We start from the raw sequence: 106,528 nt of genomic DNA on the forward strand, positions 1-106,528 counted from the left end.
CCTGTGAATATATTACCCATGGCAAAAGGGACTTCAGAGATGAGATTAAGGATACAAACTTTGAGGTGGAGAGATGATTCTGGATTATCTGGCCAGACCCAATCGAATTCCATGAGTCCTTAAAAGTGGAGACCTTTTACTGCTCTGTGGTCAGTAAGGGAGAGAGAGAGAAAGACGTGACAGTGGAAAAGGGTCAGAGAGATGGAAGGGTCAGAGAGAGCTCCTAGGTTTGTAGAAGGAGGATGAAACTACCAGCCAAGAAATTGTAGATGGCCTTTAGCTGCTAAAGACAAGGACACAGAGTCTCCCCAGAGCTGCCAGAAAGGGTCACAGCCATGCTGACACCCTGGTTTTGGCCCAGTGAGACTCATGTCCGACTTCTGACATACAGAATCATAAGGAATAAATTTGTGCTATTTAAGCCACTAGGTTTGGAGTAATTTGTTACCACAGCAATAAAAAACACATACGTTAAGTCTAACCATGAGAAAAACATCAGACAAACCCAAAATGAAAGACATCCCACAAGATACCTCCTCAAAACTGTCAAGATCATCAAAAACAGGGGCGCCTGGGTGCCTCAGTCATTAAGCATCTGCCTTCGGCTCAGGGCGTGATCCTGGCATTCTGGGATCTAGCCCCACATCAGGCTCCTCCGCTGGGAGCCTGCTTCTTCCTCTCCCACTTCCCCTGCTTGCATTCCCTCTCTCGTTGGCTGTCTCTCTCTCTCTGTCAAATAAATAAATAAAATAAAAAATCTTAAAAAAAAAAAAAGATCATCAAAAACAAAGAAAGTCTGAAAAACTCACAACCTAGAGGAACCTAGGGAGACATAATAACTACATGTAATGTCATATCCTAGATGGGGAAAATGCCCTTGGAGAAAAACAAAGGAAATGTGAATAAAGCATGGGCTTTAGTTAATAGTAATGCATCAATATTGAGTCATTATATTTGTAACAAATGTACTACAGTAATGTAAAAAGTTAACAAAAAGGGAAACTGGGTGAGAAATATACAGGAACGCTCTGCACTGTCTTTGCAATTTTTATATAAATCAAAAAAATGTACTAAAATAAGCTTTAAAAAATACACTGGATAGGATTAACAGCAGTTTAAAAACAGAAGACAAGGCAATATGAAGTCGTAGCAATACCACCTATCCAAAATAAAGCACTGAAATTAAGGGGAAAAAAAAGACCAAAAAGGGTGCCTGGGTGGCTCATTCGGTTGAGCATCCAACTCTTGATTTCACCTTAGGTCATGATCACAGGGTCGTGACATCGAGCCCTGTATCGGGCTCCACGCTCAGCACTGATTCTGCTTGAGATTCTCTCTCCCTCTCCCTGTGCCCCCCCCCCCCATTGCTCACATGGGCTCTCTCTCTTTCTTTCCCTCTCTTAAAAAAAAACAAAAAAAAAAACTGAAAGAAGAAATAAACAGAGACTGAGTGATCTTTGGGAAAATGCAAAGCAACCTGACACATGCGTAAGGGAAGCCCCAGAAGGTGAGGAGAAAGAAGGCCAGAAAAAAAAATCTTTAAAGAATAATGACCAAAAGTTTTCAAAGTTTGATGAAACCCTCAAATGCAAGAAGCTCAGCAAACGCTAAGGAAAATAACCAACCAAACAAGCAAGAAACATGTAAGGCATATTATAATCACATTTTGAAAACACATGATAAAGAGAAAAATCTTAAAAGCAGCAAGAGAAGAAAAAATATTATACAGAGAAGAACAGAAATAAAGAAGACCGCAGATTTCTCATGAGAACTTTGCAAGCCCAGAAGACAATGGAATGGTACTAGGTAATAATCAGATTGATGAATTCAATTTATAAGGCAGCACAAAGCAAAAAGCATAATTAAACGAGTGGAACTACAACTAAAAATCCTCTGCACAGCAAAGGAAACCATCAACCTATTGAAATGGGAGAAAATAATTGCAAATCTTGTATCATGTAAGGGGCTAATATCCAATATATAAAGAACTCCCATAACTCAAAAGGAAAAAAAAATCAAACAATCCAATTAAATGGGCAGAAGATTTAAATAGATATTTATCCAAAGAAAATACAGATGGCCAACAGACACATGAAAAGATCCTCTACATCATTAATCATCAAGGGAATGCAAATCAAAACCACAATGAGATATCATCTCACCCCCGTGAGGATGCCTAGTATCGAAAAGACAAGGATAACAAGTGTTGGCGAGGATGTGGAGAAAAGGGAGCCCTGTGCTGGGAATGGAAAATGGTATAGAGGTTCCTCAAAAAATTAAAAATAGAACTATTATATGATGCAGGAATTCCACTTCTGGGAATTTATCTGAAAAAAATTAAAACACTAACTCAAAAATATGTGTGCATCCTCATGCTCATTGCAGCATTATTTATGATAGCCAAGATACGGAAACAGTCTAAGTGTCTATCAATGGATGGATGAGAAAATTATGATATATATACAATGGAATGCTGTTTATCCATGAAAGAGAGTGAAATCCTGCCATTTGCAAATATATGGATGGACCTCAAGGGCATTATCCCAAGTGAGGTAAGTCAGAGAAGAAGAAATACTGCATGATCTCTCTTACAGGTGGAGTCTAAAACAAAACAAAAGAAAACAAAACAAGCTCATAGATCACAGAGAACAAATTGGTGATTGCCAGAGGCAAGGCATAGGGGTGGAAGACATAGGGAACTGTTCTTTGTTTTTTTGTTTAAATAAATGGACATTTTAAAAACCAGAAAGTGGAAATTAAAGTTTTTAAAAAATGATATTATAAAACAATAAGAAGAAAATATCTTGGAGTGGATAAAATAAAAATCTTGGAAATCACTGAATAAAAAAAAGGAATAAATTTAACTACATATAAATATTTTTAAATTCAACATGAAAAAAAAAACAAAATAATAAGACAAATGGCAAACTGAAAACAAATATTTGCAACATATATAACAAGGTCCTAATTTCTGTGAAATAAAAAATAATGAGATTTCTTCCAAAGTCTACTTATAAAAAGACCAAAACTCCAAAAGGAAAATGGGCACGTACATAAACAAAGGGAGAGATTTCGTAGATAAAAAATGGGTAACAGACACTTTATAAAGATATTTACTGCAGCTATAATTAAATAACTGACCCTTGAAATAAGAATTTTTAATAAATGATTTTGGCAAAGATCAAAGGGCCTGCTAGGAAATAATTTTCTGCAAGTTCAAGGGAAAAAGATGCTCTCACACAGCTGTCGTAGGACAGAAATTGGTGCCACCCCTTTGGAGGGCAACTTGACAATACGTACCTTAGTGTAAATTCCCATAACCTCGAACGCAGCATTTCTGGATATTCATTGTATTGCTATCTTTGTAGATATAAGCTAAGGCATGTGGTGGTATTCATGGCAGCAGTGTTGTTCATCTAAAAATGTGTAAATAATCCAAAACTTAAAAAAATAAAAAACCCTGTAGTGGACATAAAACTTCGAATTTAGTTGAAAAGACAAGATTTACATACTGGAATCAATTAGGAAATAATCCTAGGGCACTGTATCAACTTGCGCATTATATGTAGGCAAGGTATGCTATTGACCCCCGAACGTAACTTTTTAAAAAAGACGGAGTCCACCGTTGATGGGTTAAATTGTGGCTCCCCAAAAGACATGTTCATGTCCTGACACCCAGAACCTGTGAATATGATCTTATTGGAGACTGGGCCTTTGCGGACATGGTTAAGGTCAGTAAATTGAAATAAGATCATTCGAGATTATTCTAGTGGGCCTAAATCCAAAGACAAGTGTCCTGGTGAGAGACAGAAGAGGAGAAGACATGCTCACGGAACAAAAAGTGTCAGGAAGACAAAGACAGAGAGAGATTGCACAGGGGATGCTTGGAGCACCAGAAAAAAAAAGAGGCAGAGAAGGCTTCTCCTCCAGAACTTTGGAGGCGAAGAACTATGGTCGTTTTGATGCTTTTGCTATATATATAATGTTACTAACTACTGATTAAGCACCCCTACCTTTCAAAGTACACGAAATCAAATAGATGTAAGATCTTTAACCCTACAGCGTCTACATTATGTCATTTGACACCCAGATTCTGGGTTGGTTAGAATTTCATCAAACCTCATCTCAACTTCATGGGCCCATGTGGTCCCATATGGGGTTCTGGGTGATTTATCCCCTTTCCAAGTTGATCAGTTGTCACTATGGGACAAATTTCTGACCTTGGTGTTTTTTACATCTTTATGCCTATTCAATGCCAGGAAAGATCAAGAGATTGGGAGAAAATGGAATGGCACATATATGGAACGACACATAGTTTTTGCTCTGATTTTTTTTCTCTCTATACCTAAGAATAATTTTCTAAAATCTTTTTGATATATTAATACTTTCAATGAGGACAACTAAATAGATTAAATGTGTTTTCAGAGCCACAGCAAGGCCAGGGATCTTGATAAAACCTCATCAGTAGACACATTTTAGCTATTCCCTGTGTCTCAATAAAAATATGAATGCACCTCGAGCACCCCCACACGTATCCCATCACGGACTCATTAACAAAACTCAAACACTCGCTTTAATGAGATTATCTGACCGGTTTTTCCTAGAATGACCCATTTTTCTGAGAGACTTAGACCAAACCAGTATTCCCGGGTTTTGGACCACCAAAGAAGGAAGGAAGTGCACAGAACTAACCTTTACTGAGGCTACTCGGAGCCAGGCACTCTGCTGGATGCTTAACCGCCCTGTCACCCTGATAGGCCATTGCCCTTGAGGTTGAGGCCCTAATTCCGTGTCAGGATTCTATCATCTCTGCCTGGTCTGCTGGAGCAGGCTCCTTACTGCCTCGGCTTCGGTTTCCAGACAGCCCATTCTGGACTCAGAGGCACCCGGGTGTGATTAAAATAGATCGCCTCGCTTTCCTGCCTCAGCCCCTTTGGGCATTTCCCACAGCAATTAGAATGAAACCCACACTCCCTTCAATGCCTACAAAACCTTGGCATGGGGTCGGCCCGCACCTACTTAGCTCTGTCTGGCTTCATCCAGGACGACCCTCCTTCCCCCTCCCTCCCGGCGCCTCAGCTCAGCGGGCCGCCCACAGCAGCCCACTGGCAAACAGCTGACCACCAGTTTCGGAGCAGCCCCTGGGCTAAGAATGGATTTTACATTTGTAAAAGGTTGGAAAGAACCAGAAGAACAAGATTTGGTGACACGTGGAAATGATGGGCGATTCAAATCGCAGGGTCCATAAATAAAGTTTTATTGGAACCCAGCCATGCTCATTCGTGTAGGCATTATCGGGGCGGCTTTTGTGCAACAAAGAGCTGAGTAGCTGCCACTCACAAAGGCTTAAAATCTCTACTAGGTGGTCCTTGGCAAGAAAAGTTTGCTGGACCCTGTGTTAGTCACACTGGTCTCCTTTCTGTTCCTGAAACTTGCCCTGTGCGTTCTTTCCTCGGGGCTTTCTATTTCCTGTTCCCTCCTCCTGGAATGTTCTCCAGCTTTCCGCATGGTTGGTGTGTTCTCACAGGGTCTCATTATCATGGACAAAACCAGCAGAAAGTCATGTACTGTTCGATTGTATCTCTCACCTATGAAAGGGTCAGTCTCCGATCCCTGGATAAAGAGATCGGATTTCAGACTTGTCCCTTCCTGTCTGGCATCGAAAAGGAAACAAACTTTTTGGAGGCCAGGGTCGGCTCTGGACTCCACTGACCTGATGGTTCTCTCCGCAGCCAGTGCGAATGGCTGTGCCTCGCCTGTCGCACTCAAGATTCTAAGACGCTGGAGGAGAGACTGTGTGTCCCATCTTCCGGACTCAAGGGAACAAAGGCGGCTTCAGAGACTCTTCTCATGCTGTTTCAGCCACACTTCCGTCCCATTATAGCCAGCAAAGCAGGTCCAGAATTCTTGGTGTAATCTGTGGACGCAGGAATGCAAAGGAGGATGAGGTTTCTGTCCTTACAGCACACTGGTGCGCGGAAGACCGTCGCCCTCGGGATTAAAGGTAAAGACATTGAGTTTGCGGTGTCGTCAAAGTGCACAGATCTTGGATCAAGAGACCTCCCCTCTCCAGATCAGCTGCAGGACCATACCTGTCATTGGCCCACTCGGAGCCAGCTTCCTCTTCTGCAAAATACCAACTTGCCTAATCCTCTTTCAGAGTCCTAAGGATCAAATGAGAAAACATTTGTAAAACTGCTTTGCAAACTAAGTCTTAAAGAATAGAAAGAATTTCATGAGCCCTCTCTTAATACCATAGAACAAGAACACCTTATTCTGCTTAATAAATCCCACGGTGACAACTCCCACAATTTTGTGCGTATTTTAAGACTTTTTAATTAAATTGGTATGTCCTTAAATGTATTATTTTGTTCTCAAAATAGATAAAGAAGGGGCACCTGGGTGGTACAATCAGCTGAGTGTCTGACTCTTGATTTCGGCTCAGGTCATGATCTCAGGGTCGTGAGATCGGGCCCGACTCGGGCTCCGTGCTCAGCTCGGAGTCTGCTTGAGATTCTCTCTCTCCCTCTACCTCTGCCCTCACCCCACGGCTTATGCTCTTTCTCTCTCTAAAATAAATAAATAAATCTTTTGAAAAACAGATAAAGAAAAGATACATGTAAGATTTTAGGGGTTGTCAGCTTAAAATGCAAGTACATTCAGTGAGATGCAGGGGGCAGCCTGCCTGAGGTGAGATGAGGACAGGAGATTCTGAAAAAGAAAGCCACAGAGATAACAGATCAAGGTCAAGTGGGAGGGAGAAATGCATGGTACCTCCTCTCACATTTATGTGGCAGTTTTAATTTAAAAACAATATATTTCTCAAAGCAAGTCAGCGAATGGGGTGTGCCTTGGGAAGCGCTGCCGTGCAACTGAGTGTACCCACCGCCCCGGGGAGCATCTGACAGAGGCTACCAAGGGAAAGTGTGAATTGGAAAATAAAGAAACACGCAATAAATCCATAGTCAGTGGGGACAGTGCTGGGCCAAGAGCGGGTTTTAACATCAACACCGTATGTCTGTTACAGCCTGCGTGAGGGCCCCGTCCCTGGGGTCAGGAGATGCAGGTCCCAGTGAACGCTCTGGCGCCTTCTAGCCGTATGAAGTTGCTCCCTGGGAGCCAGCTTTCTCATCTGTGAAATTGGGACAATATGCTCTATCTTTCAGGGTGGTTGTGAGTAGAGATAAGCACTCTGCGCGCTGCTCAAAGGGAAGCTATTGCTGCTGTTCGAATGGGCCGGGTCACTAACCACAGAGATGTACACTTGTTAAAACAGTCCCGTCTTCAGGGGCACCTGGGTGGCTCAGTTGGTTAAGCATTTGCCTTCCGCTCAGGTCATGATCCTTGGATCCTGGGATCAAGCCCCGCATCGGGCTCCCTGCTCAGTGGGGAGTCTGCTTCTCCCTCTCCCCCTGCTTGTGCTGTCTCTCTCAAATAAATAAAATCTAAAAAAAAAAAAAAAGTCCTGTCCTCACTAGGTTGCAAAGCTACTAGTGTTAAAGCATAGCCAACGTTAGAAGCTGACAAGTCTTATCTGGGGCCCTGGAGATGATTCGCGGTAAGAGTACTGCAAGAATAGACGGAACCCTCAGCTTCTTCCTGGGCCAGCCTCACGGTGAGGATCTTCACGTGACTGAAGAGTGAAGTGTCCAGGGTCTGACTTAGATAATTCGTGCAAGACTGATGCCGCAGGGATTGTACAGCATGGGGCCACAGGCCTAGAGAAGCAACCCTCACTGTAGTTAAGAAGGAAAACCAAAGCCTGAGCCAGAAAAGCTGAACTGAGCTCCAGGTGGTTGGAAAGGTAGGAGTAGGAAGCAGAAAGTAGGCCACGACCCAGGAGAGGCCTAAGCAGGTGGTACCTGTAGATGGTTGACATGGGGTGTCCACGCTAGGGTGTGGTGGGGCTCTTTCTTCCATGCCACTGCAGAGCTAGCCAACCTGCCCACACCTTCCTGGATGGACCCTTGCCCCACTGTCTGTCACACCCCAACGACATCCACAGCTCTGCTCTTGTTCTCACCTGTAAAGAACAAAAGAAGAGAGTAGGGAGCAGAGGTTGGGCCAGGTGAGAGGTTGCTCACACTGGCCAGCAACTGTAGGTGAGCAAGGAAGGTCCAGGCCCCTAGCAATCTGGAAGGTCTCCTTGGTACGATGGAGGGGGCAGGTCTACGTATCAAAGGCCAATTCCCTTGTCCACCTACAAACCCAATTCCCTCCGCACAGATCTCTGTAGAATCTCACCAAGCATCTCTAAAGACTTGGAGGTGGTGACAGACCAACTTCACAGACCTGGGGTCCAGTGTGTGAGGCCTTTCCTCCACCTCATGTCCAGCTTCCCTTCCTGACCACTGGCACCAGCCGGCAGAGAAGGTCACCACGCAGTAGTTCAATATTCCCAATGTATAGAAGATGAAAGACAATTTAGGATTACCAATAATGTATAAAACAATGGGGTGTGTAAAAGACAAATACTGGAATTTGTGTAATCTTTCATTACAAATGTACTTTGTGAATTTCCGAGAAAAGATATCATGTAGCATTTATAAAACTTTATTATACTAATAGAAAATATTATGGGCTTCCTAATTCATATGTTGAAGCCTGAGTCGCCAGTACCTCAGAATGTAACTGTATTTGGAGATAGGGCCTGTAAAGAGGAAATTAAGTTCAAGTGGAGGCATCAGAGTGGGCCCTACTACAATGACTGGTGTCTTTATAAAAAGAGGACATTAGGACGCAGACAGAGAGAGATACCAAACAGGTCCAGGCACAGAGAGACAACCATTTGGACACACAGCGAGAAGGTAGTTACAAGCCAAGGAGAGAGGCCTCAGAAGAGACCAACCTTGCCAACACCTTGGTCTCAGACTTCTAGCCTCCAGAGCTATGAGAAAATACGCTCTGTTGTTGAAGCCACCCGGTCTGTGGCCCTTGGTTGTGGTAGGCCTAGCAAACTAATATCTTAATGATCAGTTTGGGATATGCTGAAATAGCATGAATAATCATTGCAATACTATTATATTAAAATTTATTGTGGACATTTATTCATTTTTATGCATTGGTTACCTAGTAGCCCTGGTTTATAAGCACTAACTTTCCCTAGCTTTGTGTGAGTTCTTTTCCCTGGATTCACGCAAATGCTCAAAGGGGTAGGCTTTGCCATTAGAGACAAACGGCGCATTCTCGGGCTGTACTCCTAATTCCTAGCCGGGGCCCTTGGGACTGTGGTGGCTTTGTACCACACGGATAGAGCTAAGCCAGAACCATGTTTCCCAGAAAATAGGAGCAACCTTTGGAAGGCGGAAGTGACGCGGCAGCCATGATTGTAGCAGAAGATCGGCGTAAGTGGCAGCTCGCACACAATGCCGTGTGTCTGCTGGCTCGCTGCTTCTCCACCTTCTCTGAATCCTGGCTAGGTCTGTGAATAACTCCATGACGAGGTGCACCAGCTTTTCTGCAAGTGTGCTTTATCGTCGAAGTCAGGACGGGAGGCGTAAAAGCGCAGTGTGGGACCTACAGGTCCCACCTCCTCGACGCAGGTTCCAGTCCGTGCCTGCGCTCCTCACAGCTCCACTCTGCGTCCGTGTTCCCCTCCTGAAGCTAGCCCAGCCCACTGACTTCAGACCCACGTCTTGTCGGAGGGACAACAGATTGCACAGACTGCTTAACCAGCTCCCATAATCATGTACATTCTAATCCCTACAATAAACTCCTTGTTTCACTCAAAGTGCTTTTGCTTCTCCAATCTAACTTTAATTGATACAGATTTTGGAACCAGAGTGGGGCTGCTGTAATAAAAACCTAAAACACGTGCACTGGCTTTGGGGCTGGCCTTGAAAAGTCTGTCAGCAAAGACTTAAATAAACATGAGGAAAATATTATTGGAACCTGAAAGAAAGGAGACATTTTTATGGAGTGGCTTAGGGAAGTTTAGCAACATTGACACCCACGGTAACTTGGAAAATAGAAAACGTACCAATGAACGTGTGAGCTGGCCCGGGAAATTTCCAGGCACTGTGTTGAAAGTGCCACCTGGCCTCTTCCAGCTGCCTACAATAAAATGAGAGCGTTATAAAGATAAGCTAAAGAACAAACAATTAATTATAAAGGTGACAGGACTTCTTGAGTTTGAAAACAAAATGGCTTCTCGTTCCCAGATGGCAAACAAATCTAAAATTAAGAAATGGCTTCTGGATCTGGTTCCAGTAAAGACGGAGTGAGCAGATTCCATAGTCTCTCTCCCACTGGTTACATCTAAAAACACTAGACGGAACACATAAAACAACTAAGGAGAACTCTGAAAGGTAATAATAGCAGGAGAATTGGGGAGGGAAATCAAAACTCCAAGAAAGGCCAATAAAGTGCTGAGAAGTCTGGGGTGTTTTTCCTTCTCCATCTCTTGGCATAAACTCACGCCAATTTGAAACTCAGAACAGCTTAAGTTGCACAGGCAGAAAAGATCCAAGAGAAACCCTTTCTTTCTGATCAAAAGAATAGGGAGGGTGGAGCACCTGGGAGGCTCAGTCCATTGAGGGTCTGACTCTTGATTTTGGCTCAGGTCATGATCTCAGGGTTTTGATATTGATCCCCATGTAGGGCTCCATGCGCAGCAGGGAGTCTGCTTAGAGATCTCTCCCTCTCCCTTGGCTCCTTACCCCAGCTCGGGTGGGCTCTCTTTCTCGCTCTCAAAAAAAAAAAAAAAAAAAAAAAAAAAGAATAGAAAGGGTAGTCCCTGCATAAAAGAGAGAGTCATTAGGGATCTGTTTTTGTTTCCTTCTGACCTGTCCTGATTCCATAAAGCATTGAGACTTAGGGGTCTTGGGGAGGGGATGGGTATATTTTGCTTGTGGGAGGGGTGTGAGTCATTGAGGCCAGAGGGCAGACTATAGCTGACTGTATCACCCAAAGACGACCATAACAGTATCCCCCATCCCACGTACTCTTTTGACAATGTGATCTTATCATCTCCATTAAGAGGTGAAGTCTGTATCTCTTCCCCTTGAATCTGAGTGGACCTTTGTGACTACCTCAGCCAATACAGTATGACAGAAGTGATACTGTGGAACTTCCAAGGCTCCATCATAAAAGGCAATGCAGTTTGCTCCTGGCTTTTTCTTTGGACACGTGCTTTTGGAGGCCAGCTGCCATGCTGTGTGGAAGCCCACAGCACATGGAGAAGCCATGCGTGAGTGTTTCACGGCAGCGCCAGCTGAAATCCCTGCTGATAGGAAGTGTTAACCTCAAATTCCAGGCCCAGCCACCACCAGACTTCAACCACATGGAGGACCCCAAGCAAGAACCGCCTACCAAAGCCAGATCAACCCCTACAATTGTAAGAGCTAATAATAGAAAGTATTTTTTTGTTGTTTTATGCCACTGAATTTGGGGTGGTTTGTTATATGGCAATAGGTAACTAGAACAGGAACCATGAAAATAGCTGTTCCAGTTTCTTGCTCAACAGCTCTTTGGACTTTCTCCAAGTCTATTCTCCTACCTCCCACTTGGAACACCCAGCCCTGCATATTGATTGCCAAAGCTTCCCACCCTGTCGTTCTCACACTGTGGTTCACACTTCTCATCTTGATCCTCAATGACTGGGAAACCCCGTAGCCCAGACACCGACACTAGGCATTGCCTCTAAGATCCACCCTCAAGCCTCACCCTTCAGATGTGGGACCAGCAGAGCAGGAAGGAGGACCTGTCATGACTTGGGGATAATAAGCCTAGAGAGGTCAGAAGCTTAGTAGCCCCTTGCGAAAGTGAGAGAGAGTAATGAGTATAATTACCGTAATTATCATACTACAGAAATCTAAAGAAATGTCAAAAATACAGAATAAATCCTAAAGAGAAGAAAGAAAAATCAGAAGAAGAGAAAAGAGGAAATAAAAGGGACATGGCAAGAGCATGGGAAAAATAGACACAGGGTTCTGAGAAATGGGGGGAAGAGATAAGATCAGGAGGTGAGAAATGGAAAATGAGGGCAGAGACCCAGGACAGTGCCTAATGCTTGAGAGATAGCTGAAAAGATGTGCTGAGGCATACAGACATGTGTGGAGCTCCGAGACAGCCAAGGTGTTGTGCAAAAAATGTGCTAGCACTTTACTGTATGTCATGAAGAAAAAAACAGCCCTAACTGGACTAATGTACACTGATCTTGACATTCAAGTCAGTTATATATCTAATAATAATGCAAAACTATGAGATTTGGAGATGAGACCTAAAATTTTGAGTGTATTAGAGGAAGAGATCTGATAAGGACGACTCTGCTTTCAACGGTATGTACAACACTGATGTGGAATACTGCAGGATGGAAGTTGGCTTCCCGACCTATGTTAGGGTGATAATCATTAAGGAACAAAGCATGCTCGACCATTAAATAAATCATGCTGCAAGAAAATGCGAGCCATGACAGAGGTCAAGAAAAGCAATAACAAACTAAGCAGTACGATAGAAAGCAACGGTCTCTAGAATGTGGCCCCACTTTACAGCAAGACACCCAACCAAAGAAGCATGTTCTTTCCTACCTATAGCCCTTGAGCGAGAAAAAAAAATCATCCTACTAATCTGAGACAGATCCCAAGAGAAGATATAACATAATCTGGCTTTACTTCTCATAGCACCCTGGTTTGAGAGGATATTTGATGGAACATTCCAGCCAGTGTGCTTGAGCAAATGGGGTACGAGTGGGCCAAAATATTGAGTCCCTTATCCCTGGGAGTGGCCACGTGCAACCCCGTGCATTTACCCCAACATGCAATATACAAACATTTTGTATCACTGTGATTTTCTATATGTGTCCAGTGAGGTGGAGAAAGTTGGGAGTTGTAGTTGAGTTGATCATTTATTGGCAAGGCCTTCTTGTAGGTAACAAGTCTATGCATAATCTACCCTGATTCCATGCTAGGTAAGGAGAAGGGAAATCCACTTCAAACTACTTTACTATCCACGTGGAATCCTCCCTCAATCTAGGCTTTACTCCCAAATTTATGTGGGGAGAAGTAGACTAAGGTAGGGGAAGGGTAATGGAGTAAAGGCCTGTTTGTCACTCATCGGCTAAGTGACCTTGAGCAAATTACAAATATCATCTAATGAAGTCCCTTCACTGTATCCATGAGGAGCCTAGACTGGGGTTAAGCAGTTTGAAATATCGAAGCCATGGCTAGTGGTAACACCAAGACTACAGCCCCTGTTCTCTCCATTGTCAGTATGAGGCTGCCACTGCCCTGGAACCAGACTACTGCCCTGCCTGCCATGAGTAAATTACTCATTTAAACAACAAAAGAAAAAAAAGCACCATGTCCACTGTCACAAAGGGAAATCAGCAGGGCTGTAGTCCAAGAAGTCTGGCTGGCCACCAGGCAGGAAGCTCAAAATGGGCAAAGGGCCTTGGCATACACATCACATTTAAAGATCAGGGTTCTGCTTTGCTGATCCAGAAACCCCAGAATTGGTTGCATCATGGGAGGACAAACTCACACCAGCTGTCGCCAAAGACCTGAAATATAAACCAGAACACCAATTTATTCCTTTATAAGCGGGTAGGACTTCCCCAGGACTATTTCCTCCATCTTCAGCAGCCCCTTCCAGTCATCCAGGTCCCTTAGGGGCTAACCTGAGGAGCGTGAAATCAGAGCACCCCAGGCTCTGTGAGACCTGACAAAAATCCTGCTCACAAAAGGGGATCTGTGACTACCACTTACTTCTCACCCCCCATCCCCGCCCGCTGCTGAATTCAGCTGTCCAGCTCCTCACTTGAAAGCGCTGTCTTTCAGCCATCCCTCTCCTATTAACACTCGTCCTTCCCTACATAGAGCAAACACAAGTGATTCCTATTCCTCCATGGTAATAACACTTAGGATGTCCCATCTCAGATAGGCTTATATAGATGTCCTGCTATAACACATTGATTAGTATGGGGCATCTCTATTTCCTTAGTCAATAATTTACCGACTATCCTTAGCCTGACTTCACTCGCTATCTTTTGATACTTCCTGGCTTAGCCCCAGAGATGAACTTTATCTCAAAGCTGTGTCATGCACTGACTACAGAATCTTCTAGAAGCAATGCCTAGTGACTCGCTTGGGTGCCACCCAGAGAATTCTCACTGACCTGATTTGGGGAAATCATGAAGGTTAACACACATTACAGTTGCTCGCTTGGGACTTTTTCCACCCTGTGGCACATGGGGCTGATTTTGCTGCACTGAAACACCCTTTAGCATAATCTCTCCACTTATTCCCACCTCCCCTCCCTTAGTCCACTTTCCATTTGTTTCCTTCTTTTTGAATCTCTTGGCTACTTTGCTCCCACATATTTGTACCACGGCGCTTACACACAGCTATTAGCTGCCCTGACAAACTGCCTCACTTCCTTCTGGAGAGCAGCAAAGATGAAATCCTTGCTTCCGGTGCACAGCTCCACTGCCAATTCTCAGCCGGGAGACTTCTTGGGGCCTCAATTTCCTCACCTGCAAAATGGTGACAGTCCCTTTTGTCACCTGTCTTCTTCACAAGATTGCTGTGAAATTCAAATAAGAGCATATAGCTAAAAATACTGCGAAAGGCTTGGCAAGCCACACAAATGTAAGGAAAACATGCAGTCATTTGCAACACAAATAATTAGGCATTCATGTTCATTCATTTAAATGTGGCTTTGTTCCTTTCTTGTATCTAATTAAATCAAGAGAAATGTCAGGTGTAAGATTCTTAGGGACCAGGATTATATTTTTGCAAGGCAGGAGAAATATGCCCTCGAGTGCCTTGGAAATACAATTCACTTGGTTTTCTGTGCTTTAGGATTAAAGCCCTCTCTGGAATTCTTACGGCTTTTTCTCTTTTCCAACCATTTTGATGCTAATGGAGGAAAGTTCAGCAGGGATGAATATTCTAAATATATATTACTTTGTTTCGTGAGTATCTTCATTAATAGTTATGGTTCTTCGCGTGACAGGCTTTTGCAAAAGCAAGAGTAGGCGGATGGCAAGCAAACCCTTGTGCTTGCTTGGAGAAGAAAATTGGGAGACCCAAATAAGTAAATTTAATTAGAGATTTCACATGGAACGATTGCGGGATGCAGGCAGATTTCACCCTGCCTTACAGTAGGAGGGCTTGGTCCCGGTGCCTAGCGTTTCCCAGGCCCTCACTCGTGGGAGCCCCTTTCCCCTGATGCATAGTGGCTTCCGCAGCTGCTGTCATGTGCACAGATTTCAGCTGAAACACAGAATATTCTCCGGCTCCTGTAATAACCTCCAGCTGTTTGACAACTCTCTGCAAGAGGCTGAATGTCCTGCATTGTCCCTGGAGCTACTTCAAAACCAAAGCAAAGCATTTTCCACTTCTAAGAACCAGTGAAGGGCCACCTATCAGTGGAATTTAAAATATTTCTCCAATTAAGCCCCAGACCTAGAGAGTCAGTTTTGAATGTGAGAAGAAAGAGACAAGGAGTTAGTAGAGTTGCTCTAAAAAAAAAAAAAAAAAAAAAAAAAGGCTGTTCTTGAGATGACAAAGCTCGATGATGTTCGGAGCAGCCCTCAGCCCTCTTTCTGAATAAGGAAACACCTGCATGCAGGGGGAGTACAAAGCCCTCATTCCCTCCAGGCAAAACGAGAGGGAAAAGTTTGTGGATTTTTCTGTGCTGTTATCGAATGGTCAACATCTGGAAGTGAATGCCTGACAAACAAGCGGTATGCATCGCGGATGGACGATAACTTGTTCGTTGAATGAAGTAATTAGTGAACACCATAACTTTAGGGAGGATTTCCTTTATAAAATTTCTTCTGTCCAAGTCCAAGTCTTTCCTTCAAATTCTAAAAATACATGGCTGCAAGGTTGTAACACCGCTCTGGGAGGGGCACCCACAGAGCGGGGAAGGGTGTATGCTCCTGGCATGCCAGATTAGTTGAACCAAACCTGACTTGGCAAGCTAGATTAGTGAAACCAATGGGGTGAGAGAGGTCCCAGCAGATATCCTTTATACCCTGTGTCCTTTTCTATCCATGCATTTCCATTCTGGTGGCCATTAGACCCTGGATCATTGCTAGGCTAACATTTGTTTTTCTTTTCAAATTGTTTAGGATTTGACCACACTAGAGTTGGTTACATTCCAAATACTTGCACCAAATATTTTTAACACTAAGTGTAAAACAATGGTATTTAGTTGTGTTCTGGAGGAATATTTGAGTAATGGTTATAGGTTCTAGAATTAGAAAACAGACATAATGGGTATGATTGCCATGATCTTCTATTATCTATTCAAACCCGCTGTCTTGCTTTTGTTTCTGTCATAAAGATAGAATAGAAACAAAATGTCAAGGTCTTGTTTTTGCCACTGGGTTGTCATATGTATCAATTTAATTTTTCTCCTCCCAGATGAGACCCAGGTGGCAAGTGGCAACTTTTCAGAAAAATATTTACTTTCCCCCAAACCATGATGTCCTTGACGGAGGTGACCTTTGGGGCCTGGGATGCAAGGTTACACAGAGGATTTGGTGCACGGAGATGCTACTGCTGACTCCTTCTCTCTCCTTGTCCCAACCCTGAGGCTCTTATTCAGAAGAAGAGACCCTGGGACTTGTCATACTGTAATGTTCACAGGAAACTAGATATGGGCCTGATAAAGCCAACCTTGCTGGGTTTTCTCATGTGAGGGCTAGCTAGTATCTATCTATGTACCTTTAGTGCCAAGCAGCTTAGACACAGGGGTATGAGAGCCCGCACAGTTCCCAGAGTTCGACACTGGGATCCCAAGGGCAAATATCTTAACACAGAGCTGTGACTCAGAGGCATGTGTACTTACTGCATTTGCCCAAGAGCTGAAGGGCCTTTTATAGTAGAGTCAGTGCTTCAACCATAAAGGGAGTGACGATTTGGGATCCTTGTAAGGTATGCTAAAAGGACACAGAAAAGAAGGAGGGCAATGAAGCAGAAAAAAAGGAACGTTCCTCCATCTACTCCCCTGCTCTATACCTAGCCTCCAAGCCTCACCAAGATCACCGGTCACAGCATTCTTCAGGGAGCTACGAAATCCAGGAGTCTCTTGCGACAACTCCTGTTTGAAGATGCCCTTGTTGTGCCGAATGGTGGATCCAACCTGGAACTGCTTGCCTTTTCTTCTCTCTGCATCTCTGACATGTCTGAACTTCTTTCTGGTGCGATCATTATGGTACAAATGGAACCTCACCCCGTGGCTATGCCTCTTTTTTCAGCTTCTTTCTATTACAAACTTTTTCCTCCTAAGACATTTGAGGGCATGGTGTGTAAACGTAACATGTGAATTTTCTGATGTCGGAATTAAGAAAAAGGATGAAGCATGAAGGATGTCCCAGTTTTTAATATGCGCTACCAGCAGACCCTTCAGGGCACCTCTACCAGAAAAAGTGAGACTCTGTATTCCAGCCTCCATGACCTGTAGTTCCTGCTTCCGGTCACTCCTGCGAGCTCAGACGGTTGACCAGCCCTCAAAGACTGTCCTTGAGTGAAACTGAGATACTAAGGTACAGTTTTTAAACGTGGACTTTCCTATTCAGGACTTCCCAACTCACTCCTGTCCCACCCCTTTTGGGGGAGTACGGATAGATTCACTTGCTAAAACGGTGAGGCAAGTGCCCACAGCTGGCCATGCTGAGCTGTTTCTGAAGCTCAGAGCAGCTATGACTCATGCCTCCTACAGTCCGTTAACTTCTCACTCTGACTCCTACAAACCCACTTATTTTCAAATTTGCTCAATAACTATGACATTCAAAGGCAACCCGCTCCATGCACAAGATACTGAGAAAACACACAGTGAGAGCTGAAGGTCCACAGAAGAAATGATGACCACAGAGCAAGGACTTTTTCCTTGGACCGTGGGGAGTAAGAAATAACTACTAATAAGATACAGCAGCAAGTTTTAGGACATGAGCCATCCTGCTCAATTAAGGGAATGCAGTCATCCTAACTGGTGATTTTCAGGAAGTCACACCAGATTTTAATTGAATTTGCAGGCTCCTGCAGGATTGGGAACAAGATACTTTGGTGCCCAAGGCGGACTGAGCTGGTAACAATGAGCTGAAATGGTTTTCAGCCATAAAGTCATGATGCTCAAACTTCTTCTCCCTGTGACACTTCCAGGACCTGTGGCCAAAGTCACAAAAGGAACGTTAAAAAAAAAATCAGAGAAGGTTCCAGTCTTTTCCTGCATAGTTCCAACTGCCAGTGCAATAAAAAATGCAATGAATGCATAAAGCAGAATTGCAGCTGCATTTAAGAGACAATTGGGGGAAGACATGACAAAAAGAAACCATCAATTTGGTGCAAAGTCTCCAAGTAGCAAGTAGCACCAGCTCCTCCCATCCTTCCACGCGACTCCGTGAATTTAAAGGGGTCTTAGCTGCCTCTGTGCAGTCCGAGTCCAGGGACTCCAGAAGCCTCCAATACTTTGCAACTGGAAATGTTCAACAGATGCATTCAACAAATATTTGTTGAGTGCCTACCATGTTTCAGCACAGAGACACAAGGGATTATGATCGCAAAAGTTGGTGTATCAGCCTAATAAAATTAACCCCTGGACTATTAGTGGGAACCCCAAAGACGCATATGAGCCCAAATTAAAAATGTAACTCGTTTTCTACTTCGTGAATTTTTTCTTTTAATCTCTTTGCTCTGAAAGTGAGATCCACACGGACTACATACAGCCTTTCACTTTCACTGAGGTCTGGGTGCCTATATGCAACTCTCAGCAGAATGCTCACCGAGATGTCTGTCAGAGAGGCTCTTTAAACCTGAACTCATTGTCTGCCCTCCCCATCTGTAGGTCAGCTGGCGGCCGTCAATCGCCCCCGAATCCAAACCTGTGCACCCGCCTTACCTCCCTCTACTCCCTCACTTCCAAAATCACTTCAGTTGTCAACATCAGATCACTTTAACGTTTTAAGCACTACTCAAAAAATATGTGATCTCTTCTGTAGACATCACACTAGGCATTCATAGATGGGTACTATTATCACCCCATTTTACAGATGAATGAATAGGGCTACAGAGGATAAACAACTTGTCCAAGTTCACACACTATTAAATGGCAAAGCCAATATTCAAGCTCGGGTTTCTCCAATTACAAAGACCAGGGGTTACAAACCTTATGCCTCTAGCTTAACAATGACTGTCCTGGTTTAAGTTCTGTATCTCCCTCTGTCCTCTTATTGTCTCTCTGCCTTCACTCTTTTCTTTCCCCTGTTCGTTTTTTTACCTTTATTTTATTTTTTAAAGTCACGTATATAAAGGTATAATATATAAAAATAAAATTCACCCCTTTTCAGTACAGTTTGATGAGTTTTGACAAATTATACAGTAGTTTCCAGCACCCCAAAAAGCTCTTCTTGACCTTTTATGAGTCAAGCCCTTTCCTGGTTCTGGACTTTGACAATTATTAGTCTGATTTTTCCCTCTATCGTTTTGCCTTTTAAAGAATGTAACGTAAATGATGGTGACTAACATAATAAAAAAAATTATAAAAAAATAATAAAATGTAAATAGATAAAAAAATATGAAAATAAAAATACAGAATTAGCAATATAAAAAAATAAATAATGTAACGTAAATGGAATGACATGGTGTATAACCTTTGGCATCTGGCTACCTTCACTTACATAAAGCTTTTGACTTCATCCATGTTGCTGTGGGTATGAATAGCTTGGTCCCTTTTATGGTTGAGTATATTCCTTTGCATGGACGCACCGCTGCTGGCTTATCCGTTTCCCAGATAAAGGACATTTGAATTGTTTCTAGTTTGGGGCTACTGTGAATAAAGCTTCTAGAAATAGTCACATGTAGGTCTTTGTATGAATACATGTTTTCCTTTCTCTTGGTTAAATAAATATATAGGAATGGGGTTATGGGTCATATAGAAAATGTATGTGTGTGTTTGACTTTTTAAGAATCTCTCAAACTGGTTTTCCAAAGAGGCTATATAACCTTGCATACCAACCAGCAATGAATGAGAGTTCTAGGTACCCTAAATCTTTCTCAGCACTTAGTATTGCCAGGCTTCTAAATTTTAGCCATGTTAATATGTATATAGTGGTATCTCATTACGGTTTCTATTTGCATTTCCCTAATGACTAGTGATGTTGAGAATCTATTTAATGTACTTATATGTTATCCCTTTGTCTTCTTTAGTGAAGTATCTACCGTTAACTCATTTCTTTAAATTGGTCTTTTGATTATTGAGTTTTGAGAGTTTTATATTTCACATACAAGGTCTTTATTAGATACATGTTTGCAAATACTCTTTCCAAATCTATGGCTTGACTTTTCATTTTCTTCACAGGGTCTTTCAAAGACACTTAATTCTGATTAGTTCTCAATTCTGATTAGTACAATTTCTGGATTTATTTTCTTTTATGATTCTTGCTTTTTCTTTCTTACTAGGAAATCTTTGCCAAAGCCAGGGTCACAAAAATTTTCTCCTATGTTTTCTTCTGGATGTTTTATAGTTTTAGCTCTTATATTTAGGCCTCTCATCTATTTTGAGTTAACTTCCATATGATTCAAGGTAAGGGCCAAGGTTTATTTCTTTGCCTATGGATGTCCAATAGTTTGAACACCATTTTTGAGAAGGCCACCTTTTCCCCATTAAATTATGTTAGTACCCTTATCAATCAATCAACCATATATGTATAACCTATTTCAGGTCTCTTCGCTCTGTTCCATTGATCTATATCTTACCTTTATGCCAGTACCACATTGTCTTATGTACTCTAACTTATAATAAGTCTCAGTCAGGTAGTCTAACTTCTCTATCCCTCCTTTTCTAAATCATTGTGGCTATTCTAGGTATTTTGCATCTGATATAAAATCGGCCTGTTGATTTTGACAAAAAGCCTGCTGGACTTTTTATTGGGATTGTATTGTATCTATTGATCAATTTGGTCAGAATTTGTATCTTAATAATATTGAGTTTTCTAACCCATGAACATTATTTAAGCCTTCTCTAATCTGAGCAATATTTTGTAATTTTCTGTGTATGTCTTACTTTTTTCTTAAATTTACTCCCAAGTATTTCCTTTTTAAAAGGTATGGGAAATGATTTCTCTATTTAAATATCCAATTGTTTATAACCTTGCCATCTGTGACCATGATAAACTCACTTATTTATTCTAGAAGGTTTTGTAGATTATTTGGGATTTTCTATGCAAGTGATCCTATAACCTGTGAACAAAGACATTATTTCTTCTCCCTTTCAAACTGATATGCACTTACTATCATTTTCTTTCCTTAGCGTACTGGGCAGGACCTATAATAATATTGAGCAGAAGTGGTGAGAACTGACATCCTTGCTTTGTCCTCATTTTGGAGAGTAAAGCACTGAGACTTTGACCCTTAAGTATAATGTTAAATTTAGTGTCCCTTATCAGATGAAGGAGGTTATAATCTATTCCTTGTTTCCTGAGAATTTTTTTTTATTATAAATTGATGCTAAATGTTGTAAACCATCTTCTCTGCTTCTATTCATATTATCATATGGCTTATCTTTTACCATCTGTTGGTAAATGAATTACATGGATTGATTTTCAACCATTTAAATAAAGAACCTTGCAGAGGTGCCTGGAAGAGCACAACTCTCGATCTCAGGAGTCATGGGTTCAAGCCCTATGTTGGGTGTATGGATTACTTAAAAATAAATAAATAAACTTAAAAAAAAGAGCCTTGCATTCCTCAGGTAAACCCTCTTTAGTCATGATATATTATTCCTTTTACATATTGCTGGATTCTATTTCCTAATATTTTGTTAAGGATGTTTGCATCTGTGTTGACGAAAAATATTAATCTCTAGGGTTTTTTTACATCTTTTTCCTATTTTGGTATGAGTGCAATGTTGTCCCATTTTCTGGAAGAATTTATGTAGAATTGATACTATTCCTTTTTTAAACATTTGGTAAAATTCATCACTGAAGTCATCTGGTCTGGAATTTTACTGTGAAAAAGTTTTAACTATAAGTCCAAGTCCTTAAAAGAAGGCTGTTCAGGTTGTTTTTTTCTTGAGTGAACTTTAATAGTTTGTGGAGTTTTTTTCTTTTTTTCAATAAATTGGTCCATTATATCTTACTATCAAAGTTATTGGCATAAAGTTGACCACATTACTTCTTTTTTTAAAAATCTTTTTCATATCTGTAGGACTTGTAGTGATGCCCCTCTTTCATTCCTAATATTGCTCATTTGTATGTTTGTTGTTGTTCTTCTTTATCAGTTTGGCTAGAGGTTATCAATTTTATTGATCTTTTCAAAGAAACAGTTTTTTTGTCTTATTTATTTTCTCTATTTGCCACCCTGTTTTCCAGTACATTGATTTCTGCTCTTATTTTTATTATTTCTTTTCTTCTGCTTGGTTTGGATTTGACTTGTTCTTGCTTTATAGGCTTTATCTTAAGGTGCAAGCTTAGGTTAATAATTCGAGAACTTTCTTTCCAATATAAGCTTTTAATGCCATAAGTTTCCCTGTAAGCTCTGCTTTAATTGTATCATAGAAATTTTATATATATATAGCATATCAATCATTCATATTATAATTATGTTATAATTTTAATTGATTGATTAAATTATAATATTTCCTCATCTTTGTGATTTCTTCTTTAACATAAATGATTTAGACAGGGTTGATTAATATTCAAATATTTAAAGTTTTTCCAGATATCTGTTATTGATTTATACTTTAATTGTATGTGATAAGAAAGCTTACCATGTATGGATTTCTGCATTGCATACTTTTCTCCTCAAAACTACACTGTAAATGAAGACTATCTCTCTACATTGTCATGGAGTGATTCCCAGAAAACAATGTGAAAAAAGCAAGGTAGAAATGCAATTTATATATGCTTTTAAATGGAAGGGTAAACCACAAAACTAATAAACAAAATGACTCCCTATAGAGTGAATTGAAGGAACCGCTTAGAAGTGAAAGGTAGAAATTAGATTCTTCAAATATACTTTGTTTTGTAGATTTTACTTTAGAAGCATGATTATAAAACAAGATTGAATTGGAGTAAGAGGGAAAAAAGAAAACTCTTAAAATAAAAAACAATATGTTCACAAAATCATACAAATAAAATGGTTTTTCCACAATGCTTGTATTTGCTTATAAAAATAAACAAATGCTCCATTTAAACCTTCTTAAAAGAAGTACTGTGGCTTAACTTGACCAACTAGTTTTTGTCTGGGAGCCAGAGTAGAAAGAGGGAAGTATAAACCCTAAGTCTTAAAGAAGACATTTTGTAATGAGAAATAACAATGTGCTCATCCGTCTCCTGAAAAAACATTTTAAATTTGTTTTTTATAAAGAAAGTAAATCTAACTATGATACACATACCCTGGGTAGTATCTGAGATGATTTTAAGTCATCCATGGATAAATATTTTCTAAATTTTTAACTGCAAAGTAAACTGTATCAGAAAAATAAAACTATCATAACGAAACTGTGATTTCAGGGACATTACACTAAGCAAGATCAAGTAAAAAGTGAGCTGATGTTAATATCAAACAAATAATATTACAGTGACAACACGGATATGGCAAAACGTTTGAAAAGCCTGGGGAAAAAGAGATGTTTTGGAAAGAGGGGCCAACAAGATGAAGTTCAGGTTTTTCCACGTGGCACACAAGGTGCTTATCTCTCCAACTTCATTTCTGGCCATTTCTTGCCCAGCACTTTATGCCTCAGTAACAAACACCGAGTACCAGTGGTTTTCCACTCGCCAAACTGTGTCTTGCCTTCCTATACCTATCCTTTTCTTCTCACCTGCCCTCTCAACTCCAAATGATCCCTTCAAACAACTTTCAGGCAGACGGTACATCTGTACTGCTTCTGTAACTGCACCTACCCCCCGTCTATGGGAATGATGTCTTTGTATGTTTTTAACCCACAGGATTATGAGCTCCTGAGGGCAAGGATTGTTTTATTCATCCTTGTATCTCCAGTGCTAGCACAGTGATTATTAACTCCAAATTGTCCTGCATAAAACCTAGCGTCAGCATGGAATATGCTTAGTCATAAAATGGTAGAGCTTTTATTGAATCTCTCCTATGTGCGAGGCAGGGTAGCAGACAATTGGGATCAAAGAAGAATAAAAATAAATCCCTTCAGGTAGCTTATAATGATCTCATTTAATCCTCAGAATGCTTTTATGAGTTAGGAATTATTCTCTATCTTACAGATGAGAAATTTGAGGCTCAGAGTAGTAGCAGATTAGCATAATGCTTAGAAGAAAAGATTCTGCCTTTAAAAAGCCTGTATTCCAGGGGCACCTGGGTGGCTCAGTCTGTTAAGTGTCCCGACTCTTGGTTTCGGCTCAGGTCATGATCTCAGGGTTCTGATATCAAGCCCTGTGTAGTCGTAGTCGGGCTCCCTGTTCAGCAGGGAGTCTGCTTGTCCCCTTCTCTCTCTGCCCCTCCCACCACCCACACGCTCTGTCTCTCTAAAATAAATAAATAAATCTTTAAAAAAATAAGCCTATATTCAAATCGACTTAACAGCTCTGAGTGGTTACTCTACCTCTCTAAATCTGGGTTTCCTGTTCTGAAAAATGGAATGATAATAACAATACCTACCTCTACAGGTTGTTGTGAGGGTTAAGTAAGATAGTGTTGATAAGGCAACTTGAACAGTGCATGTATACATATATTAAGCTATGTCTATATATCACATTTAAAAATGTATATATATGTATATATCACATTAATTAAACATAATAATATAGAAAAGACTGCTGTGTTGCTTCATGGTCTGCACAACAATAGAAGATGTCAATAAATTATACCCACAAATAATTTAAAAGCAACTCAAATCTTTATATCATCCCTTGAAAATGCGAAGGAGGATTTCATCCAGAACACACAATGAAATGTCTGTAATATTCTTCTCATCTAGCATGAATCTGCCTAAAGCCCTACAGATCAAAGCCCGCAACTACCTCCCATCTTTGTCTGCCTATGTCTCAACCTCTCCCCACCCCAAAAGAAAACCAAACAAAACTCTCCCTTCAAACACAGCCTGTGCTGACTTTTTTTTTCTTTTTTCTTTTTGCCTCTCCCATTTCCCCTGCCAAATCCATTCTTTCCCCAAGTAACTTTCTGCCCTTTCCACTGTAAATCAACTTGGCTGTGAACCTACAACCACTCTAAAAAATAAAGTCTCTATTTTTACAAGTCTTCAGAGCTTTCTTGGTTTATATGCTGCGTCACAGTTTTTTGGTGTCGTCTGCACAACACTGACTGAGTTATTCAGTAGAGGAATAAAATAACAGCTAGCATTTTCTGGACATTTCTCATATGACAAGCACTGTTCTGAGTATTTTATATATATTATCTCATTTAGTCTGGACCCTCCCCGCCCCTTACTCTTACCCTGATCTATCAGGTGGGGCCCAATTACCAAGATGGCAAAGATGGGCTTATCCTCATTGGGTGGGAGAGGAGACCCTATAGATACATTACCTTTCTTTCCATGTCTCATGAAGTTCACCTCCCCAAACTGCATGCTTAGTAATGGAGGAGGCAGCATTTCTCTCCCACTCCAAAGCCCACGATCTTTGCAAACTCCGTGAGGATAAGACATTAGATTATTAAAAGCAGCGCTGTCTCAAACAATAGTAATGGAGTACAGACCAGTGGCTGCCAGAGATTAGTGTGATTACAAAGACATAGCACAGGAAATTTCGTGTGGTAGTACAATCATTCAGTATCCTGATTGTGATGGTGGCTACCTAAATTTATACATGTTAAAGTTCACAGAATGTATTCCCCCAAAAAGTCCATTTTACTCTGATGATTTAGAAAAAGAGGAAGAAGAAGAAAAAGGAGGAGGAGGAGGAGGAGGAGAAGGGGAGGAGGAGGAAGAGGAGGAGGAGGAGGAAGAGGAGGAGGAGGAGGAAGTTGAGGAGGAATAGTGGGGGATGCTGTCGGGAGGGGGAGGGGCAGAAGTATATGGGAACTCTGCACCTTCTGCTCAATGTTGCTATGAACATGAAAATGCTCTAAAAACTGGAGTCGATAAAAAAGAAGTCTTCAGAACCTTCTCAGTATACATGCTGCATCGAAATTCTTCAGCTAGCCTGGGCAAAACAGACTTTATTATTCAGTAGGATAATAATAAAATAACAACAGCTAGAATTTTCTGAACAGTTATCATATGAACAGATATCATATCATATATCTTCTAAGTGTTTCCCATATATTTTCTCATTTAATTCCCTAACAATCCTAAGAGGTAGGTACTATTACTGTCCCAATTTTACAGGTGAGGGAATTGAGGCAAGAGGTTAGGGCCCCGTGTTGTGACAGACATGGAGATATGCCACCCAGAGGCCTGGTCCTGTGGTTCACCTGTGGTGGGGCTGGAGCAGAGCAGTCAGCCTCCTGCCGGGTGCTCCCCCCAGGGCTGGTCACAGATGCAGAGCACGCCTGGCCTGCAGTCCTGCCCTTCCTGGTGACACACATCAAGTTCCATACAAGGTCGGTGTATAAAGGTCAGGCCATTGCAGCTCAGTGAAGGACACTGACCGCCTGGAGCTCCCCGCAGGGTTGACTGAAGCTGTCTCAGACCTGCATGTCATTCCTACCCCTTCTGCCCAGCCCTGCTTCTGCCCTGCTTTCGTAAGTGCTGAGCCTCAATACATATCCTGTACCCCAAACTCTGTCTCAGCGTGGGCTTCTGCAGGACCCAACTTCTATAGCGCTGGCCGGGGGGTCACACGGCAGCTGAGTGGTGACGCCATGAGTCAAACCCGGGCAGTCTGACACTCAAGCACTGTGATGTGCTGCTTCCAAATATAAAAACGAACATAGCACATTTGAGAGCAATGGTTGAAACTGTTACTTGGAATATTGGAAATATTCTTTTTAATTCTTTATAGCAGCTTTATTGAGATATAATTCACACAACGTACAATTCACCTTTTTCAAGTGTACATACTATTCCGTGTTTTTAGTATAGTCACAAACCCGTGCAACCATCACCACCATGTAATTCCAGAACATTTCATCACCCCGAGAAGAAACCCTGTATGCATGAGCAATCACTCCCTATCTGTCTTTAATTTGGTCCCCCTAAACCATGATTCATGTAGTTCATCTGTTCTTGTGGGGCAGGATATCTATTTACTATCACCGAAGGTACAAACTTTCTTAATCTGACTCTCTTTTAAAGTGTCAAAGCCATAAACGCGTTCCAATTCTTGTTTCATAATCTCACTCCTGGGAATTTGTTCCTTAAAACAATTAAGAAAGATGGAGGGCGGAGATCAAATTGTTTGCTGCAGTGTAGTTTATACAACCTAAAAAAATGGAAACAACTTTGTCCGTTGTGGGGATTGGTTAATGAAATCATGGTACTTTAACAAAATGGAGTATTATGCGTCCATTGAAGACCAAAGAGCAGCAAGGAGGATGCCTGGTATCATATTAACCGTAGCAGCAGAATACAGCTATGTAAAACATGTACATATGGGTAAAGATCAAAAGGAAATGGAGAAAAATGAACAGTTGCTACAACAGGATGTTGGAACCGTGAATTATTTTTACCCTCTATTATGTCAAAATGTGGTCCTTACAATAAATTAGAATTGGAGGGAAACATGCATATATCTACACGAGTGAAACTTTTCATTCAGAAGGGCAGGTGGCATAACAAACAATCCTTGTCAAGAGCAAAGACTTTGGAGTCACGCGGGCTTGGATTTTAATTCTGGCTCTGGTACTACTGAGATGTGACTTGAGACCCTGACCTAAGCTCTGTAAGCCTCATTTTCCTTGAGTAATACTGTCTACTGCACAGGGCTACTGTGAAGAGGGGGGTGAGGTAGCGGCCCCTACTACCACTTAATAAACGGAAGCTACTGCTATTTTTTCCTGCATGAGTAACAGTGATGGGACTCATGGCAGTGGGACTGACAAGGGAACAGGGAAAGGGACAGAGGTTTTTGTTCATGAAAATACTTCAAGTACTGCAAACTTTGAATGGCAATATAACTCTACACTGAATACACAGGCAGAGGATTTTCCATCCTCCCTATCAATGGATTCCTCCAATTTAGACCAAGTGAGCATTGCTTCAAGGGAGAGTTGGGGTTGCGGGCATTGTTCTTTCTTAGCTGGAGACCTCTAGAAATCTGTACCGGTAAGGTACTCTTCAGCATGCTGGTTGAAAACTTCATCAAAGAAAATCAAGGATTGCTGAATTTGTGTGACTCATTTTATTAATGAATACAAAGGCCTCCCAATGACTCGCAATCCTGTAATTGTTGGTATTATCATCATGACTAACAAAGAGCCGCTGTGGCATATTAAGCAAGTCCTATCCGTCTTTGTGTGTTACAGAGGAGCTATGCTCTTCTCAGAGGCCCGTGCCTTCCTTGAGCACAGGACACACGCCCACTCGAGGACTCAGGTCCACTTCCCTATGCCTCCATTTGTCCTCTCTTCTCATCCGCTTATAGACAGGCTGTAGCGCTTCCCAACTTAATAAAAAGCAAAAATCCTCGCTTTATCCCATAATCCCTTCTAGATACGGCCCATTTCTCTGCTCCCCTTTACGACAAAAGTCTTTGAAAGAGAACAGAAGAATGCTGAAAATTACTGAAGTGGACTAATGGGAGTATGTATGTTACATTATTCTTGCTACATTTTTTAACAAGAAAAGTTTATTAAGCTATAATTGAAACACAGTAAATCGTATGTCTGTCATATGTACAGTTTAATAATGTACAATTTTTAGTAGTGTATAATAATGAATAATTACATATTTCATATGTATAATTAATAATAATATATGTAATTACCCTGATTGTTCTTTGTCATTAAATAAAAACAAATTTTTTTATATTGGTCTTGTGTCCTGTAACCTTTTTAACCTCATCAGTTTTAGAAATTTTTTGTAGGTTCTACGGGATTTTCTACATAGACCAAGGGTTAGGAAACAGTGGCCCATGGGCCAAATGGGATCTGATGCTTGATTTTTAGGTAAAGTTTTTCTGAAATGCATGCATACTCATTGGTGATATATTGTCTATGGCTGCTTTTGCACTACAGTGGTAAGGTTGAGTAGTTACAATAAAGACCAGATAGATAAGCATATTATCTGCAAATAAAGAGGTTTTTTTCTATAACAGTCAGCACAAGGATAAAGAACCTAAAAATAACATACCTCCATTTCTCCCCTCCCAACCTTTTTGTTATTATTATCACATGGTTTAGTTTTACATATGTTGTACATAGTTATTATCTTTGTTTAAACAGCCAATTATCTTTTAACGATATTTAAATACTTTTAAAAATCTTATATTTTTACCTATGCAGTTTCCATCTCTGGTGCTCTTTCTTTCTTTGCTTAGATCCACGTTTCCATCTATTATCATTTTCCTCCTCTTTGAAGGACTACCATTATTATTTCTTGTAGTGTGAGTCTGCTTGTGCTGAATTCCTTCAGCTTTTGTATATCTGAAAAAAATCTTTGTCACAATTTCATCTTCCAAAGATAGTTTTGCCAGGTACAGAATTCTAGGCAGTCTTTTAAATTCTTTAAAATACTTTAAAGATATTGCTCCACTGTCTTATCACCTGCATTATTTCTGGCAAGAAATTTACTGTCATCCTTATCTTTGTTCTACTGTACGTAATATGCCTCTTTTTTACTCTGTTTTTAAGATTACCTCTTTATCAGTAGTTTTGAGCTGTCTGGTCATGATGTGCTTTGGTGTGATTTTCATCATATTTCTTGAACTTGGGCTTGTTGAGAGTGCCTTGAAACTGTGAGTTTATAGTTTTCATTAAACTTGAAAAAAATTGCTTATTATTACTTCTTCAAAATTTTTTTCTGTCCAGCCTTCTCTCCCAATTAGATATTTATTAGGCCATTCAAAAATCTTCCACAGCTCACTGATACACTGTTTATTATTTTTTATAATTATTTCCTTTCATTAGTGTGTTTCATTATTGTTATGTCTTCAGGTTCACTAATCTTTTCTTTTACAGTGTCTAATCTGCTATTTATCCTCATCCTGTATGTTTTTAATCTATGATATTGTAGTTTTCATCTTTATAAGTATTTGGGTATATTTTTATCTTCCATATTTCTATTTAAATTTTTGAACATATACAATAGAGACATAACAATCATGTTTAAGTCTTTGTCTGCTAATTCTAACATCTGTGTCAGTTCTGAGCTGATTTTGGACCAATTGACTTATCTCCTTATTATGAGGAGTATTTTCTTGCCTGGTGATCTTTTATTGGATACCAGACATTACATATTTTTCCTTGAAGGATGCTGGGTATTTTTATATTCCTATAATGATTCTTGAGCTTTATCCTAGGATATTAAGTTACAATGACTTGACCTTTTTGGATCTTGCTTTTAATATATGTTAGGCAAAAATGCAGAGTCTATGGCTAATTAATCTCACTACTGAGGCAAAATCTTCTAAGTACCATAACAAATGCCATGTGAATCTTGCATTCCACTCTGGCTAGAGGAAAAAGACACCATTCCCAGCACTGTATGAGCACCAGACACTATTTTTGCTAATCCTTTTAAAGGGACCATGTGCTGGTGTGTATTCAGCTAACAATAAAGAGACTTTCTGCAGATCTTTGAAATTCTCTCTCTGTGGCTCTCTCCTCTACAGTATTTTGTCCAGTGATGTCTAGTCACCTTAGTCTCCCTAGACTCTCAGCTCCACATCCTCAATTCAAGGGCCCCACCAGGCTCTGTCCCCCTTCTTGTGCTGAGGCCCCAAAACTCTCTCATGGCAGTAAGCTGCAGCAGTCACGTGGCTCACACGATTTGTTTCTTACCTCTCAAGGATAACTGTCTTTTGTCACTCACAGTCTTTCAAACCACTATTTCATGTATTTTGCCCATTTTTAAATTGTTTCATGTGGGAAAGTAAATACAGTCCCTGTTACTCAATCTTGGCTGAAAGCCTCTATTCTTGCTATTTTTGTTCATGAAAATGTCCATAAATAAAACAAATTAAGAGAAAAAATTTTTAAAAAGGAAAGAAAACTCAAGAGTTTTCTCTGTTTCCACTTCACTCCTTCCTATGCTTTCTCAAATCCACTTCAATCTCTTGTCCCCAACATTGTGGAAACCATGCTCTTCAATGACCTCCACAGCATGATTCTCAGGCTTCCTTTCACTGACCTGCAAATTGTAACCAGTTAATTACTCCCTCCATCTTGAAACACTTTTTCCTCCTTTTTACCCAAGATATCACCCATGCGCTCTTGGTTTTGCTGCTATCAGCCTCTCTTTTGTTGCCTCCTCTTCCATTTTCCACCTTTAAAGGTTGGAGCACCCCACAATCAGTCTTTAGGACTTACCCTTTGTTTATGCATACTCCTTCCTTCTTTCATTTCATTCAGTCCCAAGATGTTGAATATCATCTGTACATTCACATTTATTTCAACTCTGATCTCTTTCAGACTTATATATAGTTTTTTTTACTTGACATTTTCATAAGGATTTTTAATAGATATCTAAAATTAAGCACATCCAAAACCAAATTCTTGATTTTTGTCCCCTAACCCACTCTTCCTCAGGGGTCTCATCTCAATAAATGGCAACAGTGATCACTTAGTTACCTCAGTCAAAATCTTTAATTAACCTTAGTTTTTCTCTTTTGTTCACACCCTATATCCAATTCATCTGCAAACCTAGGGAATCATATATTCAAAATTCAACCACTTCTTACCAATTCTATGACTAATACTTAGTTTCGAGCCAATATTATCCTTCACCTAGACTACTAAAATAACCTCTTAACTGATTTCTCTACAATATGTTCTCTACAGTACAGCCATTGCGTTACTTTTAAAACATAAGTCATCCTACTTAGTTTTTTTTTTCAGAACTTGATGAGGTGATTCTAAAATTCATATGGAATTTCAAAAAACTTCAAATAGCCAAAAAAATCTTGAAAGAGAAGAATGAAGTTGGAAGACTCACATTTCCCAATTTCAGAACCTACTACAATGCTACAGTTTTCAAGATTGTAGTACTGGCCTAGGGATAAGCATATACTCAGTGGAATAGAATAAGAATCCAGAAATAAACCCATACATCCATGGACAACTGATTTTCAACAACAGAAGAGAGATCATTCAATGGGAGAAACAGCCTTTTAAACAAATTATTCTGGGACAACTGGATATCTACATACATAAGACTGCATTTGGACCCTACCTCACAACATTTACAAAACTAACTCTAAATGGTCAAAGACCTAAATAAAGAGCTAAAAGTATACAAGTTTTATTAGAAGGAAACATAATAATAAATGTAAATCTTCATGTCCTTGGGTTAGGCAATGTCTTCTTAGGATACCTAAAGCACAAACAAAAAATAAACTGGACTTAATCACAATAAAAAATTCTTGTGCTTCAGTAGATATTATCAAGACAGTGAAAAGACAATCTTGATAGTATAAATGGGGGAAAAATCTGCAGATCACATATCTGATAAGATCCTAGTACTGAGAAAATATAAAGAGCTCTTATAACTGAACAGTGAAAATACACAATCCAATTTAAAAATGGGGAAAGCATTTGAGTAGACATTTCTCAAAAGAAGATATCTGAATGACCAATAAGCACATTAAAAGATGCTCAACTTCATTGGTTATTAGGGAAATGCAAATCAAAACCACAATGGGATACCCTTAAAACTACTAGATGGCTATAATCAAAAGACAGAAATTAGAACCCTCATATACTGCTGGTACAACTGCTAGGGAAACGGTCTGGCAGTTCCTCAGAAGGTGAAGTGTGGAGTTACCACACATCCAGCAATTTCACTCCTGGCTACATATTCAGGAGAAACGAAAACACACATACACACAAAAATTTATACACAAGTGCTCATAGCAGCTTTATTCATAATAGTCAAAAACTGGAAATAACCCAGATATCCATCAACAGATAAATGAACAAACAAAATGTGGTATGTCCATATAATAGAACATTATTCAGCTAGAAAAAGGAATGAAGAATTGACACATGCTATAACATGAACGAAGCCAGAGAATATGCTAACTGAGAAAGATACAAAAGACCACATGTTGTAAAACACCATTTAGTTGAAATGCTCAAAATCAGTAAATCCGTAAAGACAGAAAGTATGTTAGGCATTTCAAGGATCTGGGGAAGGGAACGATTGCTAATGGTACTGCAAAAAGGTTTCTTTTGGGGTCACAAAATGTTCTGGAATTACAGTGGTGAAGGCTGCACAATCCTGTGAATATATGAAAACCACTGAGTTGTATACTTTAAAAGGGTAAATTTTACAGTATATGAAATATGTCTCAACAATAAAAAAATAAAATATAAACCAGATCTTGTTACTCTTCTACACGAAACCCTCCAATGACTTCCATCACATTTAAAATAAAGTCCAAGTCCTTAGCCAGCAAGACCCTATGTGCTCTGGGCTTTGGTTTCCTCTGCAGTGTCTTTATACATACTCTTGCTATCTCTCACGTGTGCCAACCTCTGCCCAACCTGCTGTTCCTTGGTCTTCTCCAGCTCAGGGCCTTTGGACTTACTATGTCCTTACTTGAAATGTTCTTTTGCTCACTGAAAGAAGTGAGCATGGCTCCCTTCCTCACTTTATTCTGGAATCTATTCATTTTCTCTAAAAGACCTTTCCTGGCCATCCTATCTAAACTAATGGTACCATCCTTTCTTAGCTCTTTACCTGAGATCATTTGCCTTCCCAGCATTTACCATTGACTGTAATTATATAATTTGTCCATCTGTTTACTGTCTGTCTCTCACTAGAATGTAAACTTTATGAGGGAAGGGACTTTCTCATGTTTTGTTGTTCTTTGTTGTATTCTCATACCTATTTTCTGTGCCTGGGAACTGATAGGTGCACATTATTTATTTAGTTAATTAAATAATGAAGAGAATAATGTGCATAGTGGGGTGAAAAATATTTTAAATAAAAATGACTTAAACCGCTTCTTCTTTCTATGGGAGCATGGCATAATTCATATTAGTTAGAATATAAAGCTCACCTTCACTTAAAATAGAAAAGGAAGAAAGACTCAAAATTTCAAAACCTTTGTCAGTAGGGAGGAGGGCAGGCAAGACAGTGGAAGAGTAGGGGACCTCATTTCATCTGGTCCCTTGAATATAGCTAGATAGCTATCAAATCATTCTGAACACTTATGAATTCAACCTGAGATGTAAAAGAATTGTGGGAATTCTACAAATAGAAAAGCGACCACTTTTTGCAAGGTAGGAGGTGTGGAGAAGTGAATCAGAAGGGATATATCAGAAGATAAACAGTGGGGGGAGGGAGCCTCCATAAGCCAGCTACCAGAAAGTGATAAAGCCCCGGAGTGCAAAATCGGAACTTTTAGAAGTCTGCTCCAGTGAGAGACATCCCTGCCTGAAAGGTGCTGAGGTGATGAAGTGGGATAGAATCCTAGGGGACAGGATCTCCAGGGTCACGGAAAGAACAGGGGTGCCTGAGCCAGCAGAGCTCCCAAGCATTGGAGCAGGAAACCAGCTACAGTCAGCGAGCCCAGGAGGGGGGTCTTAGCTCTGTTTGCCATAAACCATGAACCATGGCACAATCGGATGACTGCTCTCCATGAAGGGGCCCTGCAAGCAGCAGGCCAGGGGCAACCCTCCTCCCTCCCCTGGGAGGATCAGCACAGGAGTGCACCACAGGAGTCTGCAGAATTTGGTTCACACAAAAGTGAAGACTGCTTTTCCCTGAGGGTTTACTGAAGAGAGGGGGGCCATGATCTTTTAGCTCTGGGACTGGGAGGTCGGGGCACAGCCATTTTTTTTTCATCCTTTAAAGTGGAATGGAAAGCCTTCAGGGAACAAAAGCCATGTAGAGCAACCCCAAGCAGCTTACCCTGAGCCTGGCCCCCTGGCAAAGGGTGGTGCAACTCCGCCCAGGCAAAGGCACCTCAGAATCAGTGCAGCAGGCCCCTCCCTGGGAAGATCAGCTAGAACATCAGGCGATACCAAGTTAACAGAGGACACAGAACTGCAAAACTCCAGTGCTGAGGGAAAACAGTATATAGAATTCGAGGCTTTTTCTCATGATTCTTTTATCTTTCAGTTTAAATTTTCCCTTTTCTTTTTTTCTTTATTCCCTTATTAACTAGTTTTTTATTTTATCAATTCTTTGTTTTTAAGTCTTTTTTTAACTTTCATTCTTACATTTACATTTCATAGATCTATTCTTCATTTTTGGCTTCTTTTCACTGTATTGAATTTTATTTTTGTATATGTATGTTTTGCTTTATTTACAATTTTGGGATTCAGTGTCTGCTAACAAAGACCAAAATACACACAGAGCAACTGGATCATCCTATTTTGTCCACATGGGATATTACATTCTGTCTTTTCCCCCCTTTTTTTCCTTTTCTTTTTGGTTTCTGACTTGGATTCATCTAGGGTGTATTTCACTTGGGTCGTGGTTGGTACTTTTGATTTTGTTCTCTCGTTCATCCATTCTTCTCTGAGCAAAATGACTAGAAGGGGGAATTCACATCAAAGAAAGAACCAGAGGTAATACTCTCTGTCATGGATCTAATCTATATGGTTATAAGTAAAATGTCAGAGCTGAAATTCAGGATAATGATTATAAAGTTACTAGCTGGGCTTGCAAAAAGAATAAAAGATTAGAGAATCATTTAGTACAGAAATAAAATATAATGAGGCCAAAATTAAAAATGTTTTAACTGAGATGCAGTCTAAATTGGATGCTCTAACAGCTGGGGTAAATGAGGCAAAAAAGAGAGTCAGTGACATAGAAGACAAGATGATGGAAAGGAAAGAAGCTGAGGAAAAGAGAGAAAAACAACTCTTGAACCATGAGGGGAGGCTCTGAGAAATCAGCGATACCATAAAGTAAAACAATATCAGAATTATCGGGGTCCCAGAGGAAGAAGAGAGAGGGACAGAAGGTATATTTGAGCAAATCATAGCTGAGAACTTCCCTAATCTGGGAAAGGAAACAGGAGATCAAGTCCAGGAGGTAGAGAGAAACCCCCTCAAAATCAATAAAAAATAGATGAATACACTGACATATAATACTGAAGCTTGCAAATTTCAGAGATAAAGAGAAAATCCTGAATGCAGCTTGAGACAAGAACTCCTTAACCTATAAGGGTAGGAACATTAGACTGGCAGCAGACCAATCCACAGAGACCTGGCAGGACAGCAAGGGCTGGCATGATATATTCAGGGTACTTAATCAGAAAAACATACAGCCAAGAATAATTTATCTAGTAAAGCCTGTCATTCAGAACGGAAAGAGAGATAAGGAGCTTCCAGGACAAATAGAAACTAAAAGAATTTGTGATCACTAAACCAGCCCTGCAAGAAATATTAAAGGGGATCCTATAAGGAAAGAGAGAGCCCAATAGTAACATAGACAAGAAAGAAACAGACAATCTACAGAAACAGGGACCTTACAGATAATACAATGGCACTAAATTGATGTCTTTCAATAGGTACTCTGAATGTAAAGGGGCTAAATGCCCCAATCAAAAGACACAGGGTATCGGACTGGATAAAAATGCAAGACCCATCCACATGTAGTCTATAAGAGACTCATTTTAGACCTAAAGACACCTTCAGATTGAAAGTGAGGGGGTGAAAAACCATTTATCATGTCAATGGCTATCAAAAGAAAGCTGGGGTAGCAACCCTCATATCAGACAAATTATATTTTAAACCAAAGACTGTAGTAAGGGATGAAGAAGGACACCATATCATACTTAAAGGGTCTATCTAATAAGACCTAACAATTATAAATACTTATGCTCCTAACTTGAGAGCAGCCATATATAAACCAATTGATAACAAAAGTAAAGAAACACATTGATAACAATACAATAGTAGTAGGGGACTTCAACACCCCACTTACAGCAATGGACAGATCAGCTCAGCAGAAGATCAATAAGGAAACAAGGGTGTTGAATGACACACTGGACCAGATGGACTTCACAGATATATACAGAGCATTCCATCCTAAAGCAACAGAATACACATTCTTCTTGAGTACACATGGAACATTCTTCAGAATAGATCACATACTGGGTCACAAATCAGGTCTCAACTGGTACCAAAAGACTGGGATTATTCCCTGCATATCTTCATACCACAAAGCTTTGAAACTTGAACTCAATCGTAAGAGGAAATTTGGAAGGAACTCAAACACTTGGAGGTTGAAGAGCATCCTACTAAAGAATGAATGGGTCAACCAGGAAATTAAAGAATTTAAAAAAATTCATGGGCACAAATGAAAATGAAAACACAACTGTTCAAAACCTTTGGGATACAGCAGAGGCAGTCCTAGGAGGGAAGGACATAACAATACAAACCTTTCTCAAAAAATTAGAAAAGTCTCAAATACACAAGCTAACCTTACACCTAAAGTAACTGGAGGAAGAACCGCAAATAAAGCCTAAACCAAGCAGGAGAAGAGAAAAAATAAAGATTAGAGCAGAAATTAATGAAATAGAAACCAAAAGTACAGTAGAACAGAACAATGAAATTAGAAGCTGGTCCTTTGAAAGAATTAATAAGATCTGATAAACCCCTAGCCAGACTTATTAAAAGAAAAGAGAAAGAACACCAAATTAATAAAATCATGAATGAAAGAGGAGAGATCATGACCAACACCAAGGAAATAGAATTTTAAGAATGTATTATGAGCAACTATATGCCAACAAATTAGGCAATCTGGAAGAAATAGATGCATTCCTGGAAACTTAAAAACTACCAAAACTGAATCAGGAAGATATAGAAAACCTGAACAGACCCATAACCAGCAAGGAAATTGACATAGTAATAAAAAACGTCCCAACAAACAAGAGTCCAAGGCCAGATGGCTTCCCAGGGGAATTCTTTTTTTTTTTTTTTTTTAAAGATTTATTTATTTATTTATTCGACAGAGATAGAGACAGCCAGCTAGAGAGGGAACACAAGCAGGGGGAGAGGGAGAGGAAGAAGCAGGCTCATAGCGGAGGAGCCTGATGTGGGGCTCGATCCCATAACGCTGGGATCACGCCCTGAGCCAAAGGCAGACGCTTTAACCGCTGTACCACCCAGGCGTCCCCCCAGGGGAATTCTACCAAACATTTAAAGAAGAATTAATATCTATTATTCTGAAGCTGTTTCAAAAAATAGAAATGGAAATAAAACTTCCAAACTCGATCTATGAGGCCAGCAATGCCTTGGTCCAGACAAAGAGCCCACCAAAAAGGAGAATTACAGATCAATATCCATGATGAACATAGATGCCAAAATTCTCACCAAGATACTAGCCAATAGGATGCAACAGTACATTAAAAGGATTATTCACCATGACCAAGTGGGATTTATTCCTGGGATGCAAGGGTGGTTCAACATTTGCAAATCAATCAATGTGATACATCACATTAATAAAAGAAAGGACAAGAACCATATGATCCTCTCAACTGATGCAGAAAAAGCATTTGACAAAATGCAGCATCCTTTCTTGATTAAAACTCTTCACAGTGTGGGGATAGAGGGAACATACCTCAGTATCATAAAAGCCATATACAAAAAGCCCAAGGTGAATATCATTCTCAATGGGGAAAACCCGAGATCTTTTCCCCTAAGGTCAGGAACAGGACTGTGATGCCCACTCTCATCACTGTTATTCAACATATTGCTAGAAGTCCTAGCCTCAGCAACCAGACAACAAAAAGAAATAAAAGGCATCCAAATTGGCAAAGAAGTAGTCACATCCTCACTCTTCACAGATGACATGATATTTTATGCGGAAAACTCATTAGACTCCACCCCAAAGTTGCTAGAACTCATAGGAAATCAGCAATGTGGCAGGATATAAAATCAATGCACAGAAATCAGTTGCATTTCTAAACACTAACAATGAAACAAAAGAAAGAGAAATTAAGGAGTCAATCCCATTTACAATTGCACCAAAAACCAAAGATACCTAGGAATAAACCTAACCAATGAGGTACAGTATCCGTGCTCTAAAAGCTACAGAATGGAAGAAATTGAGGAAGACACAAAGAAATGGAAAAACAGGGGTGCCTGGGTGGCTCAGTCGGTTAAGCATCTGCCTTCAGCTCAGGTCATGATCCCGGGGTCCTGGGATCAAGCCCTGTGTCAGGCTCCCTGCGTGGCAGGGAGTTTGCTTCATCCTCTGCCTCTCCCCCTGGCTTGTACTCTCTCTCGCTTACTCTCTCTCTTTCAATTTAAAAAAAAAAAAAGAAAGAAAGAAAGAAAAGAAAAAGAAATGGAAAAACATTCCATGCTTATGGATTGGAAGAATAAATATTGTTAAAATGTCTATGCTACCCAGAACAATCTACACATTCAATGGAATCCCTATCAAAATACCATCAACATTTTTCACAGAGCTGGAACAAATAATCCTAAAATTTGTATGGAAGCAGAAAAGACCCTGAATACCCAGAGGAATGTTGAAAAAGAAAACCAAAGCTGGTGGCATCACAATTCCAGACTTCAAGCTCTATTACAAAGCTGTAATCATCAAGACACCATGGTACTGGCACAAAAACAGACACACAGATCAATGGAAAAGAATAGAGAACCCAGAAATGGACCTTCAACTCTCTGGTTAACAAATCTTTGACAAAGCAGGAAAGGATATCCAATGGAAAAAGGAGAGTCTCTTCAATAAATGGTGCTGGGAAAGTTGGACAGCCACAGGCAGAAGAATAAAACTGGACCATTTTCTTATACCTTACACAAAAATAAACTCAAAATCAATCAAAGATCTAAATGTGAGACAGGAATCCATCAATATCCTAGAGAAGAATACAGGCGGCAACCTCTGTGACCTCAGCCACAGCAACTTCTTACTAGACATGTCTCCAAAGGCAAGGGAAACAAAAGCAAAAATGAACTATTGGGACTTCATCAAGATAAAAAGCTTCTGCACAGCAAAGGAAACAGTCAATAAAACTAAAAGGCAACCTACAGAATGGGAGAAGATATTTGCAAATGACATATCAGATAAAGGGCTAGTATCCAAAATCTATAAAGAGCTTATTAAACTCAACACCCAAAAAACAAATAATCCAGTCAAGAAATGGGCAGAAGACATGAACAGACATTTCTCCAAAGAAGACATCCAAATGGCCAACAGACACATGAAAAAATGCTCAACATCACTCGGCATCAGGGAAATTCAAATCAAAACCACAATGAGATACCACCTCACACCAGTCAGAATGGCTAAAATTAACAAGAAAGGAAACAACAAATGTTGCCAAGGATGCTGAGAAAGAGAAACTCTCTTACACTGTTGGTGGGAATGCAAGCTGGTACAGCCAATCTGGAAAACAGTATGGAAGTTCCTCAAGAAGTTAAAAATGGAGCTGCCCTATGACCCAGCAATTGCACTACAAGGTATATACCCCAAAAATACAAATGTAGTGATCTGAAGGGGCACCTACACCTCAATGTTTATAGCAGCAATGTCCACAATAGCCAAGTTCATCAACAGAGTAATGGATAAAGAAGATGTGGCATATATAGTAGAATATTACTCAGCCAACAGGAAAGATGACTACTTACCATTTACATCAATGTGGATGGAACTGGAGGGTATTATGAGGAACAAAATAAGTCAATCAGAGAAAGACAATTGTCATATGGTTTCACTCATGTGTGGAATATAAGAAACGGTACAGAGGATCATAGGGGAAGAGAGGAAAAATTGAATGGGAAGAACTCAGAGAAGGAGAAAAACCATGAGAGACTCTTAACTCTAGGAAACAAACTGAGGGTTGCTAGAGAGGAGGTGGGTGGGGGATGGGGTAACTGGGTGATGGGCAATAAGGAGGGGACGTGATGTGATGAGCACTGTGTGCTATATGCAACTGATGAATTACTGAACACCACATCTGGAACTAATGATGTACTAGATGTTGGCTAACTGAATCTAAGTTAAACAAACAAAACTTTGTCAGTGCTAAGGAGTAGATGACCTAATATAAGACCCTTGGTAGCAGGTGACATTAATATGATTTTGGATATGCAAAGGTAAAGTCTAAACTGAGATGGGTAGGCAAGTCTAAACTGCTCTGTATGACAAAGAATAAAAATATAATTTCCTTGGAGAGTCTGAAGGAAAAAAGCCCAAGAAATAAAAACTGGGGCTCCACGAAAGTGGGAAAGATAAGGAGAACCATGCTACAGTGGAGGAGGCAAGAGTTGGAGAATAAGATGTCTGGTAAGAACATGGCAAGAGAAGGCACAGAGTCCATCCACGGAGGCTGAGAGAGAGAGAGAGAGAGAGGGAGCAAGTTCAGTGAGAACAAGAACTCAGAGCCAGGCTGTGAATCTTGGGAACTTGAACCCAATTTTACTCAAAAAGTGACAATAACTGTCATATCTCAGGAATGAAAGCAGCAATGTATAAATACAACCTTCATTATCCTCCTTTCCACCTTTTAAGAAACTGATGGAAATAAATAATCAAGGTGTCCTCTTTGAAAAAAAAACCAAACCCACAATTTGATGTGAACAGTGACCCCTGGGGTCATGCAGCAAAAGGTGGGAGGCAGTGCAGCAATGTCCATAACAGAAAGTAGACTTCCAATTCGGCTAAATGCTTCCATTATCGGAGAGGATGCAGATGTGGATGTCCCACCGCTAACACAAAGTCAAGTGCTGGAGTCTTACTCAATTTTAGACTAGGCTATTCCTATTAGGAAACGATTTAATAAGATATTCTATTGTTTTGGACAGGACATCAATTAGTCTTAATTTGACGTTGAATTACATTGACATTCAATTACCCTTAATTAAAAAATAATAAATTTGAAAGTACTGTTTTAATTCTTTGTTATGAACATGTCTACAACAAAATACACAGGCGAGCAAAGAGTAATTCTATTTAAATCAGTGGGTTTTTTCCGCACTTGGGAAACAGCACAGAACAGTGATCCTTTTATGACCACACCTAGCATTTAGATAGGAAGCTATCTTGTAATCTTGAAGTAAGGTCGACGTGACCACTGTGACCCACCAAAGTCCAGCCATCCTGAATTGGAGGACACTCAAAAAATGTTCCTGCAAGTTCTACAGTCCTATCTACATGAAGAAATAAATGGCCTCGGGTGAAAACAAGAATTGCTGAAAGCATCTGTCATTCTGAAACATGGCGTTCTCTCCCATCTATTTCTTATAACAACAGAGCAAAGCAGAAATCAAGCAGCAAAAACATAGTTCAAATGCTGCAGCCAACTATTTTTTTTTCACATTCTGCCCACACCTTAAATAAACATGAAACATTATAACTAGCTGCAGTCAGATACTACAGGAAACAGCAAGGCCAGAAGAAAAACCTCAAACATCCGGCCTTCAACTTTCTTCCACATGAAATCTACTTTGCTTCATGACTAAAAATATTGCCTTACAAAAAGTTAAAATCAGACATGATGTCATAGAATGACCAGGTCCACACTATCTTTCTCAAAATTAATATTTTTCTGAAAAGCACACAACTCGCAGATCGGAAAAAATTATGTTTTATCAGAGGCAACCAAAACTAAAAATTCTGTTTGTATCACTAGGCCAGGAACAAGACACGGACAAGGTGCAATATGAGTGTACAGTCCTTTGAATATTTTCTTAAATGCCTGTTAGCTATATGTGGTAATAACTATAGTGGAGCTAGGTCAGGGTTATTTATACAGCTTTGTTGGAACCTAACATCTCTTTTGTTGTCTAGAGCAACAACCTCAGGAGAAAACAAAAGAATCCTGGTGAGCAGAACATCAGCAGCAAAGAGTGCACATTTTCCCTCCTGCATCAGTAGGAAGCAAATGAATGGGACCTCTGACCTGGAACCAACTAGCCCTGCACTTAAAATGGCAGCTTGGGGGACGCCTGGGTGGCTCAGTCAGTTAAACCTCTGCCTCCAGCTCAGGTCATGATCTCAGCGCCCTGGGATCCAGCCCCACACTGGGCTCCTTGCACAGTGGGGAGTCTGCTCCTTCCTCTCCCCCTGCTCATGTGCTTTCTCTCTCTCAAATAAATAAAATCTTAAAAATAAATAAATAAATAAATAAATAAATAAATAAATAAATAAACAAACAAACAAACAGATAGATAGATAGATAAATAAAGTAAAATGGCAGTCCGGGGCAAAATGAGATGTTTGCTGTCAGTCTGTTTTCTGAGCTGCATGTGCTGAGAGATTTTCGTTCTGTTTTGCAACTGAATAAAAAGACATTGAACCAAACTGCCTATGGAGCCCAACCTTGTGTATTAATATCAATTCTGACTTTTGCATCCCAATCTCACAAGTCTTTTATCTTTGCAATTCCAATAATTTTACTTTTAGTCTACCTCAATGATTCTTTTTTTTTAAAGATTTTATTTATTTATTTATTTATTTATTTATTTATTTATTTATTTGACAGAGCGAGCACCAGCGGCGGGAGAGGGAGAAGCAGGCAGCCCGATGGGACCTCCATCCCAGGATCCTGGGATCCTGACCTGAACTGAAGGCAGACGCTTCACGACTGAGCCACCCAGGCGCCCCTACATCAGTGATTCTTATTAATGTCCCCACTCTGATACTGAATAATGACCAGAATGACAACAGCCACCTCTTAATAAGTGCTCATTACATGCCAGGCCTTAGGCTGAACCTATTTCATACATCAACTCTTCGTAATTGGAACAACCCTATGTAGTAAATATTATTATTCTCAGTTTATAGATGAAGAAACCGAGGCTCTGAGAGATTAGAGAACCTGTCCAAAGCCACAAAGCTAAGGGGGTGGGGGGGGGGGGGAGAGGGAATGCTCACCCACGTCTTTCTGGGCTGCTTCTTCACTACTTCTTCCACCACCAACGTATCAAACCGAAACTCCTCCCTTCTTTCCTACAGTCAGCTATTCTTCCACCCTTCTTTTTTTTTTTTTTTATTAATAATGATTTTTTATTATATTATGTTAGTCACCATACAGTACATCCCCGGTTTTCGATGTAAGGCTCGATGATTCATTAGTTGTGTATAACACCCAGTGCACCATGCAATATGTGCCCTCCTTTCTTTATTTCTTCCTTTCCCTACTTATCATTCTATTTTTTTTGTTCTGTTCATGAGAGAAATCATATGATAGTTGTCTTTCTCTGCTTGACTTATTTCACTAAGCATTATCTCCTCCAGTGCCGTCCATGTTGTAGCAAATGTTGAGAACTCATTCTGATTGCTGAGTAATATATGCACCCCAATGTTCATAGCAGCAATGTCCACAATAGCTAAATCGTGGAAGGAGCCGAGATGCCCTGCAACAGATGACTGGATTAAGAAGTTGTGGTCCATATATACAACGGAATATTACTCAGCAATCCTTCCACCCTTCTACCTGGCTCCCACTGACACTGCTCTGAAGTCAGTAGTCATCATTCATTTCACAAATGTTTTACTGGGTGTTCATCTTAGCACTCCATCCAGGCATTCATACGTACTGAGAGTTGAGAGCCTACTGCGTGGTGGGTACTGTTGTAGGTGCTGAGGGTACATCGGTGAACAACACAGACCAAAACTCCAGCCTGGTGGAGCTTACATGCCAGAAGGGGCCGAAAGACAATAAACGAGAACAAGCCGCGAACCACCTGTGCTGGTCCTGCCTGAAGTGAGGTGCAAAGAACCATCTCCCGGTGCAGAAAAGCAAAGTCTGGGCACACCATAAAAAACCAGGCAGCCGAATCTCTGCTGTAGACCTGCTGCCTTTTGGCGACAGGATAGAAAAAGCTACTCCCAAAGCTTTCCAGGCGGCCCACAAGCCCCTCCCACCTTAAACTTCCCGGACTGGCCGAGCCACTGTTACCCAGGAAACGTCTGGGCAGGAAGTAGGGCTGCGAGGGCTGTACCATGATGCATCCTGGGAGTTGTGGTCCGTGCTCAGAACGCACAGGCGCAGGGGTGGAGGCGGGTGGGGGGGGGGGTGCGAGGGGCGGGCACCCAGGAGCAGAGCCCTACGGGGATTGTAGTTTTTTATGAATTACACACATTAGGTCGCGTCAGAAAATCAGACGGTGCGGTTGGAAGACTTCTCATTTCAGAGGGTAAAGGTACCCTGCACGAATACCTGTGGGACAGGGAGACTTAGTTTGGAACGCTGTGGGTCGTCCTCCGTTCAGCTGGAGATCTGAGATGGATTGAGATAGCCCCCAAGTGGAGAGAATGGGACGAAGACAAGCCCCATAATGTATTTGCAAACGGGAATATGGAACGATGAGAAAATACAGTGGAATCAAGGAAGCCGCCCCAAAGACTCAGAGAAAGTACAGACCTCAGTATTCACTTCATGAATCAGAAGAACGTTTTTCAGAAATTTTGGCCTCTTCAAAAAGGATACAAAAAAATTATGACATGCAGGCTAATGAAAGTATGGCAGTCTGGAAGAATATGCAGCAAAATGTTAAGATTATTTTTCTTTGGGATTACTTTTTTTTTTTACACTTTTATGTGTTTTCTGAATCGTTCACAAGGGCTAAGTATTCCTTTCTGATAAAAGATGCCTCAAATATGGAAAAAAAAGTATACAGAACAATTTTTTAAATATCCTAGTATCCTTCCTTCCTCCTTCCCTTCTTTCCTCCCTCTGTATTTCCTTTTTCTAAGAGGAAAAAAAATATAGGAAAAAAAAACTTTACAAACAGATGCCCTCATGTAGCCCTTTCTCCTATGCACAGAAATACACACACGTACACACACACTCAGACACATATGCACACACATACATTCTGCAAAGTATGTATGTGTCTCTGTGTATACATATAAATGTTTGTGTATTATGTTTTTCAGATAATGGTGTCATACTTACGTATGTGTCATTCTGTAATTGGTTTTTCTCACTACTCTGCATTCTGTTTTTGAGATTTATCAAACACAATACGTGTAGTTCTAAATAATTCATTTTAACTTCTATACACCATTGCATTATATGACAACAGCACAATTTAATTATCTAATCTAGTAAGGAATATTTACTGTTTTAAATATTTTGCTCCTACAAACAATATTGTTATGTACATTCTTAAACAGATGCATGAGTTTCTCTAAGGCATTTACGTGTGACTGAAGTTGCCAGGTCTTGGTATTGTACCTATTTTCAGCTTCACAAGATGCTGCCAGATTGCTTTACAAAGTAGTTGAACCTCTTTTCACTCTATCAAAATTGATTGTGAATTCCCCGTGACTCACATTCTTGCCATCACTGAGTGTTGCCATAACTTCCTCATTGTTAGCTTCATTGACTTAAAATAGTATCTATTATTTTAACGTACATTTACTTGACTTTGTCAGAATTTTTAAATTTTGAAAACGGGACTTTTCTACAAGAAACATGTATATTTATATAGTAAGATAATTTATTTTAGATTAAGATTGCATTGTGATAGTGGAGTCTTTTTCTCTGTATTCTAAGTTTTATGTACTATTGTACATTACTTGTATATTTTAGTTATTTTTAATGTTATTATACTATTTGCTATCTTTCTTTAATGTCAAGGACTAAGCAACGCTTCCTTGCTAATGTAGAGAACAGTATATTTCTAATGAGTTCTGCCTAAGGCTGCTTACATTTTTAGCTATTATGGCAACAGACGGTATTGTGTATTATGTACCCTGTACTCAGAGTACGTGTACATATTGAACCTGCAGGCCGCAGAAAGCCACCCACATTTTTCTCCTGAAAGGCTTCCCACCAGAAACTAGCTTTTCCTACTTCTGTTTACTTTCAGCATTTCTGATTATTTGGCCTAGATCTTTTGGCTTTGCCCATTTCCGTCTAAATCAGTTCATTCTTTCTCTTATTTTTTTTTTCAGGCATTGACTCCATACCTTGCTGTCATTTTAGGAATCAGGTGTATTGACATAAAATCAGCACATTGTACAATTCACACTTTTTAGTGTACAGTTCCAGAAGTTTTGACAAGCATATATAGTGATGTATCCACCACCAAAATCAAGAGAGAGAACAGATCCATCCTGCCCAGAATATTCCCTCATGCTCCTTTGTAAACAACTGCTCCAACCTGACGCCCTGGCAACCACTTATCATTTTCTGTTCCTATGGTTTCGCTTTTTTGAGACCGTGATTGTGTTAGTCTGCTCTGGTTGCTATAACAAATTATTATGGTCTGTGTGGTTTAAGCAACAAACATTTATTCCTCACAGTTCTGGAGGCTGGGAAGTCCAGAACCAAGGCGCCAGCAAATTTTGTTTCTGATGAGAGCCTGCCTCCTGGCCTGCATATGTCCACCTTCTCACTGTGTCCTCACATGGAGGAGAGAGTTCTGGTCTCTCTTCCTCTTGTAAAGACACTAATCCCATACTGGTGTGGGGGGGGGCACACTTATGACCTCATTTAAACCTGATTTTCTCTCAACGGCTCCACTTGCAAATACCATTGCATTTGGGGTTAGGCCTTCAACATAGGAATCTGGGGGTGGGAGACACATAGTTTCAGTTCATAGCAGTGGGAAAAGTAAAATCATATATTATGTAGCCATTTGAGACTCAGTAAAATGCATTTAAGATTTAAACATGTTGTATGTATCAGATTTTTTTTATTGCCAAGTAGTATACCAATACATAGATGTATGGCAATCTGTTCATGAGTTCATCAGCTGAAGGAGATTTCTGGTGTTTCCAATTTGGGGCAAATATACACAAAATTGCTATGACCATTTGCATGCAGGTGACTGGGTGAAGGTTCACTTTCTTTTTTTTTTTTTTTTAAGATTTTATCTATTTGACAGAGAGAGAGACAGCCAGTGAGAGAGGGAACACAAGCAGGGGGAGTGGGAGAGGAAGAGGCAGGCTCCCAGCAGAGCAGGGAGCCTGACATAGGGCTCGATCCCAGAACGCCTGGATCACGCCCTGAGCTGAAGGAAGATGCTTAATGACTGAGCCACCCAGGCACCCCTGAAGGTTCACTTTCATTTCTCTTAGGTAAATATAAAGGAGTGGGTTTGGTATGTCATAATTAAAAGTGTTTATATGAAATTGCCAAACTGTTTCCAAAGTGTCTGTACCATTTTGTATTCCCACAATTGTGTCTGACAACACCTGGTGGTGTCCTTTTCTTCCCCACTCTGTGTGTACTGGTTCCTCATTATGGTCTTAATTTGTATTGCCCCAATGACTAAAGATGATAAGCATTTTTCCATTTGTTTATTTGCCATTCATAACCCTTCTTTTTTTTAAGATTTTGTTTATTTATTTTTTAGAGAGAGAGAGCGTGCGTGCACACATGCAAAAGCAGAGGAGAGGAGAAGGGGGAAGGGGAATCTCAAGCAGGTTCTGCGCTCAGCTCCATCTCACCACCCTGAGACCATGACCTGAGCCAAAACCAAGAGTCAGATGCTCAACTGACCAAGCCACCCAGGTGCCTCCATTACCCTTCTTTAATGAAGTGTCTGTTCAAATGTTTTGCCTATTTTCATGGATATATATATCATGGACTTATTTGGCTTCTTATTATTGAGTTTTGAGAATTCTTTATAAATTCATTGTAAGTCCTTTATCAGATATGTGTTTTGCAAATATTCTCAGTCTTTATATGTCTCTTCATTTTCTTTAGAATGTCTTTCAAAATGCAAAACTTTAAAATTTTGATAAAGTTCTATTTTTAAATTTTTTATTTTATGGATCAATCTTAGTGTCATCTCTTAGAAATCTAATTGAGGTCACAAGGCTTGTATCACATATATTCTGAAAGTTTTAGAATTTTAGTTTTTACATTGAGGTCTATGATAAATTTTGAGGATTATTTTTGTGTGTGGTATAAAGTTTGGATCAAGGGTTTTGTTTTTGTTTTTTGGATATTGCTATCCAAATGTTCCAGCACCATTTGTTAAAAAGTCTATACTTTCTCCATTGAATTGCCCTTGTTGAAAATCAGCTGCCCATTTATGTATGGTCTATTCATGGACTCTGTTTTGTTCCATTAATCTATTTGTCGATGTTTATGCCAATGCCACACTGTCATGATTAAAGTGACTTCACAATAAATCTTGAAATCAGACAGTGTGAGTTCTCTAATGTTCTTTTTTTTTCAAATTTGCTTTGACCATTCTTGTTCCTACGCTTTCCATAAAAATTTTAGAAAACATTGATTTCTTAAAAAAAAATTGCTGGGATTTGTATTGGGATTGTGTTGAATCTATAGATAAGTTTAGAAAAATTGACTCCCATAGCTAAATCATGGAAGGAGCCGAGATGCCCTTCAACAGATGACTGGATTAAGATGTGGTCCATATATACAATGGAATATTACTCAGCCATCAGAAAGAACGATTACACGACATTTGCAGCAACATGGACGGGACTGGAGGAGATTATGCTAAGTGAAATAAGTCAAGCAGAGAAAGACAATTATCATATGGTTTCACTCATTTATGTAATATGAGAAACAGGAAGATCAGTAGGAGAAGGAAGGGAAGAAGGAAGGGGGGGTAAACAGAAGGGGGAATGAACCATGAGAGACTGTGGACTCTGGGAAACAAACTGAGGGCTTCAGAGGGGAGGGTGGTGGGGGATTGGGATAGGCTGGTAATGGGTATTAAGGAGGGCACATATTGCATGGTGCGTTGGGTGTTATATGCAAGTAATGAATCATGGAACATTGCATCAAGAACTGGGGATGTACTGTATGGTGACTAATATAACAAAATAAATATTATTTAAAAAAGAAAAATTGAATCCCAACAATACTGACTCTTCTAATTAATAAAAAAAAGAAACTCTGCCTATGGACAATAGCTTTGACCCATGCCTTTCTAACCCCGGAATGTGATCTTCCATCTTAACTGCCATTCCCATGGGATTGGCACTTGCTTAGCCAGCCCTCACAATTGCATAAACCGATTCTTCGTAATCCCCCTTTCTCTACCTCCCTCTTCCTTCTCCCTCTCCTTAAATTTATATATCTCACCATTTCTTTAGGTTTTCTTTGCTCCCTTCATATGTTTTATAGTTTTCAGCATATGGATCTTGCACATGTTTTGTTAGATCATACTTAAATACCTCATGTTTTTGGTGATATTGTAAATGGTACTTTAAAAAACTTTAATATCCAATTGTTTGTTGCTAGTATATAAAAATATTATTGGTTTTTGTATGTTAACATTGCATCCTGGGACTTTGCTTAACTCATTTATTATTTCCCATAGCTTTTTAAAGGTTTTTTGGATTTTTTTTTACATGGACAACTATGTCATCTGCCAATAGAAACAGTTTTATTTATTTTCCAGTATATGTGCTTTATTTTTGCTGCCTTTTTGCAATAGCTAGGGCCATCAGTATATTGTTCAATAGAAGTGATGAAAGTGGACATCCTTGATTTGTTCCTATGATATTAGGGGAAAGCATTCAGTCTTTCACCATCAAATATGATGTTAGCTAAGGATTTTTAATAGATGCCTTTATCAGCCTGAGGATTTTCCAGTCTATTCACTGTCTTCTAAGAATTTTTGTCATAAATGATAAAAACGTGTTGAATTTTGTCAAATGCTGTTTTTCATCTACTGAAACAATCATGTGGTTTTTCTTGTTCAGTTCCTTGTTATGGTGAATCACCTTGCTTGATTTTCAGATGTCAAACTGGCCTTACATTCCCAGGATAAACTCTATTTGGTTATCATCCATTATTCTTTTTATTAATTACTGAATTTTACTTGCTAATATTCTGTAGAGAATCATTGTGTTTGTGTTCATGAGGGATATTGGTCTGTAGGTTTCTTTTTTTTTTGTAAAGCCTTGTTCTAGTTTTGGCATCAGGGCAATGTTATTCTTATAAAATGAATTAGGATATCTTCTCTCCTCTTCTATCCTCTTGAAGAAACTTTGTGTAAAATTAGCATTATTTTTCACCAGTGAAGCCATCTCTGATGGTTAATTTTATGTGTCCAATTTGACTAGGCCATGGTAACCAGACATTGGGTCAAAGATTATTCTAGATATTTCTGCAAAGGTATTTTTTCAGATGAGATTAACATTTAAATCAGAAGACTTGGAATAAAGCAGGGGCACCTGGGTGGCTCAGTCGTTAAGCATCTGCCTTCAGCTCAGGGTGTGATCCCAGAGTCCTGGGATCGAGCCCCTCATTGGGCTCCCTACTCCGCTGGGAGCCTGCTTCTTCCTCTCCCACTCCCCCTGCTTGTGTTCCCTCTCTCACTGTCTCTCTCTGTGTCAAATAAATAAATAAAATCTTAAAAAAAAAAAAAAAAGAAGACTTGGAATAAAGCAGACCCATAATGTGGGTGGGCCTCATTTAGTAAGTTGAAGTTCTTACTATAAAAATGACCAACCGCCCTGAAAAAAGAAGAAATTCTGGCAGCAAACTACCTTCAGACTTCCCTGGGTCTCTAGCCCTGGCCTATCCTGCAGATTTGGGGCTAGCCAGCCTCCAAATATACATTATTATAAATTGTTTCATTATTTGTTTGCAAAAATAAGATAACCAATCATAACATGCATCCCAAAAAACAAAAGCTGTTCTCAGTTTTATAAATATTGGAAAACAAAGAAGACAAGAAAACGTATTTGGGGTCACTATTTATACCTTCAGAGAAAAATATCAGTCATGCATTTCATAAGCTTGTACAGTTTCTTACAAAAACATGCGTCATGTTTCCAGACAATTCTCTTACGTTTGGAGGTTGAAGATTACAGGACAGATGTAAACATCTTAATAAATTTTGACAAGAAGATCTTTATTTCCTGGCATTAAATAGAAGGATATCACAAGAGAGAAGCCTTACTACTTAAATGAAACATAGTAAAATTAGTCTTATTGGGACTGTGCTTTAACCTAATTAATAAGCTCCTGCCAGCGGAAGGGGAGAAATGGCTTCTGGTAAGATGACCACCTGGGAATTTGAACCTACAATCAAAGAATATACAGTTGGAGCTAAAAGATAAGGTTATTCAGAGAAATTTCATGAAACCTAGGAAATTCAGAAAAGACAAAGTTGGATTTTTCCTTGAAATTTATATATAAACAAACAAATATAGAATCCCACGTAGAGCCTCTGGCTTGTGGTTTTTATTTCTTCAATTATTTAATAGTTAATCATTAGTAGTGTTGATGTTATCTTTATAATTTCAATTAGTTGCATTATTATATGGGCTAAGAAAATAATACAACATGGTAAATAACTACTGAATACGTAAAATAGTAATAGTAATAGTTAACTCTCTATATCTCTGTATCTCTTGTCTGTATCAAGGGAGGGAAAGGCTGGGTTCAAATCATTGAGAACGATTAATCCCTCCAGCTCGGCAGAAGCTGTGGTCATGTTTCTAGTGCCCTAGACAAGCTTTTAGAAGAATAGAATATCCCATATGGGTTAGAATGTGGAGAAATGGATCCTCTTCTACACCGTTGGTGGAAGGGTATATTGGTATTGTTTTCACGGAAAGTTGACATGATATTAAAATTTTAAATATTCTTCAACTCAGAAATTTTGCTTCTTGTTATCTATCCTAAAGAAACACATGTACATGTCCATCACCCAGTTACCCCAACAGCCCCCCCAGCAACCCTCAGTGTATTTCCTATTATTAAGAGTCTGTTATGGGCATTAAGGAGGGCATGTGATGTAATGAGCACTGGGCATTATATAAGACTGATGAATCACTGAACTCTACCTCTGAAACCAATAATACACTATATGTTAATTAATTGAATTTAAATTTCAAAAAATGTGTTATATAAGAAAAGAAACACTTGTATATGTGCACAAAGAGGTATGTACAAGGATTTTCCTTGCTTCTTGGTTATAATCATGAATGACTGAAAACAACCTAAAACTCAGCATTAGGAGAATAACTAAATTATGGCATATCCATAGAGTAAAAACAGACTGCAGCAATCAAAGAGGAAAAAGTGAAATCTGATATAAAAGAAATTCTCAAGGACAGACAGTGTGGTGGGAGGAGGGAAGGGGAGAAGTAAGTCGTGGGATAAAGTATATAGTATGCTATGGTTTGTGTCTGCGAAAAAAAAAACTGTATCATTTATATGAAGAAGAAATGTATTCATAAAAGTGCATTTTAAAAGTTCTGGAAGAATTCACTTAAGATGGATGATAGTGTCTACCTCCAGAGAGAGGACTGGGACTGGGGGTGACAGTCAAAACAGATTTTGCTTAATTTTATAGTGTGATTTTTATAACTGGAATGCCATCTTCAGGTATTATTACTCATACATCTTTAAAATTTGTCAAATAAAAAGCACGCAGAAGAGAGGACAAAGCATTCAAACTGGTGAGGCACAAAAAGAGAAAAATGAATAGCAAAAAAAAGTTCCAAAAATATTTTGAAAACATATCAAGAATTAATAACAGCTCTTTTTGGATGAAGAAGCTATGAAGGATTTATTTTTAACTTCTCTTTCTACTTCTCTGTATTTTTCAATTTTTTTATAATGGAAATACATACAAGAGATTTTTTAAAGGGCTAAAAAATGGCTGGTAAATCCCAACTAGCACGCTTCCACCTTTAATTCTTACTCTGCTAGGGAGGGTAATATAGTGTATTTGGAGTATGAGGACATTTCTGATGAAGACCCCCATGGAAAAGTGATATCTGAGGTGAGTGGCCCTCTCCTGATGTCTTGTGACAGACCAATACACTGAAACACTGGAAACTAACTCAAAAAAAAAAAAAAGCCCTGATTTGTAGCATTTTCTGATTTCCATGGTGTTAAGCGTTGAATTGTGCCCCCAAAAAATATATGTTGAAGTCCTAACCCTCAGTACCTCCAAATGTGACCTTATTTGGAAATAGGGTCATTCTAGATATAATTAGTTAAGATTAAGTCATGCTGGAGCCAGGTGTGCACTTAATCTAATATTACTGATGGCCTTATAAAAAGAAAAGACACAGAGAGACACACAGGGAGAATGCCAGGGCCCACAGGTGGAGGGATAGGGCCCACAGAGGTGGAGACTGGAGATGGAGAGATGTATCTACAAGCCAAGGGATGCCAAGGATTGATGGCCACCACCAGAAGCTAAAGAGGTAAGGAAGATTCTACCCAGAATGTCAGAGGAACATAGCCCTGTTGGCACCTTGACTTCTTGCCTCCAGAACTATAAGAGAATACAGTACATGTATATCATTGATATTATCTTTATAATAGCAATTAGTTACATCATTACATTGGTTAAGAAAATAATGCTACATAATAAATAATACGGAAATAGTAATAATTAACTCTCAATTATGGTACTTTGTGGTACATCGCTAAGGCAACCCCAGGAATAAGAGACAGGTATAAACACTTCTATCATGGCCATTTGATATGACTTCACCAAATGCAGAGTTTGGAAGGGTTGTACATGGCTGGTTCTCATGAGCCAGTATAAGTCAGTTCCAGCACACCCCCCAACAGCTGACTTAGGCTCATCGAAGCCATAGAGAATTCTAAGTTTGTCAGAGAAGAATTTGACATAGGTTTGACCCAGACCTTTCAGTGCGGAAGTATCATCAGTGGACATTGTCTTGTGTTGTATGCACCTAACTCTTCTAAATCTCTATGTTGGCTTCAAGAAGCACATTAACCTATTTCAGTTCTAGAGAAGCAAGTGCGATCATGAATGTGAAAGTACCTGATAATCATTCAAGTATCAATGACGACATGAGGGAATGTAGGTCAAGTTACTGGGTTGAGATAATTCCTGTGCATATTCTGAGTGTTTCCGATACCAGTTTTAAAACCACTCAGCACTGATATACCCCGGGTCAAGAGAGACAAACACACCCACAGTGATATTGAACACATACAGGAATGTCAGAATACTGGAATCTTCTTGCAGAATCTCTCTTCTTGCCCCCATCCCTCCAGTGAGGACCTGGGGCTTTGGAGTCAGTCAGACCTGAGTTCAAATCCCTGCTCTGCCGCTTACAGCTATGTGATTCGGGAGAAACTATTTAGCTTCTACAAGCTGCAGTTTCCTTATCCGTAAAATGGTAATAAAATTATAACTTAATTCAAAGGTGATAACGGAACTTAATGCAAAGGTGAATTATGAGGATTAACATATTTAACGCAACACCTGACATATAATAATAATAAACAGTGAGTAAATAATAAACTATGGCAGCAACTCCCTGATCACGGAGTCCTTAATCCAGGAGGCCGACCAGCCCAGTTCCCAGAGTACACCACAGAGGCTTGTGGATCAGTTCTGACAGCAGCATAGGAGGGAGGGAGGTGCCATGTACCCCACATGCTCTGCCGTGTGGCGCCTTGAACTAGGGGCACACCGGCCACCTCTCTGTTCGGTTTGAAGCCGGCCTCCTCCCCGGGATTTTGAGGCCTGAATCTACCCATGGGTTAGTCACTGCTCGCCAAAGCAAATGTGCGACTTTGAGAGGAAGCAACAAATGTGAATGATCAAGACAGAAAACGAGACAGCTATCTCTTTGAGAAGGTGGCGGAGCCCTGTGTCCTGACAGGCTCTGGAAGCACCGAAGTCCCCCGTTATGCATGGGGGATACATTCCAAGACCTCGAGGGAATGCCTGAACCTGTGGCTAGTACTGAACCTCATATACACTACGGTTTTTTCCTATACACATACCTGTAAAGTTTAACTTCTAAATTAGAGTAGATTAACAACAACTAATAATAAAACACAACTAGAATAAAAGCTATATGAATACAGCCTTTCTATGTCTCAAAATATCTTGCCATACCGTACTGGGCCTTCTTGTCTTGAGACGATTAAACGCCCACGAGGAGAGGCAGCGAGGTGAAGGACGCACGCGCGCAGGACACGCAGCTCCGCCCCTGTGGACGCTCTGACGCTCTGACGTTCGTCAGCAGGAGGAGCATCTGCTTCCGGAAGGCTGAACCCGTATGCATGGGGCTCCCACAGGGCGCGTTTGCTTCTGGAGGCAAGAGCCAGACTTCTCAAAGGTCAGTCGCTTTCACAGCTGGGACCCCAGGGCCTTCTGTATGTTCAGCAGAGAGAGCTCCCCAGAACATGACTCCGTCTCCATTCTGGGTTGTGATGATGCCACTGCTTGTCACGTTGTGGTCCTGAGACACACAGAGAATGGGGCTACCTGCTTGACACATGGTGAGGGAACCGACACAGAAGCTGGGGTCCCCTTGATCACGAATTCCATAACAAGATCCTTTTTCCGCCGGCGCTCCGTGAGGAAGGGTGCTGGCGCGCCTCCTGGTCGGCTTCAGTGAGGACAGGCATTGTCACCCAAGCGTCCTTAACGTCCTGACAGGAAGATGACACTTAGTGACAGTGTGTGTGACAGAATTGAATGGCCGCGAAGAAAATGAAACCCACATTCCAGTAACTTAAGGTATTGCTGTCAGCTTTGAAACTGGGGAGATTTACGGAGCCTCCTTCTGAGTTCGAGGTCGGGAGGAGGAGCTGTGCACTGCACCGGGTTTTCAGGGAAATGTCCACTCCTTTGAAAGAATACCAGGCCCAGAACAACCAAGATCCAACACGCACAGTTAATCTCCCATCTGTACTGTTTCATCTCCGTCCTTCTCCCTCCAGCCCTATGGAATGCTGTGCCATCCAGAAGGCAATCTAATCCTTCACCTCTCTCATTGGGCCAGGCTGTTCCCGCTCTGTGGCCTACTCTCCGTCCCCCATCCATTACCTACTCACCCTCCAAGTCAGACCTGGAGCCCTGCCCCTTCTGCCAGGTCTTCCCGACCCCCTCAGGAGAACCTTCTTCCCTACTTATATTATACTTGGTCATTACCTTCATTGTAACATTAATCAATTTTTATTATAATCATTTCTATTTCTCCCCTCCAGGAGAGATAAGCCTCTCAAACATAGAGGTGATTTCGAGTTTCTTTTTGTCTCCCCAGTGCTTGTAACATAAATGTTTAAATACTATTTAATGAAAACCAACAATTTCTAAAGCGGTTGGCAGTTTACAAGTCTTTTTTTCAAACACATCATTTCTACTGATTCTAGAAGTGACTCAGTTTTACCTAACAGTTATCATCGTCCCACTTATTTTGCAAATGAGGAAGCTACAGTTCACAGAGAACAAGGAACTTGGCCTGAGCTACTCAGCTGGTAGATGGTCAAGCTGGGGCTTCAAAGCTTGGATCTAGCGGCAGGAAAGTAGCGAGGCAGAGGGGCAGCATAAGCATGGAAGCCTCAACAGACTTCAAGTTCCTCAAATCTTTTGACTTACAGCCCTGGCCGGAGAACCAGGAAGCTAAGTGTTTCAGCTTCACCAGATTTCAGATTTTAACCATGCTGTGGTACCTCAGTTTTCTCTTGTATAAAACGACAAGGTTACACTAAATAAGTACTTCTCAGTTATCTTATATTTTATGTCCACTCATCTTTTTAATCCAGAGATTCCCAGATTTCCCTGATTTCTGCTGCCCTGAGGCCAAAAGAAACACCTAATAATTGCCTTTATTAAGTAGTTAGGTCTAAACAACTTAATAGCAGCAGCTCATGTGGTGTCCAACTGTGTCCCTCAAAAACTTAATGGCCCCCCACTGCCTCTGGAGTCACCTCAAGGAGCTTTAGCTCACAATTTGGGAATCACAGTTGTTTTTCTGTTTTCATTTTTAAAAATTTTGTTATGTTTTGTTAGTCACAATACAGTACATCATTAGTTTTTGATGTAGGGTTCCATGATTCATTGTGTATAACACCCAGTGCTCTATGCAATATGTGCCCTCCTTAATACCCATCACTGGGCTGACCCATCCCCCCACCTCTCCCCTCTGAAACCCTCTGTTTGTTTCACAGAATCCATAGTCTCTCATGGTTCATCTCCCCCTCTGATTTCCCTCCCTTCATTTTCCCTTCCTTCTCCTACCGATCTCCCTGCTATTTCTTATGTTCCATAAATGAGTGAAACCATATGATGTCTTTCTCTGCTTGATTTATTTCACTTAGCATAATCTCCTCCAGTCCTGTCCATGTTGCTGCAAATGTTGGGTAATCATCCATTCTGATGGCTGAGTAATATTCCATTGTATATATGGACTACATCTTTATCTATTTGTCTGTTGAAGGGCATCTTGGCTCCTTCCACACTTTGACTATTGTGGACATTGCTGCTATGAACATTGGGGTGCACATGCCCCTTCTTTTCAGTACATCTGTATCTTTGGGGTAAATACCTAGTAGTGCAATTGCTGGGTCGTAGGGTAGCTCTATTCTTAACATCTTAAGGAACCTCCATACTGTTTTCCAGAGTGGCTGTACCAGCTTGCGGGAATCACAGTTCTAATCAAAGAAGGGCTCTATACTAGTAGAAATAAAGATTTTCCTTTTTAGAGAAAGATGTTTGTATCATCATCATACAAGTTTTAAAGACCTGAACATTATAATGGTATTATTAAGGGTATATTTTAATGCCATAGTTTTAAAACACAGATAATTTTGTTAATAATCTGAGACACTGGAGCACCTGGGTGTATCAGTCAGTTAAGTGTCTGCCTTTGGCTCAGGTCATGATCTTGGGATCCTGGGATTGACTCCCACATCAGGCTCTCTGCTCAGCAGGGAATCTCCTTCTCCCTCTCTTCCTCTTTGCTCTCCTCCCCCTCCCTCTCTCTCAAACAGATAAATAAAATCTTTAAAAAAATAATCTGAAACACTGAAAAATATTGCTGAGAATAGTTTCCCAGTATCATTATAGAACACAAAATAAATTCTATTAATATTATCAGAAATATTATAGCACTAACACATAAAAATTGTTCTATTAGAAAGTAAATTATAGTAATACTATCGACAATCTCTTTCATAGCTCTCACTATAAATTCACAAATAAAAAAAAATCATCACCAGAAAACATGTAACAATTAATGAACCTTTTTGTTGAGAAGGCTGCAATTGCACTTTACTGAATAGCATCTCTGTTCCTGGGATAAAGTTTAAAACAGCAACTAGAACTGCTTTAAGTAAAAAATGATTTTATTTTCAGGTGTGTCAGCACATAAAAGTGATTCTCACATGCTAAACTGCTGGAAATAGTTGAAGTTTTGTGAAAGTTTTTCATTAACTGTTTCATGTTGTCTGTGCTTTAAACCCAAACAATTGCAAACTCTGCGTAATCTATTGTAATGCTCATTCAGCTGATAAATTAATAAAACTCCCTTTCTTTGAAATCCTAAGCCACAAAACATTTGTTGCAATGCTAATAAGAAAAAATGGACATGGGTAGACCACCCAAAGGTTCTCCTGTTCCAGGATCATCTGCAAAAAGAAACATCCATTTAACTGTGTTTCTTGCTTATCCAGGTCAGTAGATACCAATACCCACAGGTCCAAATGCAGAGAGGTTGAGCCTAGAGCACCAGGAGGTGGTGAGCCAAGGAAATTGGGGGAGGGGCAGAGCAATAATTAATAGCTGGCAGGTGTGGTCTGCAGGATGTAGGAGGTAGCTGGTGGGCTAGAGGAAGAGAATTAGAAGAAAGGATGTTCATCCAAGGTGATGTTGATGAACCAGCCGAAAGGCCACAGATGGGCACTTGCAGTCAGAGGGATGATCAGAGTAGCAGAAATAGCACACTTGGCACATAGATATGGGGCCTGAGGAATTCATTTTACTTTTAAGTTTAATTTCATTGTAATTAATTTTTGTTTTATTTTAATTAAATTTTTAAAGCTTCTAAGTTTTAAAAATCTTTTAGTTTTTTGCTGTGGTGAAATATCTATAACATGTGCCATTTTAGCCATTCTGAAGTATACAGTTTAGAGGCATTAAGTACATTCACATTGTTATATAACCATCACCACCAGCTACCTGCAGAACATTTTCATCTTCCCAAACTGAAACTCTGTATCCATCAAATAACCTCCTGTTACCCTCCCTACACAGCCCCTTGTCCCAGACACCATTCCACTTTCTGTCTCTATGAATTTGCCTACTCTAGGTATCTCATAGAAGTGGATCATACAGTATTTGTCCTTTTGTGTCTGGCTTCTTTCATTTGGCATAATGTCCAGGTTCATACATATTGTAGCATGTATCAAAATTTCTTTCCTTTTTAAGGCTAAATAAGATTCTATTGTATGTATATACCACATTTTTAAAAAAATCCATTCATCTGTCAATGGACACTTCAGCGCTTCTTCCTTTTGGCTATTAGGAATAATGCTGCTATGAACATGGTTTGGCAAATATCCATTTGAGTCTTCGCTTTCAATTCCGTCGTGTGTATACTCAGAAGTGAAATTGCTGGCTCATACAATAATTCTATGTCCTTTCCTTCCTTTCTTCCTTTCTCCCTTCCTTCCTCCCTCCCTTTCTTTCTTCTTCCCTCCCTTCCTTCTTTCCTTCCTTCCTTCCTTCCTTTCTTCCTTCCTTCCCTCCCTCTCTCCCTCTTTCTCTTTCTTTCTTTCTTTCCTTTCTTTCCTTTCCTTTCTTTTCTTTTCTGTCCTTTCCTTTCCTTTCCTTCTTTCCTTCTTTCCATTCATTTGGTTTTTGGAGAGACTGCCATATCATTTTCCACAGTGGCTATACCAGTTCACATCCCTACCAGCAGTGTATAAGAGTTCCAATTTCACCACATCCTCTCCAACACTGATATTCTGTCTGTTTGGTTTCTTTATAATAGCTATCCTAATGGGTGCGAAGTTGTATCTCATTATGGTTTTGATTTTCATTTCCCTAGTAGCTGGTGATGTTGAGCATCTTTTCATGTACTTCTTGGCCATTTGCATATCTTCTTTGGAGAAATATGTACTTAATACTTTGCCCATTTTTTTTTAAAGATTTTATTTATTTATTTGACAGAGATCGAGACAGCCAGCGAGAGAGGGAACACAAGCAGGGGGAGAGGGAGAGGAAGAAGCAGGCTCATAGCGGAAGAGCCTGATGTGGGGCTCGATCCCAGAACGCCGGGATCACGCCCTGAGCTGAAGGCAGACGCTTAACCACTGTGCCACCCAGGCGCCCCAACTTTGCCCATTTCTAATTGGTCGTTTGGTTGTTGTTGTTGTTGAGTTGTACAAGTTCTTTATATATTCTGGATATTAATCCCTAATCAGATAGATGATTTGCAAACAATTTCTCACATTCCATGAATTCTTTTTTCACTCTTGTTGATAATGTCCTTTGATGCACAGAAGGGTTTTTTGTTTTGTTTTGTTTGGTTTGGTTTTGGTTTTGGTTTTGTTTTAAGTAGGCTCCATGCCCAGTATGGAGCCCAATGCGGGGTTTCAGTTCATGACCCTGAGATTGAGACCTGAGCTAAGATCAAGAGTCAGATGCTTAACTGACTGAGCCCCGATATACAGAAGTTTCTTATTTTGGGGCACTGGGTGGCTCAGTCACTTAAGTGTCTGACTCTTGATTTCCACTCAGGTCATGATCTCAGGGTTGTGAGATCAAGTCCCACATTGGGCCCCCTGCTCAGCAGGGAGTCTGCTTCTCCCTCTGCCCCTCCCCCTTCTCATTCGAGCTTGCTCTCTTTCTCTCTCTCTCTCAAATAAATAAAATCTTTACAAAAAAAAGAAGTTTCTTATTTTGATTTTTTCTTTTGCTGCCTGTGTTTTGGGTATCAGAAAACTTTTATTTTTTAATTTTAAAAAAATATCACGTCTCCTGCCTCTTATGTACCACTGGACGAGGTCCTTTTAATTGCTAAGATTTGGTCAGAGGTAAATGCATTTTGAGGTGGAGAATAAGTATAATTTCAGTATTGGAATGGAAAACTCAGGTAGTTATTAATCTTCCAGGTGCAAACAGAGGGTTTGGCATGCCAGGAGCTTACTAATCAGTCCTAGAAGTTTGTTTTAGAATCCCCAAAGTGCAGGAGTGGCATTCAGTACACAAAGCCCTCTTGGGACCAAATAGACAATGTGTGAAGATGAGATTGAGATAAGATGAAATAGGATAAGATGGATAATAGATAATAATATTAGGAAGGCTTTTGTCTAGAAGATTGAAAAAGGGGAGCTTCACTTTGCTGAGGGATACAAGGTGGTAAACACACTGGTGGAAAACCCTTGCTTATTCTGACAGAAGGGTTTGACCTCTTCCTGAAATTTTGTATTAAAATGTGTACTTTAAGACATTAAAGGCTGTCGGCTCATTATAGACTCTAGGACACTTTGGCCTCTGGATCACTGTTGCCCTTTATAACCCACTCTCTTAAGACATTCAAACTTAACATTTCAGTTCGTTTACCCTCTGCCAATGGGAGCAGGTTGCTCTAGATATGAAAGTTTAGGGCAGAAGCTCACACCTTCCAATCAACTCCTGAGGAGATTTGACAGAAGTCTTGCCCTCTGAGGGACCCAGGTGAGAGCAAGGCCTCCCCTTTAGACTCAATCAGCTGTATTTCCTCCTGGGCGTATTCTTTGCCTTCCTCAAGACTTCGGCTCTGGATAGACAGTCAGTCAAAGACGTATTTCCTTTAGGGTCTTGTTCCTTCTTTGCTGATCTTCCAGTCATTTCTCCTAAGAGCAAACTACCCCACCCCTATGCTGCCTCTGGAGGATTGAAAGCTATTCCCAAGGTACATAGCCTTTCTACTGCTCCACAAACACAGAGCTTCACCTGGATAGGATACAGCAGGAAGGTCAACAGTGATTATCGCTTGCCTCTGAAGGTCTCTAGATGCTCTGAATCTCCCGGGGCTTTATTACTTTACAGTCTCCTAGGCAGATGAGAAATGTTTCCACTGAGGACAAGATAACCAGCATGATGTGACCTACTTGCTAATGATGTCCCCAGCCTGATTGCAAGGGACTTCTCTCATTGGTAGAGCACAGACGTGTGTCCACTGAAGAAAGCCTGGAACCAGGAGCTGACTTCACCAGTGCGGGATGCCACACTCTGTGTGATCATGAGGCAGTAGCAATCCAGCCACCTAGGCAAAAGTGGGGGCAGTGGGAAACCTTGGGCAGGGAGGACATGAGACCCTTGATATGAAAGGGGTCCATTGTGGTATTTAAGGGACACCAGGGAAAACGTATGATGGAAATTTACTAAAATCAATCTGTTGTAGAGCATCTTTGACTTGTAGATTGATTTTCTTCTGGCAAAACTTCTGTGTAGCTAATATGATTGTGACTGGGGGACTTGGTGCTTATTAGGGTGGGAAAATTTTTCCTATACCTCACAAGTTTCTTCTGACTGGTCTAAGAATTTAAATTGACAGAGACAGATTAACAGGAGAAAATCAAATTTGATTATGTATATATGAGGAATCCACATAAACATGAGATATCCAAAGACAGACAAAATGAGGTATATATGTCATTCTGGACTAAGGAGAAGGGGTTGGGGGTCTGAGGCTTCAGAAATTCACAGAAATAATGGAAAGAGCAAATGGTTAGTAAACAAATACTTGATAGGCCATCCAGAAAGAATGGGACATAGAGAGGACTTCTATCAAATAGGCCTTACTGGGTTACTCCCTGTCTACCATACCTTGTTCATATTATACTGTGGTTATCTATGGTGGTACCTTCCTCCTGGAGCCAGCTGGTCCTCTATCTAAAAATTTTTAGGCAAAATAAATAAATAAACAATTAAAAAATAAAAATTTTTAGGCAGGTAGGGGGAAGGTCAAAGGTTCTGATCCTTCTGTTCTTAAAAATAATCAGCTTAAAATAATCCACATGCCAAATAGACATATTTTGGGGTGGTAAATTTTGCTTCCTTACATGCCAGTCTAGTGACACCCAGGTTCCTGGTTGGAAGGTGTAGCCAAATTTCCATCAGTTAGCTGTGCACACTTTAATAAAGTATTACCAGCAAAATCTCTGACCTCCTGTCTTCTCACATCTCCCGCACCACAACACCATGTCTCTTCTGCCTGGGTCTTTCTTGCAGTTTATCTAGGAGCTCTATGAAAACTCAATTTGTGTCTGTTTTTATTTATTTTTTTTAGATTTTTTGTATTTATTTGAGAGAGAGAGAGAGACTTAGAGCATAAGTGGGGAGGAGCAGAGGGAAATGGAGAAGCAGATACCCTGCTGAGAACAGAGCCCGACCTGGGGCTCAGTCCCATGACCCTGAGATCATGACCTGAGCTGAAGTCAAGAGACAGACACTCAGCCAACTGAGCCAGGCAACCTGTTTTTATTTTCATGAGAGTCAGGAACTCTGGAGGGAAAGTAATAAGAAAGCAGCTATTAGAAGTGTGGAATAGTATGAAGGTTAACCTTGTGGTTACAACAAAAAGCAAACAACAAAAGATAAAAGAATAATAATATTACATGCAAATAAATCCACCAAGAATTTTTGCTGCTTTTTACAGTATTTTTAGGAAGAAAAAAAAGTATGGTGTAGAAAACCTAATATATATACATTTTTTCTCAAAGTCACACTGTTAAAAGCTAAATAAGCAGTTGATTTTAGGTATTTTTTGGAAGAATATGGAGAATAAACAAACTAACACGGACACTGTTCATAGAAGTAGTCTGCTGACTTCCAGATCAGATGTAACTAATATACGATTATTTTTATATATGCTTCAGTCTTCCTGTCACAACTGTGAGGCAGCTGGAGTTTGAACACACTAATGTGGTTCCATGCTCTATGCAGGTTTATGACTCACTCATCTTTGAAAATCTTTTTTTTTTTCTCAGATTTATTTATTTATTTATTTGAGAGACAGAGGGAGAAGCAGACTCCCTGCTGGGCAGAGAACTTGACACGGGGCTGGATCCCAGGACCCCAAGATCATGACCCGAGCCAAAGACAGACGCTTAACTGACTGAGCCACCCAGGTGCCCCCATCTGTGAGAATCTTATTTACTTATTCAAGTCAATTGGTTTCCTTGAAACATTGTGTTGCTGTCCAATAGTCAATAGTCCAGCATCATATTTTTGGCTTTTTGTTTTTTGGGAGGTTTTTGTTTCAAAATATAGCAGAGAAAATGACATTAGCATTTTAAGATCAGTTTTATTTGCCCATACATAAACATATATATTGTTTGATCAAAAAAATGTATTATTTGGGGCGCCTGGGTAGCGCAGTCGTTAAGCATCTGCCTTCCGCTCAGGGCGTGATCCCGGCGTTCCAGGATCAAGTCCCACATCGGGCTCCTCCGGTGGGAGCCTGCTTCTTCCTTTCCCACTCCCCTGCTGTGTTCCCTCCCTCGCTGGCTGTCTCTCTGTCACATAAATCAATAAAATCTTTTTTAAAAATGTATTATTCAAGTAAAAATTATAGAGATCTTTTTGAACATGTGCTTCATCTTTTTTTTTCCTTTTTTAAAAAAATGTTTATTTAAATTTAAGTAACATACACTATATTATTAGTTTCAGGAGTAGAATTTAGTGATTCATCAGTTGCATATAACACCAGTGCTCTTTATATCACGTGCCCTCCTTAAAGCCCATCTACACAGTTACCCCATCCCCCACCTCCCTCCCCTCCAGCAACCCTCAGTTTGTTTCCTAGAGTTAAGAGTCTCTTATGGTTTTCATCTTATTTTATTTTTCCTTCCCTTCCCATATGTTCATCTATTTTGTTTCTTAAATTCCACGTAGGAGTGAAATTGTATGATATTTGTCATTCTCTGACTGACTTATTTCACTTAGCATAATCCCCTCTAGTTCCATCCACATCATTGCAAATGGCAAGATTTCATTCCTTTTGATGGCTGTGTAATATTCCATTCTATATCTGTATCTATCTATCTGTATCCAGATCTATATGTCACATCTTCTTTATCCATTCATCTGTCCATAGACATTTGGGCTCTTTCCATACTTTGGCTACTGGGGACATTGTTGCTATAAATATTGGGGTGCAGGTGCCCCTTCGAATCACTATGTTTGCATCCTTTGGATAAATACCTAGTAGTGCAATTGCTGGGTCGTGGGGTAGCTCTATTTTTAACCTTTTGAGTAACCTCCATACTGAACATCTGCTTCATCTTGACTAGTTTTAAATTCAGCAGTAGCAACTCCAAAGCAATTTAACTTATTTCTATTGTATGATACCATACTAGGTTAATCTTTTTTCTTTTTTCAGTAAAATTGACAATGTCAGGGAGTTGCTTTAAAACTACATACCAGGGGCGCCTGGGTGGCACAGCGGTTAAGCGTCTGCCTTCGGCTCAGGGCGTGATCCCGGCGTTCTGGGATCGAGCCCCACATCAGGCTCCTCCACTATGAGCCTGCTTCTTCCTCTCCCACTCCCCTTCCTTGTGTTCCCTCTCTCGCTGGCTGTCTCTGTCAAATAAATAAATAAAATCTTTAAAAAAAAATAAAAAAAAAAACTACATACCAGGTTAATCTTAAAGAACCTATTAGCTTTCATTCAATTTAGACCAGAATATCACAAATCTCTAGATTGAGTGGTATAATGACTGCTATTCAAATAAAAGCAAATTGTTGTACTGTAATGACACCTATAAATACTAAAAGCAGATCCATGGATGTTAAGTTGAGGTATAGAGACCATTATTCGTACTTACTATTTTAGGGCAGAAATAGCTCAGTTACATTGATTGCAAAATAAAGTGGGAACTTTTTGGTGGAGTAGGACTTGGGAATCAAAGAGACTAGATTATAATTCCAGCCCTTATACATATGAACTGCATGACTCTGGGTAGATTATGTACTTTCCCAGAGTTTGAATTTTCTCATCTGCAAAAAGGAGATTAAAATCCGTGGTTGATGTGGGGGTGAAGAGAATGAAAGCAAATACCATGGGCAGTGCCTAGTTCTCAGAGCAGGTGGCATTCAACAAATGTTGGTCCCCTTCCCACCTTTTTTTTTTTGCTTGCACTACGAAATTGGAAATATGCTACTATCAAGAATAGTCTTCGGGGGGGGGGCACCTGGGTGGCTCAGTCAGTTAAATCATGGCTCAGGTCATGATCTCAGGGTCCTGGGATCAAGCCCCATGGCAGGCTCCCTGCTCAGCAGGGGGTCTGTTTCTCCCTCTCCCTCTGCGACTCCCCCTACAAGTGCTCTCGCTCTCTCTCCCTCTCTCTGTCAAATAAATAAATAAAATCTTCAAAAAAAAAAAAAAAAGAACAGTCTTGGGAGAGACTGATTTGGAAATTTCTGTTGTTAAAAAGTGGAGGGGAAAGGTGTCAATTTTATGTCACAAGGATTTGTTGGCATATACTTGGAGCTTTGTGCCCACAAGATATTTTTAGAACTTTTAGAGCTTTAAGGGAACAGTCTGGATGTCATCTTATTCCTCTACCATAGACCTTTCTTTCCTTTTCTGAGATTTGTGGACAGTACCTTTTACAGTTCTAAAATAATGGGATTTTCTCTCTAGTGTCTGGATTATTCTAATAGTTACAAAACAATATTTCACCAGCAGATGCTACTGCAGTTTATATGAACATTACAAATTGAAAATTCTTCTGTGCTTATGTAATGGTTTTTTTTTTAGGAAGAGGGAGGAAATACTTTCATATTCTATAAAATAGACTAGAAAATGGTTTACTTGCTGCATATGTGTATCACATTATATTATATACATATCTGTTTCCTATTCCAGAGTATAAGTTATTTGAGGGCAGAGAGTGCGTCATATGTTCCCTGTACCCCTAATGCCTAGCTAAGCACAGAGCACACAGTAGGTTCTCGGTAAGTACTTTTAAAAAAATGTACTAAGAATAAATCTTGCTAGATATAAAAATACATATGAGTACAATCTATTGAGATGGCCAGGACCTCAAAATTCAGTTTCCAACTGTCAAAACCTTACCCGTCTTTAAAGACCCAGCCAGGAGCAAAGTGACTTCTTCTTGGACAGCCCCTAATCCTTCCACAACCCAGAGAGATAACCCTACTGAATTTTGCATTCTCATAACACTTTGTACCTCTTCTTTTTGAACAGTTGCGACTTTCTGCCTTGTGTTATAATCTATTCAGTGACTGAGGGATGAATTATTAACTGCTGCCTATTCACGGTTGGGTCATCCTTAAGCATCTCACAGTGCTAACAGACAGTAGGTCCTCATCAAATGCTTGTTGAATTCATCCCTTATTTAACAGCTAAGCTTTGAAATCTTTAAGTTAAAAAAAATTTTTTTTTAAAGCAGCTTCAAAACCCTTTTGGAAACAGGTATATTTACCACAGAATGAAGATAGAAAAATACTGAATTTCATACAATAGAAGAAAACTACCTGGATTTGCATCTGGGAGCCATCATTTATTTGCTGCTGGACCATGGTCAAATTACTTAGACTCTCTAGGCCTCGGTTCCTTCATCTATAAATGGGGGTAATAATAATACCTAACACTTACGGTTGGAGACAATACATGTGAAGTTCTTTGGAGAGAGTTAGTTGCATGGTGAGCACCTGATAATTGTCATCTACTATTTAATGATGATAATAATGATGGTGATGATAATAATAGTAATAATAGACTCAGAGATAGCTACTTCATAGCCACTTTTTAAAAATACCAAACAGGCTAACCTGCACAGTTGGTTAAGCATCAGATGCTCAGTCGTTTAAGTGTCCGGCTCTTGATTTCTACTCAGGTCATGGTCCCAGGGTCCTGCATCAAGCCCCACATTTGGCTTCCTGCTCAGTGGGGAGTCTACTTCTCTCTCTCCCTCTGCTCCTCCCCGCCCTGCTTGTGCACACACTCTCTCTCTCCAATAAATAAATAAATAAATAAATAAATAAATAAAATCTTAAAAAAAAATAGCAGAGACAGGAGATGTGAAAGGAAATGACATTGATGTGATTTTTTAAAAAATTCTATTGTGGGGCACCAGACTGCCTCAGCCAGAAGAACATGTGATTCTTGATCTCAGGGTTGTGAGTTCGAACCCCACATTGGGTGTAGAGATTACTTAAACATAAAATCTTTAAAAAAAATTCTATTATTGTAAGAACACTTAACATGAGATCTACCCGCCTAAGAGGTTTAAGTGTACTTTACAGTATCGTTAGCTATAGACACAATGTTGTACTGCAGACCTCTAGTATTTGTTCATCTCGCGTAATTTAAACTTTATACCTATTGATTAGCAGCTCCTCGTTTCCCCTCCTTCCAGCCCCTGGAAACCACCATTCTGCTTTCTACTCCCTGCTTCTATGAGTTTGACTATTTTAAAAGCCTCATGTAAGTGGAATCATGCAATATTCATCCCTTAGTGACTGGCTTATTTCACTTCGCGTAATGTCTTCAAGGTTCATCCATGGTGTCATGTATTACAAGATTTCCTTCTTTTTAAAGACGTAATAATATTTCATTGTATGGATATTCCACATTTTCTTTATCTATTTACTTGTATTGAGTATTTAGATTATTTCCACGTCTGGGCTACTGTGAATAGGAACATGAGAATGCTAATATCTCTTTAAGATCCTGATTTTTATGCTTTGGGTAAGTACCCAAAGTGAGATTGCTGGATCTTATGGTGATTCTATTTTTAATTTTTTAAGGAAGTGTTTTCCACAGCAGCAGCACCATTTTGCTTTCCCACCAGCAGTGTACAAAGTTCCAATTTCTCAACATCCCCAATAATGCTTGCTATCTTTTCTTCTTTTTTTTCCTATAATCACCTTCTTAATAGGTATGAGATTGTATCTCATTGTAATTTTGACTTGCATTGATGATTAGTGACACTGAGCATCTCTTCATATATCTGCTGGTCATTTGTGTGTCTTTTTTGGAGAAATGCCTATTCAAGTCTTTAGCCCATTTAAAATTGGTTTATTTGGGTTTGTTTTTGTTTTGTTTTGTTTTGTTTTGCTACTGAGTGGTACGAGTTCCTTTAATATTTCGGAAATTAACCCCCTCTCTGATATATGGTTTGCAAATATTTTCTCCCATTCTATAGGTTGTCTTTTCACTCAGTCATTGTTTTTCTTGCTGTGTGGGAACTTTTTAGTTTGATGTAGTCATGTTTGCCTATGTTTGCTTTTGTTGCCTATGCTTTTGGGGTGGTCATATCCAAAACATCATTGCTAAGGCCAATGTCATGAAGATTTTCCCCTATATTTTCTTCTGGGAGTTTTACAGTTCCAGATCTTGCATTTAAGTTTTATCTATTTTGAGTTGATTTTTGTATATGGTGTAAGATATGGGTCCAATTTCTGATACGGAGTTTACATTGCTAAATTGGTTCTTTCTCTTGGCCATTCAGTTTCTGCAATCCCCTTGACTTCAACCGCACAATCCACCTTTTTATTTTTATTCTAAAATTCTTCTCTTCTTGTAAGATTCATCTTTGCCTAAAACAGAGCCCATTTCTCCACTTTGCTTCCCACATTCCTTACTCTTCCAGATAGGCAGTGGCTCTGGCGCTCCCCTGCGCCCCCTGCAGCCAGCACTGAGTCATCAGGAAAATTTCCACATGTAATATTCTGAGATTCAACCCTCAGGTAATAATTCCCCCACTTTTAGTCATTTATATCCTTTGATTCACCAAAATGTTGAGTCTAGTGCCTTCTAATTGCTGACCTAAAAATTATCCCCAGTTTTTTAAATATAAAGTTTATTTTAGTAACAACCATGAGTCATTACAGAAGCGAATAACTTGGGAATTCTATGAAATCATCCAAGCATATAAAGCCTATTTTCCAAGGTCCCTTTTTCTTAGTTCAAGGCCACAAGAATTGGAATATGATGGAACTTGACTTCCAGCCCACGTTTGCCTTGTGTCTAGATAATTATGAGTTATAAATCAAGCTAACAAATTGTTAAATGAAGCACATTCTACTCTCCTATCTTAAATCTTAACAAATATACCATGGTAATGACCTATAAAGCCAAGGTTGAACTTAGAATTTTCAGACTCCTTGGTGTTCTGTACAGAATTATGGTGACAGAGGGAACACTGGCCCCCAGCCCTGAGCCAGTCCCCTTCCCTTTTACCCCAGCACTGTACCTCACATAAGGGTCCTTGCATCCCCCTATGTGGACTCCTTAGGCCTCGTTCAAGCTCCAGCCACGCATCCTCACTCCCTTCAGACAGCAGTACCTTGGGTATCCTTTGGGCAAGCACAGTCTGTCTTTTGAAGACGGACCCAGGGAAGAGGCCATGAAGGCTCAGGGCCATTTGGACAGGGACCTGACTACCCAGAATGTGGTCTAGAAGAGAGGGTGCAAGCTCCAGGTAGGAAGGAGTGCAGTCAGGGGAAGACCAGAGAGGAACCTTCTAAAGCACAGGGTCTAGGCTGGGGCCTTCTTGCCCAAGTCAACTGCTCAACCCAACGGTGTGTCATGTCCTCTCAGCCCACTTCTCATTTCAGGCTCAGCCCCAGTGGACAGTTCCATGGAAGCACAGACTTTCTTTTGTGCTGCCAGCACAAGCTCAAGCTACTTCAAGCTCAAGCTCAACTTTCTGCCCCACAGCCATCTCCAACATTGTAGGAGTTTGCCTGCATACAAATGCAGACCAGAAATGTCTCTGAGTTAACCATCTCTGAGAAAGCCTCAACTAATACAGGACAGAAGCAGGTGGGCAAATGCTCAACCCATTGCTTCAGGTAGACAAATCTGGACATTCCCTGAGCCTCTTTCGAGAACCTGATAGAAACAAGCCCACTGCTCAGAGCAGCCACCTCAACAACATACCCTTATCTTGGCTGTTCCTCCTTCCCTGACTCATTCACCCTGCTCTCTCACTCTTGCTTCCTGGAATCACTTCCCAAATAAATGCCCCACACTCAAGGCTGTGCCTCAGGCTCTGCTTTTTGGGATACTCAACAGAGTAAAGGGACACATCTAAGAAATAAAAGGACCAGCCCCTTACAAGTACAACCACATGATCAGCCCAAGCTCACTGGAGTCCTTCATCAACAATCATTTAAGAACTTGTCTGAAGGTAAAAAGTATTCTCCAACACGTTTCTATTATAACCTAAACTCCTATCAGAGAGATTTGTGGTGGTGTTTTTTTTTTTCCTTTGAGGGGGTGGTCCCTTTGGTCTTTCCTCTATTTGAATGTCTAACTCACTCCCATGGCTAAATTTTCCCAAATCAACCATAGCCTATTGGGAGGCAGGACGGAAGCAGCTGCTTATGGAAAGTGAAGAAGGAAGGGAAGCAGACCAGAAGCAAAAGGCTGTTAGTAATTTTGACAGCAAAGATTATAATGAGCAAGATAAAGTGCAGATAGGCCCTTTATGCAATTGACCGCTGGGCTGAGGGTTGCATATCCCAGAATTTCCTGGACAGTCCCCACTTCAAAGTTTTGACATGAGATTCATAAACATATTCCTCTGGCCAGACTGTCGTCCAGATTTAAGCTGCAGAAACTAGGGTCACAGACCATCCACAGCCATGACCAGGCCAGGGGCTGCTTTCTTTGCCTGGGTGCCTTATCCAGAGCCAGGGCCTTAAGATCAGCTTCCTACAGGGTGCATAATGTACAGTTCGTGGAAGCCAATGGGAAAAAGCTTTTTGACAAGACCAACAAACACCACTTCTTGCACAGTCTAGCTCTGTCAGAGGTACCCTATTGCAGAAAGCCCTCTGAAGCCAGCTTAGTACTGGCCTCTGGAACCACCTTGCCCCTGCATCAGGCTCTGAGTAGAGACCGTAGCGCCCAGACTTTGGCCCCTGTGTGAGGGAGCCACTCATGACCTAAAGGTGAACCTAACCATCTACTATTTACCTCCCCAATTTAAAAACCAAAAATGGGGTGGATGGCAGAGAGGATCAACCCTGTAAACCATCAATCTTAGAGCTGGAAGGACTAACCCCTCACTTAACAGATGAGATTCTGCCATAGACTTATAGCCTAAGATAATATATTGGGTTTTTCTGTAGATTTGGTAAAATTAATCCTAAAACCTTAAATGGTTGCATATTGCAACCATTTGCGATTTAATGATCTTGTCAAGGGGTTATTTTGTATTGTAAATTGGTGTGGAGGGATCCCGCAAGGTGTAAAGGAATTGATTTCATTATCTGTGCTGACCCCCAGTGGTGGAGGTAGGGAGGCATACCCAGGAGTGGGCCCTGCCCTTAGTGCATCCAGGAAACATTTACAAACCTAAGAATAGACACCTACCCATCCTTATAATCAATGCTACAATAACCTTGTAGATTTGGTCCTTCTCTTCAGAAATGAAAGTGTCATCTTTATAGTTATGAGTAAACACCTTTTATGTACTAGCACTGAAAAAATCAAAATTTTGACCTCCAGATACAAGGTCTTAGAAAAATATTTTAAATATTCCAGGTATTATTCAGCAAACATTACTGAAATGAACCATGGGTCAGGCACTGTTCTAGGCCCTTGGAATAGAAAGATCAATAAAATGGGGCCTTTAGCTAGAGGAACACACAATTCTTTCCCTGGAATGAACAATCAACAAATCATTACAGTCATTGTGATGTGCCCTGTTATAGCAACAAATTGGCTTTTTCCACTAATATTATTAAGAGCATCAAACATCAGAGATATCAGGGGAGAAAAAAAAATAACTTGGCAACTATAGAGTTGTCAGAATAAAGCAATAGAAAGGGCAAACTTTTAAAATATGCCAAATTACAAATTAAATAGAAAATGGTTGGTAATGAAGCAAACAGCAAAAATCTTAGCAAGCAGTATTATGAAAAGAAAATAAATGCAGTGACCTGAGCTTTGGATGTCTTTGTCATGCAAAACGGAAGATGGAAAAGAGGCGATATGCTTTGATCTGAATATATTAACACATTTCAGTAAAAAGTAGACTGAAATACATTCATCCTTAGTAGATGAACAAAAGGAATAATGCTTTAGATTTAACCAACCTTTGCTGAAAGGATGGAAGCAATTTTGAGCCATTTAAAAAGAAAGTAACTGAAACTAAATTGGGCCAAAATGTAGGATTAATTTAGTTTAATTAAGATTTAATTACATTTAATTAATAGTGTAAGGGTAAATGTTACTTAAATAAATGACAAGGAATGACAGACACATTCTAAAATATCAAAAACTAACAATGTCTTGATTTGGACACATATCACTGAGAAAGGACCACAAATGGAAATTTCTACTTTTTAAGAAAATGTTAGACTTTTGGGTAAAAATGATTGAATGCAGTTGGATCACAGGATCTACCTCCCTCAATGATATATCTCCCTAATGATATAAACTACCTGAAGAGAAACAGCAGAGCTCCCCTAAAGTAACTAAACATGGCATAATGTTAGGTTATAACCTTCAGAAGGAGATGCTGGCTAACGAAAGAGAAAGAAAACTTTGACAAGGCTCTGCCAGATGTCAGACCTACTCTCATCAACAAAATGAGGCCAGAGCCACTGGGCAGTGCAGGCACAGAGTCTAAGACCACAAAACCACAAGGATCTCCAAGAATGTTTGCTATTGTCTCAAAATGAGACAAGAATTTAAATTAATGAAAATTTCAATGCTGTTATATTTTTAAAATTTTTTAATATTTTATAGGAAAATTATTTTTACTGTAAAATATGTGATCTGATATGTTTAATATGACAAAGAACAAGAGCATCTCCAAAAATGAGTGTCCAGAACCCACCATAATTTCTAAATGGCCCTGCTAATATGCCCCATATTGAAAAGAAAGGGACTGAGAGAATAGCTTTATCTTGTCATGGAGTGAAAAAAATAATTTTTCTAAAGGCCAGCACTGATTTCACTTTTACTTCAGTTATCTATTTTTCTGTTAAATTCAAGAAAATGCAACAACTGGGGGGGAAAAAAACCTGGCCAGATGGGCTCAACAGTAGAGTGGAAATGACAAAAGATAAAAGCAGTGCACTTAAGAACAGTGAATAGAAATTACTCAACCTGAAAAACAGAAGATAGATTGGGGAAAAAAATAAACAGGGCTTCGGGGTCCTGTGGAACAATAATAAAAGTTATATTTGTATCATTGGTCCCAGAATGAGAGGAGAAAGCATAGGGAGCTAGAAAAACATTCAAAGAAATAATGACTAAAAACTTCCCAAATTTGGTGAAATACATAAACCTATAGACGCATGAAACTAAACGAATCCCAAATCAAAGAAATCTGTGCCAAGACACATCGTAATCAAACTTTTGAAAACAGGCATATCTAAAAGCGATCAGAGAAAGATGCTGGAGAGCACCAACTCAAACAACAGAAGATTACTCGTTGGAAACCATGGAGGTCAGCAGAAAGTGGCACATTTTTTCAACTGCTGATAGAAAAGAATAGGAAACTGAATTGTGTCCAGAGAAACTACCCTTCAGGAAAGAAGGGTAGGGAAAATAAAAGCATCCTCAGATGAAAGAAAACTAAGAGAATTTGTCACTAGCAAACTACCCTTGACGAATGGTAAAAGAAAGTTCTTAAGATAGAAAGAAAATGATAGCAGAAGGTTTGCAACTTCAGAAAGAAAAGAACAGTGGAATGGGTAAAAAAGGGGGTGAATATAATGAACTCTCCTGCTCATGAGTTTCTGAAATCATGTTTTATGGTTGATGCCAAAGTTATAATAGCATCTGTTTGGTGTTCAAAACATGTACAAAGGCTTGAAACAATTATATTATAAAAAGGAGGGAGGGTAAAAGCAACTAAATGGAAGTAAGTTTTCAATACTTCACTTAAAGGAGTTAAACACTGATACCAGTAGGCTGTGATAAGTTATGTAGGTATGTTATAATACCTAGAGCAACCACTAAGAAAACTATACAAAGCAATTTACTCAGAAACAGTATAAATTAAACAAGGTGGAATCCTAAGAAAATGATCAAACATCCCACAGGAAGGCAAGAAAAGAGAAACAGAGGAAACAAGCAGAAAACAATAAAATAGCAGACTTAACCTCCAACATTTTAAGAATTTAAGGATAAGTGATCTAAAAATACTAACGGACAAAGATTAACAGAATAGATTTTAAAATAAGAAAAGAAAACATAATTCAACTATATGCTGTGTACAAGAAATTCACTTCAAACACAACAACATGGTTAGGTTGAAAGTTAAAGGATGAAAAAATATATTGCATTAATATTAATATCGATAACAGATAACAGATAAAGTAGACTTCAGAGAAAAAATTAAAAAGGATAAAGAAGCGCACTATATAATTATTTTTAAAAATCCACCAAGAAGACATAAAGATACTAATTGTGTGTGTACCAAACAATAGAGCTTCAAAATTCAAATAAAGGCAAATGTAAAATTTTTACTCAAAATTAGCATTATAGTGATTCCATTTATTCAGAATTATTTTAGTCTATCCATCCTTCCATCATCTATCTTTTTATCTTCCTATTTATTATGTTACCAGAGAGGTGGATGGTGTGGTATTTTCCCTCATTAATGATGTTTTTTTTCTAGGTTGTAGGGTTTGAGAGTGGTTCTTTACCATCTTCTTTGTCTTTTGCTGTATTAGTCTGCTATATTTTTTAAGATGAGCATTTTTAAAACAGTAAAGGCATAAAAAGAAATAGCTACATTAAAGTAAAATAATGTAGAAATTAATGAGTTCAGTGTTTCAACTTTTTATTGGCATTTCTAATTAGATTTAAATTAGATTTTTGGAATATTGTCTCACAGAAAGCAGATGTGCTCAGCCTACGTTCACTGTGTATTTGCCTGTGGTTCAGTTTAAGCAACTTGCTTTGTAAAGGGACATAAATTGAACCAGAATTAAGTATATACCAACGCTTATTTATTGATTTAATTAAAATGAGATAGTCAATGCTTCATTTGAATAAAGTAGAGCTTCCTGATCTATATTCTGGGGCACCATGTGTTCTATGTATGTGGAGATGACCGATGCTTTCAGCCATCAGGAAGGCTCAGTGGGGCCTGGGGCCTGGGGCACTGGAGCCCTAAGCCATTCACCTTGGCCACAAGCACTATTGTCCATTTATCCCTGTCTGTTATAGGAATGTTATTTCCTGTGTATACTGTGATGAAAAAAAAAAGGAGCTGAAAGATTGATCACTCTTATGCATAAGTCACATTGATAAATGAAGGTGAGGTTTCTTCTATATTACCTAAGAAACCTCATTGATATTGATGCCAATATAGATATTATTAAACAGAGCAACTGATTATCAAGTAAGACAATGAGCTAGAATTGCGGAATTGTAGTGGTTATAGGTTACATTTCCTAGACTATAGCAATAACCTTTTAAGTCTATGTATGTTAAGAGACTCCATAGTTAAGCAGAAATTAAAACAAGATACTGTGAATGCTTTCAGTGTACCAATTTATCAGAACTAACTAGATGATTCAGGAGAGTTCCTGCCTTTCTGCAATGGAAAAAGAAGAGAAATATTTTATTTTTTTTTTATATTCCTTCGATTATTAATGTTTGCTAGCAGCATTCTCAAGGCTTAAGTACACTAGTTCCAAACAGCACCAAGAGGAAAAAACAGCCTTTAGAAGATTAGATCTTAAAATAGAAAAAATGAAAAGAGCCAAGAACATCCAAGACACTATTAAAGAAGAAAGACGGGAGATTTACCCTGCCAAATATCAGAACTTCTATGAAGCTACGGACTTAAGATAGTGTGGTATTGCCACAAAGATAAACCAACTGACAATGAAACTGGCCCATAACGCAGAATAGTCTCCAAAACAGACCTCCACCTATTTAGTCTTTGACATGTGATATGGGTAGCATGGCAGATCAGCAAAGAATGGAGGGACTTTTCAATAAATAGGACTAGAAAAAGATATGGTTATTCATAAAGGAAAAAGAAAAATATATTTTTATCTTTATCTACAAAAATTAATTCCAGATGGATCAAGGACTTAAGTGTCAGAAGAAAACTTTAAAATGTTTAGTAGAAAATATGGGAAAATGAGATGCAAAAAGACATTTAGCCATAAAAGGAGAATGAAATTTTTTATTGTAGCAACATAAAATTGAACTTCTTTCAACAAAAAGCGAAAAGACAGACTCTGAATTGGAAGTAGATATTTACGGTACATTAAATCTACAAAGGGTTAATATATCAATGCAGTATAAGGAGCTCCTGTGAATTAATAAAAAAATGACAACCTGGTAGAAAATAGGCAAAAGACATTAATAGGGATTTCACAGAAGAGGAAACATATGGCAGATAAACACAAAATTTTGCTCAACCTCGGTAATCAGGGAAATGAACGAGACATTTTGCGTCTATTCTGTTGGCAACTATTAAGAAGATAATACCAGATTTGGAGATCGTGGACCAAGTGATCACCTATTTATAATTTGGTGAGAGTTTAAATTAGAACCACTGCTTTGGAAAACAATTTGGATTGTTCTCCTATCGTATGGCGGAGTAATTCCTCTGCTATAAGCCACAAAGAAACTTCCCCATGTGCATCAGAAGACATTAAAAATAATAACAGTAGTGCTAATAATAATACCCAGTGCCATTCACAATAGCAAAAATCCAGAAATAAAACCAAATGTTCATTGGTAGGAGAATGGGTAAATTAGCAGGAGAATGGATAAATAAGTTATACACTTAAAAATAATATGTTATTTAGGTAATCATATACATGTGATAAAATATTTTTTATGCAAGGGAATCATAAACATAAATTCGGGATAGTGGTTACCCCTGGGCTGGAGGGTGTGAAACAGGGGAAAACACAGGGGAAGAGTAGTTATCAGTAGATGCTAGGGTCACAGTTCTAATTCTTGAGTTGTGTGGTGTGATATCAGGTGATCATTGTATTATTCAAGTACATTCAAATATATTTATATAGAGGCCCAGGAACAGTCCAGGATGAACTATGAACCAATGTGTCCTATGAACCAAGAATTATGATTTATCTATTTTGTGTACTTTAAGTCATTTTAAAAAGAAAAGTAAAACAACAGAATTTTAAACTAATGGAATGTAGGGCTTCTTGTCTTTTTCTTATTCTACATTCTCTTTGTTGCCTCTTTATTAATGTTTTATTTTAAATTTGATTTTTCATAAGATTTCTTACATTTCATTCTTCAGATTTATTTTCCAAGTCTACTCTTAAATATGTAGTGTTCACTATCTGTTAGTATCTAGGTGAGAAAGTTTAGAATACATTCTTTTCAGGGTTCAGCTTCTGCAACATGTTGTAAGTACTAATGTTTCATGTAAACCTTGATTTCCTTTCTAATTGTAACTGTCACCTAGAAACAGGATGGCTTTATACTCTACAGGTGTTTGGGTTGATTTTTAATGTGGCCTAGGATAGGATGAGATGTTGGCTTCTAACAACACAGATTCTTCAATGGCCTAGCACACTAATCTATTAGCTTCTAGTTATCTCTGTATTTTCCCACTAAGGTGGAAAAGAAAAGTACAAACTCTGTGAGGTTAGTCTAACTGTGTTACCCATAACATTTAGGGAACTTGGTTTTTTTTAAACTTTTGCTGCCTAACTGTCACACTTCCTATTGCATGTGAAAGACACTCTTCCTATAGGGATTTTCCCTTAGTGCCTTGTGGCACATGAGAGCAGACCCACCATTTAGAAGCATTTAAATAGCTTGTGTATTAATGTGACAATTAAAGGAACAAAACGTTATTGTATCTTTTAGCTCCTGAACACAAGACCAGAGTGACAGTATACTAGCTCAAGGCATGGTATCAGAGGGAGTTAGTCTTGGTCTTTGAGAGTGAATCCCCCTTACCTCCTAGTCATGACTCATTGACCAAACCAGAAAGTTCAGATGGAACAATGCAGCAAAATAGCAAACATCATGGTGTCTGATCACCGTCGTGTGCTGCTGATACCTGCAATGGACACTAGACCTATCTTCTTGTTGACGACAGGTAGGTTGAAAAATATCTCCTCGGAGATTTTCTTCAGTCTTTCATTGTATTGGGATGGACTTAGTGTTCAGGAAAATAGTTGAACAACATAGGAACACAGGTTGGAATTTATTCCTTGGCAGGTGTAGGTTAGAGGAGCGGGTCTGTCATTTGTCTTTGTGGCCTAAGGTCACCCTTGGGACACATGATGGTACCACTACTGATTTGGAACGTGGTGAAGAGTAGGTTGCTAATCCCTGTGTTTAGGGAGAAAAAGAGATATTAATAGCATAAATTTATAAAATGAGGGGGACTGACACTTGCTTATTGTGAGAGGTAGGATATAAGACATAAGAACTTAGTACCTGACAGCCATATTAGTTAGCGGGGCTTGGTAAAACCCCTTCCAGGGAGGCTTAAGCAATGTGAAAATGGATGAACCCAAATGTGAAAGCAGTGTTATTTCATGATCAACTGGATCAACCTGTAGAGCCTCTCCTCCTTGTAAATGAGATGTTGCATCTCATATGTATTGTTATAATCCAACGCAGCACCATTTAACTAATGTATAGTCTGTCAGAAGTTCTGGGAAGACCCAAAGGCCTACAAATTAGTATTTCATATGAGGAGAATGACAGTCTTTTATAAGCTATCAATTGCATGTTCATGCTATGGGCAGGGCCATTTTTAACATATATTATGGCAACTTTCTTTTCCAAATGCAATTTTCAGATTTTTACTGTTCCTGCTGGATCTGGATGATGTGGGTAGTGGAGAAAACCGCTGGCGTTATAAAGCTTTACAAACTGTTTACAACATCCTGTAAAATGCCCACTCAGTCTTAATGGACAAGGCATTTCAAACATCGGAATAAGGTCTTTTCCAACATTGACTGACAGATATTTGTGTAGGAGTTGCTTCTGTCCATCCTGAAAATAAATAAATACTGAAACATACATTTATAAGGGTAACATTTTATTTGAATAGATTAAGTCTGAATAATTATAAATGTTCTTCAAGGGAAAGGACGAGTTACCTTCTCTGTCTTTAGAGTTCTTCTCATACTGTGGGCCTGAAAAATGAGGCAGTTCTTACGGTACTATTGAGCTACACTGGCAAAATTGTGGAGCATGTAACTCACATCTAATTATTCTCAGAATTCCTTCTTTGTTCGTGTGTGCCAGGCCAGGAGTTAAATTAGTGGGAAGTAGAAGTAAGTACTTTGGCAATACCAAGTGGCCATCTAGGAAGTGCCAAAAATGATTTGGTTACCAAGTCACCCTGACAGTTTGCTAAGTATTACCCCCCCCCCCTTGAATGTAGGGTTGTCAGAGAACACTGGTTATGTTTTATTAACCAAGGGTCCAATCTGAGAATGAGGAATAGCATATTTGTATTAGAGATCTGACAATGTAATAGTCAGAGAAGACAGTGATATAAGAGCCATTTGGATATCTTGGCTCCTCCAGAAGCGAGGCACCCTTATGGTATTATAGCCACCATTAGCCATTAATTACCCCAAAGCACAGCCAGTGCCATTGAAAATGTTAACAGTTTTTTGGGTTTTGTGTTTTTTGGTTGTCGTTGTTGTTGTTCTGAGAAGAAACAGTACTCACTTAAGGAAGAACATCAAGTTCTGCTGCTTGGGGGTGCCTTTGATGGCCAGGTAGGGGTGCGGCCTCGGTTGTTTCTGTGGTGTTTGGCTTGAGTAGGGTGGTTATTGTCTAAAAGTGTTCTGTCTTGCTAGGCATATGCTTTCCTGGTCCTTTGGCTAGAAAGAGCAGACTTCTTTGGAGGCTTTTTTCTATTTTGGTGTGTACCCATTGGTGTTTATGGGTGGCTAGTTTCCTCCCTGGTTGATCCCAGATACATGAGACAAAAACAAAACTCAGGAAATTCACTGTCACATCATCCCCTGAGTTCTGAGGCTTCTCCCCAGACTTCCTTTTTCTGTCCACTTTAAAAGTCTTACATTTGCTTCATAATGTCCAGGCTTTTTAGTGTATTTCGTTGGTATAGAAACACTGTAGGAACCAAGATGGACTGGATGCACTCCCTATTCCATCTTGGTTCCTACAGTGTTTTTATATCAATGAAATAGGAATTCCATTGTAATTAAGAAACAGTATGAATTTCTGATGTCTCTAGAGATATGCAGAGTAATCAAGATCAGAATTTTCTCCAGTGGAAACCCTGGGCCTGGGTCGTGTTTAAAAAATCAACTTTGTCTGGTTTAATATTCATATAATAATGAATAGTTTACATACAACTGAATGCACTCATTTTAAGACTACAGTTTGATGAATTTTGACAAATATATATACCTGTGTAGCCATCACCACCATTAAGAGGTATTCTCATTACTCCCCAAATCTCCCTGGTACCCCTTTACAGTTGATAGAGCCCCATCCCTGCCTCAGGCAAGAATTGAGATGATTTCTCTCCATACAGCTTTGATTTTGCCTGCTCTAATCCTTTATTTAAACAGAATCATAGGGGTGCCTGGGTTGCTCAGTCAGTTAAGTGTTGGACTCTTGATTTCCACTCAGGTCATGACCTCAAGGTTGTGAGATCGAGCCCCACGTCATGCTCTGCATTCTGTGTGAAACCTGCTTAAGATTCTCTCTGCTCCTCCCCCCATCTTTCCCTCTCTAAAAAAAGAAATTAAAGAAATGGAATCATATAATGTGTACTCTTTTGTCTGGCTTCTTTTAGCAAGATGCTGCTAAAATTTATCCATGTTGTGTGTACTGGTATTTGTTTCTTTTTATTGATAATGACTACTTCACAGTACAACTATCCCTCAATCTGTGTATCCATTCACCTCTTGATGGTCATTTATACTGTTTCCATGTAAGTCATTATACATAAATGTGCTATGAGCATTCATGTGCAAGTTTTTTGCTGGACATATATTTCCATCCCTCTTGAATAAACACCTGGGAGTGGAATGAGTGGCTCATACAGTAAATGTATATTTAACTTTATAAGAAACTGCCAAACTGATTTCACAAGTGGCTGTCCAATTTTGCATTACCAACAGCAGTATGTGAGAATTCTGACTACTTCACTTCCTTGGGCTCTGGCTTTGGTCCTTGCCACCAACACTGATGAGAATCCCTCCAAAGCCAGCGTGTTTTCAGTGCTAGGCTCAGCCAGCGGCATTTCTTACTAAAACTAGCCCGTGCTCCCACCATGCCAGCTCTTTAAATTCCCTTGCACTGAAGGGTTGAGTCAGGTCAGACTCTGGGGTCTTCCCTTCACATACATACCCAGACCCACTCTCCCCATTTGACTTTTGAATTCTGGATTCTGAATCTAGCAAGTCTTTCTCAAGCCTAACCTCACTTTTTGTCAGCATAGGAGATCCTTCCTGAAGGGAAAACTAACACTGCCCTGTGTCATTAAGAAACCTAGCCTGAAAGAGATGTAAAAAAAAAAATCATTTGGAGGGGCAAGGGTGGTGGAGCCCAGTAGATCAGTCAGCTATCAGTAATCTGATAGAGGTAATGAGCAAGATAGTTTTGTAGTTGTTTTCATCCTAATAGACCTTGGAAGATTTGCAAGTTACTTACTTTCAAAATGTGGTTTGTCTCATGGAATCTATTAATATTAATACAAAATTGTTTTTTCATTGAAAATGAGAAAAAAAAGTCTTTATGCAAAGGAAATATTCCCCAATTAATTCCATTAATTCAGTTTCAATTAATTTGAAAATAATTTTTACCAATCTCTTTTTCTTTACAGTAATAATCATGCAGGATATTAAATTTTATTTGGAAAATCCCTCGACCCACCCAACACCAGCTAGTATTTTGTCAATTCCCTAATTGTCACCTACTCATTAGACAACCTGCTGGAATTCTACTTAGCAGATAATTCTCTCCTTTGACAGCTGGGGCAAACCAATCTGGTTTTGATCAGGACTTCACAGCAAGATCCCAGAGCAGGGGGCCAGATGAGTTTGGTCCTATCTGGGCCTTAGTTTCCCCGTATTTAGGTTGAGAGTATTTCTAAAATTAGATCTCAGGCCACAGGACCTGTATTCCTCTGGATACCCATTATAGCCTTAAGATGTCTGCAGGACAGATGGAATGGAAATTATCTGAGATGGTAAGAATGCTTCCCCAGGGCGAAACATTTCCCAGAAGGACAATATTCTTTCAGGGTGTGGTATCTGAAATGTTCGCCATGATTCTATACACCATCTAGCAGGGAGAAAAATCACCTTGTTAATTTCCGAGTGAATCGACTGCTGATTCACAGGTCCACCAGGTGTTACTCACCCTGTGTTGAGGCTCAGCCCCCAGTCCTCCCTTAGAGTAGGGTACGACTAAGCAGGTCTAGCTGGAAGAATTCTCATATGTTCTCTCAGTGTCTGCCCCCTGGTGTCCATGCTCCATATGATTCTCTCCCCCTTGAGTGTAGGTGAGATCTGGGAATAGGATGGAATTTCATCCTGTGACGAGGTTGGATTACCTGGCAAAGTGAAGGGATTCTGCAGATGTGACTAAGGCCCCTAATCAGTTGACTAGGAATTCATCAAAACGGAGATTATTCTGGTTGAGACTGACCTGAGCAGGTGAACACCTCGAAAGCAGATCTGGGCCTTCTCTGAAGGGAAGAGAGGTTTGAAGTGAGAGAGAGATCCTCCTACTGGCCTTGAAGCACCTTAGAATCTGCCTGTGGAGGGAGCCACGTGGCAAGGACCCAAGGGTGGCTTGTAGCTATTCAGATTGGTTTCTGGTCAATGGCTAGCAGGAAAAAGGGGACTTTTGTACTACAGCCATAAGGAACGGAGTTCCACCAATAACTTTTACGAGCTTGGAAATGGTTTCTTTCCTAGTCAAATGCCCAGGCAAGGACATGGCCCAGCTGGTACCTTGCCTTCAGCCTGGTGGGATCCCGAACAGTGATCTAGCTCAACTGTGCCTGGACTCCAGACCATGGAAATGGTGAGAGAAAAGTGCATGTTGTTTAAAGATGTTAAACTTGTAGTAATTGGGTCTGCAGCAGCAGAAAACGAATAGATCAGGGACCATTCAGCACATACCCTCCCCCAGCTTCGTGCCCCTTAATTTCACAGTCCTAGCACAGGGCCTTGCACATAGCAGGGCGGAGAGTCCAACCTGGTGTGAGCTCTAAGGATCTGATGGAAACCGTGGGGGATCCCTTAGGTGGAAGTACATGAGCCTTTGATGTAGGACAGGACCCATTGTTTATGCGGTCCTAAGCTGTGTGCTTCATAACCACTGTACAAGGATAATAGTATTTGTTAGAACCCTTTTATGAATAAGAAAGCAGATGTCTACGGAGGTTAATCAAGATGTGTAAGGTCATGTCGTTGATAAGCGGAGATGTCAGGCTTTGTGGCCAGATCTTGATGACTCCAAAGTCAGTGAGCTTTGCATTTTATAGGCTGCGTCCTATTCCTCATTTCCACTCTGTTTTTGAAGTCCCGAGGGCCACGTTATCACCCACCTCCCGAGTGCCTGACTCTGGAGTGCTCATGCGGTTTTACCCCTTGCCTAGAGCAACCCTTGTAGCCAAAACGTTCCTCCTCTGTCCCCTTGCTCATATGTTTGCGGCTCCTTACACACACCACCGTGGACAGATGCTCCTGGCTTCGATCCCCTAGCGACAGCAGCTGCTGTTCCTTTGCTTTCTGGATCCTATGGTAACAGGTGAGAGAAGAGTAAAGTTGGATAGAAAATCAGGGAGAGACATTTAAAAAAAAAAAAAAAGAAAAAAGAAAACTATGAATAGGTATCTGCCCATTTACAACCAAAGTTGACTCCCCAACTCCGTAGCATTCCAACTCTGTCCTGGGACTTGTTCACCCTTCTTTAGTTTGGCTTCTTTAAATGATGCCATAAAGTCTAGTTCTTAGCTCTCCAGAGGGCAGGTTCTGGAAAATGATCTCTGCCAATTGCTCAGACTGTGTTTAAGGATCTGAGATCATCTGTTCTTCTGCTCCTTCCTGCAGCCATTCCCAAGGAAGGGCCAGTCCTTTATGAGCTTCTATCCGCTTGACAGACTCTCCTTAGACATGCTGCTTCAGTATCTCAAAAGGCCAAAGTTCTAAGAATCAAGGATAGGGTGTTTTCACAATCTGTTTTACAGATACCAGCTCTCTGCTAGATTCTAGCGCCTGCTTTGGCTGGTGTTTTTGATTTGTATCTTTTGGAGAAGTAAATAGTAGAAAGAGCAAAGAGTCGAGTCAGAAATATCTGGATTTGTGTTCAGGCGCCATCACCTATAGGCTGTGTGACCTTAGGCAAGTTGTTCAACCTCCGAGCTTTCATTTCCTCAGTTACGTATTTAGGATAATAATACCCACTTCATAAGATTTGTATGGAAACTACAGGAGATGATGTTTGTAAAGCCTCTGGCATGGAGAAATTGCATAACAGAGCTAGCTACTACTATAAGCACATGTGGCAAAATGATGTTAGGAAATATTAACTTATGCAGTCCCATCATCTGTATCCCCACTTTCTTTTACTCTATTATGCTCCCTATTCCCACACCGTCCATTTGGCTGTTAGACAAGAGGTCTTTGTGGCCCCAAGGAGAATTGTTGCAGCAGAAGAAAGAGGGCATTATGTTCTTGAGTTCTGATGTCTAACAGCTGAAGCTGACACAGAATGAGAGGGCTGATCTCCTTCTTCCCACCCCTGCCTTCCTGCCACTAGGTCAAAGTCCTCCAAGCTGGAGAAGGGAGGAGACCTAGTGAGGAGAGTGCCAGAGTGAGTCACTGGTGTGGGTTCCTGCCCATTTCCTGCTTGGAACCCTGAAGAGAAGCTCCCATGATAACCCCCCTCCCATCAGAGTAGCTGTAGGAAAAGCAGCCTCACTGACACCCTGCTTGTCCCAACAGCACTCAAGAAACAGCTAACTAAACTTCTTCTGTGGTCTGAGGTGCAGTTGACTTTGAGGGGTGCAAAATATGCCATCCCTATATAGGCCTCTTTGGCACAGGATTATTTCGAGTAGCTGAAGACTCAAGAGAAGCTCTGAAAATGGAATAGAAGTTACTCTTTTGCAAGAGAAATTTATATTTATAAAGGAAACCGCCACTTGTAAGCATGTCTCCCTCTCTATACCAAGAAGAGAAGGATGACTCTTAAACATAAGAGACTTATCGATGGAGGAGGCACAGACTTAAATCTATATAACAACCTTACTCTTGCTTACCTTGCTTTTCCTGATAACCTCCCCCATAACCAGCCCACCTCACCTTTCTTTCTTTTGTCTTTAGCTGAAGATGGTATTTAAGCCAGAGGCTAAGCCATCTCAGAGAGTAATTACCCACTTTTCCCTGGCTATCTTCCATTTACACATGAGGTATACATGTTAGTAAACTTCTGGGTTTCTTTCTCTTGTTAATCTGACTTATATTACAGGGGTCTCAGCCAAGAACTCAGAAGCTTAGAGGGAAAATGATCTTTCTTTCCCCACAGGGACCTCCAGGATTCGAGAACATTGAGTAGCAACAGAGTAAACCATAAAAGCAGAAGCTCAATGGGAATGCAGATATCTCGATGGATGCCAGAGAGCGGAAGTGAGGACAACCAAGTGGATGATGTAAGTCTCAGCAGGACCCACTGGGCACCTGTGACAATGGAGGACCAGATACCTCCAACTGTCCAACCTCTTCCTACCACCATGACATGATTCTTCACAAACTCCCAAGCAAGGAGAGAGCCCCAAATTGGCCGAGTTAACTCTGAATGGAGTGAGTTTGCCCTAAACTGATGAGTTTTCCACTACCGAATAGAATTGAGGTTCAAGTAACTTGACTAATTAGCAGAGTGCTGAAGTTAATTTGTACCCCCACAAAATAGAGGCTGTCCCAGTGAATTGAACCTCCGAGCAAGTGTGCACGCACATGGGCATGCACATACTCACACACACAAACACACACATCATCATGGCATCCTTCCCTGCTCTCCTCGCCCCTGGGAGTGATCTCCTCTTTTGCCAAGGGCCTGCCACCGTGTACTTTCTCACTATTCTTATACTTGGGGTTAAAGACAGTTTAAAGCAAACTCACATGTTTATTGCAGCTTATTATTATTTTTTTAAGATTTCATTTATTTGAGAGAGTGGGAGGGAGAGAGAATTTGAGGCAGACTCTGTCCTGAGTGCAGAGCCCCATGCGAGGCTCGATCCTACCACTGAGAGACCATGACCGGAGGGGAACCCGAGAGTTGGATGCCCGACCAACTGAGCCACCCAGGCGCCCCAGCAGCTTAGTTTTTCTAACATACACAGTTCTAGGTCAAAGTAACCCAAGAACCAGAAGGTACAGCTTTCTCTTTCACCTAGGATATTTGCCTTTCTATCTAATCAGCTGCTGATTTGAGCCATAGGAGAAGTTAATTTTTAAGACTGCTGCTGGTTTCCTGCTTGGAACCCTGAAAGAGAAGCTCCCACAGTACTCCCCCATCAGAGTAGCCATAGGAAAAGCAGGCTCACGGACACCCTGCCTGTCCCAGCAGCACTCAGGAAACAGCTAACTAACCTTCCTCTGTGGTCTGAAGTGCAGTTGACTTTGAGGGGTGCAAAATTTGACTAACTCTCCTTACATGTCGTGCTTTGAAAGATTATCGATACTATTTGTACACTAGAAAATTTCTTCAGTTGAATGTCATCCAAAACATCCTGGTTGAGAAACAACGATGTGATTCAGCTGAAGCTCATGTGACCGATGAATTTATCAGGGTGGCAATGGCACCAGGGCAATTCAGAGAAAAGCAGCAGTTGACCCGGCTTTTCCTTGAAAGTTGTTTGGTTACTTTTGCTAGGATACTTCTGTTGAAAGATAAACTGAGGCATATTATATTTTTAAGAGTTTATTTGAGTAGAAATGGATTTGAATCTAGCAGCAGCAAACCATAAGTGGTTAGGAACCCCCTGGAGCCTCGGGGCAAGACTTGCATGGAAAAGAGGGAGAAGCAAAGCTCGGAAATTGTTCGATTGGCTCTAGCTTGAGCAGTTGCCTTCTTTGGAAAAGTTGGCTGTTTGTGACTGGTTGTCCTTAGGTTTTTATTTCTTAGCCCTGAGGCATTACCGGCCTAGGTTTGGGTCTGCTTATGTAGGCTGCCTTGGAACGAGAGTCACCTCAATCCAAATACGTTTCAATTACAATTGGGAAATAGCATTTTGTTTGAGCCTCCTGCCTGGCAGGAGCTGAGCTGGAGAGAGCCGAAGGTATCAAGGTGATCAATTAGGACAAACCAAAGTGAGAGTAACAGTGGAGCGTTCAAATGCTTACTGGGTCGGAGAAGCAAGAGGCAAATTAGGGAAGCACTAGCTCTCCCAGTGTTTTATTTTTTCCCCCTGGAACAGGGCCAGCACAAACAGGAAGCCCCAGACAAAATGCTCCTGCCAGTTTGCGGAGGGCAGGAGGGCATGGGAGAGAGCTTGGGGAAGAGTAAGAGTGAAAATACTGAATACTGAGTCCGAGTGAAGGCAAGTGTCTTCAGGGGCCCCCTCCCCCCGAGCCTAGAAGGTGGTCTCTGCAGAGGTGCCTGAAAAATGACTCAGCCATGGGCCCCCCAATAAGGAGGCCTCCAAATGGAGGTGATAGGGCTAGGAAGCAGGTATATGTAAACATCACCAGACAGGAGGGCCTGAGGATCCCTGCAGAGACTCCGTGCGCTGCACGCAGACACTGCGCATTGGCTTTGCGTGAGGTGTGCTATGGGGAGGTCAACTTCCCCGCACGAGGCCTCCAGGGAAAGCCTCTGTAATTGGCTAACATTGGGCCTGAGAGATGACACATAGGGTTGTGACCTGGGGTCACACTTCTCACTCCTCAGCTTCACTTTCTTGTCCACAACCCAAGACCTAATTGGATGTCAGTGGGAAGAGATTTGTGACCCACACAAGGAGATTTCAAATGTGCTTATTTGCGTAGGTCGTTCTGAGCCTCCATCTGTATTCTAAACCCTCATTTTTCATTTGCTATTTTTCCATATACTTCCTGAGCATAGACATATCATAAATGTTTCCTGTATTATCTTGACCTTTATTGCTATTTTCCTTTAAAAACGCAACAACATGAAGACGATAGTATACCCCTTTTCTGTACTTCTGAGGCACTGGTTTGTTAGCAATGAGGACAAATGGCCAGTTTCTTTTCATCACTTGTTCCGATGGTGTGATGTTCATTCCCCTCCACACCCAGCCCCGGTGAGGAAATCAACATTGCCTCCAGAACAGCGTACCCTGTGTACCCCACAACGGGTGTTAAGACCAGTCTCCCTCAAAAGCTGACCTGTTCTGACTTAGCTTGGCCTTGTCTCTGTACAGTCGGAGGGGAAGGAGGCTATACCAGGACCAGGCACTTGTCCTGCCCTAGGATCAGCCAGAAGCAACCTCGCTTTTAAACTATTGAGCCATCCAGGTTTCCTTTGCTTTCTTTTTTGACAGATAAATAGGGAAAGATTGGGAGGCTAGTCAAAGGCTACCTAGGATAAGGCAGGGGTTAGACTTCACACACTCTGGAATTTTCTTTGACTCAGCTTACTCTTGTTGACTTGAAAGGAAGGGAAATAGCTTCTTATCACATGCTCCCGTTTATTTCAACAACCTCTGACAAACTCCACAAGGGCATGAAATGTGTCTTTTATCTTTATAGTCCTAGTACCTAGCACAGCTCCTGGCAAAGAAATTATAAATACTCAATAAGTATTTGTTGAATAAAAATGTTAAATTCCCCCAGACTGTCTGCACATTCAGCACTGAACCTGCTAACATGGCTGCCAGGGTCAGGCAGGATCTCTCTCAAGGTAGCTCGGCATAGTGGTTAAGCCGGCAGACCCTATAGCTAGACTCCTAGGTTCAAATCCTGGCCCTGCTCCTTACTTCACTGTGCTTTTGGTCAAGTTACTTCAGTTTCTTCCTTTGTGAATTGGGGCTGCCTTGCAAGGTTGATAAGAGCATTACATGAGTTAATATTTAAAACCACTTAGAAGAGAGGGGCATAAAGTTCAGAGCTATATGTGTTGATAAGTAAATAGTTTTCATAGTTCTACTGACATTTTCAATGACAGCAAACTAATGGATATCTAAATAACCTACCATGGTTCTATTGTGCTTTAATTTGTCAGACAACTTCTGTGTAATTATCTTTCTGTTGTTGCTGCTTTTGTTTTTGGTTTTTGTTATTTGTGGGGTTTTTTGTTGTTGTTTTGTTTTGTTTTAGAGAGAGAGAGCATATATACACATACATGGGAGTGGGGGGAGAAAGGGAGAGAGAGAGAGAGAATCCCAAGCAGGCTCCATGCCCAGCATAGAGCTCGATGTGGGGCTTGATCCCATGGCCCTGAGATCATGACCTGAGTAGAAATCAAGAGTCGGACACAACCAAATGAGCCACCCAGGTGCCCCTCTGTCATTAGCTTTTAACAAATTCTCATGTCACTCCTACTGGAAGGAAGATATTATGGCCCTCATGTTAGAGAAGGAGAAACCACAGTTCAGACTGGGGAAGAGGTAGCTAGTTAGCTCAATAGAACCAGTGCTACTTAACTACACGAAACCCAACAGAGGATGTGTAGCGGTGGGCGGTGGAGTGGGCATGGGAAATTCTGAACTGAAATGAACTGTGACTATGTTCTGTGAAAAATATTTCTTAGTCATAGTTTAACTATAAGTTTCATATGCTGGAAAATGAGTTGCCCAACAACCATAATACCTCCAGAGATAGTGCACGTCAACTCAGCATTTTCTGGAATTTACTTGAAATTAGGCTGCTCTCCAACTAAGGTAGCTCTGTCAAATGCAGTGACTTGAAGGGACATATACATCAGTTCTTCAACACAAAGTAGACGGCCTTAAAGCTCACAGATAAACTTTCACGATAAGCTTCCATCAGTGACTTGAGTTTTAAGAAGAAATTTGTAAAGATAATCTATAACAAATAATTTAAAAGGTTTAGTGGTTAACTTTAAGGATATGAATGTATTATAGTGGCTCTGAGTCTAGCCTTTCTTATGCTCTCATTGGATAAACCAAACCACTGTTTTGGTTCAACCATCTCAACCTTTCAATTCTGCTCTATGCTTGAGGGTGTATGAGGGGATGTATGATGGGAGAGGGAGAGGGAAGGGATAAATCAGATCCTAATTTTGTATGATTATAAACTAATATTAGAAATTCAAGTGAAATATAAATGATCTTTGACTGGTTTGAACATCAGAGAGCTATATCTAGAAAGTTCATATTCAATTTCTCACATTGAAGATTTTTGAAAAAACGTTTTCAAAGGCTAACAAGTTGATCAATAGGGATAAAGAACTGCAAGTAAAATAGAAGGATGGAATATTAATTAATTTAAGTCATTAAATTTGGTATCAGCCTGGGTTGGTTCAAGGAAGTGTTGAATCAGACCACAGCTGGTATGCGCAAGCCAGGCAAATCTGATTCCCCCCCCTCATTCCAAAGTCTCAAGTTCATAGCAGGAAACAGAGAGCTATGGGGGGTGGCGGGGGAGCAGGAGATGGAGAAGGCAGGGTGAGAATGTGCAGGTGCAGAACAAGATTTCAGTCCACATACTGCCTTCATCCCTCACCTCAGTGGTAGTCCAACTCATTCTTACAGATTTTTAAATAGTAGAAACTCTCAACAGTCACCACTTGCAAATTTTATTTTTCAATCCTTTCCATCTGAATTTGCACTGGCAACAATGGCTCTGGAGGCAAATGTTCACAATAGAGACACGGCAGCATTGGCTGGAAACAGGGAGCTACTATTTCTACATGGTGCTCTTGACTCTATTATGTTCTGATTAAAAATTGGAAACAAACAACAACAAATACACACACACACATACACAGTAAGGTTTTGAGCAGAATCAGGTTTTTTTAAACTTTAAAAATGGTAAAAAGTCTTGGAAAACTTGAAGGCCCAGAAATAAATACTATAAATGAACAATAGGATCTGGAAATATTGTAAGATACTTACTTCTTTAGAAGATTGTTAGATAGCATTAGATACGGTTATGTTACAGAATATTAAGTTTTGTTTCTTCCCTGGCTCGCCACCATCTTCTGAGCCTCCAAATGCAGATCACCTTTCCCCTTTCCTGCCATGGCTTCTTCTGCTGTCCATCCATCTTTACCACGCTGCTTCTGTTCTGGCTATTTTTAGCTAGTGAGAAAGATCACTGCCTACACTGCCCACAGGTACTGTTATGAATTCTTAGTCACAGAACTTCCACATACAACTTGAGAGTAGGAGAGAAAGGGAGATGAAAGTCTTAAGTCCAAACCTGAGTTGAGAGAAGAAATAGCAGAACAGGTGTCGGCCAAGATTTTCCTCTCATTTGGTTCATGGGTAAGACCAAAGATGATTAAATAGGCCCTCAATAGTGTTTCTCCAAATGTGATCCTGGGGGGGGGGGAGATGGTGGAGGAGTAGGGGACCCTTTTTTCAGCTGGTCCCCTGAATCGAGCTGGATATCTACCAGACCATCCTGAACGCCCATGAAATCAGCCCGAGATGTAGGAAGATATATGTGGATCTCTACAAACGAACATCTCCAGTGCTGAGTATTGAGGTAGGAAGCGGGGAGCCATGAATCTGCGCACAGATATCAGAAGATAAATGGAAGGGGGAGGGAGCTGCCCCGCTCGGGCACCGGGAAGCAGTAGCCTCTTGCACTGGGGAGCGGGCTGGACTCTCGGACCGGACTTGCAGACCGGCACCCACAAGAAAGCAGACTGAGATCGTGACCCTGGGAATATGCGTGCGACCAGACTGAAAACTGGAGCTCTGGAGCGCTCACTGAGACCGGTCGGATACCAGGAGCTCGGGGGCGTGCGCGCGACCAGACTGAAAACCAGTGCTCCGGAGTGCGTGCGAACCACACTGAAACAGGGAGCTCGGGAGTGTGCTTGGGAACCAGGGGTGGCTGGCGGTGTTAGAAGCACAAAAGACAGAAATGTGCTGGCCCTGGAAGCGAGGGCTGGGAAAGTGGCTGTGGGGCGCACATCCCAGGATATTGCATGGTTTTTAGCAGCACCGACAGAAACAGAGTTAAAGTGGCCAGGAGAGCTCAGTGGAGAGCGGACTGTGATCTCTCTGTTCTGAGACAGAGGCTAGGATATGGCCACTGCTGCTCTGACTCTCAGAAGAGTTACAGAAAACCGCCAGGGAAAGCCGCCAGAGAACAAAAGCCCGGAAATACTGGTTCACATTGTGCCCATCCCCATCCCCCCTCTCAGGGGACAGGGCAACTCTACCCAAACAGGGTTGCCTGAGTATCAGTGCGGCAGGCCCCTCCCCCAGAAGGCAGTCTGAAAAATCAAGAAGCCCACATCCCTAAGGTCCCTATAAAACAAATGCACACTGCCTGGGTCCTGGTCAACAATTTGGGCTCTGTGCATCCCCACAACCTCTCCTCATCAGAATAACGAAGAGGAGGAACCCTCAGCAAAGAAAGGACACAGAAACTGTGGCCTCTGCCACAGAACTGATAGATATGGATATAAACAAATTGTCAGAAATGGGAGTTCAGAATAACAATGGTCAAGATTGTGTAGGCTTGAAAAAATATTAACGAGAATATTAACAAGAATATAAACTCTCTAAGGGCAGAAATGAGAGTGAATCTGGCAGAAATTAAAAATGCTATGAATCAAATGCAGTCTAAACTAGATGCTCTGTTGGCCAGGGTAAATGAGGCAGAAGAACGAATTAGTGAATTGGAAGATGGGATGGTAGAAGAGAAAGTAAAAATGGAAAGTTGGCTCAAAAAAATCCATTCTCAAGAATGTAGATTGTGGGAGATTACTGACTCAATGAAACGTTCCAATGTCAGAATCATTGGCATCCCCGAGGGGGTGGAGAAAGACAGAGGTCAGGCAGAGATATTTGAACAAATTGTAGCTGAGAACTTCCCTAATCTGGCAAAGGAAACAAGCATTCGTGTCCAAGAGGCAGAGAGGACCCCTCCCAAGATCAATGAGAACAGACCTACACCACGTCACATCATAGTGCAATTCACAAATATTAGATCCAAGGATAAAGTCTTGAAAGCGGCCAGGGGGAAGAAAATCCTTACGTACAGAGGGAGGAACATCAGAATAATGTCAGGCCTGTCTATAGAGACCTGGCAAGCTAGGAAAGTTTGGCAAGATATTTCAAAGCTCTAACTGAGAAGAACATGCAGCCAGGATCCTTTATCCAGCAAGGCTGTCATTCAGAATTGATGGAGAGACAAGGACCTTCCAAGACCAGCAGAAACTGAAAGAATATGTGACCACCAAGCCAGCCCTACAAGAGATATTAAGGGGGATTCTATAAAAGTAAAAAGACCCCAAGAATGATACAGAACAGAAATTTACAATCTATAGAAACAAAGACTTCACAGGCAACATGACATCATTAAAATCATATCTCTCAATAATCACTCTCAATGTGAATGACCTAAATGCTCCCATAAAATGCCACAGCGTTGCAGATTATATAAAAAGACATGACCCATCCATTTGCTGTCTACAAGAGACTCATCTTGAACCTAAAGATACATCCAGACTGAAAGTGAAGGGATAGAAAACCATTTTTCATGCCAATGGACCTCAAAAGAAAGCTGGGGTAGCAATTTTCATATCAGACAGATTAGATTTTAAACTAAAGACTGTAGTTAGAGATACAGAAAGACACTATATTATTCTTAAAGGATGTATCCAACAAGTGGATATGACAATCATAAATATCTATGCCCCCAACAGGGGAGCAGCTAGATACACAAGCCAACTCTTAACCAGAATAAAGAGACATATAGATAAAAATACGTTAATAGTAGGGGACCTCAACACTCCACTCTCAGCAATAGACAGATCACCTAAGCAGAAAATCAACAAAGAAACAAGAGCTTTGAATGACATACTGGACCAGATGGACCTCACGGATAATATACACAACACTGTCATACCTCATTTTCCCCTTTCTGTTAAAAACAATTCAAAACATTTTCATCATATCCTCTCTCCAATAGTTATATAACTGTGTCAAGTCCAGATTTCTTACCCTGTCAAGGTCCTGTAAAATCAACAGTCAAAAAATAGTGCCATTTATTTCTAAACGGTGATGTTGCCAATTATTTCTTTAGTAATCTTTTGGTAGTTCCCAAATGTTTTCCATGTTTATATTCAACTCCTAAATACATATCATATTAAGGAGCTATCAATACACATAACTTATACCCAACGAACTTGACACATACACAAAGAATTCAGAAGGACTAATAACACATAATAGGATGAGGATGAGCTCTCAGAACTGCCATGGAGTGCCTATCTAAAATGCAGTTTTTATATTCTCACCTCAAGAAGCTGGAGCTGGAACAGAAGAACAGGCCCAACCCACGCACAAGAAGGCAGGTGATGAAGATTAGAGCAGAAATCAATGAATTAGAAACCAGGAACACAGTAGAGCAGATTACCAGAACTAGAAGCTGGCTCTTTGAAAGAATAAATAAGATCGGTAAGCCACTGGCCAGACTTATTTTAAAAAATAGAGAAAGGACCCAAATTAATAAAATTATGAATGAAAGGGGAGAGATCACGACCAACACCAATGAAATAGGAAGGATCATTAGAAACTTTTAGATGAAGACCAAATGAGACCAAGCAAGCTAGAGCCCTTCAACCTGAGAGTGGAGAGACCGGTCATGAAGCAAACCGCAATTCATTCATTTTGCTAAAAGCTCTACTTTTAGGGCCCTAAACCAAGATATCAGAATGCTCAAGTGAGAATATAAATGATGTTGCTTCGGGGGAAAAAAGCCTTCTGGAGAGGAACAGATATGTCAATAGGATGGGGGAGGCTGCTTCCAAAAAAGCTGAATTCAAAATAGGACAGAAAGAACCCCATGATTGGTTCTTGTAACACACACACACACACACACACACACACACACACACACACACACTGAAGATGTTAAATGCCATTTATGTTTAACAGAGGGAAAGAATGACTAATTTTACCATAAGTAAAAAGCAAACTTTCCAAGAATGAAGCTACAACTTTCCAACAGCGAAACACAGCCTAAGCTTCTCGCCCATCTAAATTTTTAATTCTGAATATTCAAAAAATACACACAGTGTACTCCTTTATACAGAAATACAGTGAAGGTTCTTTTTAGTGGCCTAACACCAAGGTCAAGAGTCAATTCGCATTTATCATTTTGTTTTGTTTAGCGTTATCATTTTAAATATCCTGGATGTTACCTGCGTAGCCCACATGATATTTGAGCTTTTGACACCTGATCTAACACTTTGCACATATGCTCTTGTACTACCTTTGTTCTTGGTGGTTCTTCCACCTGGGAATATCCAACTATTTCCCCGAACCCACTCTTCAGGGTAGACTACAAACGCCATCCTCCCAATAACCCTCCTTCACCCTTCTTGAAGAAGTACCACCTCCTTCCTCGAGCAAATATAAGGCCTTTTAGCAATACCTGAACAGTAGAGTTCTCAGGGGAGTGAGGCAAGGAAAGAATCACAATTTCCTTTAGGGACTTCACCACAAACTACAGAATTAGAATACTGGTCAGGAGGGACAAAATAGGACATGTGTATTTTCTCATTAGAGAGTGAGCAAGAGAGAGCACAGGCAGGGAGGAGGGTCAGAGTGAGAGGGAGAAGCAGACTCCCTGCTGAGCAGGAAAGCCCAATGCAGGGCTCCATCCCAGAACCCCTGGGATCATGACTCAAGCGCAAGGCAGCTGCTTAACCAACTGAGCCACCCAGGTGCCCCAAAGACACATGTATTTTTAAAAAGCTCCTGCTTCCGAGAGGCCACCTACCCCAGCTAAGCACCTCAGTTACTATAGTTACTTCATTCTGTGCCTTGTGCTCCCCACTCAAAAAGAGACCAACAAAGTGTAAATTCACACACCTAAGAATCCATTAACAGTAGCTGCCTCTGGGGAGGAGAACAAGGGGACTGGGATGGGAGAGAAACTTATTTTTTGCAGGACGTACTTCTGTAACTTTTTAATTTTTGGTCTTGTCCATATATTATTTATTTAAAAAAATGGCACAGGTGCAGAAGCCAGATAATGCCTGATTTGTTTCCTAATTTTGACACTTCCTAGCTGCATATGAGCCTGGGTAAGACACTTTGCCTGCCTGACGCTCGGTTCCCACATATCATAATTGGAAAGAAGAAAACACCGGCTGACCAATAGGGTCACTGTGACAAATAAAGAAGAAACTGTATTTGAAGCAAAGAACCCATCTTGGTAATCGAGTGGTAACACCCACTGCAACTCCTGGGAGGGTCCGGTACATCCCACTGCCTTAAAAATTAGATTTGCTCACATTGAGTGAGGGGGAAACGCATGTTTGAACGTCCTCTGGTTCAGAGAATCTAATTCAGGGAGGAAATAAAGTGAAATTTGTCAGCCTATCTTGTCAAAACCAGAGAACAGGACGTGTTCTTTTTGTTTCCCACACCGGGGATCTTCTTAACGCTCAGTCCGAATCACAATTGATGGCCAGCAGAAAGGTCACTGGAACGAGCTTAATGCTTCTTCCTCACAGTGCTGTGATTATCTTAATAGTAAACAGTTGCCAAGAAAGCCATCCCTAAAAGTGCAAGTCTCCCCAGATGCGGGAAAACGGTTCTCGTGTCATGATTAACGGCTTCCTAGAAGCAGGGCAGCTAATGCTCAAACCACTGCAAACTGCTTTCACCTCCCTCTTTCCCACAACTTCATCCACCTCACAAGAAAACCTTATCTATGAGCACTGGCCAGTAATTTATGAAGGTGCTTCTTGAATTGTCACCCCTTCCAGAGCAGTGGCAATGGGGTAGTAAACTGGAGTGACCATCTGAAGACAGCTAGACCCTTAGGAACACCAGCTCTGGCCATGAAACATGGCTTTCCTCAATGTTCATAGCAGCATTGTCCACAATAGCTAAATCATGGAAGGAGCCGAGATGCCCTTCGACGGATGACTGGATTAAGAAGATGTGGTCCATATATGGAATGGAATATTACTCAGATCGGTAGGAGAAGGAAGGGAAGAAGAAAGGGGGGGTAAACAGAAGGAATGAACCGTGAGAGACTGTGGACTCTGGGAAACAAAGTGAGGGCTTCAGAGGAGAAGGGGGTGGGGGACTGGGATAGGCCGGTGATGGGTATTAAGGAGAGCATTGCATGGTGCGCTGGGTGTTATATGCAAATAATGAATCATGGAACATTACATCAAAAACTAAGGATGTACTGTATGGTGACTAATGTAACATAATAAAAAATTATTATAAAAAAAGAAACAGGCGGTGCGCGCGTGCAGGGGGGCGGTGGGGTTTGCGGCGGCTCGGACTCACGAATGTTCCAGAGGCACCACGTGCAGGAGGCGGGCCTGGTCTCACGCCGGATGGGGTTTGCACGCAGCCTTCGGGCGCTGCGACTCGTGCGGGTCGGGCCTGCATCCGGGTAAGCGCGTTCGGCGCAGTGTTTCCTGTTCTCTCCCCTGTGTGGCGGCAGCTCGGGCCTTGCCTGATCAGCCTGACCATGGTTTCAGCTTTGGAAGGGTTGATGGACATTTGGATGATTGATTTTTGGCTGTTATGAACTGTGCCGCTATGAATACTGTGTACAACTTCTTATGTGGACACGTATTTTCAATTCTGTGAGCTACAGAAAGATCTAGAAGAGGTGAAGGTGCTGCTGGAAAAGGCCACTAGAAAAAGTGTACGTGATGCCCTTACAGCTGAAAAAGCGAAGATTGAGACAGAAATCAAGAACAAGATGCAGCAGAAATCACAGAGAAAAGCAGAACGTCTTGACAGTGAAAAGCCAGCTGCTGTGGTTGCTCCTATTACAACAGGATGTACAGTGAAAATCAGTAATTACGGATGGGATCGGTCAGATAAGTTTGTGAAAATCTACATTACCTTAACTGGAGTTCATCAAGTCCCCACTGAGAATGTGCAGGTGCATTTCACAGAGAGGTCATTTGATCTTTTGGTAAAGAATTTAAATGGGAAGAGTTACTCCATGATTGTGAACAATCTCTTAAAACCCATCTCTGTGGAAGGCAGTTCAAAAAAAGTCAAAACAGATACAGTTCTTATGTTATGTAGAAAGAAAGCAGAAAACACACGGTGGGACTACCCGACTCAGGTTGAAAAAGAATGCAAAGAGAAAGAAAAGCCCTCCTATGACAATGAAACAGATCCTACTAAGGGACTGATGAATGTTCTAAAGAAAATTTATGAAGATGGAGATGATATGAAGCGAGCCATTAATAAAGCTTGGGTGGAATCAAGAGAGAAGCAAGCCAAAGGAGACACAGAATTTTAAGACTTTAAAGTCATTTTGGGAACTGTGAAGTGGAAATATTGATGTTTCCAATGAGGAAATGTTGGTGAGCTGCACAGATAAATTCGACATATAACTTACTTATACAGTCATCTTCTAAGTAAAGGCAATGATTCTCCCATTTCCTCCTGGAGGAATTATTTAAATAAAATATGCTTACTAAACATTTCCTCCAAAGATGGTTTCCTTAGTAATCTGGGCATTTTGTTTAAAAAAGGATAATATTGTATTCTTGTGTGAAACATAAAAAAGCAAGTCTTGCCTAATGATAATGCCACATTGTGTGTATTTTTGTTCAGCTAAGAGGTAGAAAACAAAAGTTCTTGTTTGCCTGTAAGTTCCTGATATCAGCTCCCACCAATGTAAGAATAAGTAAAAATAAAACCTGAATTTTTGCATAAAAACAAACAAACAAACAAACAAAAAACCCAAATGTGATCCTAGAAACAAAGATGCAGGGATCACCCAAAGGGCCTGTTGAACATGGAGATTCCTGGGCCCCGTCGTGCTTGACCTCCTGAAGCTGGATCTCCAAGCATGGAGTCCTGGTATTTTCTTTTTCACGTGGTGATTGTGAGGCATGTGAAGTTTGAAAGATTGTGAGCTCTCTCCAGACGTGCTCAAAGTACCACTTACTTTTACATATGATGTGGGCGCTGGAAGAGTCTTTAGAAACCCCCTGACTTTATGCCTGTGGACACTAGGAAACAAGCTGTAATTTGGCCACAATCACTCTACTGTTAGGGGCCTAGTAAGACTGGGACCCACACATCCTCCTTCCTAACAACCACGTGTGGTTGCATTTGATTTGCATCTGCCATTATTTGCTCCTCATCTGTGCAACGGACTGACAGAGATCCTCCCACAGCAACATTCACTTTTTTCTCTTGCTCAGGATCAACTGAAAAGTTAGATAAATCTGAAAAGAAATGAAGACTTAAATTGGAATCTTTTATTTTATCTATGGAAAGTTCTGGCAAATCGCTAATGATGATGATATAATAACAGTGTACAAGGAGGATCTTTGGTCACCAGATTTCTGTTAAAAGACAGTTCTGGGCCATTTCTAGTCACTGCCACTTCTCACTGCTCAAGTCTCATCAAGGAAGGACATTTTTAAGAGTACCAGTTTATTTCAGGTGGCAAATAGAATTTTATTGGACTAGAGTAAGAGTAGCCTTTCTTGAATGCTACATCAAAGATTCAGATTCTGATACCAGTTTCAACATGTATGGTTTTTTTCCCCCCGCCAAGCAATTCTTGGACACCCCCAAGGTGTCTTCCAATCCAGCTTGATTCTGACACTATCTACCTGGAGAGAGTGTCAGAAGGCACAGGGTAAGGGCTCGGTCCTGCAAGACCGCCACCCCCCACCCCCCAGATGCCAATTGTAAGTTCAGATTGTCACCTGTGCTTCTGATGACAGTCTATAAATCAGAGGTTCCAGTGATCCCCTTATGGGTGCCCTTAATGGGATCCCCTTCTAATGGGTTCCATTAATTAGCTAGAGTGCCTCACAGAACCCAGAGAAGCATTTTATTTACTAGGTTACCAATTTATTATAAAAGGATATAACTCAGAAACAGCCAGACGGAAGAGATGCATAGGACAAGGTATGGGGAAGGGGTGCAGAGCTCACCAACCTGCAAACTCTCTGAACCCAGTTCTTGTGGGTTTTTATGGAGGCTTTATTACATAGGCGTAGTTGATTAAATCACTGGCTATTGGTGATTGAACTCAACCTGCAGCTCCACTCCCCTCCCCAGGGGTCAGGCAGAGGAGGGGGAAGCTGAAAGTTCCAACCTTCTCATCACATGGTTCTCCTGGCAACCAGCCCCCATCCTTAGGTTACCTGTCCACTTTCCAAAAGTCATCTCATTGATATATAAAAGGCACCTCTATCTCTCTTATCATTTAGGAAATTCCAAGGTTTTTAGGAGCTCTGTGTCAGAACAGGGATGAAGAACAAACATCTATTTCTTGTTATAAATCACAGTATCACCTGGACCATTTCAACCTGCAGGAAGTTTGATCCTGGCAAACTGAGAAAAGTGAAGATAGTAGAATGTGTTTGTACGTGTGTATATAATAAGCACACCACCTTTTCTTGGGACGTGTTGGTCCTTTAATCTGAGATTACGTCTTCCTTTATTTGGAGGTGGAGGGGGAAATGAGAAGCGGGGAGTTAAAACGTCTTTTTTAAAAAATGAATAATGGTGATAATAGGTGGTATTCTAAAAAATGTTCTTATTTGGCAAAAACAAAAGTTGGATATTTTTAATTCCATGAAATCAAAAGTTGTAAACACAACTAGATTTTTTGACATTATCTTATTACCATACTCCCTCATATTGAATCTCATTTCAGCAAACCAGTGCTCACATGCATGGGGACATACCCGACACTCTCACCTCTTAGTTTCATGACCTTATTTCCAAAATGGTCTGTGTCAAGCTACTTCTTCCTTCTATTCAGTCACATCTTTTTAGGGATCAGATTTGCCCCACCTTCCACCCGTTCTCTGACCACAATCTTTCATCATTTAGTCCATTACTGGCACTACAGTGGATATTCAAGTTTATCAGGACCATCAGGCTCTGGACCCCTCCTCTTATTCCCTACATTCATCCCCCTTCTGTCTTCATTGCCTTCTCTAGCCAGCTAAGATTCCATGGTTCATCCATTCAGTAACTCGTTTTTCAGCATCCTGAAGTCCTCTGTATTTTTTTTTTCAATAAATATGGGCAATGGCCCAAAGCTGGATAAAGCCAACCGACGCCTATACCCAAGCAGCTGAGTCTAACTATCTAGAATCACCCCGCGGGGCAGGCTGGTGCCATCGTGGAATGATTCATAATCACTGGTGTTAAGGGGACCCTCAGCACTGCCCAGCGACCTCACCAAGCTTCTCTGGTCAACTCCCTTTCCCACTCTTGACAATGATTGTTTCAAACTTTCCTTGATGCCACTATCACCTCCCTACCTTCGAGCAGAGACCTTGTCTTCTACTTCATAGAACATATAGAGGCTCTTATAAAGGAACAAACATCCTGCCACCAAAACCATAAAGCTAGCTTCATTAGCACCCAGCCTCACGCTTTCCCCGTTTAAAAAGAGGTCTCCTTTCCTCTTCCTCACAATCATGCTTCGATGTACCCTCACTCACTTCCTGCTCTAGCTACTCCCTTCTCTCTCTCCCTGTCCTTCAAAGCCAATTTCTCAAGTTTCTTATACTTGTTGTTTCTTTACTTTCCACTAATGAATCAATCCACTCTAAGCTGGATTCTGCCTCAATATTTGCAGAGTCCCCTTTGTCGGGATAACCTACAAAACCTGCTGTTGTCACAAATCCAATAAGTATTTAAAATCTCTCTCTCTCTCTCTCAATTCTCAGTGGTTTGTCACAATTCCTCTGGAAAGTTTCTTCCTGTGGCTTTCTCAGCCTATAGGGTTTTCCCATCTTTGACTTGGGAGGTCCTTTGTCTCCTTTCCTAGGGGTTCAAATGTTGGAGCTTCCTTTTCCCACAGGTGTTCTCCCTGAGGAGCCCCTCTAGACAAAGCACCTGCAGGGCCATTCTTGACCTCATCTACTCCCCATCTTGTTGACTCTTCTCCAACCACCATGGCCCTCTTAACGCTCCTTCCACCTGCCAGGCAGAAACGGGTTTTTGGAAATTCTTCAGTAAAATCAGTGAATTAGCGTTCAACACACTGGACAAGCACGGTTCCCTCGAAGGAAGGGCTGTCAGGTCCCTGAGCTTGTATTTAAGTCACATAAAACCAAAGCATAAGGAGCAGATTAGACAATGGACTCTTTCAGCTCAGACATGCTCCTTAAGAGCTTTGGTACCGAGTTTAAATTTGGCAAAAACATGTTATTGAAAGGGAGATGCTTGCCTCTTCTGAAGATTCCTAAACATTTCAGTTCTTGAGTCATTTCATTATCTTTTTTTTTTGAATTTTAATTCCAGGATTATTAACATACAGTGTTACATTAGTTTCAGGTGTACAATATAGTGATTCAACAAGTCTATACATTACTCAGTGCTCATCGTAAGTGTTTTCTAATCCCCTTCACCCATTTCCCTTACCCCCTACCCCCCTCCCTGCTGGGAACCACCAGTTTGTTCTCTGTAGTCAAGAGTCTGTTTTTTGGTTTGTTTTTTCCCCCCTCTGTTCCTTTGTTTCTTAAATTCCACATACGAGTGAAATCATATGGTACTTGTTAGGTCTTTTCATTATCAGGGTAGTAAAAGGTAGAGATTCTGGGCGTGAAAATTCTTTTGTGGATATTTGTTGGCCTGCTTACCTTGTGATAATTACCTATAATCATATTGTAAAGGATAAGGATGAAACAAGTAGAAAAATCAATCAAGAAACTAATACTCTAGTTTGTTCCTTCAACAACAAAACCCTGAGAAGTATGTTATGATTTCTCAATTAATACCTACAGAAGTTGAGACAAAGAAGAAAGTTAATAAGCTAAACAAAATCACATAACATGGCTTTTGGATATGTATGTTACCCTCTCCACCCTTCCCCTCTGTACTTATCATGTACAATCCGTGTTCTCATCATTGGGAGAGTTTTGTGCTCCTTCCACCTCCCCTTGATCTAATTTCATTGTTCAAGGCTTGAAAGGTACAATAAAAAGGAGTCATTTATATCGATGGGTTTTAAAATGGAGCTGGGAGGCCATTAAGGTGGGCCTTATGCACACTCCTCACACGGTGGAACCATGGACTTGCACTGGGCCAAACAGCATATATTCCCAGGATTCTGCATGAACACCTGCAATTTGGTATAGGAACGAACTTTTGCTCAGTGATAGCCTTCGCAAGCTACTGTGGTTAGCCGAGACTAGTTTTCTGTTGCCAACACTAATCCAAATTCTTTGCAAACAACATAGACAGCATTCCTTTTTGCCTTTAGTAAGCCCTGACTTCTGTTCCCTAGTGGGTCAAAATTTGGGTTCCTTCCTGAATCTGTGCTCCCAAATTGCCATTCTGAGACCCAAAATAAATGTTTGTTTGATTCAGTTCTGCTTTTCTCAGTCGACACAGGTTGAACCACTGACATGGTTCCAAAAAGTTAAAGTCATCTAGAAAAGTGAACCCATGTGAAATCTCACTTGCATCCCCGTCCCCATCCACCATTTACATTTTTCTTCTTCTCCTTCCTCCTCCTCTTTTCTTCTTCATCCTCCTTCCTTCTTCTTCTCCTTCTCCGTCTCTTTTCTTCTTTTTTTACCCTTCTGGTCTTTCTTTATGAAAATGCACATTCTTATCTCCCTCCTCCCTGTTTACACAAAATACAGCATATTGTCTATAGTGTTCTGTTTCATCCTTTTCTACTTAATCATACATGGGGGAGATTTTTACCTATCAGTTGAGCGGGCTCCTCCTCACTCTCTTACAGCAAATCATGTTCCGTGATGTGGACGTATCACAGTGTATTTAACTTGCCTTCTTTACAGATGGTTCAATGCCATTTTTTTTTAACCATGAAAACAATGTTGCAATGACTAATTGTACATAAAATTTTGTACATGTACAGATGTATGGGTTGTTTGAGTTTCAAGAAATGAAGATTACTCCTTCAAAGAGTAAATAATTTGATAAGTATTGCCAGATTCCCCTCCACAGGGAATAATACCATTTTGCAATCCAACCAGTGGGAGGAGGTATTTCCTTGTGTTGCCCGTAGAAATGGTAGCTAATTCCGGGACACCTGTCAATCTGATAGAAGACAGATGATACCTTAGTTTAATTTACTTTTCTCTTATTATGATGGAGATTAAGCTCTTTACCCGAGTGTTAGGGACATTTGGTCTTTCCTTTTCTGTAAACTGTGTTCATGCCCTTGGTCCATTTTTCTACTCAATTGCTGTTTTTTTCCTTTTTAATATCTACAACTTCTTTAAATAGTAGGGAGATTAGAATGGGCTGGTTTTCTCAACCCATTACAGAACTATCGCTTTAAGAAGTCTTTAAAAAGTTACTCATGCCATCCTCTATTCCTTGGAAACAGGAATCCCCCTATTCACAGTTTGGATCATTTAATTTAGTTTTCTGACTTAAAAAGTATTCCATGTTCATTATGGAAACACTGGAAGGAATTTAAAGCTGCACATGTTTGCACTTTGTTATATTCCTTTTCTAAGTGCATAAAATAAGGGAATACTTCCCCAGAGGTGGCCACCAGTGACATCAGTGGTTTGACATGCACGTCCCCTGAGCTCTTTTTCCCCTTCTATTAGCCCTGTTGAAAATGTATGTGGTGGAAAATGTTGTCCTTCAGCATTATCCTTTATACTGTTACCATTCTGCAAAGCAAGGAAACAAACAAAAACATGATCATATTTAGGGACTGTGATCTCTGCAGACCTGCTATCCTTCTGGGCCTCATGGTTATCTTAGGAACAGGGCCCCAGTGACAGGGCCTGGGAAAAAGAGAGCTCTGCTTATCCTATTCAGTAATTTGCCACCGTCTCAAAATATTTGATTACAGGGTCCTGCTGA

General features: G+C 40.4%; 1 protein-coding gene, 1 long non-coding RNA gene and 1 pseudogene across 8 annotated transcripts; 2 read left to right on the plus strand and 1 right to left on the minus strand.

Moving 5' to 3' along the window:
* Nucleotides 1-692: 692 nt before the first annotated feature.
* LOC103680993 lies at nt 693-55,849 on the minus strand. Of its 7 annotated transcripts, XR_005838294.1 has the most exons (12): nt 55,752-55,849; nt 16,798-16,888; nt 14,371-14,470; nt 13,298-13,498; nt 9,980-10,053; nt 9,294-9,891; nt 8,293-8,351; nt 7,863-8,023; nt 6,093-6,164; nt 5,714-5,917; nt 3,301-3,416; nt 693-729 (listed from the first exon to the last, which is right to left on the minus strand). It is a non-coding gene; the product is annotated as an uncharacterized LOC103680993 (long non-coding RNA). The 7 variants fall into 7 exon arrangements; XR_573208.2 differs by lacking the exon at nt 55,752-55,849 and adding an exon at nt 25,464-25,713 and having other exon boundaries at nt 8,293-9,891; nt 13,298-14,520; XR_573210.2 differs by lacking the exon at nt 55,752-55,849 and having other exon boundaries at nt 8,293-9,891; nt 14,371-14,520; nt 16,798-17,083.
* Nucleotides 55,850-55,943: 94 nt separating this feature from the next.
* LOC121105658 lies at nt 55,944-56,539 on the plus strand (annotated as a pseudogene).
* Nucleotides 56,540-99,376: 42,837 nt separating this feature from the next.
* LOC103680992 (calcyclin-binding protein-like) lies at nt 99,377-100,068 on the plus strand. The gene has a single exon (XM_040643163.1). It carries the CDS (start codon nt 99,435-99,437, stop codon nt 99,987-99,989), a length of 555 nt encoding a protein of 184 aa, XP_040499097.1. The 5' UTR covers nt 99,377-99,434; the 3' UTR covers nt 99,990-100,068.
* Nucleotides 100,069-106,528: the final 6,460 nt, after the last annotated feature.

Source organism: Ursus maritimus, unplaced genomic scaffold (assembly GCF_017311325.1).
Source record: "Ursus maritimus isolate PB19 unplaced genomic scaffold, ASM1731132v1 scaffold_28, whole genome shotgun sequence".
In the NCBI taxonomy this organism is placed as follows: domain Eukaryota; kingdom Metazoa; phylum Chordata; class Mammalia; order Carnivora; family Ursidae; genus Ursus; species Ursus maritimus.

Bases quoted from the DNA above. Each gene is read 5' to 3' on its own strand.
- LOC103680992 (XM_040643163.1), top strand. From the start codon at position 99,435: ATGCAGCAGAAATCACAGAGAAAAGCAGAACGTCTTGACAGTGAAAAG.